General features: G+C 52.9%; 4 protein-coding genes across 11 annotated transcripts; 1 reads left to right on the top strand and 3 right to left on the bottom strand.

Annotated features, from left to right (window-relative positions):
- Positions 1 to 10,065: 10,065 nt before the first annotated feature.
- PNPLA1 (patatin like domain 1, omega-hydroxyceramide transacylase) lies at positions 10,066 to 47,371 on the top strand. 5 transcript variants are annotated; one of them, XM_079781381.1, is made up of 11 exons: positions 10,066 to 10,554; positions 27,898 to 28,130; positions 29,180 to 29,245; positions 30,382 to 30,591; positions 31,691 to 31,751; positions 38,321 to 38,560; positions 38,684 to 38,911; positions 41,874 to 41,952; positions 43,247 to 43,372; positions 46,430 to 46,535; positions 47,242 to 47,371. In XM_079781381.1, the coding sequence occupies exons 1-11, from the start codon at positions 10,350 to 10,352 to the stop codon at positions 47,278 to 47,280; spliced, it is 1,593 nt and encodes a 530-aa protein (XP_079637507.1). In that variant the 5' UTR covers positions 10,066 to 10,349; the 3' UTR covers positions 47,281 to 47,371. The 5 variants fall into 5 exon arrangements, with proteins under 5 accessions (XP_079637507.1, XP_079637505.1, XP_079637508.1 ...); XM_079781379.1 differs by having other exon boundaries at positions 38,321 to 38,911; XM_079781383.1 differs by lacking the exon at positions 10,066 to 10,554 and adding an exon at positions 27,654 to 27,769 and having other exon boundaries at positions 38,321 to 38,911.
- Positions 47,372 to 51,274: 3,903 nt separating this feature from the next.
- BNIP5 (BCL2 interacting protein 5) lies at positions 51,275 to 63,857 on the bottom strand (the record flags this gene model as incomplete). The annotated part of the gene is made up of 11 exons (XM_079781649.1): positions 51,275 to 51,310; positions 53,545 to 53,787; positions 55,152 to 55,216; positions 56,056 to 56,187; positions 57,016 to 57,256; positions 57,564 to 57,625; positions 58,635 to 58,766; positions 59,724 to 60,000; positions 60,243 to 60,307; positions 61,708 to 61,827; positions 63,287 to 63,857. 11 exons carry the CDS (start codon positions 63,855 to 63,857, stop codon positions 51,275 to 51,277), a joined length of 1,944 nt encoding a protein of 647 aa, XP_079637775.1.
- Positions 63,858 to 91,534: 27,677 nt separating this feature from the next.
- On the bottom strand, positions 91,535 to 112,224 carry ETV7 (ETS variant transcription factor 7; the record flags this gene model as incomplete). Of its 4 annotated transcripts, XM_079781533.1 has the most annotated exons (8): positions 111,611 to 112,224; positions 109,812 to 109,947; positions 100,209 to 100,373; positions 99,730 to 99,855; positions 98,041 to 98,280; positions 95,801 to 95,943; positions 94,194 to 94,294; positions 91,535 to 94,103 (listed from the first exon to the last, which is right to left on the bottom strand). In XM_079781533.1, exons 1-8 carry the CDS (start codon positions 112,079 to 112,081, stop codon positions 93,935 to 93,937), a joined length of 1,551 nt encoding a protein of 516 aa, XP_079637659.1. In that variant the 5' UTR covers positions 112,082 to 112,224. The 4 variants fall into 4 exon arrangements, 3 of the variants coding, with proteins under 3 accessions (XP_079637659.1, XP_079637660.1, XP_079637661.1); XR_013814042.1 differs by having other exon boundaries at positions 94,058 to 94,103; positions 94,194 to 95,094; positions 99,730 to 100,373; XM_079781534.1 differs by lacking the exon at positions 91,535 to 94,103 and having other exon boundaries at positions 94,190 to 94,294.
- A 2,227-nt stretch (positions 112,225 to 114,451) lies between these two features.
- Positions 114,452 to 137,824, bottom strand: PXT1 (peroxisomal testis enriched protein 1; the record flags this gene model as incomplete). The annotated part of the gene is made up of 3 exons (XM_079780153.1): positions 114,452 to 114,556; positions 122,512 to 122,642; positions 137,653 to 137,824. The coding sequence occupies 3 exons, from the start codon at positions 137,822 to 137,824 to the stop codon at positions 114,452 to 114,454; spliced, it is 408 nt and encodes a 135-aa protein (XP_079636279.1).
- Between the last annotated feature and the right edge of the window lie 3,029 nt (positions 137,825 to 140,853).

Below are 140,853 nucleotides of genomic sequence, written 5' to 3'. Positions count from 1 at the left end.
GTGAGGTGTGAGGTGTGAGCGTGTGAGGTGTGAGTGCGTGAGGTGTGAGGTGTGAGTGTGTGAGTGCGTGAGGTGTGAGTGTGTGAGTGCGTGAGGTGTGAGGTGTGAGCGTGTGAGTGCGTGAGGTGTGAGGTGTGAGCGTGTGAGGTGTGAGCGTGTGAGCGTGTGAGGTGTGAGCGTGTGAGCGCGTGAGGTGTGAGGTGTGAGGTGTGAGCGTGTGAGGTGTGAGGTGTGAGCGTGTGAGGTGTGAGGTGTGAGCGTGTGAGGTGTGAGTGCGTGAGGTGTGAGGTGTGAGTGTGTGAGTGCGTGAGGTGTGAGGTGTGAGTGTGTGAGTGCGTGAGGTGTGAGGTGTGAGCGTGTGAGTGCGTGAGGTGTGAGGTGTGAGCGTGTGAGGTGTGAGGTGTGAGTGTGTGAGCGTGTGAGGTGTGAGGTGTGAGCGTGTGAGCGTGTGAGGTGTGAGCGTGTGAGGTGTGAGCGTGTGAGGTGTGAGCGTGTGAGGTGTGAGGTGTGAGGTGTGAGCGTGTGAGGTGTGAGTGCGTGAGGTGTGAGGTGTGAGTGTGTGAGTGCGTGAGGTGTGAGGTGTGAGTGTGTGAGTGCGTGAGGTGTGAGGTGTGAGCGTGTGAGTGCGTGAGGTGTGAGGTGTGAGCGTGTGAGGTGTGAGGTGTGAGTGTGTGAGCGTGTGAGGTGTGAGGTGTGAGCGTGTGAGGTGTGAGGTGTGAGCGTGTGAGGTGTGAGTGCGTGAGGTGTGAGGTGTGAGTGTGTGAGTGCGTGAGGTGTGAGTGCGTGAGGTGTGAGGTGTGAGCGTGTGAGGTGTGAGGTGTGAGTGTGTGAGCGTGTGAGGTGTGAGGTGTGAGCGCGTGAGGTGTGAGTGTGTGAGGTGTGAGTGTGTGAGCGTGTGAGGTGTGAGGTGTGAGCGCGTGAGCGTGTGAGGTGTGAGCGTGTGAGGTGTGAGTGTGTGAGCACGTGAGGTGTGAGCGCGTGAGGTGTGAGCGCGTGAGGTGTGAGTGTGTGAGCGCGTGAGGTGTGTGTGAGCGCGTGAGGTGTGAGTGCGTGAGGTGTGAGTGCGTGAGGTGTGAGTGTGTGAGCGCGTGAGGTGTGAGCGCGTGAGGTGTGAGTGTGTGAGCGCGTGAGGTGTGAGCGCGTGAGGTGTGAGTGTGTGAGCGCGTGAGGTGTGTGTGAGCGTGTGAGGTCTGAGTGTGTGAGCGCGTGAGGTGTGTGTGAGCGTGTGAGGTGTGAGCGTGGTTAGTGTGCTCACCTCACACACAGATCCAATCTCCACCTGCGGCCAGGTCACTGCCCAGAGCCCCAGCCGTGGCCATTCGTGGGGGCGGTAGAGAAAGAATTCTGGGGAAGCACTTCCCATATGCCAGCACATGGCGAGTGGATGAATGACATGATACCCAGTTTCATGAATAATCAGGATAATCTCAATTAAACAACAATGAGTAGCATTTCACAGCCCTCAGGTTGGCAAAAGCTCTTTATCCTGGAGAAGCAAGGCAACTAGGTCTGCTATAAGCTCGCGGTGGGGGTACCTGACCCAGCCACGCTGCGGGCGATTTGCTAACCCCCGGCCAAGCGGAGGAAGTGCCACTGCGTGGATGCCTCGTCTCGTTTGGTGCGACCTGGTGCTCTGGCGTACCGGCTGGGAGGAGAGGCCTCTTCCAGGGCCTTCCAGTTCTCAGGGCAGCAGGCCAGGCGCCTTTCACGTGCTGACCGGCCCCGCGGAGCGCACTTCTCACCCGGCTCCTACACTCCAGGAAGCAGAGTTTCTCTGCCTCATAGTCGGGCAGGTACCAGGCAACGGGAGCGCCCGCAGACATTGTTCAAACCAGCCGGTCCCAAGCTCTGCCTCACCTTCCCCACGTGGCCCGTCCCTTGCCTCCAGAAATGTAAGTAACAACAACAACACAATCTCCTTTCAGTGGCATCAGCCTCTCCATGTCGTCACTCAGTCGCCTCCATAAATTAAAATTCCGTGGGTGCAATTCACACACTCACACTGTGGCCTGAGAAATCCCTGTACGGTGCAAAGGGAGATGCATACCAGGTTGTTGGTTCTAGTGAAACGCTGGAAAGGACTCGAATGTCCGTCAGCGAGACAATGGTGACTACGCTGTCCCACGGTCTCAGAGTGGGTGACCAAAGTGGTAAAATGGAAAAGACTAGAGCCGTGGCTCACCACAGCGAGTGAACGCGGCAGGTTGCAGAATAAATCAGGGTTTGCTAACATGAAATGTGAGAATGTTTATAAGACAATACTATGCATTGTTTATAAAACATACTCATATACTAGTAATAAAAACAAAGACATGGAAGGGAAAGATTCTCTCCAATCTGGGACATGGTTTCCCATGGGGGGTGGGGTGGGGGCGGGGGGAAGGTTAAGAGAGGATTCAAAGGAGGTTTCACCTGCATCCGAGATGTTGCATTTCTTTTCCACCTCTACTTGTGATGTTTTATTTCTTTAAAACCAAACAAATATTTGAGAGGCAATGAAATGTTGAGATTTGTTCCATCTGACTGGTACGTACACGGATGTTTGCTGTTCTATTTTCGACACTTTACTGCATATTTGAGCCATTTCATAACGGGAAGAAGACATGACTTAGGCTGCATGAATGACCTCAAGGTCATATTCAAGGACAACAGGAAAGGGTGCCAGCCAGCTCTGTCCCCACATCGACCTGTCCAGTTTTCTTCTCTCCTGACATCTTATTCTTTTTAATTGCTGACTTTTTAGAAAAGGGGTGAACGCTCGCACCCCACAGAGGATATGCCCATATGCTGATCAAAAATTGAAAAATGACGTTGGATCCTCAAAAGGCAAGTTCAATTAATAGCAGGACCCCACTTTATTTCTCAGGAGGAATAAGAAAAAGAGAAATATTCTTTCTCTTCTAACAGAAGTAATAGTTGTTTAACAATTTCTAAAAGGTATAATACAACCTTTTCTGATGAAGTTTTTCAGGATCTGCATGACTCAGAATTACTTCACCCATAATAACAAACTATCTATACCTTAAAGTATTTCTTTGGTTTTTACTAAAAGCAAAGGGCATGTTTTATTTGCTCCTCTCAATATTTCTACACATCACTATAAATATTTCATAGCCCTTGCATTAGTCCTGAGGTTTTCAGCAGCAACTATTAATGAACAGTGGCTTAACCAATAAGGACATTCAATTAGCTGCTATAGCAGGAGGGACACGGTGTGGGGCTTGGTGTGGTCGCTCAACAATCTCTCAAGGACCCAGGCTCCCTCTTCCTCGGCTGCTCTCCTCAGGAGTTCGTAGCCACTCTCCACATTGGCCCTTAATGATCTCCACCTTCTGGTATTCACCCTCCCCCGGTTACCAGGGTTGGTCTGCGTGGCCTTGGCCCTGGTAAAATGTGGGAGGGGTGTGGATATGGCAGAAGGGGTGGCATTGTTGTATCCTAAATAAGCGAGCGAGATACAAGGCGCCTTAATGAGCCAATTAATTAGGAGTCGTTTATTGCGTGTGGCCCAGGGGGAGGTGTCTCTTCCAAATCTCTGAGCAACACATACAGGAACTTTCCCGTATTTATACTTTTCAAGCCTCTTTGTTTGCAGATATTACAAAGGGCTCTTTGTGAGTTATTGTTACAGGCAGTTGTAACCTTGAATACATAATGAGTTAGTCCTTGGCATAATAAAATGGGAATTGTTATCAGTATTAAGTCTATTTTAGTCTATTACATCGGATGGCTAACTTGCAAGGTCAGACAGTTAAGTTTATCTTTTTCTACTATTTGAACTAAAAACAGTCATTTTACAGGATAACAGACTGTCTTAAAGTGACAGAGTTTACAGGACTAGGGGCTATCTAACAATAGCAGAGATTCAAACAGCAGTTTTTTATACAAGATGGAGGTTACTATGCTTCAGCATCACTTCTGAGATTAAGTTATAAAAAGACTGGCTTCCATCCTGAGTTCACACTTCTCTTGTTCGCCTCTCTCTCTCTCTCTCTCTCTCTCTCTCTCTCTCTCTCTCCCTTGCATCTCCTATTCTGGGAAAAACAAGCTGTCATCTTGCGAGCCGCCCGACGGAGAGGCCCACAGGTGAGGCGCTGAGCTTGCGTCCGCAGCCCGCTGAGCACGATGCCCACCCACAATGCCCACAGTGTGTCTGGCAGTGGCTTCTTCCACCCCAGTGACCTTGAGATGTCTGCCACCCTTGCTGCCAGCTTGCCTGCTGAGACAGACACCCCGAGCCGGGACGACCCGGCTAAGCCACTTCTGGGTCCCAATCCACAGAAACTGTGCGATGAGAAATGTTTGTATTTTAAGGCTTAGCTTTTAGGTAATTTGTGGCACAGCATAGATACTAATGCCCTCAGGGTCTGCTATGTTCCCCTAAAGATGACCGCCCTACCTCCCAGCACCAGGTTCTCACCCAACAGCTTCTCGGTCAGGAAGAAAGTGTGACGGGGAGAAAGGGCTCCCCTCATGTTCCTTCCTCCTTTTATCACGGAGGAAATCTTTCTTAGGAGCCACTCAGCAGATGTCCCCCGCTTCTCATGGGCTGGAACTGGGTCTCTGATAGCCTGTAGCTGCAAGGGAGGCTGGGAAGTCAGTAATATGTGCGGTGCCAGGTGGGCGCTAGAGATACAGGCGGAGCGCTGTGTAAAGTATACGATTGTCTAACCACCAGAAACTAACACAAAAAAAACATTGAGTGCAAACTGTAATGGAAAAAAGAAGTGGGCCTTCCAGCTGCTCTGTGGGGAAGTGGGCTCGTAACGAACCACCTGGTTCCCTCGTACTCTGCAGTCACTGCAAACTGGAGGTGGGGCCTCAGTTAGTGTCAGGTTACACGTTATCGGGGACCTTCCTACTCTCACCTCAGGAAGCCACCAGGATCTTCACTGAATAAACCTTTACAAGACTTAAGCAGAGTGGTTCACCGTCAGTGACAGGCTAACCTGGAATCCAGAGGGCTGTTTCCTGGGCAGGTGACTTGTCTCACGCGTGTGGAAACTCCACGTTCTTCTATAAATTCATTCCGTGTTGCTGGAATTGTGTGTGATAAGCAGTCTCAGTTATTTGCATGTTATCTCCTCACGGGCTGACGAGTCATATGAGCAGAGTTAACTTGACATAAACACCTGAGAAGTTATGAGCTGACTTTAAAAATCAAATGCAGCCCTGGCTGGTTTGGCTCAGTGGGTAGAGCATCGGCCTGCAGACTGAAGGGTCCCAGGTTCGATTCCAGTGAAGGGCACATGCCCAGGTTGTGGGCTTGATCCCCCATGTGGGGCGTGCAGGAGGCAGCCGATCAATGATTCTCATCATTGATGTTTCTAGGTCTCTCTCTCCCTCTTCCTTCCTCTCTGAAATCAATAAAAATATATTAAAAACAAAGTCAAATGCAGAGCCCGACCGGCGTGGTTCAGTGGTTGAGCGTCAATCTATGAACCAGAGGTCAACATTGGATTTCCAGTCAGGACACATGCCCGGGTTGCAGGCTCGATCCCCTGTGGGAGGCAACTGATCAATGAATCTCTCTCATCATTGATGTTTCTACATTAATAAATGTATCAAACATGTAAGGCTACAATTTGATACATTTAAAAAAATCAAATGCAGAGATGTTGGGATGGATCCTCTCATGATGCTGTCCACTTGAAGTTCGTACGTTTCGGTAAATGCCAGGAGCAAGGGGGCAGGAGGAGAGCTTCTCCAGCGTGTAACACCGAGGCCCAGGGCAGGTGGGCCCTGTGGTCAGAGGGGCAGAGCCTGCTGCCAAGGTCAGCGCTCGGTGAACATGCTAACAGCCCCGAAGGGACCTTCTCGCACACAGTCGTGAGTTTTGAGTTTGCGTGATCTCCATTGTCCTGTCTCCAGGGAACTGAAGGTGTTCTCTCAGTGAAGACCGGCCTCATCTGACAGCCCGGCCGGAGGATCGGGGACGCCAGGGGCCGGTCAGGACCAGGCACTGTCCTTGAAGGGGTGGGCCCCGCCTTCCAGCCCTGCCACCGTGTAGAGCGGGTGGGCTTGCTTCCCACTTCACTGGGCGTAGTGAGATGACACGGAAGGAGAGTACGTGTCCAAGGCTGTCTTTCCCAACAGGACCCCGTGCCACCTCCAGCCGCTTACCCTTCTCTGCAGCCCCAATGGGTGAGGGGCCTCTGTCTCCCTCTCTGGAGCTCCCCTCCCCCCACCTCTCGGCTCCAATGTCTTTTTTTTTGTCTTTGTATTTTAATAGCAAACATACAGTAACAGCAGGGAAGACAGACAACATTAAGGCCACGTGCCTTCCTGTAGGACAGCTCAGCTGGAAAGTACAGTGAGTGGGGGGATCTACCGTGTGATAAAAATGCTACAAACACCATGTGGTTGCCATCAGTAAGAAATTTATTTTCAAAAAATCCAAATGCTGGCATTGTCCAGGAAAAATTAACAGGTTTATTTATATTGTTATAAAGTGGAGCTGCTGCAACTTGTTCCTGACACAGTTTGACTTGCATTAATGCTTTATGGCCCCACATTTATATTAAAAAATTCACACACAAATGAAAATGGAAAAACTGCCAATATCTGATTTCTGTCCCCTATTTTCCACTTGCAATCATATACTCAGGTGCCTCTTGACCCCATGGAAAAAAGTTTTAATGTTCAGAACTACCAATAACAAGAAGAAGAGAAATAATAAAAAATTTTTTAAAAATATATTTGTATTGATTTCAGAGAGGAAGGGAGAGGGAGAGAGAGAGATAGAAACATTAGAAACATCAATGATGAGAGAGAATCATTGATTGGCTGCCTCCTGCACACCCCCTGCTGGGGATCAAGCCCGCAACCTGGGCATGTGCCCTTGACTGGAATTGAACCCCGGACCCTTCAGTCCGAAGGTCAATGCTCTATCTACTGAGCCAAACCAGCAGGGGGTGTACAGGAGGTCTAAAAAAATTTTTTAATTGATTTCAGAGAGGGAGAGAGGGATAGAAACATCAATGATAAGAAAGAATCATTGATTGGCCGTCTCCTGCACGGCCCCACACTGGGGATCAAGACTGCAACCTGGGCATGTGCCCTGACCGGGAATGGAACCGTGACCTCTTGGTTCCTAGGTTGACGCTCCACCACTGAGCCACACCAGCCTGGTGAGGAAGATACATTATTTGTTTGTTTATTTATTTATTTATTTATTATTTATTTATTTATTTTTAAATATATTTTATTGATTTTTTACAGAGAGGAAGGGAGAGGGATAGAGAGCTAGAAACATCGATGAGAGAGAAACATCGACCAGATGCCTCCTGCACACCCCCCACTTGGGATGTGCCCGCAACCAATGCACATGCCCTTGACCGGAATCGAACCTGGGACCCTTGAGTCCACAGGCTGACACTCTATCCACCGAGCCAAACCGGTTTTGGCAGGAAGATACACTTTTTAAAGAATGAAATGTTCCCCATCACAGCGGATTCTGAAGCACTGCTCCGCGCACACGGCGTGCTAGCTGGGTGTCTTTGGCATAGTTGTTACACGTTGGGGGGGATAGCACACAGGTTGGGTCGTCCCAAAAGCCAACCAGACGGGCCCCTGCCTCCTGCAGAGCCCCAGCGGCTGCAGACCTGGAAGGCAGACCTGGTTTGAAGTCCGGAGCCCTTTCTCGCTCCAGACGCTGGGAGGGAAGCTTGTGAAAAAGTGCAGTGTAATTTCACCCAGCGCCTGGGACCAGGCCTGCGAGGATGAGGTTTCTTCACCCCTCCAGTAGAGGGCGCACTCGCTCGCTCGAGCTCCTGCCGGTGCTTGACCCCTGGTTGGTTTGGGCCTGTAGGGAGCCCGGGTAGAGACCCCTTTACTTACCCTCCTCCTTTGGCGGGAGCTCCGAGCTGGAGGCAGCTGGTGTTCCAGCTCATGTCTCGCTGTCCTCTCAGACTTGTCTTCAAGGTAACGCACCCTCCACCCAGTTCCCCAAGTCAGCAAAAGGCAGCCCTGCTCCTCCCAGCCCCCGAGGCATCGCCTTGGCTCATCCTGCCCAGCCGGCCCGGGCCCTGGTCCTGCCAGTCTCGGCAGCAATGGCTTCACGACCCTGTTTTCCGCAGCCACCGCCCTGGCCGGGCTGCCCGCATCCCGGAGGATGCAGCACGGTCCCCGCCCCGCCCGCCCCCCCCCCGCCCGCCCCCCCCCGCCGTCCCCGCCCCCCCCGCCCCCCCCTCCCCCCGGTCCTCCAGCCGGCCTCATTGCAGGGCTCTCCCTCTGCCAGCTCGCCCAGCTCCTCCCCAAGGTCCACAAGGGCCCCTTCTGTTCCACCTCAGCTCCTGGCCCACCTTTCCAGAAGCCTGGGCCCTTCTCCACGTGGATAACAATAGAAACCCCACGTGCCAGGCATTTTACAGCCACATCTGTAACCTGTAACTGCTGTGCAGCTTAGGTATTATTGTCCCTTTTACAGATGAGGAAAACCGAGGCCTAGAGCGGTTACACAGGGCACACTGACTGTGAATAGCAGAGCTGGGATTCAACCTGTGTCTGTCTCATCCCGTGTTCCCGCCCCATCCCACCCACCTCCTCCATAAGGAGCTGGTGCTCCCTGCCGCTGCACCCGCCCTCTTCCCCGCAGCCCTGCCGCGGGGCTTCCCTGGGCTCCAGCTGCTCACCCGCAGCCGTTCTGGCGGGAACCGCAGCCTACACAGCTCGGTGCCCAACCACAGGCGCCTTGCCTGGCTCTCTGGTTGCTCCACAGTTGCCGGTTTTGTTCCCAAGAAACCGGAAGTGTCTGAGTTCAGGCTGGCACTTGCAGGCACTCCTGTCCCAGGCCCGGCGGAGCGGGGTGTGCCGTGCTCAGCGGGCCGACCTGCTTTCCCAGGAAGGAGGCCGGGCGATGCTCCGATGCTGACGGGCTCCCCCTCCCCCCAGCCACAAGCCTCAAATCTCTACGTGTACACACACACACACACACACACACACACACACACACGTGCTCTGCTTACACACACATTTAATCCAAAGTCTTTCCAGAGGAGGCGATTCTATACCTGGAGCTACCTCCCGAGTGAGAGAACCCCTAGCTCCCTGAATCCTGGGCGCCGCCCTCGCTGTGGGAATCCATTGGGGCAGTGAGGCGCAGAGGTGCCGGGAGCTCCCGGGACCCTGGGGTGTCACCCCCCCACGGAGCGAGAGCTGGACTGGCCACTTGGGGCGGGGTAGTTGGTGTCTCAGTTCTAATTCTGGTCCTGCCTCTGGAGGGTCGGGGGACCGGCGGGGGATGGGGAGTTGGGAGGGTGGGAGAGTGGGGGAGGGGGTGCTGTGAAAATTACAGGTGTGAGGAAGACTCCCCTCTCCAGAGCCGTGGGCCACAGCTCCAGGGGTGTGAACGGCGCCCCCCGCACTCCCCTGGCCCCGTGCCCCACTCCGTGGGCTTCAAACCATCTCTGCCCTGGTCCCGAGGCCATCTCTGCCCTGGTCCCGAGGCCATGTCTGTCCCCCAGGCTGTTCGTCCTTGGGGCTAAATGGTGCCTCTCCAACGTCTCATCCCAAAGTGGGAAGAGGCGGGTCCAACCCCCACGCTTAGAATGTTCTAGGTTTCAGCGGAATTTTTTCCTGGACGCCTTGGAGACAGCATGAAGGTTTGGGTTTGGTGAGAGGGTCAGTGGGTCAGTGAAGGGCCGGAGAGAAAGGTGGTGAGGATGGAGAGGGCGCTGGGTGTCTCCCTCCAGGGCTCTGCCCGCGGCCAGGCCTGCATGGGAGCCAACAAGTGATGAGCACAGGCAGCTGTGAGAGGAGCAGTGAAACAAGTGAGCAACACGCCACACGCCACACACCACACGCCACATGCCACGGGGGTCTGGAAAAGGAGCCGGGGAGGGCGTCACGTAGGGGCAGGGGTGGTGGGAGTGTGTCCCCCAAAATCAGAGCCAGCCTGCCAGGCCTGCAGTGGGAGGGGATGCGTCCCGGGAGGGAGCAGCATTGAATTCCTCGTGGCCTCAGCCCGGGGGGCGAGGCCCTCTGATACCATCACGGAAGTTTTGCAACTGGGCTGCGAGTGCCCGCCCCGTGCCCGCCCTGCCTGGCAGCTGGAAGGCTCCCAGGTGCAGCCGGCCGGGCAGAGGGAGGACTCTGCGGAGATGAAGCGAGCCGCGCCATGAAACCAGGGGGCTGGGGACCTGCGCACACCTGGGCCTCCTTCACCCCGTCCTGGTGCAGCGCAGCGGGCCCGGGCGCGTCGCCACGGGTGCCCGCTGCCCGGAGAGCCGCCCCGTCCCAGGCGCCGGGCCGGCAGGGAAGCTTGGCAGCCGGTTCCCACGGGGGGGCCGGCCCCGCTCGGGCAGGCCAGCTGAGGGGTGACTCTCCCCACCCGGGCCCAGGCTGAGGAGATGGAGGAACAGGTGTTCAAGGGGGACCCGGACACCCCCCACTCCATCTCCTTCTCGGGCAGCGGCTTCCTCTCCTACTACCAGGCTGGGGCGGTGGACGCCCTGCGGGACCTGGCCCCCCGGATGCTGGAGACCGCCCATCGCTTCGCCGGGACGTCGGCGGGCGCGGTGATCGCCGCCCTGGTCATCTGCGGCATTGAGATGGGTGAGGCCTTGGTCCCGCTCCCTGAGCCTGGGGGGCGGGGGGGGGGGATCCCCCAAGGTGGAGCCTCGGGGTCGCTCAGGGATGCTTAGGGGAGCAAAGCCAGGGCTTCCCGGAGACAGGGGAGGAGGGGGTGGGTCGAGCGGGGTGGCGGGTGGCTGTGGTGTTTGAGGCTGGAGTCTGCCGGGTACCAGTGTCTGACCCGCCGGGAGCTTGGCCCCATCTCTCGCTCCGCCTCGCCGGTGATGCCCCGTCTCCCTCAGTTGGAGGCAGGAGGTCCCCCAAACATCCTGGTCTGGGGACTTACAGCAGGGCACGGTCAGACGTGGTGAAGGGCCCTGCCTGGCACAGGTGAACTGTACCGCCTGGGGGGATGGGCTGGCCCGACCAGCTTCCCGGTGCCGGAGCGGGAGCCTCGGGGCTGCGGTGGGCGCAGGGCAGGGTGGGAGGAACTGGGAGGAGTGTGGCCGCTCTCATTTCACCCTCCGGCGGCTAGTCCAGGCCCAGAGAGAAGGGTGGGCCGCATCGCTGATCCCCAGGGCAGAAGCCCCATCCGTGTGGGGGTGGGGGGTGGGGGACACAGGTTCCCAGCAGCCCAGACAGCAGGCCTCGACCGGGCACTGGAGGCCCAGAGTCCATCCACACGGGCAGCCTGGGCGCAGCTATGCATGTGCTGAGCTCCTGCTCTGTGCCCAGCTCTGCTCCAGGCACAAGGGACAGAGTCCCTGTCCTCACGGGACAGAAATGCTAGGGAAGGAGACACCTAATAGACAACCACACAGCAACCTGGTGTCACCGCAGCAAGTGCAAGATCCACGAATAAAATGACAGCAGGAAGAGGTTGGAGAATAAAGTGGGGACTATTTCAGAAAGAGTGATCAGGGAAGCCCTCTTGGAGGAGGTGGCATTCAAGCAGAGACAGAGAGAAGAAGCCATTCGAAGGTCAGGCAGGAAAGAATGTTCTAGGCGAGGAGCAGTCAGGGAGCTGGTGGGACTGGAGGGTGGGTGAGGAGGGGGGTGGGGGAGGCGGAGAGGTTGGCAGGGACCAGATCTCCGAGGCCTGAGACAGAGGACAAGCTCTGATCCCTCCCCGAGAGGCAAGGCACAGAGGCTGTGAGGGCGATGTGGGGGCGGCTAAGGGCATACACGTCCGTGGGTTGGACCCAGCCCTGCCATTTCACAATGTGGACCCAGGGAAATTACTGCATGCTCTGTGCCTCAGTTTCTGCATCTGTAAAGTGGGGATTCTACCAGTACCCAATCCCCAGGGTGGAGACAAGGAAGCATGGCAGGTGGAGGGAGGGGGATCGGAGAGAAGCGCCTGGGTGGCAGGATTCAGGATGCACTCTGGAGGTGGAGCCGGTGAGCCTGGCTGAGGGGCCGGCGTGTGAGGAGGAGATGCCCCGGGCCCATCCTGTGTGCTGGGCAGGGGGTCTTCGTCTTTGTTTTAAAGTATAATAGTGATGCCCTTCACTGAGTACCTCCTATGGGCAAAGTTAATTTTTCTTTTGAATATTCAAATGTAATAAACAAATCCTCTCTCACTGCACAGAATCAAGCAATGCCGAAGTATACAGACTAAAAGTATATAGAGTAAAAGTTTATAGAGTAAAAAAAACCTCCCCGACCTCCCACCCCCACCCGACTCACCACAATCCCCTCTCCCTCCTGTAGCCAGTGCTGAGGGCTCTGCCTGGATCCTTCTAGATCAGTGGTTCCCAACGGGGGGCACACGCCCCACAGGGGGCAATTTGATTTTTAAGGGGGGCAATTCGAGAATGAATTATTAACAGTGAATGTTCTGTATTTCTTATGGTTCTTAGGGCCTCATATACAATATATAAATATATATTGTGACATATTTATGCATTTCAGTTCTCTATTATATGTTTTGAAACTTTATTTGTTATATTTTCATATCACTTCATATTATTTTCTTAACAATTTCTTAGTGATTTCTTCCTCAGTACTTCACCTGTCCTTTCCTTCTTTTATTTTTCTCTTTCATGGATGCCATGTTCCTTGGAAGCTTGTTTAGACCAAGTTGATGGCCTTTTAGGCTTCCTCCACGTGAATAGGAGCTCACTTTTTGAATAATAAGGATTGTATGTCACGGGGGGTGGGGATCATTTTAGAGATGCTTAGGTGGGGCCTGGCCAAAGAATTGTCGGGAACCGCTGCTCTAGATCTTTTTTCACACAGACTCCTGTGAATGAGGCAGTTAATGCTTCAGTCACCCAATGGGCCCTGGGACAGGCCTGCAGAGAGGGGCAGGGGGAGCCCCTCTCCCTGACCTGGGCTCACAGACTCCTGCCTCAGATTTCCCCCCTTTCCGTGTCTGTGTCGCTCACCTGGTCCACCGCACCCACCTCCTCATGTCGTGTTTCAACTTAAAATAACCATCTGAGAGAATCCGTGATGTCCACATCCTCTGGCATTCGAGGACTTTACAGAATTAATCCAGTTCAATCAACTCCATAAATACTGCCCCAAACGCACTTGGCCAGGCTGTGATGGGCCTGGACAGCAGGGGAGAGGAGCCGAGGCCAGGAGAGAGGCAGCTGTCTGGGGGGCCGGGAGGGGGGCTGGGCCGCGTGCTGCCATGATTAGGAGGGCAGATCAGGGAGGGATGAGATGCAGGGGGGCTTGCCTTCCCACTCAGCAGCCTGTTTACTCGCTGAGCCACGTCCCTCCAGCCCACTTCACTCTGCTTCCCCGCCACAGCGTTTCCTACCGCCCAGCACTTCCTTATTTCAGGCAGTTCTAAGGCTTCGGGGTATCACCTCATTCAGCCCTCACAACAGCCCTCTGAGTCGAAACTACTATTATCGCCATTTACAGAGGCGGGAACTGAGGCACAGAGAGGCTCGCTTGCCTACGGTCACACAGACAGTACTCGGTACAGCTGGGGTCTGAACCCGTTTGGCCAGTCTCCACGCTCACCCTTTAAACCGCTCTGCAGATGCTGGTTATGTCACTAAGGAGGTCAGGGAAGTCTCTCTAAGCAGGTGGGATTTGCACTCAGACCGGGGGAGATATTCTCTACTCAGAGGGACAAGGGACGTGTATAACCTCTGTCATCAGTCAGACGCACACCAAGAACCGGGACTTGGTCTCCTGACCGTCTTTGAGGCTCTCGGCCTCTCTCAGTATATATTCCATGAAGACTGTCCCAGGGTCCCTTCGGCCATTCTGATAGACACGGCCCCGTGTTTGTTGTTATAAACAGCACTGCATCCAGCATCCGTGTTTGTGTGGGCCGTGCCCGCATGGAATGTTTCCCTCTGGTATGCATCGCATTAACGATGCCAGACTTGGCTTAATTACTCTCCCAAGTGGTTGTCCCAATTTAACCACTAATTTCCCCACAAGTCATCAGGCCTGGGTGCTGTCAGACTGCAAAGTATTAATTCAATTTAATGAATGTAAGTGATGTCTCACTTTATCTAATCTGCATATCCTGATTACTAGTGATGTCAAGCAGCTCTGTGTTCATTGATCACTTGTGTTGGCTCTTGTGTAACTTGCCTGCTCGTGACCTTTCCCTGTTGTTTCTACGGAGTGAGCTTTTTCTTTTTAATTTGGAGATGTTCTTTCCATCGTCTGTACATTAACCATTTGTCAGTTACAGGCATTGCGGCTGTCTTATTCCACTCCACGGTTTGTTGTTACTTTGATTATAAGGTCTCTTGTCATTCAGAAAATTTAATGAGTCAAATGTATCAGTCGTTTCCTCTTACAACTTGTGTTTTTTTAGTATCTTGACTTCGTTATAATGATTTCTCCTGTATTTTCTCCCAAAGGTTTTTAAGTTTTGCTCTTTCATATTTAGGATGGAATTTATGTTGTGGCTAGTTTGAGGCAGAAATCCACATTTTTAATGATTTTGCCATGTGCTAAGCTAACCAATCGTCCCACCCCATTTACAGGCAGCCCTTTGCGCACCGGTTTGACATGCCGCCTCCGGCTTATTCCAGCTCCTGGATTCTCCAGTCTGCCCCTGAGTCTCTTCCTCTTCCTCTGGCTAACTTGTCTACCTCTGCACCACCCCGCGGTTTCAATCACTGGAGCCTTATATGGCACCTCACATGTCGCGATCCCTCTCCTCCCCCTCCTCTTCAGTTTCTTCTTCAAATACTGCCTCTGTTATTCTTGACCCTCCTATCTCCCCGCCGCCACCCCCATTGAGAAGCTCTGTTGGGATTTTGATTGAAATGACATCTATCTCTCTATTTCTTCTGACCTTTTTTGCCCTTTAATAAAGGCTGTGTAGGTCTTTTATTAGATGTGTTAATTTTTGTTGCTGTGGGCGATGGGATCTTTTTTCTATGGCATTTTCTAATCTGATTATTGCTGATATAAGAATGTTGACTCTTTTGGATATTAATTTTGTTTTGAGCAACCTTGTTGAACTTCTTAATAGTGCTAAGAGTTTGTTGGTAGATTATCTCATATTTCATGTGTAAACAATCAGACCATCTGCATATAATCAGAGGTTTGCCTCTTTTTAACAGTATTCTTCCGCGCGTGGGTCCCAGGGCCTCCCTCCTCTTACTCCCAGCGGGGCTCCCTGTCCTGAGACTGTGTTTGGTTCTGTGGAAGCCAAGCAGCAGTGTGCTCATCTGGAGATGCGTGCCTCGCTCTGCGATAGGGCCGACTTGGGGCCGCGTGAAAATGCTGAAACCAACACAGTGCCTGGCTTTTATTAGATGCAGTAAACGTTTGTTGACCGAGTCACTCCTCCATGACAACCAGTGGAGACTCAGGATTTCCAATCTGGCAGAAGTGGAGATGGAAATTTGCATAATTTTGAAAAATGAAATTTTTCTTATCAAAGAATGGGGATTTGGTGGACTTAAAACCCCATCCCCACTTAAGCTACTAGGCACTTTCCTCTCTATAAAAACTGCACGGCAAGGCAGTCATTCATATTCATCCAATCACTCGTTCATTCACTCAACAAGTGCTTGCTGAGCATATACTAGGGCCTGCGGAGGACACAGAGATAGCGTACAAAATGCAGCTCTGGCCCTAACCGGTTTGGCTCAGTGGATAGAGCGTCAGCCTGCGGACTGAAGGGTCCCAGGTTTGATTCCGGTCAAGGGCATGTACCTTGGTTGCGGGCACATCCCCAGTAGGGGGTGTGCAGGAGGCGGTTGATCGATGTCTCTAACTCTCTGTCCCTCTCCCTTCCTCTCTGTAAAAAAAAAAAAAAAAAAGTCAATAAAATATATTTTTTAAAAAAATGCAGCTCTGCCCTTGCCCTCAAGAAGCTTCCATTCTACTCAAACTCCAGGGCAGCCAGGTAATCACAATACAAGAAGGCTCCCACTGAATGCTAGCAAATGAAAAGACACAGAAGTGCAGAGGGAGGGAGCAAGTGCCTGCAATCATGGAAGGCCCCATGGAAGTGGCATTTGAGCTGGTACTTGAAAGGTGAGTAGACGTCTGACAGGTTGGGCAGGAGCCTAGGCTTCTGATGAGAACGGGCATGACAACAAACACGGTCACACAGGGGCGTGGCCTCCAGAGGGCGTGAAGAGTGCAGCCCACGGGTGTCGGGGGTCCATGTGGAAAGCCTCGTGATAGGATACTTATTCATTCTGTGCCAGGGGTGGGAAACGCTCGGCCAGCGGGCCGGAGAAGGCAGAGAAATCATTTGGACTGGCCCTGCCACGGCATTAGAGTGAGTTAATTAAATGCAGCAGCTAATTTTTAAGTTGACAATTGTGTATGGCCCACGAATGATGTTATAAATATCCAAATGGGCTTGGCAGAAAAATGGCTCCCCTACCCCTGCTGTGCCATGATTTTGATATTTTCTTCTAGTTGTTAGAAAAAAAAAAAAACTTCATTAAATTAAAGGTCCTTAATCTCAGTTGCACATTCACATCACCTGGGGAGCTTTAAAATGGTCATCGCCCAGGCTTCTCCCCAAACACCTTGCCAGGATTTCCAGGGTGGAGCCGGGGAATTTCGGTGGCAGCCCTGGTTGAGATCCATGCCCGTGGGAAAACTCAGAGGCAGAACCACCTCAGATGCCATGGTGTGTGGGCAGGCAGCGGATGCCCATGGCGGATGGCACTAATGAAAACCCGGATCTGATTGCTCACGGGGAACGGCTCTCTCCAGGGCGGAGAGCGGCTTCACCGCGGGGCGTTAGGCTGGATTTGTTTCTATGACGGCCTCTGGCTGGGCCGTAAACGAGGAAGACTGACCTTGGTTAGGGCTGGTCTGTCTCTTCCCCGTGGCCGATCCCCACACCCAACCCACCTTTCAGAGAAGGGGTGACGACCCCTGGCCCACAGCCTCTCCTGGTGTTTTTCTCCCCCCACCTTCTGCTTTTTAGTTTTTTAGACCAGCTTTTTGAGATCTCCTTCACGTATCAGACAGTTCACCATCTGACGCATACAACTCAGTGGTTTTTAATATATTCACAAAGTTGTCCCTCCAACATCACCATCAATTATAGAACATTTCTATTACCCCCCAAAGGAGCCCCGTGCCCCTTAGCCGTCACCTCTCAGTCCCTTCATTCCCCAAGCACCTGCCAGCGCGATTGCACTTCCTGTCTATGGAGCAGCCTCCTCCGCACCGTCCCTGTAAGGGGGCCGCGCACGCGAGGTCCTTTGTCCTGACCTCGCTCACCCCGTGTGGCGGCTCACTCCTCGCTGCCGAGTGCTGTTCCATTGCGTGGGTAGATCACATGCTATTGACCCCACTCTTCCGATGAGAGGCTGGGCTATTATGAATAATGCTGCTATGAGCATTTAAAAACTTGGTAATAGCTTTTTAATGGGAACATATAAACATGTTGGAAAGAATAACATAATGAACCTCCGAGAACCCATCAACTAGCAAACAATGACAGCATTTACCTACCGGGTTTCATCTGTCCACTCCCCACCCGCTTGGTTTTGTCTCTTGTGATTTTTATTTGGAAATATTTCAACTCCCACAGAAGGTGCGGGCAGGCTCCTGGCCTTGTTTAGCGGGAGGGTCAGCGTGGGCATCTCCCTGCGGATGAGGACTGAGTCTGAGAGCCGAGAGCCGGGGAGCAGGCTGGCCGACCTAACAGCCAGGACCTGCTGGGTGAGGGGGGACGGAGGGACTGAGCTGACCTTCAGCTGAGCTCATCAGGCGACTTTGTGTAGACCTCTAACAGTCATTATTTTCCAATACCTCTCACCCTGCCTTCTCAACAATGGCAACCTCAACCCCCTCTGACAAACACCCAAACCACCAAATCACATCGTACAAGGGCGGGGCTGAGGGTTAGGGGGGGCCGGGGAGCTCTCCCTGGAGCAGATGTGTCTTTGCTCCTGTGTTCCCTCTCTCTGGAGACTGTCCCCTTTCTCCTCTCCCTCTGTGATGCACCCCCATTCTCCCAGGCCAACCTCAGACGTCACTCCCCTGAGAGTCTCTCCTGACTCCCAGCAGGTGCTAAATCCTTGACGCCCCCCTCGCCACAGAGACCAGAATCTCCGTGGGAAAGAGCCCTGACCAGGAGGCAGGCTCCTGGGAACAAAGGCTGCGGAGTGTCCACCAGTCAGATTCTCCGCACGTGGCTTTCCGAGTGGGCTTAGGAAGGGGGGCAGTGGGGTTCAGACCAAGCTGGTCCTGGGAATCCACTCAGCGGTGAGTGACCTTGGGCCAGCCACCGTGAGCCTCAGCCCCTGTGCCGTGTGGGAGGAGGGTGCCTGCCTCCCCTCCCCGGGCCGGCCCTGGGAACCGCAGGGGCCCCGGGAAAGAGCTTTGCAAGCTGCGGGGTTGATACTATAGCTGCACTGGGGGCGCAGCGGGGGCTTCACCAAGACAGAGGAGCCCTGATGGCGCATGTGGCTGTGCACGCCCCCCCCCCCCCAAGGCTGTGTGGTGGCCCCGCAGAGTTAGGGCTGGGCCCTCCCATCCTGTTGCTCAAGGGACTCCCTGCCATGTCTGCATTCCAGTCGGAAGGGGAGGGACGGGCACGCCTCTCTCATCTGAGGGCAGCCTTGGAGTGACACACACCTGTCACCTTACGTCCCATGGATCAGAACTTAGTCACGTGGCCACACCTGACTGCAGGGGAGGCTGGGACATGGATGTAGACTTTATGTTGGGAGGCATGTGTTGAGCTACAAAGGGGAGGTTCGATCCCTAAGGAAGAAGGAAAGGATGGATATTGGGGACAACTAGCAGACTCTGCCACAATAACTGTAACTGGTGACGTGATGATGATGGACAGATTCTCCCTCTGCCTGGGACCGAATGCATGACCTCATATCCCTAAGGTCAAGTCCAGTCTGCTGGCTGGGGAGGGCTGGGCTCTGAGCCATCCGTTCTGCCCCCTCCCTCGCTGTCTCCCGGGCCTCTGGCACCTGGCCGCCTGTCCTAGCCCCAGATGCTCTGCTGCCTGATGGTTTCAGACCGCTTCTCGTCTCATCAGCTGGATTGGTTGAGCCATCGGAGATCTTATGGTCCCATGGCTGCCACAGATTGCTCTTCAAATAAGAGCGCTCCACAAACGCCTGACAGTTGCTGGCTGCGGGCAGGTATGCCACGGAATGTCTTTGCCATGTCTGTTTTGGGGTTTACCTGGCTCTCAGATAGTTCTCTGCAGTTATGGGTCTGACTATGATACTGGAACGTCACAGAAGGAAGGTCAGTGAGTCCAACGCCTTCGTTTTACAAATAATTGTGTTTCGTCTTTGGGAGAGGAAGTGAGTAGCTGGAGGTGGAACTCAGGCCAGTGGTTTCCGAACTGTGTTCCAAGGAGCCCCAGGGTTCCGTGGGGCAGGGGGAGCAGGAGCAGGGGAGCGGGGAGAGGACGTACGCCGAAGCCCTGGGGCCAGCAAGTCTATCGGGCTGCTGTCCATCTTTCACATGAGTTACTGTCTAAAATTTCATTTTAAAAAAAAGTGTTGCTGGGATTTTTTATTTGAATTTGAAAGCCACTGTTTGAGCCTAATCCCCTCAGTGTGCAGACAAAGAAGTCGAGGACCAGGTTCTGGCTGACTTACAGAGATCAGATAACACCCCACCCCCGCGTCCCCTCCCCCGTCAGTTCACTCTAGGTCCTGGGAGCCCGCAGTGGCCAAGACCAGGGTCAGCCCTCATTCTCCTGGGGAAATCAAGCCACAAATAACCAAACATATAGAACAGTGTCAGCATGCATGCGCAAAGGGGGAACAGAGCAGGAGAAGGCGGGGTGGGCGGCTAAGGGTGACCTTCCGGTGGGCTGGCGGGAGGCCTCCCTGAGGGGGAGGAGGGGACAGGCTGAGACCAGCAGGGGCGGCAGCCCTGGGCACGAGCGTGCCTGCCTTGTCCTCGTGGGCGGGAACTGGGCCTCTAAAGGGCCTTGCCAAGCACGCGGCAGGGCCAGGAGCAGGGGCCCCACCCTCTATTGTGGGCGCCACAGGACACAGCACGACTCCTCCTCTGGGGACGGAGGAGCCACAGGTGTTTTGTTGGCCTCGCACACCTGGTCGGGCGCTGCCTCGGGCAGCTGCTGCCATCCAGGGACCGAAGGCTTGCTGGGCCCTGGAGCCACGGCAGCTGGAGTTACTGTCATTGGCAGGCGGTCAGGTGTGTCCGGGCAGTGGGCCCGCTGGGACTCAGGAGCCAGTGCTGGGAGGACAAGGCGACCTCTGCGAGAACCTTGGCTCGGAATTCTTTCCCTCGGTCACCCCTGTGCCTGCCTTTGTCACTCAGCCGAGGAATAAGCCAGCCAGGGCTGGTGAGGACGCAGCTCCCGGGAAGGAGATGCGCAGGGGTGCCATCCCTGCGGAGCGATGTGCCCGCGCTCTCAGGAAGGAAACGGCTCTGCCCCTTGTCACCGCGGGTCCTCCACCAGCCAGAGACCTGCCGCACCCTCGTTTTTCCCGCCTGTAGCTTGGGGTGGGCCCACATCCCTTGGTCATTACGGTGAGGGACAAGAGGAGTCATGGGTGTTTCTGGCACAGTGCCTGGCAAATCCTAGTCACACAATAAGTCTGATGAACGAATGTTGAATGAGTGGATGAATAAATGAAAAGAAAATCACCTTGAAATAGAAAAGCATAGGTTAGGTAAAGCAGCATTTTTCATTTAATTAAAGAATGCCCTATGGAACTTACCAAGCTTATTAAAACAAAAATCACTGGACTCTGACTGGTTTGATTAATATTTTTAATACATAATTGTGGGCTTTAATTGGCACAAGGATTTGGTTTTTGTTTTCTTTTTTAATTTTCTTGGTCTTTTATATTTTTAATTATTATTCTTTTTAATCATCACCTGAGGAGTGAGGATATTTTCCCAATGATTTTTTAGAGAGAGTGGAAGGGAGGGAGAAGGGGGAAGGGGAGAGAGAGAAAGAGAGAGAAACATCGACGTGACAGAGACCCAGCTCAGGGTCTGTGCCCATCCCTGTGGGAATAAAAAAGAAATAGTCCCTACAGTTCATTTATTCATTCTTTTTAGAAAATATATATTTTGGTTGATTTCAGAGAGGAAGGGAGAGGGAGAGAGAGACAGAAGCATCAGTGATGAGAGAACCATTGATCAGCTGCCTCCTGCACACCCCCCACCGGGGATCAAGCCCGCAACCTGGGCATGTGACCGGAATCGCACCTGGGACCCTTCAGTCCACAGTCTGACGCTCTATCCACTGAGCCAAACCAGCGAGGGCTCATTTACTCATTCTTGAATACCTACTAAGAATACCTACTCAGTTGGACACTGAGCTAGGCAATAATAGGGGAGAAGGGTGTTCTTGTTACAGGTGCTCCGTCCTCAAGGACTGCAGCTGGCCAGAGCCTGAGGTGACCGGTGCACACTGTAGGGGTCAGAAGAAGCTAACAGCGGGGTGATCGGGGAAGGCTTTCAGGAGGAGGCCCAGATCTTAAACTGTGCTTTACGGTGAGACCTGCACAGATGGTTTAAAAAAAAAGTGAGCCCTGGACAGTGTTGCTAAGTGGTTAGAGCGACGGCCTCTGCACCCAAGGGTCTCAGGTTCAATTCCCATCAAGAGCACATACCTGGGTTGTGGGTTCGCTCCCCGGACCCGGTCGGGGTGTGTGCAGGAGGCAACCAATCTATGTGTCTCTCTCACATTGATGTTTCTCTCTCTCCCCACGCCCCTTCCTTCCACTCTCTCTCACTGGAAAAAAATATCCTCAGGTGAGGATTAACAACAACAAAGCATGAGTAAGGGCAGAAAGCGGGATTGTGAATGGTGTGTTTACTGTGAGAGAAGGGACTGACCTGGCTTGAGAAGGGGCTTTGGGTCCGGGGCAGAGGAGCATGTGTGTGAAGATGCGACTTGGGTTCTGTTGCTCTAAGGGGAGACTTCCTGTCTTCCAGGGACATCTGAGCCCTTAGGAGGTGGCCTAAACTAGACAGACCAGCCCCTGGCCTGGCAGTGGGGCCGAGCTCTGAGGGAGGACAGGGTGCTGTCCCTGGAGGAGCAGTGAACTGTGGTGTAAAGAACCTTGGCTCTGCCGAAACCGGTTTGGCTCAGTGGATAGAGCGTCGGCCTGCAGACTGAAGGGTCCCGGGTTCGATTCCGGTCGAGGGCATGTACATTGGTTGCGGGCACATCCCCGGTAGGGGGTGTGCAGGAGGCAGCTGGTCGATGTTTCTCTCTCATCGATGTTTCTAGCTCTCTATCCCTCTCCCTTCCTCTCTCTAAAAAATCAATAAAAATAAAAAAAAATTTTAAAAAAGAACCTTGGCTCTGGGACCCTCAGGACTCGAGCCTGGCTCTGCTGTGTCCAGCTGTGTGACCTTGAGCAAGTTACTGGCTGAGTCTCAGTTTCCCCATCTGTAGAGATGGTCTCGGTGGGCCGTCCAGGGGCACACTGCAGCCTGAAGCCATTGCTTTCCGTCAATGCCCCTGCAGGGGCGGCACAGAAATAAAACTGCGCATAACGGGCACTGCCCTCGGGCGCGCTATCACTGTGAGGATAAACTGAGACGATAAGTGTGAAACCTGCTTGAGCGAAGGACTGCTGTTAAGACAATAATTGTTATTACAGTGGAGATGGGGGTCAAGATTCACCCACAGGGTCATGCAGCCTATCATCCAGGTTACACCAGGGACCAGGCTTCACCTACAGGGTCATGCAGGTACAGCAGGGACCAGGCGGGAGCAGCAGGCTTCTAGGCCGACCCGCAGGGCTTCCCTGGGCACCCGGCTCTGCGGCAGGCGCCTCCCCGGTGCTGCTCCCAGCTCCCGGCCCCCATCGCGGTCCCTGCTGCTCACGGCGGGAGGCGCCTCACAGTGACTGGCTGAGCCGGAGGTTGTTGCTAGGCTACCCCGCACAGTCCCATCCTCCTCCGCAGAGACCTAATTCGGGCACCCCCTGAACGGGATCCCCAGCTATTTAAATCGTCAGCTGACAGGTGCCTATCCTTCTAGGATTTTCCGCTCAGCGAGAGGCCTTGTGGAGGATGGGCAGGGAAGCCTGAGTCACCTTGAATAGCTGCTTCTCTGTCTGGACCTCAGGGTCCTCCTTCCATGGCAGGGGTGCATTCACTTATTCACTGTTCACGTATGTATTTGTGCTTATTACGTGCTATCATGTCCCGGCACTTTATCAGGTGCTAGGGACAAAGGGGTGAACAAGACACACCATCCTTGCTCTCACGAAGAGAAGAAACTGTAGGCACGTAGCAGATAAATAAGATAAATGCATATCTGATCATTCACATCCTTCCCGTCAATGGTTGTTCCACCTCCCCCCTTTACCAACTAGATCTGTAGGCCCCCCAAGTTGACAGGGAGGAGTGCTGTAGCCAACCGTGCCTCTCCTACTTCTCACCATCCCTCCCCAAGCCCTGAAGCCGGTGCACCCCGCCTCTGCACAGTGCTTTTACCTGCCCTCCTCACCACCCGGAGCCTGTGCACACGTGGGTAAGGCGTGGGGCAGGAATCACTGCCCCATTCAGATGAGAAAGCTGAAAGGCAGAAACGTGCCGAAGGCTTTTCCGTGGCCACCTGGGAGCTGCTGGCCTACTGATACCCAGCGCGTCTGTGTGCGGGGACTTTAAAAATGCCTGCCTCATAGCAACCCCTAACCTAAGTGTTATTACCCCGTTTTATAGGTGGCAAATTGAGGCTGGAAGAAGTTACGTGGCTGCCCAGATCGTATGGGGCAAAGCTGGGGTTTGAACCAAATTTGTCTGGCTTCAAAGTCTGAGCTCTTTCCAATAAATGGATCTGGTCTTAGAAAAGAGTGACTGAGATTTGGAGCAGCTTCCAAATGGCCTCAAAACCTCCCAGTCCCAGGATCTGGGTTATCTATTTTCCTGCTGAAGCTTTTAGGACCGTGGATCCATAAAACCTGCGGGATGAGCCACACTGGCCAAAGCCAACTCTGTTATCTAGCCTCTGTCTGGGACGATCTGGCTTTCAAGCTTTTATGGGGTCATTAGGTCAAGAAGCCCTTCCTTGTGAGCATCCCCGTCATTTGCTTTTCCTCCCTGTGGGTTCTTATTTTCCTCTGTTCACACCCGGAGCAATCACGGCCCCTGTGTGGTGGGAGGCCTGGTGGGCGCGGTGAGCATGGCCCATCCCTGCCCGAGGAGCTCCCAGCTCATAACAAAGGCTTCTCAGGGCTTCTATGGGCAGAGCGCCACCACCGGCCACAGAGAACCTCCTTCCTGGCTCGGGAGACGCAGTCACCACCCTTAGCTGATACGAAGTTGTGAAAGGACGTGGCGAGTGTGGGCCGGGGGTGAGAGCAGCCAGCCTTGAGTTTCCTGCTGTGCTGCTTTAAGTCCCGCCTGGCTGTGGTCGGTGTGGGACACGGTGTCTCAGAGCCCAGCAGCTTGGAAGGAGCCCTTTAACTGGGAGAAGGTGCTGGAAAGGACAGAGATGCATAGAGAAGCAAGCTAAATTTATCCCTCCTCACAGCACCCAGCAATTGCTATGCTTAGCATGTGACTTGCTACCAACGGAGACTTGTTAACCAGAAGATTAGTTGCTTTTTTTTTTTTAAATATATTTTATTGATTTCTTACAGAGAGGAAGGGAGAGGGATAGAGAGCTAGAAATATCGATGAGAGAGAAACATCGACCAGCTGCCTCCTGCACACCCCCTATCGGGGATGTGCCCGCAACCAAGGTACTTGCCCTTGACCGGAATCGAACCTAGGACCTTTCAGTCCGCAGGCCGACGCTCTATCCACTGAGCCAAACCGGTTTCGGCAGATTAGTTGCTTTTGCCTCAGCTAGGGAGAGATATAAGCGGGGGGGGGGGGGGGGGAGCGAGAGGGAGAGCGGGGGAGAGTCTCTGAAGACAGAGACACACAGACGGACCTGAAGAGGAGCAAGGAGAAGCAGAGATAAAGGCATCCTGTGGTATGAGTCCCCCGAGCAGCAGGGAAGAATATTAAACTGGCACCTGAGGGGAGAAATCAGACAATCTCCTGTCCCCTCCCTCCCTGGGTAGGTGATCCTGGCTAGAGCGTTGCTAGTTTCCAGGGGGCACTGTTTTCAGATGTAAGTATATTGGAGATGCCGATGCTATTTCTATTATCTTGGCCACTGCTCAGTCCCTGTCACCCACCACCCCCTCTGAACAGCTGAGTTGACTGTAAATGGGTAATACATCAAAGCCATGGTCAAAATAAGCATTATGAGGCTAAATGTGCACATGCCTTTGAGTTAGCACCCCACCTCTCCCCATCCTAAGGAAAATAAGGAAGGAAACAGGCCAAGAATTTAGCAGGAGATTATTAATTGCAGCATGGCTTATAAAAGCAAGGAAGCTAAATAGCCAACTCCTTCAGGGGACCTGCTCAGTCAATAATCTCATAGCCTTACAGTGCTTCCCATGCTGCCTGTAAATGAGGTTATAAGTGGGTACTTACTGATGGGAAAGACATGATTTATTAGGTGAAAAAACAAGTTACAAAATAATGTAAATAGATTGACTCCATGAAAGTATTTTGTCAGTAAGACTACATATAAAATATATAGTGTAGGAAGACATAAACCAAATGTTAATCTCTGGGCGGAGGGATTCCGAGTCATTTTACTTTTTTCCTTTTGCTTATCTGCACTTAAAACAATTTCCCACAATGACATGCGCTTCTTGTGCAATAAGGACAAACGTCTTTCCATCGGTCCCGTGAGTTCCTCTTGCTGGGAGTCCAGGGGCGTTTGGGCAAACTGCTGTGGGTGCTCCTGGCTGCCAGGCATTGTGGGAAGCCACCAACTCCTCTGTGACCGCTTCAGGTTGCTCACTGAGAATTCCAAAAGCAGCCTGGCCGGTGGTCCAGCTGGTTGGAGCATGGTCCTGTACCCTGAAAGGCTGCAGATCCGGTTCCTGGTCAGGGCACATACCCAGGTTGCGGGTTTGATCCCCATTCAATGTTTCTCCCCCTCTCTCTCCCTTCCCCTCTCTCTAAAACCAATAAAAACATATCCTCAAGTGAGGATTGCAAAACATTTCTAAAAGCAGCATGTCCCCACCCACGTCCGACTCCCCCTCCCACTGGTCTTGTAGGTGAGAGCTCAGTGACCCCAAACCTTGGTATCCGAATGCCCAGCTGTTCCATAACCTGCTGGTGGGTTGGCTGCCACCCTCCCTGCAGGGAAAACGCTGTTGGTATCAGTTGGCACACACACCGTAACGCTAACTGCGCCCTCTACAGGGTGACAGCTGAGATGCTCTGCTGCTCAGGTCAGTCCCTACTGCACATATGCAGCTGGGATTCTACATGTTGGTGAGAAAAGGCTGTCGCCATGGCAACCCAGGCTCCCCAGCCTCTGGGATCAGTCCAACACCCAGGGAAAGACGGTGGGCGGGAGTCAGAGCAAACAGCGCCTGGCTCTCTCACCTCGGGAGGGACACTTAGGGTTCCCCTGATTCAGTTTCTAGAGCGGAGAAGGATGCGGACGCTCCTTAACCTCTCCACCTCCAGGATCAGTGGGAATGACCTGTGACCTGTGAAACACAGGAGGAGTAGAGCGTCACCAGCTTTGGTTTGTCCCCAGATGGCTGCAAACCACTTAAGGTCTCTGTGCCTCAGCTGCTCTGTTTATAAACGGAGATCAAGGCTCCCCGCCATCACTTCCCGGAGACGTGGCCGGGCTCTGGTGAGAATCCCGGAATCGCAGCATTAGAAGGGATCTTAGCCCTAACGGTCCGCCCAGGAGTCCCTTTGATAAGCTCTCTGACTGGGGAGCTTTTCCTGCCTCTGCTTGATCACCTGCAGTGGCAGAGAGCTCATGACCACACAACTTCCCAAGTAGCCATCGCTGCTGATGCTGATGGTGAGGCGGCTCTCCTGTGTGGGAGGGTTTACAATGAAATGTCTGTTTAAAACCTTAGCGGTCCTTTCCAGAGCCATTTCCACTCCTGATGTGCCCAGGGAGCTCCCATACAGTAGCAGCAACGGGCAGGAAGCAGGTTCAGGCCGGACCCCGGAAGCCTGCGGCTTAGTTAGGTGGAAGGAGTATGGGTTCCGGGGTCACTCGAGGTTAAAACCCCACTTTGTCCACGTAGCACATAGTTGACCTGGGGCAAGTTATATTGCCTCTCTGGGCCTCAGTTTCCTGACCAGTGGGGTGAGGAGAGAGGTACCTGCCTCGGAGCATTGCTGTGCGACTCCAGCATCACCTCACGAATTAGCAAGTCTAGAACCCCAACTTCCCTGGTGGGATTCTCAGGGCCCGGGAGGCAACTTACACCTCCCTCTGCCACCCCCTGAACAACACGTCCGCCCTCCCTGGCTGTGCTCCTCTCAAAAGGAGGACAAGGTGTTCCCCTCCTGGGCGCCTGCGGGACAGCCTGGCACAGCCTTCTCCAGGGTTCAGGACCTTCTCCCTGTGGGGCCTGTCAGGGGCCAGACAGGGAAGATGATGCAATAGTTTCAGGACAAAGTTCACCCCTCCCTGAAATTCATCTGCCCCGAGGCCAGCACGCCCTCCCTGCACACAGATGCAGCTGGCACTAAGCCAGTGCCCCAGGTGTCACTGGTGAAGGCTTTCAGCTGTGTCAGTGTGTGTGTGTGTGTGTGTGTGTGTGTGTGTGTGTGTGTGAGTGTTTTGATGGGAATCTCAGATAGGACAAAAGGTCTCTCAGACTCCAAAGAATGTTGTCTGGTGGGGACAGCAGGTGTGTGACGGGAGCCGGGGAAGCTCCTTGGGGTAGGAAAGTGGTCCTTTGTCTCGCTCTGCCCTGGGATCTCGGGGGCCAGCGACTCAGTTCTACGGCGTCTGCTCTGGTCCAGAGCAGAACGGCAGGTGGGTCCCGTCCCTGCCTCAGCAGTCTAGGTCTTCCATTTGTTGGCTGCAGGATGAGATGGGAAGTCGCCGTTGACCTCTCTCGGTCATGGCCGCTGACCTCCCGCTCCTCTCGGCTTCCCCCACAGATGAGTACCTGCGCGTCCTCAACGTGGGCGTGGCCGAGACAAAGAAGTCCTTCCTGGGGCCGCTGGCGCCCTCCTGCGGGATGGTGCAGATGATGCGGCGGTTTCTGTACCAGGCCCTGCCGGAGGACTCCTACAAGGCCGCCACCGGCAAGCTGCACGTGAGCCTCACCCGCTTCACCGACGGAGAGAGTGTCGTGGTTTCGGAGTACACGTCCAAGGAGGAGCTCATCGAGGCAAGAGGGCGGGGCCCGGAGTGGGGGCGGGGCCTGGCGTAGGGCGGGGCCTGGCGTAGGGCGGGGCTGTGGAGTGGGGGCGGGGCTGTGGAGTGCGGTGGGGAAGGGCAGGTTGGAGGGCTGGAGGGCAGGCTGGTCCTGCTTCTCCAGCCTTCTACCACCTTCCTCGTCTACCTGTGCCAACCGGAGCAAACCACACGCAAAGCGGCACTGTTCTAGCCTCATTAACAGCTCCTAGCGGAGTTGCTCTTGCTGGGGAGGGCTGGGGGTATATACCCAATTTTCTTTCATGACAAAGGGGTTACGCTGCATGACTCTGTCCCCACCTCTGAAGACAAGGCCCTTGCCACCCATCCTCACATCCCCACACTGGCCTGGCCATGATCCTGGGGTGGAGGGTGAATAGGCAATGCCCGTGGATACCTCCTCTGCCACCTCAATCCCTGGGTTTGTTGGCACCAGCTCTTCAAGACTTTCCTCTCCAGCCTTCTACCACCTTCCTCGTCTACCCGTGCCAACCACCTTTGCACCTGCTGTGTCCTTCTCACTCCCCTTCACCTGCCTGAGAAGACTCCCGTCACTCCTGCTGGAACTCTCCTTCATCTGCCCGCCCCAACCCCCCTGAGCTGGGTGCTCCTCCTTGGGGCCACCATGCCCATGCTCACCTCCGTCACAGCACCTGTCACCCTGTACTGTCACCTGCTTGCTTACTCCCGCTCTTGCAGCATTCCCAAGGGTGGGCATCTCACCCTCCTTTGATGCCAGGACCTGGCCCAAGCCGGATGCACAATGATGGCTGTTGAATCCCATTGGGTTTGTGGAACTTTGGTGCCAGAAGGGACCCTGGAGATCATGGAGGTCACCCTCTCCCTTTAAAGCTGGGACCAAGGACCCCACTAGTCAGGGCCAGGATGGGGCTGAACTTGGGAGGAAAGCAGGGCCTCCACCTTGGCTTTAAGGAAGGCGAGGCTGGCCGTGCCCCGGGGTTTGCTTGCAGGTGCCCCCACCCCCAGGGCCTCAGGCGTCTCAGCCCTGTTCTCCCCCCGCAGGCCCTGTACTGCAGCTGCTTTGTCCCCGTGTACTGCGGCCTCATCCCCCCGACCTACCGCGGCGTGGTGAGTGCTGCGGCGTGGGCGGGGCTGAACCAGGGCCCAGGAGTGCCTTGGGCCCTGAGACCACAGCTGGGACAGGAGGGGGGTCTCAGAGTTCAGCGGGAAGACCAGGAGTTGGAAAGGTTCTTGTGTTTCCCCACTCATAATGCCCACATACTAGTAGATGGACTTCCGGGGCCTTAGAGGAACTTTCCCAACGAGGCTGGGCTTCTCTGTGGACGCACCGACCCACCCCTGAGCCCAGCAAAGCAAGACGCCTCCCACTGTACAGACCTTCCTGGGCTGGACAGGAGCCTAGGACCAGGCCCTGCACCGTGGGGACCTGGAACCTTCAGTGATGGGACCTTTGAGGTCATCTAGGCTGGTGCCTTGCAAACTTCCATGTGCCCATGAGCCGCTCAGGGGTCTTGTAAAATAATGCAAATCCTGCCCCAGTAGGTCTGGGGCAGGGCCCGAGACTGCGCCTGGAACGGGCTTCTGCTGAGCTGGCGCTGCCGGTCCCCAGACCACACTCCGAGTCAGAGGGCCTGGCCCAGCCCCTCCTCATCTATGGAGAAAATGAGGTCCGGACCAGGTTCAGCTCTAGCTGGAGCCCAGCTTGCATGTCGGTGTAGTTCTCAGTGAGCCCAGAGGGTCGGCGCCTTTGTTCTCAGCTGAGGAACCAAAACCCCAGAGGGGAAGGGCCTGGAAGGTGGACGCGTGGCCGGTCCAGGTGCCTGGCCTCGCAGAGGGGCAGCTTGGACCACGGTGTCTGGGAGGGGCTGTGTCACACCTGCTCGGCCCGCCACGCGTGCTCCTCCTTAGAAGGCACGGACACTCCGTTCCCGTCTGGCCTCAGCAGGTGAGGGGCTCCGGGGGGGCAGCCTGGGAGGGGTGGCTGTGACCGGGGCCCTTGCTCCTGCTTCATCCAGGGTGTGGCTGCCCCTCCCCACAGAGGCCTGGGAGCCCCTCCGCAGCCCCAGGAAGATGGCTGGGGGAGCCCGTAGGGACAGAGCCCTGGGCAGGAGTCCAGAGGCCACCCGGCTCCCCGAGTGACCTTCACTCAGCCCCCGGGCCTCAGTGCAGGGCTTGTCCTTGTGTCCTCCCGCGTGGGGAGGGGACCTCTGGCCAGGCGCGCATTTCTCACTCTGCCCCCACAGCGGTATATCGACGGCGGCTTCACCGGCATGCAGCCCTGCTCCTTCTGGACGGACTCCATCACTATCTCCACCTTCAGCGGCCAGCAGGACATCTGCCCCCGGGACTGCCCCGCCATCTTCCACGACTTCCGCATGTTCAACTGCTCCTTCCAGTTCTCCCTGGAGAACATCGCCAGGATGACCCACGCCCTGTTCCCCCCAGACCAGATGGTGAGAGAGAGGGGCCTGGAGGGGCGGGGGTGGGGTGGGGGGTGCAACGGGGAAGCCAGTGGGGCCCACTCAGTTTCCATGTTCCCTCCCCTCGAATGTTCCCTTAAACTTCCTCCTAGACCTGCGTCCTGGCCTTTTCGCTAATGAGCTGTGTGGCCTTGAACTAATCCCCTAAGGGCTGCCAGCCTTAATGTCCTCCCCTGTAAATAAGGTGATGTCAGAATCGCTGATGGGATGACATCCACTCTGATGTGCGATGTCAGGTCAGCAAACTGTGGCCCAGGGGCTAGTCCCCTCCCCCCCTGGTTTTTGTACAGCCTGTGAGCTAAGTGTGGGCTTTCCACCGATAAAGGCTGTAAAATGGGCGGTGAACACACAATACAGTGTACAGATGATGTGTGTAGAGTTGTGCACTGGAAACCTATATAATTTTGTTAACCAGTGTCACCCCAATATATTCAGTAAAAAGAAAACATAAAATAAAATAAAATAAAATAAATGACTGTAAAAAAAAAAGAAGAGGAAGAACAACAACAGCAACAGCAACAACAACAAAAACAAGAACAAGAAGAACAAGAACAAGAATAAGAAATGGCGGACTATGTAAGGCCTGCAAAGCCCCAAATATTTACTACCTGGCCCTTTACAGAAAAGGCTTTGTGGGCAATATCACATGTGATCCTTCAGCATCCTCCGTGATAGATGCTATTATTACCCCATTTTACAGATGAAGAAACTGAGGCTGTGAGAAGTTACATCCACAGAGCCACACAGCCAGTGGCAGCACTGGGATCTGAACCCAGTCTCCAAACTTTGCTTCTCATATGGTCCAAATGCACTTTCCCTGCTTCTGCTATAAACATTTCGGCGTCTCCCGCCAGGGGAAGCTGGTGGGCAGCTGTGCAAGGTTTAGCACACTGATGTAGTGTCACCATGGACACAGGAACTGCTCCCAGTCCTCGGCAGAGAGTGAGGGATGGGAACCGGACAGGCACATTTTGAAGAGCCATCAGATAGGTGACAGCAGCTGCTCTGGGGAGGGGACCGCGCTGCCGCTGTACTGCAGCCTGAGTCTCCTCCTGGTGTGCCCACCTTGCAGGTCCTGCACAATTACTACTACCGAGGGTACGAAGATGCCGTTCTGTACTTGAGGCGGCTGAGTAAGTACCACGTGGAGCCCCGAGGAAGGGAGGCCCGGAGGGTGGGAAAAGACAGGACGTAGGAGAGCTGAGTAGGGGAGCATTCCCCCCACGTTTGTGACCTGAGAGCCAGAGGTGGGTGCAGGACTGACAGCCTGCATTGTCCAGGACAGGCCACTGCGGCCAGAAATGAGGGTCTCCGTGCAAAAGCAGCCTTTAGGTTAACTGATGGGACAGTTCTGGATGTAAAAACTATATTTAGGAAATACATAGCTCGTATCTTCCATTTTCGTGTCATTTCATTCTCTTTCCAAAAGAGCTGTATTGTTAAGGTAGAAACTACATGCAACAGGTTTATGTTTATCTAAGACTCCGAAGGACATGCGGCTCAGCACACGGGAGAGAGGAGCCCTGGCCTGTGCTGGTTTGGAAGTTGTGGCCCCGCACCCCTGTGTCCTCTGTGATTTGGTAGAAGGAAGACTCTGCTGACATGTATAACACACTTTACCATGAGGAAGGTCATGACAAACATCTCTGTTTTCCATATTTAGAGTTAATTTCCAAGAGAAGGGATTCCTGGCTCATAGGGCGTTTCCCCATGTTCTACCACAAGTTTTTCCCACAGTGCCCCAGGTGTGCGTGATTGTCCTCTGGGCAGTTAGTTGCACAGAACACTGTTTGACCATCCCTTGGAGTTTCCAAATGTTCACTATTATCAGCAATGCCGTGATGTACTTACTGTGTGGGCAGATTTAAGAAATACTTTGAGAGTGAGATTAAGGTGTGGAATGAGGTTTTTTCCCCCAGGATATATTCACTTTTCCCCCTTCACAAGTGCTTCCTGCTTTCCCAAGCTCCCATTGTCTGACTCTACCTTCTCCTGGGTCCTTTCTCCCAACAAGGGTGGGGGTGGGGTGGGAGAGATGGGGGCTCCGAGGCAAACAGCCTGGGCCAGGATTCCATCCCTCCAGCCGGGTGAGCTTGTTACAGAAGACCAAAAAAAACCCAAGCCATGCTTAGAGAAAGGGAGTTACATTTTATTAAGGGTAGGGCCAGAGGAAAATGTGCCTTTCAAATTCTGGGCCCCCCCACATGGAGGAAACCTTTTCTATTTATACTTTTCCTAGCTCTTTTGTCTCTCAAAGTTGGAATGAGACTTCGGGCCTTCTGGGAAAGAAGGCCTACGTGCCGGGAAGGGGCCATGAGACCATATCCCAAGGCCTGGCCTGGTGTCAGCACTGACAACTCTGTCTGGGGCACAGTCCACGGCCTCTCTGGAATGGGAGTAATCTCATTTTCCTTATTACTTAAGCAAGCAAGCGTTTACAGAAGCCAAAACAGCAGGGTTAAAATTCCAAACAGCAGTTTTTATGTAAGATGGATGCTGCAAGCTCAGGGAAATCACTCCCCTCTCTGAGTCTTGGTTTCCTAATCTGTAAAAAGGGTTGAGATCCCGATTGCTGACACCTACCAACTGTGTGATCTTGAGCAGGTAAAGAATCTCCTGGGGCCTCGGTTTTCTCATCTGGATAAGGGGCAGATCAGGGAACCTCCTCAGAGGGCGCTGTGAAGACCAGAGGAGCAAAGCCACAGACAGCCCTCAGCACAACTCCCCAGTAGATGTCTTACTGAGGACATCAGAGTCCATGTCCTCGCCGTGGTCAGGCCAGGCACTGCCCGCTCTGAGCTCAGAGACAGGCCCCTCCTCTCACCCTCTGCAGGACAGACTCCTCCTAACCCTGTCTCCTCTGACAACTCCCCCACCCTCATTTACACAGGTGACAGCTGTGAAAAGGGAGCCCCAAGTATCCAAAAGGTGAACAACGTGAGGGGTGTCATGGGGGGATGGAGATGGGGCCTCAGGAACAGGAGGTGCTGGCTGGGGCCTCGGTCCTTTCTGCTGCCAGCTCGGGAGCCCCTCCACTCTCCCCAATGATGGTGTAGGCTGGGGACTTGGGGCTTAGGGAGACCCCCTGATTTGGGGCTCAGATCTTGGAGCAGGCACCAACTCCCTGCCTCAGGAGACCCCTCTACACCCCAGTTCCAGCCTGGCTACCAGGCTACTCCATACCCGTCTCTCCCCTGAACTTTTCCTTCTCTTCCTCTCCGGCAGGCCCTGGGGAACGTGCCCCCCGTTTCTTGGTAGCACCTTCTCCCACCCTTCCTCCTGCGGGGGGGAACCCAGCGCCCTCCCCCCGCCCTGCCCCCTAGCTGGTGGGGACATGTTCGCAGGTATGAAGGGTGCCCCAAGCACAGGCTGAAACCCTGCATTTCAGGCCTCCAGTTCTGACCGGGCAGTGTGTGGAGGTGGCGGGACTCCCGGGGGCCCTGGCACCACTCCCAGTGGGAAAGACGGAGGCGGCTTCCGCTTCTGTCCGCCAGTGCGGGCCGTTCTCAGCGCAGGTGTCAGGGCCCACCCAGAGCCCCGGGTTAGATGGGCCGATGCGCCTCCTTCACAGAGGGCGCGGGTGCCCACCCAGCCTGAGTCAGTGCGGTTTTAACCCCACCCGCCATCCGGACCGGAAAAGGGGCGTCCACTCCGGCCTCCCGCCCAACCCGAGGATAGTCAGCCCGCAGGAAGCTGCACCCACAGGTGTCACCCCCTCCCTCCCGAGGCCTCACCTCCCCCTCACTATCCCTGCTGCCGCGCAAGTCTCCCTCCACCTGCCTCCCTGCAGCCGCCTCCTGCCAAAGGGAAGCGCATGCTTGCCGTGTGCTTAAGACCCACATCACACAGACACACACAGACACACAGACATACAGACATACAGACACAGACACACAGACACAGACATAAACACACATACATACACACAGACATACACATACAGACACACAGACACACAGACACAGACACAGACACAAATACACATACATACACACACACACACACACACACACACACACACACACACACACCTGTGAAACAGCTCCCCCATCAGAACGGTGAACAATCTATCATGCCCAGTCTCCTTGTGCCCCTCAGTGACTCCTCCCACCTCCCCTCACCCACCCCCAACCTCCAAGCAACCGCTGATCTACTTTCTGTCATTACAGATTAATTGCATTTTCTAGAGTTTTTGATAAATGGAATCTTATAGTGTGAAACCTTATTTTTGGCTGCGTTCTCTCACTCAACGTAATTATTCAAAGATTCACCCATGTCATTGTGTGATATAAATAGTTCATTCCTTTTTACATTCCATTCCTTTGTATGACTATACCACCACTCATTTAGCCATTCACCTGTTAATGGACATTTAAGTTGTATGCACCTCAGGCTATTATGAATAAAGCTGCTATAAATACTCATGTATGTGTCTTAGTATGGACATATGCTCTTATTTCTCTATCCAGGAGAGGAATGATTAGATCACATGGTAGATGTGTTACAAGTATAATTATGATAATTACATTGTATTATATAATTATATATAATTTGCATATATAAAATTGTGATAAGAACACATAACATAAATGTACCATCTCAACCACTTGCAATGGACAGCTCGGTAGTGCTAAGCATATTTACTTTGCTGTGCAGCTAACCTCCAGAACTTTTTATCTTGCAAAACTGAAACTATACCCACTGGCCCCAAACTCCTCATTTCTCCCTCCCCCAGGCCCTGGCAACCACCGCTCCTCTTTGTATTTCTAGGGGTTTGATTACTTTACGTCCCTCACATAAGTGAAGCATACAGTATTTGCCTTTTAGTTCACTTATAATGTTCTCAAGGTTTATCCATGTTGTAGCATGTGACAGGATTTTCTTCATTTTTAAGGCTGAATAATATTCCAAACGTATGTATATACCACATTTTACTTATCCATTTATTCATCAATGGACATATGGTTGCTTCTACCGCTTGGCTATCTACATTAATAAAAGAGTAACATGCTAATTGACCGTACCTTTGCAACACCCACCAGCCAATCAGGAGTGAGTATGCAAACTAACCCAACAAAGATGGTAGGTTAATTTGCATATGTAAGCAGCGAGTGGCCAGGGGCGGGGCAGGACAATTGTGTCGTCACCATGGTGATGAAGCAGGAGTTTTGCATCACCCCAGCCGCTCAGGGCCTCTGGGTAGCATGGGAAGGAGGAAAGGTGGATCTGGCTGGAGCGAAGGCAGTGCCGGCAGCCAGGGGAAGGAAGGCCCATTCTTGCACAAATCTTCGTGCATCGGGCTCTAGTTGTAAATAATGCTGCAATGGAAGGGTGTGCAAATATCTCTTTGAGATTTGATGTTCAATTCGTTTGGATATGTACAGACTGAGGCATATTCCCAGAATGCAGACTTAGCTTCTTAGGAAGCCACCACATGGTCTTCCACAGTGGCTGTATCATTTCCCATTCTCTCCAGCTGTGTATGGGAGCTCCAGTTCCCCCCACTTTTCACTGGCACTTGGTGAGGCAGGTCTGTTGAGCCTGAGCCGTTCTGAGAGGCGTGCAGGGTGTCTCGCTGGTTCGAATTTGCCTTTCCCTGGTGGCTGACGATGCTGAGCATCTTTTCACTTGCTTATTCGTTGTCCAGATAGCTTCTTTGGACGTGTCTGTTCAACTCTTTTGCCCATTTCCCCCAGACCTTTAATAAGTTTTATTTTCAGGACAGTTTCAGATTTATGGAAAAATATAAAAACAGTACAGAGTCTCCACACACGCCACATCCAGGTTTCCCTATTGTTAGATGCTATAGTATGCTGATTAACCAAAATCTATACTTTGCTCAGATTCCCTGAGTTGCTGCCTGATGCCCTTACTCTGACCCAGGACCCCATCCAGGAGAGCACGTCATGTCCCCTCAGACTCCCCTTGTTTTTAATGACTGGCGGGTGTGAGTCCTGGCCAGGTACTTCGTAGACTGTCCCTCAGGTGGGGTTTGTCTGATGTTTGCCCCATGATTAGATGGGGTCATGGGTTGGAGGAAGGAAGACCAAAGAGGCAAAGTGCTGTTCTCAGCACATTCTATCAAGGGCGCCTGCCGTCCACCCGACAGGTCACTGATGGTGTGACGTGGTCACCTGGCTGCAGGCTGTTGTCAGGCTCACTCTTCTCCTCTTCCCACGCACTGCTTTCTGGAAGGAGGTCTATGCATAGCTCACACGGAAAAGGCCAGGAACCTTTCTCCACGTCCTTAAGGCCCGGACGTCCACATAAAGTGTGTGGGCGGCTTCTGCGTGGGAGATGGGTCTCGCCTGCATCACTTACGCAATCGTTTGTTGGTTTATGTATGGACTCCTGGGCACTTGTTTTATACTTTGGGTTATTATTCAACTCTGATTTTTTACTCAAATTGTCCCAGCTTTGGCCATTGGGAGCTCTTGTAGTTGGCTCTTTGCCCATTTGAAAAACGGAATTGTTTGTTTCTCGTGTAAGAGCTTTAACGAATTCTGGATAAATACCCTTTGTCAGGAATACTATTTGTAAATATTTTCTCCCAGGCTGCGATTCCTCTTACGAGCAGCTTTGGAATCTACCCAGTTTTGCCTGTTTTAGAAAACTTGCCCTGGGCCCCTCTACTTGGCGGCCTCCATCCTGGCCCCCTCTCCTCACTCTGCTTTCCCTCCCTGGGAGTCTCCTGCACAGCCACCATCACAGCCCCAGTGACCGCCCGGTGGGCTCCCAATACATATGTATCTCTAACCCCCTTCTCATCTCTGGGATCCAAATCCACACGCAACTGCCCACTTGTCTCTCCTTGGGCATCTCCAAGGCCCCCTAAACTCAACATGTCCCCAAACAAGCTCCTAACCTGAGCTCCCCCCTCCCCCCGGCCTATCCCTCCCATGGCCTATTCTCAGCAGACAGCACCAGCATCCATCAGACTGTGCGAGCCACCTACCTCCCCTCCGCCCCCGATCAATCCCTCACCAATCCTCATCCACTTACCTCCTAAACAGAACTTCTACTTCCTTCTACCTTCTTCCAGGCGCAAGCCCCACACACCTCTCCGCAGCCACCTGACAGGTTTCCCCGGCCCCTGTGCCCTTGTCAGTGAGTCCCCACACCGCAGCCACAGTGACCTTGTCAAAGCCAGAGTCAGGTGGGCGCCTCCCTGCCTGGAAGGCTTCATGGTCTCCACGGAAATTAAGAGTCCTCAGTGCTGCCTACCAGCCCTTGAGCGATCCGGTCCCTGCACCTCAGCCCCATTCCCAGCCACAGTGCCCCCTCCACCCCCCCAGGCTCCAACCACAGTTAAGTCCTCCCTGCCTCCCTCTCTCCTGGTGCCATGTTCCTCCCCTGCCTAACACTTGTCTTGATTAACACTTGAGATTATTTGGGTGGTCAGGACCTGTCCCCGCTCTGGGCTGTAAGCTCCGGGGGAGGAACCTTCACACCTGTTTCTGTCTCCTTCGCCTCCTCAGTGCCAGGTATAGTGCCTGGCACACAGAGACGCTCAGAAATACCCACTGGATTCGTGGATTAATCCACAGTCAAATACTCAATGTCAGTCCAAGTAAGTAAAGAAAGGCCACTGGTGAGACATAATCCCGTTTATGACAGTGACTTGGAAAAGCATTCTTTGCAAACACCACGCTGATGTCGGAGGTTAGAAATGCCACCTGTGACCCATGCTTGTTTTTCCTAGATGCTGCGTACCTCAATTCTCCCTCCAAGAGGGTGATTTTCCCCCGGGTGGAAGTGTACTGCCAGATAGAACTCGCCCTTGGCAACGAGGGCCCGGAACACAGTAAGCCGAGCCTCCAAGCGGAGCAGGGCGGTCTGGAAGAATCCACGCAGCTTCCCACACAATGGGATCCCAAAGAGCAAGAAAGCGGTGGCCATGGTCCACTTGGGTCCCCACCTATACAGACACCCGAATCCACACGTGAGTGGCCTGTGGAGTCACCCACTCCACCACCTGTCTCTGCATCTGAGCCGTCGCCTGCAGCGACACTGGGCTCTTCATCGTCACGCTCTCCAGCTGACTTGCCACCTGTGTCACTCCCAGCTGTGCCCTCACCGCCCAGCTCAACCCCTGGTCTGTCCCCTGAGCCACCACAGAAGCAGGTACAACTGACTGGATCACCACCCGAGTCCCCACCCTCCCAGCCATCTCTGTCACTCAGGCCACGTCCGGGGCCTTCAGCTGGGGGGGCACCTCACACGTTGCCTGGATGTTCTTCGACATCCCCTGCACAGCCACCTGAGGAGGAGCTGGGCTCAGCACAGCCCCAAGGTAGGGACCCTCTGGCTTCTCACGGCCCCTCAGGGTTTCCTCTTGTCTGCAACCCTTCAGTATGACAACATGGTGGCCCACACCATGGCTTCCGAGGGCAGGCAGCCACAAGGGGGCAGTGTACCTGAGAGTTGTTCATTTCTGTAGCCCAGTGAGTCTCCAAGTGAGGTTTCCAAGCAGCAGCAATGAGAATGTTCAGGCCCGACCACTGACCTGCTAAGTGGCAGACTCGGGGGTGGGTGGGTGGGTGGGGGGAGTGGGGTGGGCCAGCTGTCCTTTCGGCAAGCCCTCCGGTGTTCCCTGGCCCGCTTTCCTCTGGGACTGCTTCCTGGTAAACGCTCTGTGTCCAGGACGGTGCTACTCAAAGGGTGGTCTGCGGACACTGCCGGTCCCCTAACTAGCTGTCACTAGATCACAATGAAATGGGCACGGAAATTGAGAGAAGCGTTTAGAAATGTGGAGCGGGGTGGGGTGGGGAACCTTTTTTCTGCCAACGGCCATTTGGATATTTATCACATCGTTCGCAGGCCATTCAAAATGATCACTTAAAAGTGAGCCTGCTCTGTTTGGTCAAACATTTAATTAATGCCTTGGCAGGCCCAGACCAAGGGATTTCTCAGGCGTGTAAGGCCCTCGGCTGGACGACCCCACCCCTGGTGGCAATGAGACGGAACCGTGGCGGGGAAGGGCTTCCCTCATCCATTTGATTGTATTCCACAGAAGCACTAGTCCATGTGGGTTGTAAATAAGATTTTTAAAAACTGGCTCTTTGCTGCAGATAGTTTGAGAAGCACCGTTCTAGGGGCTGCAAAGAGGAGCGGTTCTCACCTCCTCGCCTCGGGGAGTCTCCCCTCCGGCAGAGGGGATGGCGGGAAACCAACTCAAAATACAAGATGCATGATTAGGTTCTAGACCTGTTGCGGTGTTCCTGGAGAGTAAGATCACTGCTCTCGGGGAGGGAGGAAGGCTCTGGGAGATGACAGGTGGGCTGACATGGGCGGGATATTGACCATCTGGTCTGTGGGATGGGATTGGACGGAATGACATGAGCAGGTCAGGTTTTGTTTGTTCTAGAAGCTCAGGTGCAAAGCAGGAAAGTGCAAAGTATGTTCGGGATGAAGAGGATACCGGCTTGGCCACGTGGATGGGGAGTGGCGGGGGGGGGGGGGGGGGGGCAAAGGGACAGGGCCCAGATCGTGGGAGGAAGGGTCCTTCTGGTCCACCAGCCAAACTTCCATAGTATCAGGGTAAACAGTGGCCCAGATTAGCAATGAGAAAAAATGTCAGGATATTAAAAGTCAGAAAATTGGTCAAGGTGTTGCACATGCTCTCTGATTCCCTGTTAAATAAAATGCATTTATTCGTATATCACGCCTGTGCCTAAAAGTAGCCATCCTCAGGTGCCTGAGCCATCCCGGGCATCCTCACTCCTCCTGGGCTGGGCAGAGGCACAGAGAGCCCAGTGGTTCTCAGCTGGGGCGATCACCCCCAGGAGACGTTGGCAATGCCTGGAGGCCAGATGCTGCGGAACGTCCTGCAGGGCACAGGCCAGCCCTTCATTCAGTCGTGCTGAGGCCAGACCCTGTGTCGCCTCCGCCGAGCCGCTGTGACACCCTAAGCCAGCGGTGGGCGCGGGCAGGAGGAACCTCCCCGGCTCAGTGTTGTCCGTCCTACAGTGAGGGCCCTGTGGCAGGGGGTGGGGTGTTGCCAGAAGCTGTAGGAAAATCCCCCAACAAAGGAACTGCTAATAGATTTGAGATATCCACCCCCCAAGAAAGAACTTCAGGTACGGGAATCTAAATAGATTCCCTGTTATTTTTAGTTACATGTATTACATAACTATATGCTAATCTTCACATTTTATATCTCCCCATACTCTGAAAACATGCAGTGCCCTTACTTAAGAGCATAGTCATAAAACTATTAGTGTTTTTTATTTAAAAAAACGAGAAAAGCAGTACATGGAGCCGGTGATGGAAGGTCCGGGCCCTGTGGGTTTTTCTGGCTCTTTCCCTGGCACGGCTGCTCTGCGTGAGGGACGCTGTGATGGTACATGGAGGGTCAGCCCAGCCTCCCACTGCACCGCGGGCAAGGCCACAGTAAGGTGGTGGTCCCACAGGTGAGAATTTGAGAACGAGACAGTTCGCTGTTCTTTGCGAACACTCTCGCTTACTTCCGATTGTTATAGCAAAAAAGACTAAACACTTGTGATGTAAACTGGTAACCACTGGGCAGCACTACCTAGCACCTCGTCAATCTCCAGGTTCACACTAACAAAAAACGAGGAAGACACCACGGCCCAGGCAGTTCAGGACAAAAGAGGGAAACTTTGGCAAAAAGTACAATGGCCCCAGCCGGTGTGGCTCAGTGGATAGGGCGCCGGCCTGCGGACTGAAGGGTCCCAGGTTCTATTCCAGTCCAGGGCACATGCCCAGGTTGTGGGCTGGATCTCCAGTAGGGGGCATGCAGGAGGCAGCCAATCAATGATTCTCTCTGATCAGTGATGTTTCTCTCTCTCCCTTCCTCTCTGAAATCAGTAAAAATATAATTTTTTTAAAAAAGGTAAAATAGAAATGGAGACAGATTTGTTTTTCATGTTTTAAGATTTAGGGCCCCCTTACCTACTTTGGGGGTTAGACAAGGGTTTGGCCTTCCCTGGCTCCTGTCTAAAACTTGGTCATATCATTTCACTGTGTCTTTCTTTAAACCGGGGAAAGGGAGGAGACAGGCAGGCCTGCCCTGAATGAGGTAATATAGATGAAAACGCGTTGTAACCTACGAAATACTGTACAGACAGTGGCTTTTGCATGATGGGAAAATTCTTCACAAAATGTCCTGCCTCCTATTGGCTGAGCAGCATGCCAGTGAAGTGATGGGTGACAAAAAAAATAAAGAAAAGACTCAGCACCCCTCCCCCACGCCATCTCACTGCTGTCTCCTGCCTTTTTCCTTTGGGCTGCAGTTCCTCTGGCCTCTGTGAATCCGCAAAGCACCGCGCCTCTGGCGAACGTGAAGGAGACCAGCAGCCAGCCGGATGCCGCGTAAGTTTCCCTCCGCGGAGAAGGCGTGCTTCCCTTTGATGGGGAAAGCCAAGGGACACGTCCACCTCGTGACCTGGGATCCTCTTCCCGTGTGTGTGGCTACCGGGCACCACCCTCTCTGTCTTCTTCAGGGGGTCAAGGTGGGGGGAAGGGCCTTATTCACGCCGACGGGCCCTTCTCTTCAGCTCCCTGCTCCGCGCACTGGGCACGCACCTTCTCACGCGCAGAGGGACCCCGGTGAGGGCTCCCATCAAGAGAGCGAGCAGGCGGGCTGCACCCCAGCCCCAGCAGCCGCTGCGCGCTGTGAACTGAGGCCCCCTTCACCCACAGCATGGCTGCAGCGTGATAAGGAGGCCAGCGTTCCTGTGTTGTGGATGGGCCCCCGAGAACCTTTCTGATGAGACACGTCAACGGTCGGGGTCGTGTCACACGTCTCCATGTTTATCTTTGCAGTCCTTCTGAGGGGGTCTGGGGATCTCTATGTTTTTAAGCTCCCGGGCTCCCTCACTGGCTGGACAGCCATGGACGAGCCGGGGCAAGGCACCAGCAGGAGGTCAGAGGGTGGACCGGGGCACTTCCCCCCAGCCTCACCCCTCCCTGCCGCTGGGCAGCTCTGGCGGCGGGGCTTCTCTGGCCACAGCTGCAGGGGTTGGGAGAGCAGGGCCCCTTACTTTTCATGCTGCCCCTCCGTATCATGTCACAGCAAATACCTTAAAACAGACCCGATTCCTTCTCCCAGTGTAATTTCAATTATACAACTTTTTGAATGAGTTTGCATAAAATTTTTAAAATATATTTTTATTGATTTCAAAGAGGAAGGGAGAGTTAGAGAGAGATAGAAACATCAATGATGAGAGAGAATCATTGATTGGCTGCCTTCTGCACGCCCCCCACTGGGGTTGGAGCCCACAACCTGGGCATGTGCCCTTGACCAGAATGGAACCCGGGACCCCTCAGTCCGCAGGCTGACACTCTATCCACTGAGCCAAACTGGCCAGGGCAGAGTTTGCATACATTTAATAATTTTGTGCTTGGGCACAAATTATGCATTTTGTTCCCATGATTTACACTTTATTGCATTGACATATAACCATCTAAAAGCTTCTGTTGACTAGTTGGCATGCTACTCAGACAAATATTCACTGATTACAAAATAAAGGCCGCTGGGAACTCTGACGCTCCCGGGCCGAGAGCCACGCTCTGGTGTGTCTGACACCTCCTCAGCTGGAGCAGGGCCCTGACAGGGGGACGCAGGACGGTCACTAACAAACCGCTACCGCCTCTCTCTGCCCAGGGCGAGCCCTGCCGGAGACTCCAACTGCGTGAACAAGGCATTCAAGAAGAACAAACCAAAGACAAGTGGCACCAGAAGAGGCTTCCCGAGACACCCACGATCCAAAAAGCCAGGCAGCAAAGTGCAGTGAGCATGGCTAACGTTTCTTACATCCCACGGGCAGGAGCGGTGTGGGGCACAGGCTGCAGGGAGATTACAGGGCTGGGGAGGGGTCAGGAGTGAGGTCAGGAGTGGGGTCAGGAGGACGCACCCAACATGAGATCCGCGATCTGCCACGGTCTCACTCAGGGAGCGTTTAGTGAGGTCAGCTATGCACATTGCTTCTCGGGGAGCAAGGTGTGCAGCAGCAGCAGCCAATAACTAGCAGACGCCAAGGTTATGTAACTCCGGAGGTGGACCAGCTACCTCTCAGCTCCTGGAGAGAACGCCACTAGGAAACCAAACCAGACAGGTCGATGCCCACGTGATCCTCAGCATGTAGAGCTCCTAACTGTTCCCACCCTACAGCTAAAAGCCCTCGCCTGCATTGGCCGGCTTCTCACAGCTTCCTGACTGTATTATATTGTCATTGATTTCATTGATCGACATTTACGGAGCACCCAATAAGTGCCCAGAACTCTCCTGGGCTCTGGGGAAGTCAAAGGTGAATTAAACTCAATCCCCCAACTTTCAGGAGTTTCTCCTGAACTTGGAACTTCAGGCCAAAGACAAGAATAAAACCTACTGATCTAACGAACTATGAGCCCCATAGAAACCAAGCCTTCATTTTTTTTATTTTTTTTTTACCAAGCTTCTCTTTTAGGCACATGTGTCCATACATACACACTGGCAAATCCAGAACACCAGCCTCAAACACAAACCAAGCTGGTATCACCTGTAATTACTTTGCTGGATTATCAAAGTATTTTCGGAAAGGAACAGACCTGCGCTGCTATTTAATTTTCTTCAAGCGTTTATTGCTCAGAAAAAAAAATCCCAAATCATTCTAAGGGACTCTTTCCAGGTTGCTCCTGTCCTGGGAGAGGTCCCTGGGGAGGCAGAGGGATTGGGGCGGGTGGGAACCTGGTGGGTGGTGGGAAGCAGTGTGGTGGGGAGGAGTTTCTCAGAACTGCAGGGAGGATTCAGGACCCAGCAAGCAGCTGGCGGCCCCTGGTGGCCGCTGGGTCAGTGCAGCCTGGGATTCTTCTCACTCTGTTCCTTGGGGTCCAACTCCAAGACTTCCCTGACCTTGAGTGTCCACATCTCTGTCCCTAGAAGCTCAGGTCATGAGCATGTGGGCAGGTCTGCAGAGGGCATGGGGGTGCCATCTGGGAGCCAGCCCTGACTCGGGTCCTTGATTCCCGGGCCAGGCCTCTCCCCACACGTCAGAGCAGTGGGAACTATGCAGCTCAGCCAGAGCTGCTCGGTTGACAAATTTCTAGGACTCAAGGTGCTTTATGAAAAAGCGGGCTGGGGTAAGACAAACAAAACAACAGGGGGACTCTGTGGTCGGTGGGTCCCACGTGCTGTTCTGTCTGCAATGCTCCTTTACCGAACAGGTTATGAAACTGCCTGGAGGCAATTCACCAATTGGGCTTAAGTAATCCCACACAGCTTTACTGCTCTGAGCTTCAGAGACCAGGGGAGGGCGCAGAAAAGAGAAGCTCAAAAATGTCAGGCATAGAAACGAGAAAAGCAGTACATGGAGCCAGTGATGGAAGGCATAGAGAAGAGGAGCGATCTGCTCATTTTCTCCCAACCTACAATCACAGGGACACTGTCACACCCATGGGCCAGTCCTGTGTGAGCTCCTCATCCCCAGCTGATATTCCTCCCACCAAAAACAAGAGAGGCTAGAATGAAAGCTACGGTGCGGGGGTTCCATACATACTAAGATGCAGTTGTATTAGTCAGTTATTGGGGCTATGATAATGCTGCATAACAAACGACCGACCCCAGATCTCAATGCATTACAAAGCACGTTTGCTTTTCTCTTTCTGGGCCTATGGGTTGGATGGAATAGCTCTACTCAGGCCACAGGCTGCGGTCAAGCCTGCTCCTTGGCCCTTTCGTCCCAGGACCCGCAGGTTTCTTTTTGTTTGTTTATTTTGTTTTAATATATTTTATTGATTTTTTACAGAGAGGAGGGGAGAGGGTTAGAGAGTTAGAAACATTGATGAGAAACATCGATCAGCTGCCTCCTGCACACTCCCTACTGGGTATGTGCCCACAACCAAGGTACATGCCCCTGACCGGAATCAAATCTGGGACCCTTCAGTTCGCAGGCCGACACTCTATCCACTGAGCCACACCGGTTAGGGCATGGACCAGCAGTGTTGCCAGAACTGTCCTTCTCTGAGCACGGCCAGATACATGTATCAGCATGGTTTCCCTCTGCTGCCTTGTCTGTTCTCCAGTAGAGTTCAGGGGTCATCTCACTCGGGTTGTGCAGCTGGCCTCCAAGTGGAAAGAGGGGAAACTGAGAGGCTGCCTGCAGGCTGCAAGTGGAACGGGAAGGGGTCCATCTTGCTACTTGCTACTCAGATTTTCCTAATTGCTACCAAGTCTGTCAGACTCCCCAGATTTCCACCACTGAGAGCCTCTCCTTTGAGTTACTATGGAACTTCCACCTGTTCAAACGTGAATGTGGTAATAACAGCTAAAATTATATGGCAGTGATTACGTTCTAGCCCTGAGGCGCCGAGAGGTTAAGTAACATCTCAAAGTCACCCAGCTGGTAGGTGGCAGAGCTGGGATCCGCATCCCGGTGTCTGTCACCAGGTGTTGACCACCCACGGTAGCCACCAGAGCTGGAGTCAGAGTCGGAAGTCACAGGGTCTAGTCCTGTTTCTCCCTTTGGGCAGGGAGAGGCCTGGAGGTGCACTCGGAGGTGCACAGGAGACGTGGCGGGCGGGGTGCCGTGCTGAGGAGGTTGGGCTTTGCCTGTGGTGCTGGGGAGTCATCGCAGGGTCTAAACACCAGAATGACACAGTCACATCGGAAAAGTATCCAGGAATAGGCACACTCACACCCAGCATTTCTCCAAGGGGCTCAGCAGGTCTCTTCCTGCAGTGTCCCAGAGAGGGCAAGGGACTTGCCCAGGGTCACACAGCAGGTAGAGGAGCGTTTGGAACCCGGGTCTTCCCATCCCCAATTTTTGTCTTCTTTCTCCTCACATGTGCTTCCTTGGCTTCTCACACCCAGGTCTGCTCCCTGCCCACTCGACTTCTCTGTGCTCTCCACTCCCAAGACTGTGTGGGTCACCTACAGGCCTCACCCCAGCGGGATCCAGGAATGCAGCAGCCCCGAGGTGTGGAACTCCCCAGGGTGTCCCTGGGGGCCAGACACAGCCTTCCCTGTCCCAGGATGCTGTGGTGACCCCTGAGCACACTCAACCCAGCACCCCCCACCCCCCGCCTCCAACAGTCAAGGCCAACACTAGCCCATGCAATGCCTGTGCTAAGAAAACAGCATCCCTTCCATGAGAACTTGACTGCCAGCTGCCGGAAGGTGGTCCTGATGCACTGCTTTTGTTAGAACAATTGACTGCTAACTGCTAGACATCTGTACGAGTGATACACAAGCGACAGACAGAGCTGTGTAAACGGCATAGCAAGCAGCACAGTAACATGTGACATGAGGCTGGCGCGGTGCCTACGCCTGTGTTGGCAGTGTGTCCTTGGGCAGCGTGCAGGGCTCTGCCTCTCCCCCTTCCGGAAAACCCAATATTAACGGGACTTTTGTAAGCGCAGGGATGTTTCAAACACGCTTAGTGACTCCTGCTCTGCAAGTGGCATCTCCATTTGCAAAAGGCCTTGTACCACGAGTGACCTTCTAACTGGCTTCGGGTGTAAAGGGAGAGTTTCCATTTGGACGCGTCAGGCGGCTCCGGTGGGGCCTGGCCACGTGCCCAGGACGCCCAAGGGCATGCAGCTGGGAGAAAGCTCTCCGTGGGAGCCGGGAGGGAAGCCGGAGGCGAGGGACTTAGCGATGATGAATCTGTGTCTTTTCTCCAGGAAGCTGTGAGCCGAGAGCTGGAACGGGAGAGAACCTGACGCACCCAGCCGAGCCTTCTCCCCACTGTTCTCAGACGCTGTCCCCTCGCCCTTGGCCTTTTGGGGACCAGGGTGACACCCACTATCAAGCCTGTTGGTGTAGAGGGTCCTGCTTCCCCGGGCGAGCACCTTCTTGTCTTAACATCCTCTCAGCTTCCACTCCCCTGCTCTGGACAGACGGGCGGACAAGGACGGGAACTGGGGAGCATGCAGCGCAGCCCCCCTGCTGGCGGGCCCGGGGCGGGGGGGGGGGGGCGTGCCTTGCTCCCACCCCAGCCCCGCTTGGGCCAGGTGGGTCCCAGCCGCAGGATCGAGTCCGCGGGGCAAAACTCTGGAGGGTCCAGCAGGGCTGAGCCATGGACACGTCCCTGTTTCCTGTGGGGTCAGGAAACCAAGTTCTTGAGCTTTGTTTTCCATTCGCACAGCCAACTGCAGGCTCCACGTGGACTGGCCGCCGCCTCGGCCGCCACTGGAACCCGCGATGGAGCTGAGGCGGCAGCAGCCCCCCGGGCTCCGGGGACTGGGGGGCAGCGAGTGGGGCTGGCGGCTCTGGCCTCCCTGAGTGGGTGGCTGTAGAGGAAATGGGCCAGACGTCCTCTCCTCCCCCAGCCCGAATGAGGACAGACTCCGCTGTTGACACCGAAGTGAAATGTTCCACAAGAGAGACACCTCAGCCTCAGTTTCCCCAGCCTGTCCTGAAAAACAAGCCCCTCCAGCCCCGGGTGGGCATGACCTCCAGCCCGGCCGGGCCCCGTGAGGAAGCCCAGGCTGTCCGAGGCCTCAGATGCGTTTGCCTAACAGGCCCCGAACCCCAAACCCAGGGGCTGGGAGGCGGCCCTGACCGGGGCTGAGCACCAGGAGGACGGAGCAGATTTAGCCGCGGAGGGCGGGGGCCGGATGGAAGGAGGCCCTGGTGGAGCCTGCGTGTAACGGGGACCACGTCGGGGAACACGAGTCTTCGCGAGCCCCCTCAGAAGCTTCTGCCTGGAAGACCCGGATGTGCCTCGGAGAGGCCTGAGCAGAGTCAAGTCTCAGGTGTGCTTGGACCCCTGCCTGCCTGGCTCTGTGCCCAGGGAGCGCCTGGTTCTGGGAGCCCGGCCGCCCTGCGGGCCTTGCCTTGTGCAGATGGCTGGGCCCAGAGGCTGAGCCTTGGGAGCGGGAGGGAGGGCCGTGTGCACGCTCAGGAGAGCGTGTCCCTGGTGTGCACGGGAGAACTGCACAGGGTAGTACCTGCTGTCTCAGCTCAAACCCGGATGCAGAGCCCAGCTGCTCTCATGCTGTCGTTCTCAGTACCAGTAAGTCCCCTTGTGTATCTCCTTCATTTTGCTTGACTTCCTTTCCCCCCATTTTGAGGTAATCAAGAGAATTCTTTTTGCATTAGTTTCAGGGTTGCCAGATAAAACACTGGAAGCTCTGTTAAATTTGCATTTCAGATAAATGATGAATATTTATTTAGTATAAGTATGTCCCCAATATTGAAATTATTTTTTTGGCATATCTGAAATTCAAATTTAACAGGGCCATCATATTTTTGCTTGCTAATTAGTTCCTTTCTCCTTTTTATGCTTTTAAAAACAAAAACAACAAAAAACACACGAACGGATTTTTTTTTTTTTTAAGCCAGTCACCCTGCTTTGAAACTGGGAGGTCTCTGTGGGGCCAAGGCCAAGGCCAGCTCACTCTGGTTTTCCAAACAAGCGAATCTGAACGACAGCGGCAGTGCGGCCCTCTGTGACCGGCTAACACCCCGAACTCGACCAGTTCTCCGCTGACCCCGTTATCTCTGACTCACCCGCTTAGCCTCCTGACTGCTGGGGTGAGAAATTAGGTTACTAATTATGTCCTGATGTTACTTGCCCACCTTTAAAAGCCTTCAAAGCAGCAGGGTCTCCCGTGCACTACAGGGCTATTGCAAACCTCCGTGGTCTGAATTTAGGGAGGCCCACCCTCATACGGTGTCCACCACCCTGTGTTCCCAATGGCACGGAAGTCCCATAACCAGTGAGGTCCATTAGCATCCTGAGGGCGGGATTGTGTCTTTTACATCAGCCTTGGCACGTGGTAAGTGCTCGCTAAATGCTGGTTTGATAGATGAGTTAATGGGTTAGAGGTCCATAAGGTTGGCGACCGCTGGATTAGACAGTAAGGGGGGCATTAAAACAGGGGTTCTCAGAGCTGCGTCCTGGCCTGTCTGTCGGCAGCTGGCTGTGTGACCTTGAACAAGGCACCGCCCACTCTGAGCCTTAGGATACTAGGACTGCCCTCTCCTCCCTCCACAGAGCATTCCCATGAGCATCCGGGCTCGGGGAATGGAAATGTGGTTTGAAAAGAACACAAGCCATCACACATCAGGGTCGCCTTCCCCGGCAGCCAGGACAGAACTCCCATGTGATCTGAGCTGGGAAAGGAGGCCTTCGATGCCTCCCAGTGGAGACCACATTTCCAGACCCAAACCAGGCACTGGGTTCCGCCACTTCTATCCTGGTTCCGAGGGACAGACTTTGGGCCCCAGAATTTAAGGACGGATAAAACAGAAGATTGGGAATGAGGCCTGGCCCACATTTTCCTGGACGTAACAACGAACTGTCACCCTGGGAGCCACAGAGGAACGTCAGGTCTGGAGGGCAAGGGTCTTGTCTCCAAGGTCGGCAGCCTGGGGCAGCCTCTCCCGCCCGAGGCCCAGCCCGGAGCACTTTGTCACTGCCTCAGCAAGGTGGCACCCCAGGATGGGACACCTGGGAAGCGTCCAGACAGGGTCCCAGGCTGGACAAGGAGGCTGACCCCCGTAGCCTTGCAGGCACATGACGGGCCTGGATGCGGCCTGTGGGCCCCGGTCTTGTCTCCACTGTGAATGAGCCACCTGAGACCTCAGTGCAAGTTGTTTCTTTATTTGTCCAAATAACACAGTACAAAAATGAGTCAGATGCCAGCATCAGGAGCTCATACCAAATGCTCATACAGCTTAAAGAGCATCGTTCCAGATAAGAAACTACGAACGGAAGGTTCCTGACCCCCACTTAAAACGGATCCCCATCCTTCACATTTGGTGCTGTATTCCTCCACACCACCTAAAATAAACCCATAAATAGTTCACCACCCCCGCCCCCCTTCTTAGCAGCAATGTACTTTGGAAACTAAGACCCATTTAAAGCTAGCATCTGAAAAAATGTCAGCGGGTGTTCTAGATGATAGTGGCCATATTTTTAGCTCTGTGGATCAATAAAATACATGCTGGCAAAAAAATAAATAAATAAGATTAAGGACTTGGTAACTCTTAAATGAAAGTGAAAACCAGGAGACACTCCAGGGCACAAGTCGGCACCAGGGTTGTCCCCAGAATGCAGACTCCAGTCCGGTGCTTGCCGAGGTGGCTCCCCCTCTTCCCCCCGACCCCACAGCGTAGACACAGAACCACTGGTTGTACAATTCCAGCTGAGGAGCCAGGCCTCCAGGAATGCCTGACAAGCTGCCTGGATCTTAGGAGTTCTCTGCCTTTTTGTCCATTCATTCACTCATTCATTCATTCATTCATTCATTCACTTGGCGAGTGCCTCCAGCTCAGTGGGGAGGCTATGCTTAGCCGCAGCGTAAAAGCACTCACCACCCCTCTTTAGACCGATCTCGGAACCCAGAACCAGAAGGGACACAGTGGGTCACCTCCACCCAGAACCCAAGGTCTGAGAGGACCGGGCCTTGCAGGGTCTGGCAGCAAGTTTGAAGCGGGTCAGCAGTTGAAGCCCGCGTCTCCTAACTCCCAGTCCAGCGCTATTTCTCCCAGCGCGGTGTGTCTGCCTCTCGTTCTGTGGGAGAATGTGTCGTGCGTTCTCAGTCTGAAGCCCACGGCGACGTGAGGACACAGAAGGGCTGTCCTCTGTCTGCAGTCATGTCTGGGAAGCGGCGGACTGGGACAATGCTGGAGCATCTTCAGGGTCTCCTGGCTAAAGCCACCGGTTGTTTGGCTAGTTCAAGGGCACTTGAGTGCAAGGCACAGCTTTCAGTCTGGACTTTGGAAGTCAAGACTTGTGATGTTCTAAGGAGAAAAAGAACATAGGTGTTAGCCAGAGCCCAGCTATTGTGGGTTCCACTCTGATAACCATAGACGTCCCTTAACTCATCAACACACCATACCAGCTCCCCCTCTGGGTCTCTGCTCACACAGCACCTTCTGCCCACAGTGTCCTCCTGGTCCTTCTCCCCATCTCCCGCCTCCCCGTCCTCGAAAGTAAAAATCAATGCCTGCCGCCTCCTGGAAGTCTCCCCGAGCCAACTCGCTTTATCGGCCTCAGTTACCACTAATTTGACATTTAATTGATATTTAACTTTGTCCGCAGGGACCAGTCTGTCTTTTCCATTAGCACTGTGGTCGGCAAACTGCGGCTCGAGAGCTACATGCGGCTCTTTGGCCCCTTGAGTGTGGCTCTTCCACAAAATACCACGTGCGGGCACACACGTACAGTGCGATTGAAATTTGTGGCCCGTGCGCAGAAGTCGGTTTTCGGCTCTCAAAAGAAATTTCAATCGTACTGTTGATATTTGGCTCTGTTGACTAATGAGTTTGCCGACCACGGCCCTAGCAGAACCTTCCACAGGCCCTCACAGCACCTTGCACACTATCTACTGGCTGAATGGATAAGTGGGTGAATGAATGAGTGAACGAATGATAAAACCAGAAGATGGAATTAGGGTTACTGAGGATGTCAGAACTGATGTTTCTAACATCATCCACAAAGAACTCAGATCGCTCTATAAACTATTACCCAGGCCATCTTAGAGGGCAAATGACCTGTACTATCCCCATTCTCGGGAGAAGACGGTAAGGCTGAGAAAGGAGAGGTGTGAAGTCACAAGGAGTTCTCACCGGGAGAACAAGCCAATGTTGGGCAGAGCATTTGAATAACAAGCAGCAAATATTTGTAGCTTGTAAGACTTAGCTCATGGCTTCCAAGGGTAATTAATTCCAGGAGAGGAAGACAGAGTGTCTGAGTGATGGTGACAACATTGCTATGATGCTCTAATTTCCCGGGGGGCGGGGGGCATTAGGATGCAGAAGTTCTGGTTCTGTGTGTCCAACACCAACAAACAACATTTCTTTCCTTTAAAATCACACTCTCATTCAGTAGCTTCTGCTCTACAGATCCGGGTCCAGTGTTTGTAAACAGGTTATTTAAGTGGATTTGAAAGGAGTGGGGGAAACTGTTCATCGGAGTCTTCCAGAATACATGTGAAAACTCAGACTTTAAAAAATCAGTGGTGACTATTATTTCTAAGTGGAAATCTCAGCGTCTTGGGGGAGGGGGAAGCATGAGGCAATCAGAAGAGTGAGCGTGGGGCGTGAGGCTGCTAATCAAGGACCCAGGCCTGTGAAGGAGCGCATCCGGGTCCTCAGTCCTCCAGCCCTTGTTTGATATGCAATCTTACCCTGCTTCGTTATTTCAATTTTATGATAGTCTCAGATTGGGAAGCCACGCAGCAGAACCCGTGGAATAATAAGAGGGTAAGCTAAGATAGCAGCCAGTCCCATATCTCATGCTGACATAAAAAAGCATGAAAGTGACCCGGCCTGTGTGGCTCAGTTGGTTGAGTGTTGTCCCATGCACCAAGTCGCCATTTCATTCCCAGGCAGGGCACATGTCCGGGTCGCGGGCTCGATCTCCAGTAGGGGACGTGCAGGAGGCAGCTGGTCATCGATGTTTCTCTCTCATCAATGTTTCTATCTCTCTCTCCCTTCCTCTCTCTCTAAACTCAATAAAAACATATTTAAAGCCCTAGCTGGTTTAGCTCAGTGGATAGAGCGTTGGCCCAAGGACTGAAGGTCCTGGGTTCAATTCCAGTCAAGGACACCTGCCTGGGTTGCGGGCTCGATCCCCAATAGGGGGCGTGCAGGAGGCAGCCGATCAATGATTCTAATCATTGATGTTTCTATCTCCTTCTCCCTCTCTGAAATCAATAAAAATATACTTAAAAAAACATATTTAAAAAAAAAGATGAATTTCTTTAACAAAAAGTATGGAAATGCACACAGTTAGAGACCGGAGCCAAATAAAGAAGATGCTAATTATCAAGTAAAGCCAGTGAGGGTTTGGGGAAAGAAAAAGGTCACCATGGTGTAGACCTGTCTCAGAGGGCCTCAGCAAGGAGGTGACATTTCAGCTGGACCCCAAAAGTCCTGAACTAGGCAGGGAGGGAGGGGACAGTGAGTAGATCCTGTCGTGACCCCGACCTTGTCAACCTTGTCGTCACTTGCGCCACATGGCCCTGTCTCACCTGCGGGGCCTCCGTGTGCGGGAGCTGGGGGTAGCGCAGGCCCATCAGGCTGAGGGCGGTGCGACCATTGCTGCCAGCAAACTTGTTGGCCAAGTCGAAGGCAAACTGGTAGGGCCTCTCGGCGAGGCCCCTGCGGGGCGCAGGGTAGCGGGCGCCCTGTCTCTGCAGGGTGGCCGCCAGCTTTCTGAGGGACGAGTCCGGGAGCTGGTAAAAAAACTTCTTCAGGCTGGGGTGTCGCCTGATCTGGAAGCAGAAATGAAGGCAGGCCATCAGTGTTGCTGGCAGGCGGCCCTCCCACCCACGGCCTCCCCCTCAACTCCATGCAGCCAGGCCGGGCCGCCTCATTGTCCCTGGGATAAGCTCCGGGTTCCACTCCTCCGCCACCCACAGCCACTCAGAATCTGTCTGCAAGGTCCAGCTGCAAACAGCAGGACAACCTGGGGGAAGGGGCCGGTGTTTGGACCCGGACAGCTCTGTTTAACCGCACCTACGCTGTGTGCGCTCTCGGAGCCTCTGCTGGGACTGCAGAAAATGGGAGGCTGAGGTCCCTGCCCTGATTGTTTGGGGGAGGGGTTGATGAGGTGGTTAATGCGAAATGTTGTGTCGGCCTAGATGTTGATGAATTTTAGTTCCCACCCTAAGCCTCCTCCTCTTACTACCTAAATGTCTTAGGTTGGGCTCCCTGCCAAGGCCGCGCAGAGACAAGGTTCGGGGTGCAGCCCTCTTACGAGGGAAGTGATCCGGGGAAACACTGATGGGAAATGAAGAGCTGGGGACGGATGGGAGAGCAGCCACACAGTCCCCTCGGGCACTCAAGAAACCAGCTCTCCAAGTTCTGCCCCACCCCACCCCGGATCGAGGGGCTGGGGTGTGTAGCCAGAAGCTCCCATCAGCCATTGGTTGAGGACGGCTCCTGGGGAGGTGGAGGGTGTTCTTTCTAACCTACCACGTGGGTGGCAAAGTGGCTCTGGGGGCCAGTCCGCAGGCTGAGGGATGCAGGTGCTGGCTGAGGGCGGTTGGGCCAGGCTGCACAGCAAGGTCAGCTACCTACAGCGCCCGCCACACGACTCCCTCATCTGGACCTGCGCTCCCACCCAGTGACCCCCGATGAGCAATCTGTGTGTCTCTCCGAGGAGACTGAGGTTTCCGGGGCAGGGAACCGGCCATGGAGGCTGTCTAGCAGGGTAGGGACATCTGAAAGCCTGACTGAACTGGAGGTCATACAGGGGCTGAGGGTGCGCCAGGACGTCCCCCAATCAAGTCCATCCAGACTCGGAGGAGGCTTCCCGGGAGGTGGGACCTGAGCTGAGCTTCGGGGAGGACTTGGCTGGGGTGGTCCGGGCTGGCAGGGAGCCCCACGAGCTTTCTATTATTTTAAACTAACTGTATCTCGGCTGCTACGTGTGTGGCACTTTCTGTATATGCACTAAACTTTGCTACATAGGTATTTATCCCCCAGTTTGCAAAAGAGGAAAGTGAGGCTCAGAGAGGTTAAGGGACACACCCAAGGTCACCCAGACACAGAGATGGGGGTGAACTCAGGTCTCAGCCGTGGGTTGATGAGGCCCCGGGGTTGGCCTCGGGTGGGGGGGACTGAGTGCTCTTACCTGCTCCCCCAAATGGCCGTCCACTCGTGGGAGGAGCGCCACCAGCTGCTGGATGACCAGCTCCTCTGGAAGATAAAGAAGAGGGGGCTCGTTCTGCCGTCACACGTGGCTTACAGACGACCGTGTCTAACACACGGCACAGATGGGTCGTGAAGGGCAGGGAGCGTCTTCCCCACGCTAGCCCTGGGCCTGAGGGCTGGGCCTGGGTGCTTTATGGAAATAGAAGGGACTTTGGGCTGCCACGCTTCACCCGCAACCACTTGACAGATAGGAAAGCTGAGCCCTCGGATGTCCCTCACCCAGGCTTCGGCGCAGCAGGGTCAGGAATGGGAGCTGGGACCAGAAATGGGGGGTGGGGGGACTTCCTGGCTACGGATGGAGCAGGCAACATCCCCACCGGCCAGGCTATACGCAGCGGTGTGCAGGGGCTGCTCAGACCGAGGGCTCATTGCAAATGGTCGGGGAGGGTGTGGGCCCTGGTTACCAACTGCTAGCAGTTGAAATTGGCCACAGGGGGGATATTTACACCACAGAAATCTGCAAAGGCTGCAGCTCAGGCTTCCTTTCTTAACACCCCACTCCCACCTCCCCTGCCTGCCAGCCTGCTTGCCAGTACACCTCTCCTACAGGACCCGGAGCAAGCTAGGAATTAATGAAACCTCTGAGCACGCCAATGGGGTGGGGTGGGGTGGGGTGAAGTTCCATCCCTTAGAATGGACTGGTGTTCTCTGCCTGAAGAAGGCTCGCAATCTCCAACTCTGCCCCGGCAGCCCCGGCTGAAAGGCTACCCTACCCCCCTGCCTTCCAGTCTCCTGGGTATTTGCCAGCTGCCCTCCAGTTCCCGCCTCGGGCTCAGCCTGGTAATCCACGGGCACCGTCCCAGGTGAGGGCAGGTGGTACTAACTAGATTCACACGCTCCATCCGGCAGAGGTCTTTCTTCTGGATCGTGGCTTCTGGCTTGGGAGGGTGATTCTGAGGATCCAACTCGTCCCCCTTCTGCAGGCGAGGACTCCCGGAACTCGGGACCCTCCGGATCTGGGGCAAAAGGAGCCGGTGTGAATGTGCTTGCACCAAGTCCCCAAGCAGGCCACTGCGCCCGGGGCTGACAGCAGTGTCCACGGGCCCTGGCAGGAGTGGGGCGCTGCTGTCCCAGGCTCCTGGCTGAGCCCGCCCCTGGGCCCACTTCAGAGGAGTTCACAGGACTCTACCTGCCCGCTCCTGAGATCTTTCTTTCTCCCACCACCCCCTCGGCCTCCTCCCTGCCCGGGAGGGAAACAAGCAGGCCTGCCAACAGGTCCCACCAGGGGAACTCACGTTCCCTGTAACCCTGCAGTCCCTTAGCCTGTGGGAACCTCGCTGTCTCCGTCTGTCCAATGGGAGTGGAAAGACTGGCCTCGCAGGTGGTGAGCGGGTTCAATGAGATACTATGTGTGTGCGTGGCATGGAGTGTCACTCCAGAGGTCAGGGAATCACTGCGTGCCAGCGGTCCTCACACCCGGAGCAGCGAAAGACAGCCCCGGGCGTGTCCCCCTCCATCAGACCTCGGCCTGTGCTTCGCAATTAGCTGTCCCGGTGGTGCGGACACACTTGCCTAATGCACAGAGTCCCTGCTCTCCGACCACCTCTGCTTTCAGATGCTGGAGTGCGTGTGTGGGATGCGGGGAGTGTGTGGGGGGGTGGGTCCTGACAGCAACCCGCCCCTCTCTCTTCCCCACGGTCCTCCCGCACCTCCCCACTCTGTTCAGAGCAGAGAGCAAAAGTCAAGAATGAGCCAGAGGCCAAGCAGCTGGCCAGCGCCTGCCCTGGAGGAAGCCAGGGGACAGAGGCAGCCTCTGTTACCATGACAACAGCAGGCCTACTCACCAACGCTGCTGGAGATGGAGGGCCGATGGCCCCCGACACACAGGGGCAGATAGCTGGGCCTCCTGGGTCGCCGGGACTCCGGGCTGGCGGCACCTGCAGCCCCCGCTCTCTTGGGCTCCTTGGAGCCATGCTTCTTATGAGAAAAGGCTTTTCGGAAGCTCGACTTTTTCTCGTGGGATTTCTTCCTGCAGGGTGGGGCCGGGTTTTCTAAGGCCACCTCTGGCTCCTGGACTTGGAGTTGCTGCAGGTGAGACGAGAGAGACCGAGTCAGGCCCTTGACTTTGAGGAAACTGCAAGTGAGCTGGGGAAAGAGACCAGCATCCCCTGAAACGAAGAGACCCACTGCGGACCAGAGGGTGTGAGGGGCTCAGAGAGAAGAGCCCCCGGTGCTCAGGGGTGGGAGAGGGAGCCCTGTAGCGTCGGGAAGGAGGGGCCGAGCAGGGCTCTGGCAGGATGGAGAGCTGGGGGAGGGCCGGGAAGCGATGGTGCCAGGCAGGGACCCGGCCCGTAGTGAGGGTCCGGGTCTAGGCGGGGAACATCCTCCTCACCTTCTCTCCCTCCTGCTCCTCTGCATCTTGGAGGAGGGCGATGATCTTCTGGATAAATTCTTCTAAAAAGGAACGGGGTGGTTGCTTACACTCCAGTGCAGAGCGTGGGTCAGTCTGCACTTCCTAAGGCCCGGGGTGGGTGATTCCGGGACTCCTAGGTGCTAAGGAGCTTGCCTTTGCGGCTGCCCAGTCCTGACCCCCGGGGACTCGCAGATCCCTCAGGCGGGGCCGAGGGCAGAGCCAGTTTCCAGGGGACACAGTGGTGGTCACTCCCCGGGGAGGACGTAGGGGGCCCTCAGGTGTGAGGAAAACGGGAAAACGCCCTGGGCCCTCCCCATCCCCCTTCCAGGCCCATTTTTGTGAAAAGCAAACAAGGCAGAGGGGGCGGGGACAGGTCTGTACCAGGATCTGCAGCACCCAGAACTGACAGGATTCTGGTTCTAAGCTCGGCCCCACCAGTGACGAAACAGTAACAATCGAGAGGGCAGCTACCATTTGGTGAGCTTCCTCCTGCGGCCCTTCCCCCTTCCCATCCTCTTTGCTTCTCCTGCGGCTCCGAACCTCAACAATAGCGATCACAACAAATGACAGCTAACGTTTATTCGCTGCTGAGGGGCACTGCTCTCAATGCTGCCTTGGCACCCACTCCTTTAGTGCATCTAACAGCTCTGTGTGGTTGGTACTATTATAATCCCCATTATACTGATGAGGAAACTGAGGCCAGAGAAGAAGCAACTTGTCCAAGTTGATGCGGCTGGAAGAGGTCAGAGCCCAAATTCAAACCCAGGCCCTAAATCACACCGTCTACCCAGCCCGTGCTGTGAGCCAATGGCTTCCTCCAAGCGCCTTATGACCACCCCGCAAGGAGGGCGTTTCACAGCAGAGGCTCAGACGGGGCAGGGGGGTGGGTGGGGTGGGGGTGGGAGGGGGGGAATTGGCTGCAGTGTGGCTGGGCGCCTGCTGCACTCAGAGGTCAGGACAGGTCTCTGCCTCTCTGGTTCAGTTTCTCCTCTGCAAGTGGAGGGCCAGGCGTTTAGAAGGGACCCGGGAGCAAAGGCGAGGGGTACTGACTGCACTCTGAGGCTTTGTCCGGCTGCAAGTCCTCTCCCGGCTCCCGGCTTCCTGCGTGGGTGGAAAGCTCGAAGGGACTTGGACCCCCACCATCTGCAGACGAGGCCTCTTGGACTTCCGGTTCTTCCAAGTCTGAGAAGCAAAATGAAATGAGTGTGTTTTGTTGGTTCGAGGCTGTTACCTACTGCACAGATGCTCCAGAGCCTCCACCGTACGCTCTGTGGCCAGATCACGGCGGAGTGAGCCGGGGAGTGAGCCAGGGTGGAGGTGAGCTGCTGGCAGGGCCTTGCACGTGAACACCTGGCTTCCTGGGCTTTGCTCCCTCGCCTCCCTCCCCTAGCGACCTCACCCCTCCACCAGCGTGGCTTGATCCACTAGTTGGAGGGTAAGTGCGTAGAATGAGTCAGCCCTTCAGGCCAGAGTCCCCTGCAGGGAAACCCACTCTTTGGTTCAAAGCATTGCCCCTCCTTTTGAAAATGAAAATTACCCTGCCAGGGCGACCTGCTCGGCTGCTCCCCCTGACCCCCAGGAGGCCCTTCTCCCTCTGTCTCTGGCTCCATCACTGATGGGCCATGACCTTGAACACTGTTTTACCTCCCTAAGGATCAGTTCCCTCATCTGTGAAATGGAGGTAAGAAAATGGCCGAGGGCTCACTGAGTCTAGACACACCGTGGGTAGGTGTCCTATTTTACAGGCGAGGAGACTGAGGCACGGAGATGGAGAACGACATAGGAAGTACAGCCCAGAACCCAGGTCTCCCGCCTCCCAGTCTCCGTCCTGCACAGCTCCCCACTGCCAGGGTGTGGACGCTGAGGTGCAGAGATGAGGATGATGGGGGTCCCTGAATACAATTCCCAGTGGGGGCTTCGCCGGGTTGCCTAGGCAGGGAGGTCTGGTGTGTGGAGTGGCCCGCTGACACCCCTCTCCTCCCCGTCCCTCTCCTCCCCGTCCCTCTCCGTCCCATGTTGCTCAGGGAAGAGCAAAGGTCAACTGAGCTGGCTGCTCTTCATGGCCAGCTCCAGCCCTGGGGAAGCTTCCGGACCTGGAGGCAGCCGCAGTGTTGCTATGGTAACCGTGAGCCTGCTCACCAACGCTGCTGGAGATGGAGGCCCGATGGCCCCCAACGCACAGGTACAGAAAGCTGGGCCTCTTGGGCGGCCGGGACTCTGGGCTGGAAGCATCTGCAGCGCCCGCTCTCCGGGGCTCCTCGGAGCCATGCTTCTTATGAGAGGAGGATTTCCTGAGGTTAGGCTTTCTCTCCTGGGATTTCTTCCTGACGGCTGGGGCTGGGTTTTGTGGAGCCACCTCTCGCTGAGAGCCTTGGAGTTGTACGGGGCGTGAGAGAAACTGGGCCAGGTCCCTGACCTTGAGGAGAGAGGAGAGCTCCCTGAGAAGCAACTCAATAGCAACCAAGGGCTATAGGGTGTCCCCAGGCAAGGGGGCGACAGAGTCCAGATTGGGGGGGTGCTGGGAGGCCTGGAGGGCAGGTAGGGCAGGTAGAAGGAGGAGAAGGGAGAGAGGGGGAGGAGGGAGTGAGAAAGAGGGGGAGTGGGAGGACAAGGAAGCATCAAGGCCCCGGGGACCTCCACCTCTCCTTGGCTCCTCACCTCTTCATCCCACTCGTCTCCCACGTCTCGGAGCAGCTGCACAATCATCTGAATGATGGCATCCTCTGGAAGAGAGTGGATTACGGTGAATCTTTCTAGATGCACAGAGAACACTTCCTAATGACTGTGCTGGACTCTGAGGCCAACGTGGGCCTTCTGTGTTAAACGGGGGCCCCTAAAACAGCTCCTTCTGAGAGAGGCTGGGAGGTCCACGGGGGGGGGGGGGGGGGGGTACCAGGCCAAGGCATGGCATTTCCTTCAGACGTTCACCTGGTGCCCTCAGGGCTCACAGATCTGAGAATATTTGCTTTGGGTTGAGCAAGCTGTGCAACCTTGGGTACGTTTCTTAATCTCTCTGGGCCTTCGTCTCTCCCTGTGAAATGTGGGTCAGAATCCCTGTTCTGCTCCCCTCAGAAGGCTGGCAGGCCATCAAATGATGGGCTGTGCTTGGAAATACTTTTCAAGGCTAATGCTGACCTTCCAACCTGCAAAATACCATCGGAGAAACGGTTGAAAGGGTGCCGGCCTGGCCTCAGGTGGGGTTGGAGGATGAAGGGACTCCAGCCCACAAGACAGACAGCCTGCCGAGCTGATGCACCAACCACACTACCCAGTCTTTGCAGAGAAGCCACGAGCAACACCAAGGGTCTTCTTTGCTGCCCCGGCTACTCTGCAAGGACAGCATGCTCACAGTGGCCCCTGCTAGCTGCCAGCTGGTCCCAGGGCGTCCGCAGACTCTTTCTCTCCCCCCAACCCCTGCTCCCCCTAATTTCGTTCTCATTTAGAAACCCTGCTTGGCTTTTACTCCCGGACTCTGTCTACCTGCTGATTCCCTCTCCGGTGGGAAACAGTTACCATGTAAAATAAACATCTGGCACAATGGCCAGCTGAACGCCTTTTACTCATCCTTTGATGGACGGAGAGCTCCTGTTTCAAAGCTTTAAAAATATGCCCGTTCTGTACAGGGAAGTAGATTAATGGAGCAGCCTTGATTTTATTAGGGGCAACACCAGGGGTGTGGTTGTGTGGGAGACTGTCCTTATTTCTTGGGCACCTGTGCTCGAGTATTTAAGGATGAAGCATTATTTTACTTAAAATGGTTCAGCAATGAAAGTACACACACACACACAGCAAATATGGCCAACTGTTAACAACTGTGAGTGTATGAGTGTGCATAGAACTATTCTGCCCACTCTTTGATATATTGAAATACATACATAAATTCTATCTTCCTCTCTTCTAAATTCCTTTTATAAGTTTAAAGAGAATAACAAAGAGCCCCATGCTCATTAGCACATAAGCAGGAGTATTTGCCAGCGGCCGTTCTAATTCCTGTGACCCCCTAAAGTCAGTGTGGCCAGAAGCCCCCGGGGGCAGCTCAGTGCACGCCAGAGGGCAACTGAGGCCTAAGCCGTGGCCCCGGGCAGTCCCCGCTGCGGCCAGAGGACAGTAGAGTCTGACTCACGGTCAAGCTTCTGGAGCTCCTCCTCCGTCCAGGGGCCCGGGGCTTGGGAAGGAGGCTCCGAGGCCCCAGCGTCCCCGCCTTCGATGAGCACGGACTGGTGGGCATCAGCATCCTCCCCGCCTGGAGTGAAGACAGAGGTAAGTGTGGGGAGGTGTGTGAGTGGGGAGGTGTGTGTGTGGGGAGGTGTGTGTGTGGGGAGGTGTGTGTGTGGGGAGGTGTGTGTGTGGGGAGGTGTGTGTGTGGGGAGGTGTGTGTGTGGGGAGGTGTGTGTGGGGAGGTGTGTGTGTGGGGAGGTGTGTGTGTGGGGAGGTGTGTGTGTGGGGAGGTGTGTGTGGGGAGGTGTGTGTGTGGGGAGGTGTGTGTGTGGGGAGGTGTGTGTGTGGGGAGGTGTGTGTGTGGGGAGGTGTGTGTGTGGGGAGGTGTGTGTGTGGGGAGGTGTGTGTGTGGGGAGGTGTGTGTGTGGGGAGGTGTGTGTGTGGGGAGGTGTGTGTGTGGGGAGGTGTGTGTGTGGGGAGGTGTGTGTGGGGAGGTGTGTGTGTGGGGAGGTGTGTGTGTGGGGAGGTGTGTGTGTGGGGAGGTGTGTGTGTGGGGAGGTGTGTGTGTGGGGAGGTGTGTGAGTGGGGAGGTGTGTGTGTGGGGAGGTGTGTGTGTGGGGAGGTGTGTGTGGGGGGAGGTGTGTGTGTGGGGAGGTGTGTGTGGGCGGGAGGGACATGTCAGTGACATTCGCCTGGCTTTGTTCCTGGGCACAAGAAAGCAGCTCCGAATTCCCACAGGAGGGCCCTGCTGTAGCCAGCTCTGGGCCTAACCAAACACCAGAAACCCAACAAGGTTTCCATTTGAAAAGAGGCTGCCTCAACCCAGACCTCCTTCCCCCGCCCCCAAAGCATCCTGGGTCTCCCTGCGTCTCTTCTCCCCACGAAACATGGGGACTTGGGGATGCTGCAGGACAGAGCCCGCCCCTCCCGATGCCCGGGGGGCACTCAGCTCCAGGAGCCGGAGTCAGGAAAGGAAGGCACCTCGGGACCCGCTCCCTCATTTTACAAATGAGGAATCAAAGGCTCCCAGAGAGGGGCAGCAACCTGCTCAAGATCACACAGCACGTTTCTCCTCATGGAGCCACGTCTAGACCCAGCCCCCAGCTCTGGCCCTGCCACTTCCCTAACACCCCCCAGTGCTCAGCTGTGGACCAGTGCGGAGGGTGGGGCATCCACCTCGCCTCCCTCCCGGCCTCCCTGGTCCATGTTCCTCGAACAAGAGACTTCACAGGAACAGCTGTCATTACAGAGCACTTTCCGTGCCAGCTCTGGGCACGGCCACCCCATGACCCAGCAACTGTCATCATCTCCACGTCATCGATGAAAAAAATCAGGGCTCAGAGAGGACAGTGGCCGCCCCAGGACACACCGCTGGTTGGCGGTGGAGCGGGTCTGAGGGGGCTCCCAGGGCTGGGGCTCCTGACAGCTGTCCCACCTTCCCATCCCACCTGGCCCCTCTGCTGAGAGGTTGGAGGAGCCACTTAGAGCACCTAGCCCTGGGGGTGGGCAATGGGGTTACCACCGAAACGGGCAGGTCTGCTCACCCCCGGGTGCTGGGCCCAGGTCGGCCTCCCGGGAGCGCCAGGCAGCAGCCGCCTCCTGGCCTCCGGCGTCCCCGTCGCCGTGCTTCCTGTGGCCGTGCTTCTTGCGGCCGGCCTTCCTGTCGTGGGCTCTCCTCCTGGGCGCGGGCTCCGAGGGCTCTGCGGGCGGGGGCAGGCCCTCCTTCGCCCTGGCCCTCCGGCCGGCCTTGTCCTTGGCCTCCTCGGGGCCGGGCCTCAGGAAGAAGTTCAGCACCGTCTTCAGCCAGCCCTGCTGGCCCCGGCTCTGGGCCTTGTCCTTCTTGTCCCGCGGGGGCCTCTGCTCGCCGGGGAGGGCCTCCCTGGCCGCCTCCAGGCCGAGGGCCTCGGCGCCCGGTGCCTCCGGAGACCCTGGGCTGTTGAGGTGCCGGCTGCCATCGCGGGCCCTCCCCGCAGGCGCCTGCCGGGGGGGCGTGGCGGGCAGGGAGAGGTACTGGCCTTCCCGGGACTCGGGGTCCTTCCTGGGCTTCTGCGACCTGTCCCAGGACCGGGCTCTCCGCTGGGAGAGAGGCTTCCCCGGGCCCCGCGGAAGCTCCATCGCACTGCAACCAAGACAAACAGCTCCTAGGAGAGGCCTGCCAGGCCTGCGGGGGGGGGGGGGGGGGGGGGCGGGGGAGGGCTGCCGGGGGTTGTGAGGAGGGCCTGCCCAGGGCTTCATGCCGCCCAGTGCCAGCCCCCCCCCCCCCCCCCCCGGCAATGCCAGCGGCCTCAGCTCTCAAAGCTGTCGTCCCACTTTCATTCCTCAACACCCCTGGGAGGAAGCGGTGTCCTGTCCCCATTTCCCAGAGGAGGAAGCTGAGGCACAGGAGGTCATGCCCCAGATCTCGCACCTGCCTATCCACCCCACAGGCTGAGTGTTTCCCCAGACAGCTCAGCGAATGGCAGCTGCGTTCCTCCAGTTGCTCAAGACAGAGATGTGAAGTCGCCCGTCTCCTTTCTCGCTCACTCCCCACAGCTGCCCACCACACAGCCTGCTGGCTGCACTTTCAACCATGGCCAGGCCGCAACCCACCGAGGCTCCTTGCCCGCTCAGCGGGACTATTTCAGCCACCTCCTCGCTGCTCCTGCCCGCTCTGTCCTCTCCGCACCCGGCGTTTCCAGCACCAGCTACAGCAGGCCACTCTCCTGCCTCCAACGGGGCCGACAGTGACTGGCAGCACCCTGACCGGTCATTCCCCCGTCACCTCTCACTCACGCCCGCCACACAGCCCTGCTCTGCATCCCGCAGGCCCGCTCTGCCTCGGGGCCCTCACACGGCCGTCCCCTCTTTCTAGAACTTCCTTCCCTGGACAGCCTTATCATGTCCCTCGCTTCCTTCAGGCTCTGCTCCAATGTCACCTTCCCATAGGGGTCCTCCCTCTTACCTGTCACTGGAGGTTTAATTGTCTGAGTCTCTCTCCCGCCCCTTTGTCTGCTGTGCTAGCCTTGTGCCCAGCATCAGGGGCCTCAATAACTGTTTACGCCACAAATGAATAAACGGGTAACACAAACAGCAAACTGTACGATACATGGGGTGCGAGGTGCCGCAATAAGCGCCTCGGACCCGCCCCATCTTACAGCCGAGGCCCTCCCGTTCTCCGCCCAGAGTGCAGCCGCGTGGAAGCCAGGACCCGCTCCTCCCAGGCAATTTGAAGGTTTGATTTGTTGTTTAATAGCCCTTAAATGGAGCGTCTGTGTTACACAAAAAAAGCTTTTGCAATGCACGTCAGTGCCCTGTGTGTGCAGACTAACATTCCCCAAAGCCTCGGGCCTGCCTCAGGCCTGTGCTCCCGAGATACAGAGTAGGTGGGATAAGAAGTCATAGAAGAAAATCGCTCTCTTTCTTCCCGTTCATTTCTTTCCACAAACACTTAATAAGCACCTACTGCATCACAGGAGTCAGCTCAGGGCGTGGGGAGTAATGATGAACAAGAGGCTGGAGGCCCCTGCAAGAGAACGCTCTGGTCCATGAGGGGCCGGTGGGAGGTGAGTGGTGACGGCAGAAACCCTATCCGCTGACCCACTCTCGCTTCAGGAACACATGGTCCAAAGAGATGGAAAAGGCAGGTCGGAGCTCTATTTGATTTTAAAATCTAAGCAAGCTGAGCCAGAAACATTGATGGAATGGGGTCAGGGTCCTCTCTGGTTTCCCTGCGTGTTCCTGTGCTCAGGGCAGTTGGACGGAGTCAGCAGAGAAAACACAGAACCAGCCAGACACACAGGACGCCCTTGTCGGCTCAGCCCCTCGCCTTCCTGCGCTGCCGTGGCTGAGGGGCCTGTGGCACGGAGGGCGAGCACCCCACCTGAGCTCATGGGAATGAGGCGCAGGGGTCTTTTCAAAGCCCGTCGTTGCTAGGGACTCTTTGGTCGCTGTGTCCTCCTGGCGCATTCGAAGGCCACGCTGCTCCTTCCAATCGGAGCACCAGTGCCTCATGGGCAACGAGGTTTCTCCGAAGATGGCCTTGCTCAGCCGCCCCTCCTGGCACAGCAGTGCTCTGAGCCCAGAGGCAGGCGTGGGAGGGGAGGCGGGCTGCAGCCCCAGAGGCAGGGGGGCAGGACCACGATGTGCGATGTGCGGCCTTAGCCATGCGAGAGTGCTTCCCAGTGAGGAGAGACTCCAGGGTCTCCCAGGGCCTCCTCTTCCAAATCCAGGGGCTTTTCCCTCCCCTCCTCCCTTGAGGCTCTGCAGCCCACACCCTGCCTTCTGCAAACTCCTTCCCTCTGGGCAGCTGACTGGCTCAGCCAGGTCCCCACCCACCTCTCCCGGCTCCTCCTCTTTAAAACCCCAATGCTGGGCATTAGGCCCGGTTAAGAGAGGGCAAACCCACCCTCCCAGGGTGTCCTCAGACTAGGCCCAGCGAAGACTGTGTTTGCTCTCCCACACTCCAAGTTCTATGGCAGCGGAGAGGAGACCCTTCAGACTTGGGGCTGTAAGCGCTGCCTGTCCCGAGTCCCTCAGAGCGAGACGTTCGCTTCCTTCTCTGTTCCTTGCTCTGTGCCCTCGCTTTGCCCGGGGGACCACCCCGTGCAGCCTGTTCAGGAGGACGTGCTTCCAGCCAGTCCCCCCGAGACACAGCACCCCCATCACTGCACGGGAACCCAGGTGCTCCTGTAAACGTGTTTATCACCTTGGCAGAGAGTGGTTTCAGAGCAAAGTCCAGTCTGCTCAGAAACACCCAAGTGATCTGCTGGTCACGGGACCTCGGGTCAGACGTGACACATCCCACACCCCAGAGAGGGCACAGCCGGCGCCAGTGACTGCGGGCCGGAGCGGAGTCTGCAGTTCCCCGAGCCGCTGCGGCTTCCCGGAGCCTCATTACCTGAGTACACAGTGACCGGCCCTCACTTGCTCACCCGCTGGGGACTCTGTCACTGCTCGGGCGCCGGGCACTGTTTCACAGACCCCTTTGCCCTGCCCTCTCCACCCCGACGCCACACGATAGAATGTAACCAACAGCCGGCACCGTGAGTGCGGCACCCGCGTGCGGGCCGGAGCCAGCACCCAGACGCCCACTGCTGTAGACTGGGCGTCTGTGCCCCCAATTCATTGTTGACTCCTCAGGCCCCAAGTGATGGTGTTAGGAGGCGGGGCCTCTGGGGTGATTAGCCAGGAGCACAGCCTCCTGAACCAGGTCGGTGTCCCTCATGAAGACACCGGGGCTCCCTTGCCGCTCCCGTCAAGTGGGGCACCGAGAGCAGGCGACTGACTGTCTACGAACCAGGAAACCTTCGCCAAACACTGAACCTGCGGGCACCTCGCCCTCAATCTTCCGCCTCCAGAGCCGTGAGGAGGAAATCCCTGTGCTCTTTGTCACCGCAGCCGCGTGGGCTCAGACCCTCGCGTGTCACAGGAACACGCACACACACCGCAAACCTACAGGGACTCAGAGCATCTTGTATTCTCCCCGACCCACGTGCCAGGAGTGATTATCTGAGCATCTGTGTGCCTCTGTCCTCCCAAACTCCAAGTCCCAGAGAGAGGACGGAGCCGCGTGGTCCCGCAGCGCCCACGCGGCCTGGAGGCCCTTGGTGCTTGGGGAAGGAATGAATGACACTCAGGCGGCACAGGCCTGGCCAGCGCCCCGAAAGCCTCTCATCTACACATCTCAGTCCCCGCCCCCCCTCCGGCCATGCCTGTCAATCAGATGGGCTGCGAGGGGAACGGAGGCTCCCAAGGGCTGAGAAACTTGTCCAAGGCCACCCCCTATAGGAATCAGAGAGAGGGTGCTTACACCCATTTTTCTGGATTCTAACTTCTTCATTCTCTCCCCTACGCCAAGGGGCCTCCAGTAAATGCAGACGCGTCAGACGGCCTGAGAGGTGAGCGAAGGTCTGTTTCACACGAGGGAGAGAGCGCCGTCTGCCCACACCCACCGTGACCCACACACACTTATGCCCCAGAGCCAGAGACGGTCACCTCCGGGCGGGGCGCACAGACGCCGGGCAGGAAGCCGTCAGTGGGCTGGAGGGTCAAGGGCTGCACCCTGAGCTTTACTTCTCAGCACAGGCAGCCCATGGGCACTCCAAGCCCCTCGGCAAAAGCCATTCTCCTCTGAGCTCAAAGCCTTCAACCTGGGCTCCCTCAATAGTGCTGGTCATCACAGGCCACACCTCCCACATGCAGGGAGCGGGGCCTCCCGGGGAGACACTCACCCTCCCCTGGCCTGGGTCTCGTGGGGGACAAGGTGGTCTCCTCTCCCCTCAACACTGGACCCGTCCTGCTCCCAGGCCCAGCTCCCAGGTGTTAGATGATCCCCCTCCAACCCCAGTCAGGGCAGCAGCAGATGTCCCTGTTCTTGGACCAACTTCCAAAAACCTTAACATCTAAACCTTAGCCCAGCCATAGGTGACGGTATCACCTCCCACCGACGGGGAGCTCCCCTTTACTCCGCATCTTCGTGCAAAGTCGGAGAAGTGTGGGGCACCACCGATTTGCAAATGAGGAGCTGAGGCCCAAGAAAGTGAAGTTCCTTGACTTGGGTCAGAGCTTATCGGTGCCAGCTAGTTCAGAGCTCCTCGAGGACACCGGGTTGAGATCTCATCACTGAGCCCTGCTCTCTCTCAGAGATGAAGAAACGGGGGCCCAGGGAGGCCCAGCTGCCCAGAGGCAATATTGGGACTGGTCTCAGGGCTGCCTTCTGGGTCTGTACTCCTTGCAGAACCCCAAGAAACCCACCCACTGCGCCAGCCCCCAAGGAGAGAGTATCGTTCTACCAACCTTGGACCACGAAGTCACGCCTGTCCCTCCGACCAGAGGGCTCTGGATGGGGCCGCTGAGAAGCACCGCCCGTCTGCCAGAAGTCGTATCCAATGAGGGACGGTGGCCCAGCTGCCCAGGGAGAGGATGCTGCTGCTGCTGCTGCCACCACCAATCTCCCGAGTGTCTCAGAGATGCTCGGTCACGGTCATATATAGCTGAGCTCACGGCCCCCGATCCAGGAGCCGCCCACTACGCCGCCCTGTCCCGGCCCGTCCCGGCCCAGGCTGCTTCCCACTCCACGGAGATAGGAGGCTTACCTCAGTCACCTTGGAAAACAGTTTCGCCTGACAACTTCCTCATTACACTCAAACCCAACCAGAAACCAACGCTCAGAACACGGCCCTGCCTGGCCAGAGGCCAATGCTCGGAGTGAAAAACAAGCGCTTATGGGACGCACAGGTCATGGGGAAGAAGGAGGCCGTGGTTTTATCACCTCCACACCCCCCTCCGAAGCCACCAAAGAAAGAAGGATCTAGAGAGAAAGGCCGCTGAATGGAACACATACATTCTTTGACCTGGAGACGAAGCTCAGAAGAAGGAGTGGATAAGGGGCAAGTTTCCCAAATCCACTCTCCCTAAAATCAATGGAAAAAACATCATCTGGTGAGGATTAACCAAAAAACCCTGGCTCCTCCTGTTTATATTATAAAAACACATATCTATGTATTATATTTGAAAGAAAAGAAGAAAATGTACCGAGTGCCAGGCTCTTTCTAAGTCCCGTCATGGCTCATGGGCTAATACAGTGATGGCGAACCTATGACACGCGTGTCAGCACTGACACGCGTAGCCATTTCTGATGACACGCGGCCGCTGAGGCGGCCGCATGCCGAGGATGAAACATTTGCTGCTCCTGAGGATGAAACATTTGAGAAATAATGTTTTTTCCTCAAACTGACACACTACCCGAGTTATGCTCAGTTTTTTGGCGAAGTTTGACACACCAAGCTCAAAAGGTTGCCCATCACTGGACTAATACATCCTGGGGCTGTCGTGGGCATTGGGCACCTTCTCTAACCAGGCAGAGGGGCCACCCGGCCCTGGCCTCCGTGCCTGTCAAAAACCAAGCCTCGGGCCCTAGCTGGTTTGGTTCAATGGATAGAACGTTGGCCTACGGACCGAAGGGTCCCAGGTTCGATTCCAGCCAAGGGCACATGCCTGGGTTGCGGGCTTGATCCCCATGTGCAGGAGGCAGCCAATCAATGCTTCTCTCTCATCACTGATGTTTCTCTCTCTCTCTCCCTCTTCCTTCCTCTCTAAAATCAATAAAATACATATTTTTTAAAAAAACACAAAAAAACACGCCCCGGGCAGGGATCTGTGGAGACACCTGTGGCCTGTGGCCCGGGCTGGCTGCTGCTGTGTGTGCAGCCCAGAGCCAAACGAAACGAAGGGCCCTGTTCGGACGGTGTGAAGAATTTTAAGACAGACTGCGGAGCCCGAGACCAGCCGCAGGCCCTGCTGAGCCGCCCGCGCAGCTTGCACAGGTCTCGGGCCACCAGGGCACAGACGGGACGGTGCCCAGCCAGGTGCTGGGGGAAAGGCCACAGCCGGGCGAGAGGAAGATTGAGAGAACATCTCTTTTTTTAAATTTTTAACTTAAGCCTGACATATAAAAGTGCACAAGTCGTCAGTGCACAGCCTGATGAATGCCCACAAAGGGAATAAATAAACCCGCGTCCCCGGCGCCCGGACTAAGAAATGACACACTCCCTGTACCACAGCCCCAGCGCTCCTCAGGGCACCGCTCTCCTGACTTGTAGACGTGTAGGTTATTTTTCCCGATTCGGGTTGTATACAGATGGGAATCAGACTGTTTTCTTCTATGTCTGCCCCCCCCCCCGCCCCCACTATATTTCATGTTTCTGAGATCCGCCACGCCGCTGTGTGGCACTGTCGTGGTAAATTCTCAGGCTGACAGTACCAACTGTAGGAGGGGATGTGGGGCGACAGAACGCTCCCCCGCTAGGGGGCGTGCCGGGGGTGCAGACACGCTGGAAAGTGGAGTGGCAACATCTGCTAAAGCGGAGCAGACACGTACCCACGAGGCAGCATTTCACTCCTGGACACACACAGGACCGAAACACATGCGCACGCCCCCCCAACAACATTCATGGGAGCAATAGATCAGCACTGTTTATAATAGCCCCGAACCCAAACACTTGGCGCTGCTCACGTGGCAGTAACAGCACATTGAGCCAATGGTGGCATGTTCACACCATGGAGACGTTTTTCCCTGAGAGCCGGTGTGTTTGGTTAGAAAGACTGTTTACCCTCCTGGGTGGCCTGGGGTGCAACATGGGGGCATAGAGGGTAAACTTGGTCTCCGTGGACATGAAGGCATCAGTTTAAGAGAAGGCCCTGTCTCAGGAGCCATGGGCGGGCACTGGCCAGTGATAGATTTAAGAGAGGGAGAATTTTCACAAGAGACACTCGAACCCCTCTGAGGTTGGAACCCCATTTCCCAGAAGTCTCCTCCATGCTAGCAAGACAATTTGCATTATGGAAATGAGCTCACGTCTTTGGTGACGCCCAGGAGCAAAGAGCAGGTAGGAGAACAGGCCTCCTTCCCAGGGCCACACCCTCTGCTTGGAATCCACCAGCTCAAGGTCCAGCCCCCGCCCTGTGTGCGGGCTTCCCCCACGGGGCCGCCTGGAGAGCTGTCCGGCCAGAAGGGAGTCTCAGACGTCCTTCTGGTTCCTGTGCCGATGACTGAATGCAGGTCTCGTGCTCAATGAATCTCAATTCCCGTCCACAACCACCTGCCTCAGCGACTTTTCCTGTCCCGCCGGTGGCTCCCAGAACCTCCCCCTCCCTCAGTAGTTCCCGGGTCCCCATGGCAAGTGGACCACTCAGTGACCATCATGATAGCTAGCAGCTCTGACATGGGCCAGAGCTGCACTGTCCCCAGCTCCTCTCCCCAGCGGGCACACTAGTGATAGTTTAACGACAACAGTCATCTGTGAAGCGTTTACTCTGTCAGGGCCTGTACTAAGAGCTTTTACATGCATTCTCTATTTTCACTCCCATAATAATTATAAAGTAGATATTGTTTTATTCCTCAGATTTGGAAAGTGATGTTCAAAAAGATCAAATAAAATGCTTAAGTGACACTGCCAAATGGCAGGTTAAGACCTGTCAGTCAGTCTCCACAGCACGTCCTTAACCATGGCGCTCCATTGTTCATCTGGACCTCAGTTTCCACAGCTGTACAATGGGAATAAATGACACCAACCTTGCAGGGTTGCTAGGAAACTTCTAGGAGGCAAGTCTCATGAACACCATCCCAAGGCACATGTTAGGCACGCGGGCAGTGGCAGCGTCGGGTTCAGAGGAGCCCACACTTAGGTCTCACCTGAGGGACTGGGGCCCCCGAAACTTGGTCCAAGCCTAACAGTGTTGCATGAGTAAGACCAGCTGGAATAACCCCTGCCCTCCTCTTTCTTGTGCCCCGAGGAGGACATTGGTCTGCTCACCCTGCAGGGCTCGGGCCAGGCTCTCACGCTGTCTGTGTGAGGAAGTTCAGCACTTGGTCAGCAATGGCTGAATCCGGGGTGCCTCACGTTGGCTCTGTTGACATTTTGGACCAGATAATTAGTCATTATGTGGCCTGGCCTGTGTAGTTTAGGATGTTTAGCATCATCCCTGGCCTCTGTCCACCAGATGCCAGTAGTGAAACCCAAAAATGTCTGCAGACATTGCCCAATGTTCCCTGGAGGGCGAACACCTCCCCTGTTGAGAACTTAGGTAATGGTCTCATCCTACAGGGGTCCCCGAGGTAGGCAGCTCCAGGTTGGGGGAAGCAGCCCAATGAGGCCAACAAGAACCAGTCTTGTGCTGATGCTCATCTCCTCATGAGCACAGACGGCTGCCCAGACCCCTCTGTCACCATCACAACCCCGTTCAAAGGCAGCAAGAGGGGCAGCGGGATGGAGTCCCGTGGCTTTACCTTCATCTGAAGAGTTTTCCCAGACTTTTCTCAGCAGATCTCTCCTGTCTTATTGGTTAAAACCGGTTATATGTCACCAGCAGCTGCAAGGGAGGCTGGGAAAAGGATTAGGTGGCCAGGGGAAGGGGGTTAGAATGGAGTGGGTCCTCCCTGCCATGCAGTGTGGGCAGTCCTCATACTGTGGAGATTACATCTCTGTTTCCTCACTAGACCACGAGAACCTGCAGGACAGGGACCTCGGTATCCTTAGCCCAGTGCTCAGCACTCAGAAGGTGCTCAATAAATTCTCGTTGAATGAATGACTAAATAAATGATTGAATGAAGGAGGAAGTGAATCAATCAATATTTAACCTTCCCCCCCCCCCTTCCTTGCTTATACCACCAAGAACCCTTATATAGGCAATTATTTATTCATGTGCAAAGTAAACTTGAGTTATCTACAAATAACCCTAAAATGCAAACCATAATGCAAACATCTCCCAGTTCCTCCAACAACCCATGCTACCTCCGGCCATTAGACATGCTGTTCTCTTTGCCTAGAACATTCTTTCTTGTTGTTGTTGTTGTTAATCCTCACCCGAGGCTATTTTCCCATTGATTTTTAGAGAGCATAGAAGGGAGGGGGAGAGACAGAGAAAGAAACATTGATGTGAGAGAGACACATTGATTGGTTACCTCCTGCACATGCCCTGGGGGTCCGGGCCCGGGATCGAGCCTGCAACCAAGGTACATGCCCTTGACTGGAACCAGACTCGTACCTTTCAGTCCACAGGCCAACACTCTACCCACTGAGCCAAACCTGCTAGAACATCCTTCCTGCCCCAGAACATTGTTCTGCCATCTCTAACCTCCCTCACCCATTTGCACATGCCAGCTCCTTCTCCCTCTCTAGGTCTCTGCTGGGACGTCACCCCTCTGAGCAGCTTTCCCTGATCGCCCCGTGTGGCTCAGAGGCTCTGCTTGTCCTCCTGACCCCCCTCCTAGCACTCGTCACTCTGGATGGTGACTGCCTCCCTCGCAGGACATTGAACTCCCAGGGAACCGGAAGATCATGCCCTTCACTAGTGGGTTCTCCATAACCGCTCATTGATTGAATCATTCATCCAGGGGTAGAAAGCAAAGCTTTTATGTAAGGGCACAGACGGCAATATTTTCAGCTCCGATGGTCTTAGGCGACCCTACTAGTGGTTCTCAACCTGTGGGTCGCGACCCACAGGTTGAGTAGCGACCCACAGGTTGAGTACCACTGCTGTAGAGCCTAAGACCATCGGAAAACACAGATATTTACATTACGATTCATAACAGTAGCAAAATTACTGTTATGAAGTAGCAACGAAAATAATTTTATGGTTGGGGGTCACCACAACATGAGGAGCTGTGTTAAAGGGTCGCGGCATTAGGAAGGTTGAGAACCACTGCTCTAAGGCCTGGCCGTGGACCCTTGCTGCAAATGGAAGGAAACCCTCATTCTGTCCAGTCATATTTTGGGGTCTCCATCCTCATGACTGACAAGCCAAGATCTCGGAACACAAAATAAGACAAACAAGAAGGTGACAGCTCTCCCTGGGAGAGAAAGGACCAGTCACCCACGGGTCTGCATTGGGAAAGTGAAACGCTATCTTCCTCTCTCGACTGGGCGCTCTGGGCAGAGCTTGGGGCGAGCTGGTTCTGGTCTGAGTGCTCACCCCTCACGGCTTCTGCCCCTTTTTCCAGGATCCACGCTGCAGGCTCCAAAGCAAGCGGGGTTTAAAGCAGAGAGTGCAGCTCTGGTATCTACCAGAACCTAACAAGGTTTCCATTCACTTTCATCTTGGTTTCCCCTGGGCTGCGTAAGAGAATCATCAGTAGCAGTTAACCAGAAAATCCCTCAGTGTCCTGCCGACACTGGCAGGGGCCCCTATGGGAGCCTCCTTCAGGGATGGACGTGGGGGTGTGCGTAAGGCCACTGACTTGGCAGACCTTTGTTTATGGTCATATAGGCCCCAGACAGGTGGTTAGAATGGGTGCTCAAGTAAAGAATGATTGAGAGGAGCAGTAGGAATCACAGCAGGCTCACAGTCTTTGTTTTAGTGCCTCTTATATCCAATTTTTCATTAGCCTTTGCACGAATGTTTCAACAAAGCTATTTTGGAATGCTGAAGCCTTTTGGAGACTTCTGAGTGCCAAATAGAATAGCTATCCCATTGGGAGCCCTTGCTTTCAAGTGTACTTCTTCTCCTTTTTAAAAAATATATCTTTATTGATTTCAGAGAGGAAGGGAGAGGGAGAGAGAGATAGAAACATCAATGATGAGACAGAATCATTGATCAGCTGCCTCCTGCACGCCCCACACTGGGAATCGAGCCCCCAACCTGGGCATGTGCCCTTGACTGGAATCGAACCTGGGACCCTTCAGTCCACCAGCGTCCTACACTCTATCCACTGAGCCAAACGGGCTAGGGCTCAGGTGCACTTCTTACATGAACGGTCTTGTCTAATTGGAACATTTCTCATAATGGCCATTGTAAGGCTAGGCCGCCTTCAGTAAAATTGGTCTATGCACATGAGGAGAAACCTCTTGTTTTTTGTTTGTTTGTTTGTTTGTTTGTTTACGTAAAACCAGGCAGGGTCCTAAGCAGGGGCCACCTTAAAGCATCTAGATGACTGGGATCCCATTTTTGGAGTTTTCCTGAGAGCAAAGGGGGGCAAAAAGTCCTAAATAGCCTAAGGGGTACGTTAGGGTTGGGACTTGAGTGTTGTTAGTGTGCCTCTTAAGAGATTCTCCTTTTTCCTGGTGGACAGCCTTGTCTAGCTCATGACCAGGTGTCCCTCATGGCGTGGCATTCCCGGTGGGTGGGAGGGAGCCCATCGTAAAGCTTGCTTGTCTGTGACCACATTATCCTAACACGGGAGCCTCTTGCTTCAGAGCTGCTTGTCTGCCATATGAAGGCGGCAAGTGCTCTAGCAGCTTCGGGTGCTCAACCTGCACCCACCAATTTTAGTTTCAGTTTTGCTTTCAGGAAAACCAAGCACATTCTAATTCAGAAACCAACTGTACTCACCAGATGGACCATCTGTCCTTCTCCAGATCCAAAGAAAGTTAGAGCTCAACCAGCAGGAGGGAGCTCAGACCCAAGAGGAGACTCACCAAACCAGAAGCAAAAGGCAACTCACAGAAGCTGAGAGCTCAAGGGGCTCCATGCGGGCACCTCCCGTGGTTCTGAGGGTCACCGCCTTCAGATCCCACTGCTGACACCACTGGATGTCAGCCTAAATAAGGAGGTACACTGAGATGAGCTCAAATTATCAGAAATCTGAGTTTATTTGGAGATAGCAGAAGCATTGCGACTCTAGAAACACATGGTGCAGCCAGCTACAGGCGAGTGCACTGAGGACTGAGGGTGGGCTGTTCATAGGCAAGCAGTGCAAAGAAGGGGAAGTCCCGGCAGAGCCAAGCACTGGGTTCATTAGCCTGAAGATGGGGAGAGACGTTGGCAGATATTAACTGGTCAGGAGATCACCTCTGTTTTCTGTAAATCAGGCATTTAATGGAAATCGGTCTCAGTTCTCAAGTTCTGTTCTTCTGAGGGTACATGCATGAAATTCTCCATTTTGTATCCTCTGGTTCCATTTTAGATTGAAATCCTTACACGGATACAGATATATACAGATACAGATAGGAAGGCAATATTATTATCACTTACAAAAACATAATTACACAGCCAGAAAATTGGGATCAACTGAATTCTTTGTGACCATTAGAATTAATAAAACAAAGAAGATTGTGTGCAAAATAAATACACACAAAAATCAAGTTTTTTATTTACTATTGTTTACTATATTTTCTATTTACTTTATTTCTATATCAGGAGGTATGATGGCAGAAAATATCCCAGCCACAATAACAATTAAGAGACACTCTACCCCTAAAAAAGAAATGTATGGGGCCTAAACAATATAAAAGATGTGAGAAAATATTAAAACGCCCATACTCTTGAATGGAAGGCTTATGCAAAACATTTAAATTCTCTCCTAGTTAATTCACAGTTCACCACACTTTCAATTTAAATTCTAAAGAATTTGACTCAATTGGAATTTAGAAACTGATAAAATTTTCCTGCTTATACCAGTATTCTAGCAAATTAACCGGTAAGATTACTATAACGTTTTTGGAAAAGATAAATAATTGGGATGAGGAAGGGACATTTTCACTGCCAGATATTAAATGTATTATAAAGCTGAAGAAGTAAAACAAGATTGTGTCAACAAGAAGTAAGAGGCAAATCAATGGGGAAAAACAGATAGCTCTGAAACCCTTCCAGTAGCATATGATGAGAAAGACAGCTCACAAACCAACAGGAAGAGGTCGCTTACAGAGCAATGGATTGGAGAAATCGGCTGGGTTAGTTAGACCTGCACTTCACACTGTAGTATAAAATAATTTCCAGGTGCTTTAAAGCATTACATGTAAAAATAATGTCACTTTAAAAAACTAAAAAAGTAGGTAGATAACTACATTTGGATGAAGGGCTTTTAAAGAATAAAAGCAATAATCAGTGAAGTCGCATAAGAAAAGAAGAATAGACTTGACTAAATAGGAATTATAAACTTCTGCATATCAAAAACACTACAAAAGATTAAAACAATCAAACTAGGAAAAATTATTTGCGACAAATAGTTCACGCAAAGGGTTACTTTCCTTATTTTATAAAAGATGCAAAAATAAATAAATGCAAAAATAAAAACAAATTTAAAAGTAATCAATAACCACATAATAAATAAGGTGACTGTTTACTTCCATGTATGAATGTTGTGACACAGCATTAAGTAGAAAAACCAGGGTATAAAATTGCATACGCAGGACAATCCAAATGATATTAAATTAAATCATACACAAGTGTTTTTAAAAGCGGAAGTATAATCACCTAAATATTTTAAATGACCTCCACTGGAATGGAATTATAGGTGATTTTTATTTATTTATCTTGTTCTTTGCCAAATGTCCCAACTTTTCTATAGTAAACACGTATTGTTTATATATTCCATTTTTGAAAATTAGTAACGTTTCCCTGGCTGGTCCCCACGGGTGAATTCTGTCAATGGCTCTAGAGGGGGTTTGAAAAGAGGGTTCCGGAGTGTCTCCCCGAGCGGCAGCTTCCAGGTTGCTGCGCCCGTAGAAGCTTCCGGTCCTCCGGGGCCTCGAACACACGGCCTGGGCTCTCGGTTTCACAGAGGAACTGAAGCTGCAGGCCAGGCCTTCTCGGCCACACCTCCCTCCCGAGGAGAAGGCCAAGCAGCGGCTCCAGCTCTCGGGTCACTGAGCAAACTCAAGTCTTCCCATCTGGGTCCCTGCCTGCCACATCCTGGGAGTGAAACAAGCTGAGGGGAGGACAGGGGCTCGGTCTCTTGCTCCTGGGGGTGGGCCACCTGCCCCAAATTCCCCTCTACCCCTCCTTCCATCGAGCATCGGTTTCTCCTGCAAATGTGGGTTTCATCACACCCATCTTCCAGCCAGGTCTCCACTGGGGGCAGGCTGGAGCCAAGTCCGCTGACCTGTCACCGATACGGGCTATGCAAACGATCAGACACAGAGATGTGCCGTGACTAGCTAGAGCTGCTGGCCTCAGTCCCCTGGCCCTCCCTGCCGTGGGCTGATGAATGACCCCAGAACAATAGGGCCAAGGCCGAACCCCCAGGATCCAAATGTGACTTTGTCTGAAAAAGGTCTTTGCAGAGGTAATTAGATTAAGGGCCTCCCGGTAAGACCATCCTGGGTTTAGAGCGCCCTGAGTCCAACGGCAGATGTCCTGGTAGGAGGCCGGCAGGAGCCTGAGCCCGCGGAGACGCGCAGCGGGAGGACGCCGGGGAAACACGGGCGGAGGCTGGAGGGAAGCCCCTGCACCCGGGGCGCTGAGGCTGCGCCGCGTGACATCCAGGAGACAGGTGGCCTGGACTCCCCCAGAGCCTCCCAGGGCACCGACCCGCCAGCATCTTGCGTTTGCACCTCTGCCACCTGCGAAAGGCTACCTGTCTGTTGTTTGAAGCCTCGCGTTGTGGTAATTTGTCTCAGACAGGAAACTAGTACGCACGGTTTCCCACACAGCCGTTCAGCAGGGTGGGTGTCGGGGACTGGCGCTCCCCCCGCGCCCCCCCCCCCGGCTCAGCTGTGGGTGCCCCTGTCCTGTGAGTCAGGGACGCCCTGGGATACCCCCTCCTGCTGGAGGAAGCGCTCAGGAGCCCCCGCTGCACTGCCGGGGACTGTCCAGGAGAAGGAGGCGCATGTAACCTGCGAAGCGTTCCCTTCCTGGCCCTAAAAAAATAAACAAATCCAATGCAGTAACAGAGACACTAGTTAACCTTTGAAACGCACCGCAGGGCCGGTACGGAGGAAACTGAAGCAGGTGGACTCCTGGGGTGTCACTCAGGCCTTTTCTGCCCGGAGTGACGGCCATCCTTCTGAGTGCAGGGTGGGACCAGGTCTCCACCGCACAGGTCGCCCACAGGTGGCCGTGGAGGCGGGCCCGCTGGCCACCGAGACCCCGGGAAGGTGACCGGGTGGCCGGAGGAGCCTGTGCAGGGAAGAGGGAGCCTCTGCAGCAGCGTGACGGTCCTCTGGGGGGTAAGTAAGGTCACTCCACCAGGGACCCAGGACTTGGAAGGTCCCGTCTTATCTGCGGACCGACGGGCAAGCCCACTGGGTCGTTCTGCAGCACCGCAATGTACACGCCTGTGCAGCGGAAACACGGGTGCTCCACGGCACCCACACCTGGGAGACTGTCCCTGCCCTGAACAAGCTCCTCTGGGTCCTTTTCATAGAAACAGCTCAACATCGTTCACCATCCTCGTCGTCCCCCCAGGTGGGAGCTCAGCAACCACGGGCCACGGTTCGCTCTTCCTTTCTTTTGTTTATGTTCTTGTGTTGGCCCCACAATGAACACTGTCTTCGGGGGGCTGTCACCCAAGAGCAGGGGAGTCCCTCCCTCCCAAGCCCTGAAGAGTTTCCTTAACGGAGTAGGTGGAAGGCTTCCAACGCCAAGAGGCAGTCAGTGCCCAGGAGGGACGTCAGCCACGCCCCCTGCTTCCCATGCAAAGCGACATGGAGAAAATGGCATTTTACCAGCGCTGGCTTCTCGGCCTTCTGCTGGTGACCTTTGTCCTGGACGCTTTCGAACGCTGGAGTGGACCTTGCCTCACCTCAGGTTGAGAGCCGCTCCTGTAGAGCCTAAGACCATGGGAAAACACAGATATTTACATTATGATTCATAACAGTAGCAAAATTACAGTTATGAAGTAGCAACAAAAATAATTTTATGGTTGGGCGTCACCACAACATGAGGAACTGTATTAAAGGGTTGCAGCATTAGAAAGGTTGAGAACCGTTGGCTTAGACAGGCAGGGGTGGGGAGGGGCGTGGAGGTGGACCCAAATCAGCTTGTCCGCAGCGAGGCCGCCTCTTTAAACCAGGGGTGGTTGGCGATTAGGACCGCCAGGGGCACGGAAAGTTAAGTAAAATTCTCCTGACAATGCAAAACATGAAGACTAGAGACCATCCCACACCTTTAGCCTAGTTCCTTGATGTGATTTATATAAATGATCTTACAGAACAACACCGACGTAAGCCTTGCTGGGCCATGTCCTCTGAATCACGGTTTCCCAGTTCCAGATGTCCGCAGACAAGGTGGCATCACCATCTGGCAAAGGGCCCAGAGCCCCCAGCCCTGCCCCTTCGAGGGTGTCCACGCGTCCTTCCGCGTCAGGACCTGCAGATTGACTCTCTACGTTGCTGCAGAGCTTCTGTTGTATTTATTTATCCAACCCCCCCGCCAGTCGTTCGAATTTTCCCCAGGATTTTCTAACGTAACCCCGTGCTCAGGAAGCATCTCTATAAATGTGTTTTTGTGTGCAGAGGAGGACGTTTCTGGAAGGTGTATTCTTAAAACAGAGTGGCTGTGCTGCAGGGGAGACATTGCAATTCCCTTCCAAACGTTTGCCCCTCTAACCTCCAGCTGTGGGCTGTGGGCTGTGGGCTGTGGGCTGTGGGCTGTGGGCTGTGGGCTGTGGGCTGTGGGCTGTGGGCCCCACGGTGGCCACGACAGAGCCGGGTCCTTGTAGGACCGGAGGAGCCGTTCTTGTGTTGATGTGCCTTTCTTTGTTATCGGTGAAGGTAAGCAACTTCTCAAATGCTTCCTGGCCTCTGAGTTTGTTCTTGAGCAGCTGGCTCTTTCTTGAAAAAAGTATTTAGCTCATCAAGTATATTGTTTCCTCCAGGAAGTGCTCATTATGCTCCAGAGAATACATGGAAGCCCGTGCTTCCTGCACACACAGGAGCTTCTCACTCCCGGGAGAGAAAGTGATTATTCACTTCAGCATCGGCCAACGGGAAAGCACCCGGCGTTCAACGCGAGGACTCCTCAAGGGAAACCCCTTCTCCCCGTTCCCAGGGCTTGGCCCACAGACATGGCTTCAGAGGTAAATTTCTAGACTCCACAAAGGGTGGAAAAGTCATCTCACACTGCAAAACTAAATTTCATACAGACAAAGAAAAGGATCATCAGCTGTTTAGCTCAAGTAAGGATTGAACCAAATTCAATGTTAAAATCCTGACAACGCCTGGCTGGGGTGGCTCAGTGGTTGAACGTCGACCTATGAACCAGGCGGGCACAGTTCGATTCCCGGTCGGGCACCTACTGGGGTTGCAGGCTCGATCCCCAGTGTGGGGCGTGCAGGAGGCAGCTGGTCAATGATTCTCTCTCATCATTGATGTTTCTCTCTCTCTCCCTCTCCCTTCCTCTCTGGGAATCAATGAAAATATATTTTTAAGAAAAAATCTTGACATAAGGAGGCAGTCCTGATGGATTGACCCCATGCACATCCATGCCAGCCTCCTCCGAGGGTTGGGTCCCTTCCTCTCTCTCGGGGACTGGAAAGCTGAAAAGAAAACTTCCCAGACTTCTTTGCAGCTGGAGTTTCAGATGAGAACTTGGATCTGAGAAGTAGATGTTCTGGCCCAAGAAGGGGGAGGAGCAATGAGGTGGGGCCCTCTTCCCCTGGACCCAGCTGCTGCTGGGACAAGCAAGGTCAAGAGAAGCTGTGTATTTTTCAGCAGCGTTCCCGCATGTGGGCACCTCTCCATGGAGCAAGGGTGGCTCCCTGCTGCCTGGTGGAGGTGTTCCAGAACATTCCTTGAGGTACCACTTGAATCCACTCCTCCAACCCTTCCAATGACTCGGTACACCCTTGATTCCTTTTCTGTGAAAATTAGCTGATGGCGTTTCTGTTTCCTCCAACCGAACCAGACTGGTACAGCTTACAAGTACTTATCTTGACCGAGCCATTCAAGATACAAAAGAAACGTCTAGACAAAGGGCAATGAATCATGCTTCCTATAACACTTCAATCAGGTACCTCATCCCTGCTTCAAGGAAACGTGAGAAGTACAAAAGGCAGAAATAAATAAAAATCAATTGCCATAGATATAGCGTTCAATCTCAGAATTCTCAATTTTATTTTCTCAATCTATATGTCTCCTATGCCAGTCCCACTTGTTCTGATTACGGTAGCTTTGCAGCAAGCTCTGACATTGGGAAATATCGGTCCTCCAACTTTTTTTATTTTCAAGGTTGCTTTGGCTGTTCAGGGTCATTTGCCATCTTACAAGTATTAGGACTAGCTTTTCTATTTCTGAACAGAAAGAAGTTGGAATTTTGATAGGGACTGCACTGAATCTGTAGATCAATTTGAAAAGTGCTGCCATCTTAACAATATTAACTCTTCTGATACATGAACATGGGATGTCTGCACATTTATTTAGAGCTTCTTTAATTTCCTTCAACCATGCTTGCAGTTTTCAGAGTATAGTTTTTGCCCTTTGTTTAAGTTTATTCCTAAGTATTTTGATTTTTGATACTGTTGTAAATAGAATTGTTTTTCATTTTCAGATTGTTCACTGTTAGGGTATAGAAGTACAATAGGCTTCTGTAGATTAATTTTGTATCCTGCAACCTGGCTGAACTCATCCATTGGTTTGAATAGACTGCTTTCCTTAGGACTTTTTGTATACAATATCCTGTCGCTGGGGAACAATCTGGATGCCTCTTATTTCTTTTTAGCAAGGTTTATCAGGTTGAGGAAGTTTTCTTAAAATCTTTTTGGTTGAGTATTTTCATCATAAAAGCATTTGGACTTTGTCAAGCACTTCTGTGTCTACTGAGGTGATCACATGATTATGTCTTTCCCTTATGAATATGGTGTCTTACTGTGATGCTCAGAAATGCTTGGACCTGCCTGTGTGAGAAAACCAGAACCATATTCAAACACCAGGCCTCTAATCCCCGGCAGGAGGAAGCTGTACACAGTGGGGCCAGTGATTTTTTTAAAAATGTTTATATTGATTTCAGAGAGAGAAAGGGAGAGGGAAAGAGAGAGAGAGAGAGAGAGAGAGATCAATGAAAGAACATTGATTGGGTGCCTCCTGTGTGCCCCCTACTGGAGATTGAGCCCACAACCCAGGCATGTGCCCCAACAGGGAATCGAACCAAGACCTCCTGGTTCATGGGTCGACGCTCAACAACTGAGTCACACTGGCTAGGCAGGGACCAGTGATTATTACTGAGGACCTTCGATGCCACCCAGTTAAACCTCTTGAGCTCCCATGTAGTGGACTCCCTCTGATCCTTCCCGATGGGCATCCCCTCTTCTCTTGAAAACCTTTGGTGATGGGGAACTCACCCCCTAGGGTAGAGAGAGGTGGTGGGCCCCGAAAGTGACCTTGAAGGGTTCCAAATAATCCTTTGACTAAAAATTGTAGCTCCTCCTCAAAATATAATCAAAGCTTTCTCATTGGCATAAGCCAAAACCGCAACTCAGCCCTCCTTAGGTGAGAAGACCTTTGTTAGAAAGTGATTGGGGTTGTCAAAAAATTGAGGGGAGATCCATGGAGATCAGGACAGCTCAGAAATTCCAAGGATTGGAACTAGGAGACCAGACCCTGTTGGGACCTCGCCCCACCTTCCTGCTTCTCTGGCATCCCTCATGGCAGAGGACATGGCCACCCACAGCTTGGGGATAACTTCCCTGCCAGATCCAGTTGGAAAAATCCCAGGGAAGTACTCTGCTTGGCCTGTCCTAGGTCATATGCCATCGCTGGACCAATGGCTGTGGTCAGGGGAGTGGGCTGCTGTCAGGCCCTGCCTGGGTTACAGGGCCCTTCACCATTGCCAAGGACAGAAGACTCATGGAGTGGGAGGGGAGCCACTCCCAGAGGCAAAATCAGACATTAGCAGGATGTCAAGACAGGTACTGGGCTGATACCTGTATTACCTCATTGCCAACCAATCTCTCTCAGGGGTTGGGCATTGAAGATTGATGTTTCAAGTACAGATCTGTTACTGAGGGAAATCTGAGGGACTCTGTCACCTCCATTAAAACATCATCACAAGTTAATTTATCCAAGTACTGAGCCGTAACACAGGGAAGCCTCGCAGGGCTGAAACCCAGTGCAGGACACGTATTCATCTGCTGCGGCTGCCAGAACGCAGCACCAGAGGCTGGGGGGCTGGCCACCAGAAATGTGCTTCCTCACCGTCCTGGAGGCTGGAAGTTCAAGTTGAAGGTGTTTAGTTTCTTCTGAAGCCTCTCTCTCCGGCTATGTCCTCACACGGTCCTTCCTCTGTGTGCATACCTACTCCTGGCGCTCTCTGTTCCTAACCTCCTCTTTGGATAAGACACTCGTCCAGTTGGAGCAGGGCCCACGCTTGATGGCCTTGTTTTAGCTTAATCGCCTCTTTAAAGGCCTTATCTCCAAATACAGCCACATTCTCAAGTGCGGGGGGTTAGGCCTTCAACACAGGAATTGGAGGGGACACAGCTCCAACCAGAAGACGGAGCTGGGAGAGGATACGTGGCAGGCAGTGGAGTGAGGAAACCTTTGGCGCAGCCGGGGGTCCGTGAGGTCCTCAAAGTTGGCGACCGCTGGGGAGTGGGGTTGCCTCTCCTTTGGAGCCAGGACGAGAAAGCTGCCCTGGAGTTCAGGTAAGGAGCCAAGTACCTCAGGGCAACTGAGGTGCCGTCTGCAGCTGGAGGGGCAACTGATGCCAATCAAATAGCTTTCCTGGCCCAGCCCCTCATTTTACAGGTGAGGAAAGGGGGTGCAGAGAAAAGACATTGCCCAAGGCCACACAAACTGCCTGGACAAAGAGGCCAAAAAGCAGAGGTCAGAGTGAACGGGGCAGAGACAACCAGTGACTGCAAGTCCCTTCCACACTGTGGGGAGCGTGTGCCCAGGTGGGGCTCCCAGGCCCGGCTCCCGGCCGGAGAGGATGGCTCACGCATGCTGAGCACGTGCACAGTAAGAATGAGGCAGCTTACGGGCTGGGTGCAGGGTGTAGGGCAAACAGGTGAGGGTGCGGTTTCCCGGCCAGCAGCGCTGGGAGCTGCCGCCCCGGGGCCTGAACGGACATGGGGAGGAGCAGGACACAGCTCGGAGGGAGGACTGTAGGCGAGGGCGGTGACAGAAACCAGCCCTGCTGTTCAGGGACAGAGCCAACCATGGCAGCGGCGAGGCAAGACGGGGCTGGGGGTGCTTGGCCACACTCTCTTCCTCGACAACCCCCAGAAGCACAGGACGAGGGGGCCCGCTGGTGCAATCCACGCAGGCCGCCTCCTGGCCACGGACAGGGGTATGAACCCGACAGCAGGTCTGTCCAAAGGAGCACGAACGTGGCTGGGATTCCAGCTCCTGGTTCTGGCAATGAAATGTGGGCGGAAACGCTGGCTGCCTGCCCCTCAGTCTGGCCTGTGTAAACACCTTCCCAGTCCTCTCTGTCTCTGCCCCACCTGGGGCTGGAGGTCAGCCTCCACATGGAAACCACATGAAGGGCTGAGGAGTGCCCCCACCACCCCACCAGCCTGGGTCCCCGAGTGACTTCATGGAGGGGACCCCGTCCCGCCCACCAACAGGCCTGGCCACCAACAGTCTGTCCCTGGAGCGGAGGTGCTGTCTGCAGGGGGCGGCGTGGCCACGCAGGGTCACCTCCTCCCTGCAGCAGGGTCAACGGCCTGGCTCCCTCAGAAGGAGCTGGATTTCCACCCGGCAGGTCTCCCTCACGCCCAGGCGGCTGTGTTATCAGAAAGGCACTTTCTGGCCCAAAATCAAGGTGTGGTTGCGCCACAAGCTTTTGTTAGGTATTTCTTTGGGACCTTCTGCTGTGAGCTCTAACTCAGACCTCCTCCCTTTACTGATTGATTGATTTTTGGTGGCTAAACAAGACCCGAGTTGGTGAATTATTTATTCACTGTTCAGCCAGGAGAACATACCTATTTTCTTTTCTGCAAATCACTAGAGCTTTGTGGGCGGGTCTCAGAGCTGGGAGGGGGTCTGGCTGGGAGCCGGGTGCCGGCCCTCGGCTCCCCTGGCACCTCTGATCTTCAGAGTCCCATCCCTATGGCGGGTCAGCTCGCCATGCCATGTCCCATCCCTACGGCGGGTCAGCTCGCCATGCCATGTCCCATCCCTACGGCGGCGGGTCAGCTCGCCATGCCATGTCCCATCCCTACAGCGGGTCAGCTCGCCATGCCATGTCCCATCCCTACGGCGGGTCAGCTCGCCATGCCATGTCCCATCCCTACGGCGGCGGGGCAGCTCGCCATGCCCAGGAGGCTGGTGGGAGGAAAGTGCCTTAGCAGGGGCTTCAGGATCTCTGGAGATTCGCACACCATGTCCAGCCCCACCCCCAGGCACCTGCCCCCTGAGCATCTGATGTGCATCCCCTCCCCCCACCCCACCCCACCCCACAGGGTGAGAGCCTGATCAGGTCATCGGCTGGAGAGTGTGATCCTATGACCAAGGGGAATCCCTCTCTGACCAGACTGCTGGGATTTCAGAGTCACACGTAGAATCCTGGGGCTTTCCAGCCGGAGCACTTTCAGCAACACACGGCACGCCCTCGCGTTGGGGCGTTGAGGTCTGTTCAGACTATGATCTCCTTGGTCTTAGCTTGTGGCTCCTCCACGGGCAAAGGGCAGGTGTAGAGAGGGGTGGCTCCTGGCCAAGCTGGTCTCCCTCCAGCCTCCTGCCTGCATTATTCATGCCCATTACGATCGCACTCGATCGCACAGAACAGCAGTGCCGCCTCAGGAAGGCGGGACTGATGCGGTGAAGGTGACTCGCTCCTGCTCTCACACGCTTCTCACCTCTCTGGCAGCTCCATTGGACACTGGCCCCTTCACATGACTCTTATTTTTCTTCACGGCATGTATGCCGTCACGTATTGTTTATTCATCTGACTGGGTTACCTACCGCTGTATTCCCCAGTTTCTAGAACACAGCCTGGCATACACAGGGTGGGGCAAAAGTAGGACTACAGCTGTGAGTACACAAAACAGTTTAGTCTTGTGTCATTATTTATTATGGTGTTGTTTTCCATTGGAACAACAGTAGACCTACTTTTGCCCCACCCTGTAGTAGATGCCAAATAAACATTTGTTAGACAAACGCACACATTGCTTTATTTGAAGGTTCTCAGCAACTTAGTGTGGCACGCGGGGCCGAGGGCGCTGCTCCTTACTTCCCAGATGTGCAAACTGAGGCCCAGAAGTCCGGCTTCGCTAAGTCACCAGGGAACGGAGGGAGCCTCAGGCCTGAGTCCTAACCAGGGGCTGCGTGGGGGAGGGGCGTGGAGAGGCTCTTCACACCCTTGGCCTGGGTCCCAGACCTGTGCAGTCTCACTGGCACATGCAGATTCAAACCACAAGGAGGCATCTCCTCACACCTGTCAGAATGGCCACCATCAATACATCAACAAACAAGTGCTGGCGAGGATGCGGGGAAAAGGGAACCCTCGTGCACTGCTGGTGGGAGTGCAGACTGGTGCAGCCACTATGGAGAACAGTATGGCGCTACCTCCAAAATCTAAAAATGATTTAGAATCAAAAGATTCAAAAGAATGTGTGCACCCAGGCAGGGTAGCTCAGTTGGTTAGAGCAGTGGTCAGCAAACTGCGGCTCGCGAGCCACATGCGGCTCTTTGGCCCCTTGAGCTTTTAGCAAAGGCCAGCTTAGGAGTACCCTAATTAAGTTAATAACAATGTACCTACCTATATAGTTTAAGTTTTAAAAATTTGGCTCTCAAAAGAAATTTCAATCGTTGTACTGTTGATATTTGGCTCTGTTGACTAATGAGTTTGCCAACCACTGGTAGAGCATCGTCCCAAAATGCCAAGGTTTTGGTTTCAATCCCCAGTCAGGACACATACAAATATCAACCAATGAATGCATGAATAAGTGGAACAATAAATCTATGTTTCGCTCTCTCTCTTTAAAAAATCAAGAATATATTGGATACATTGAAGAGTAATTTACAATGCCAAGATTTGGAGACAGCCCAGGTGCCCATCAGTAGATGTGTGGATAAACAGCTGTGGTACCTGTACACAGTGGGATACTACTCATGGATAAATGTGATGGAAGAAGACTGGACTTGGGGTGGTGAACACACAATACAATATACAGACGATGTATTATAGGACTGCACACCTGAAACCTATATAATTTTATTAACCAATGTCACCCCAATAAACTCAATAAAAGATAAATAAAAGGTCTCGTTAGGGCCTCTGCTCAGAGTAGATAAGCTACTCAGAGATACAGTGAAAAGGAGGTAAGTTATTCCCAGCACAGGGGCTTGGAAGACAGGCATTTCAGAAACACTGGCCTGTGGGTGGGAGAGGAAGGGTGACATCAGGTGGCTTTTCAGTGCCTTCAGTTCCACCCTTACTCATGCTATTTACCTGCCCCAGAGGTGGTGAGCTCCCTGTCCCTGGAGGTGTTCAAGCCGTGGCTGCATGTCTATTTATGGAGTTTGCCTGAGTTGGAGAGTAGTACTCACATCCTAGTCGAGGCAGGCATGTTCCGTCACAGAGCAGGCTCTGTGGGCAGACAGCAGTCCCAACGCCAACACAGGAGGCGCCACCTGGTGGACATGGTTTTGAACTGCAGACCCTTCCATGGAACGAAGCACCTGTGTCCTCAGGAACCTGGGCTGCGAAGCCCGAGTAGAGCCCCTAACAGTGTCAGGAGGAGCCGCAGTTTGTGAGAGCTCCGCCAGGCCCTGCACCGGGCAGGCACCAGCAGGCGTCAGAGAGGCTACACAGGGAGGGTTTGTTAACGGGACGCGGGTTGCTGAGCCGTGCCTTAGGCTCGGAAGGGACACGTAGTTCCCTAACTTCATTCCGGATGGAGGAGGGCAGAAGGCTCGTTTGCTCCTCCTGCTCGTCTCTGTACCGGGGAGTGACCTGAGCTGTCTTTGCCCAGAAGTAAAAGTTCCCAACGTGTTCAGTTCTGCAGGAGCCTCCAGCGAACCACACCCACAACCCCAAAAAACGACCCCCCAAAAAAACCTCTCCTAGTTTTTGCCCCACGGACATCAGATTCTGAAAGATTCTGTCTACCACGGTGCAGGTTTTCATTATACTGTCATCTGTGTTTATTATCTTACTAGAGGCCCGTTGCAAGAAGATTCGTGCAATAGGCCTTCCTTCCCCTGGCTGCCAGCACCGGTTTTCCTCCAGCACCCGGGACCCTGGCCTTCGCTCTGGCTGCAGCGGAGAAGCCAAGCCTCTTCAATCTTCAGTCTTCAGTCTTCGCTTGGGCCAGAGCCTTCAGTCTTTGCTCCGCACCTGTGTATGCAAATTAACCCGCCATCTTTATTGGTTTAATTTGCATACTCACTCCTGATTGGCTGGTGGGCGTCTCAGACATATGGCCAAAAATTTGCATCTTTCTCTTTTATTAGTGTAGATTGTGTCGTTTGCTGTCGTTGAAGGCCTTTGCACTGCCAGGAGAGCACGGTGAGCTTCGTGTGTGAGCAGTTCCTCACCGAGTTTGCTTCATTAGAGCGAAAACAACAGCGCTGAGAGCCCAGCGGGCCTGGGGCGCAGCTGAGGTGAGAGGGTGCTGCCACTCCCGCACTTACCGGACCTGAGGGCACCCTGCCCTGCCGGCCTGAGCCTGGCCAGGCCAGCTGCTCCTCCCACCAGTCCTCCTTCCGGCTCCATGTCTTTCTGAGGAAAGGGCCTGATTGCAATCACCCCATGCCTAGACCTGGGTGTCAGGGCGGCCAGGCTCTGGGGAAGGCACAGGGAGCCCACAGCACAGGCCTGGCCCGGCTCTCCAACACAGCTGCTGGGCGCCCCACTGCTCCCCGAGGTTTTCCCCCAGAGCAGCTGCCCCGTGACATGGGGACGTGCAGGTGGGGCTGCTGGGTCTCCTCCTGCTGCTCCTCACGGGTCCCTCTCCCTAAAGGCTCCTCCTCTCCCACGGGAGGTCCCAGCCCTGACGTGGGGAGCCAGGCCCGCAAGCACAAACCTCAGGGGCCCTTCACCCCTCAGGGACCGGCCTCCACCATTGGCCCCTCCTGGTCCCCGCACCTGCACTTCCTTGGCCCCTCGTGATGGGGAGACCCCCACACCTCACCCCACACCTCACCCCTCCCAAGGGAAGGGGAGGGCAGAGCAGCCTGGACACTCCTCCTTAGGGACGCTTTCCCTGGCACCTGCCAAGCCGAATCCGAACGCACCGTGCCACCTTGTCACCAGGACCGGGCGCCTCTCGGCCTCTCCCAGACCTGCGTCAGCTGCGCTGCCTGTCTCCTCTGTGTGCCCCTGCCCCGTGAGCCGGTAACTTACAAGGATTTTGGAATTTAAGAAATTAAGATTATGATTAAAATATGTTTAAAATACACACAGACTTCAGGACAACGCACTTTACACTCCTCCCCCCTAGCCGGGGCCGGTCCCAGTGGCCAGGGAGCCAGGGGTCCCAGGAGTGGCTAGGCCCCGCCCAGCCAGCGCCGCTGCACCTGCCTCAGAAGCGGGGTGCTCTGCAGGCCCCAGCCCTCGCTCTGAAACGTACGTGTTTTCCCTGCACCTCTGAAAGCGCTGAGAGAGAGACTTGAGCAGAAAACACGTGGGGAGCGGCCCGGGGAAGGAGTCACGAAGGCTGGCACCACTAGCATCCGGCAGGAGAAGGACGGCGAGTGTCACAGCGTCGGCCCGGCTTCCTGCACGGAGCCCCGACCTGGCAGGCCCCGGTGGGAGGAAGTGCTGCTCGTGGTACACCTTAACCTTCCACAGTGTTCTGTGTCAGTCACACCCCAATAAAGCTGGAGGGGGGGCGGTCTGAGCTTCTTTGTGAGGGAAAAAGACTTTCTCTGTTGTGCTCAGAGACACAGAGAACAGACGGACGGTTGCCAGAGGGGAGGAGGCTTGGGAGGCTGCGTGGAAAAGGTGAGGGTATTAAGCAGCACCAGCCGGTAGTTACAGAACAGTCACGGGGATGTGAGTGCAGCACGGGGAATCAGGATCAATCACACTGTAATAACTAGGCCTGGCGCCAGGTGGGCACTGGGAATACTTTGCAGAGTGTACGATTGTCGACGACTATGCTGAACCCCTGAAACTAATACAAAATAATACTGAATGTCAACTGTAAGTGAAAAATAAAATTTTAAAATAATCCTATATAATAAAGAGGTAATATACAAAGTGACCCTCACGCCCTCACATCACAAGATGGCTGCCCCCACGTTGTCACAAGATGGCCTCCCCCACGTTGTCACAAGATACCCACCCCACGTCGACACAAGATGGCCGCCCCCACATTGTCACAAAATGGCCGTCAGGGGAGGGCAGTTGGGGGCAACCAGGCCTGCAGGGGTGGGCAGTTGGGGGCGATCGGGCCCTCAGGGGAGCAGTTAGGTGTCAATTGGGCGGGCAGGGGAGCTGTTAGGGGGTGATCAGGCTGGCAGGCAGGCAGGTGAGTGGTTAGGAGCCAGCAGTCCTGGATTGTAAGAGGGATGTCTGAAGGGTCCCAGATTGGAGAGGGTGCAGGCTGGGCTGAAGGACACCCTCCCCCCCCCCCCCCCCCAGTGTACGAATTTCATGCACCGGGCCTCTAGTAATAATAATAATAAAGAATCTGTGTCAAGGAGAAGTGCAAGGGTTAATGCTGTAAATGGCTTGACTGGATGGAGACAGTGACTTGTATAATTTATTTCACGAACTTCTTAATATACTACTTTTTTCATAAACTCTTTATTTACTGTTGACATTCATGTAATCTGGCCCCCAAAAAAGGACACAACCGTCTACTTTTATCAACCATGACAATGTACTTTCTGCTTGTTAAGATTATGTGTGAGGCCAAAACTGGTTTGGCTCAGTGGATAGAGCGTCGGCCTGCGGGCTGAAAGGTCCCAGGTTCGATTCTGGTCAAGGGCATGTACCTTGGTTGCAGGCACATCCCCGGTAGGGGATGTGCAGGAGGCAGCTGGTCGATGCATCAATGTTTCTAGCTTTCTATCCCTCTCCCTTCCTCTCTGTAAAAAATCAATAAAATATATATTATAAAAAAAAAAAAAGATCATGTGTGAGGAAGTCCCCTTTGACATGTGTTGTTTTCAGTGACCCACGACCTTTCAGGAATCTAATTTGTAAAAAGTGGAGGTAAACCCAGAGCCTCATCTGATGCCAGGTACACAGCAGGTGCTCAATTACTGCCCCTGGAAGGAAGGGCTGGAATCCCTGTTCCTGCACCAGGTGTCCCTCCCTGAGCACAGCCTCCTGGAGATGGGGAGAGGGTGGAGCTGAGCACAGGGCTGAGTGGAGAGTCCAGGGACCTGGGGTCTGGGGTGGTGAGCGCTGCCCAAGCCCAGGGCCCACTCCTGGCCCCGAGAGTCCCAGTGTGGGGTGAGAGTCATCGCCCTGGGTGAAGACACAGCCCCTAGGACACGCAGGTGTTTTCAACCATTGACACACCAGCGGGCCAACGCCAGCATCCTAACTGCAGGAAGTGGCCTATGACTCCATCCTCTTGGGCCCATGATGTGAGACCAGAAGAAATGAGGCAACATGAGGGGCAGCAGGCGGCTGGACTCTGTGACCTTGGGCAAGTCACCCCGTCTCTGGCCTCAGTTGTGTTATCTCCAAAGGGAGAGGTTGGGGGAATCCCTCCCGCTCCAGGTATGCAGTTCTGGTTGGGGGTGATGAGAAAGGCTATGGGGCGAGAGTGCTTCCTGGGCCGGAGTCGTGGAGACAGAACAGTCCCAGGGAAGGTGGGGTGGGCAAGACCCCCTGCCTGGCCCTTTGGGGGTGGAACTGTCAGAGCCCCTGACAGACTCAGCAGGAGTTTCCCAGCTCCTGAGCGGTCACAGCTCTGAGTCCCAGAGTCCAAGAAGCCTGACGACTGCCTCCTGCGGTGACTCGGGTTCAGCAGACGGGCTTTCTGACCGGCTGGAGGCAAGGGGCTCGGTGGTTTCCTCCTCCCAAGGAGAAGATGCAGGTCCACGTTCTGTTTCTGATGGAGTGAAAATGCTCCCTCCGCTTTCCGCTTTCCGGTGCAGGGGGGGCTCCGACCCCCAGGAGCCCCGCCGGGACGGGGGCTGCAGGGAGGGAAGCTGGCCCAGCAGGCCAGAGGCCGTCCTGTGCTTAGAGCAGCTCTGGGTTGGCAGAGCTGACTTAGCTCCCGTGGGGTAAGCGCTTCGGAGCAGGCACCCTGGGACTCACGGGTGTTGTCTTACGGAAGCTTCCCGCTACCCTGAGGGTCAGCTAGGGCAGCGCCCCACCTTACAGATGAGAAACCTGCGGGCCCTGAGGTGGAACAACTTGCCCAAAGCCACCTGGCAGGCGCAGGCGCACGGAGCCAAGGCGCAGAGGGGAGGCAGTCTCCACTGGGCCGCGGTCTCCACTGGGCCGCGGTCTCCACTGGGCCGCGGTCTCCACTGGGCCGCAGTCTCCACTGGGCCGCAGTCGCAGCCATCAAAGGACTCAGCACTGAGACAGGGATTGTCCGCGGAGACCAGGCAGCGAGGCAGGGCCAAGGCCTCATGCCCGAGACCCTCAGAGTCACTGACGGGAGACAGCAGCACTGGTTCGGGGGACGTCCCCGCTCTGCATCTCTGCCTGTGTCCAGACCTTACAACCTCACGGTGGCGTGGGAACTGAACGAGATGACATGTAGGCAGGACCCTGAGCGCAAGGCCTACACCGTGAGCACCTAAACGCCAGGTGCCATCGCTGTCGTTCTCACAAAGGTTGGCCGAGCAACAACCCTTTCGTCCGTCCATAGAGGAGCCCTGGGCGGCTTTCACGGCCGCGCCCTTGGTGAGGGAGCTGAGGCCGAGGGCCGCTCCCTGCTGTGACCTGGAGGCTGGGCTGGGTGCTCTCAGCGCTGGGCAGGCGGCCAGGGGCAAGGCAGGGAGAGCTCATGCCTGTGGCCCCGCTTGGCTCAGGGCTGCCCCACGCAGAGGGCTGCCCACCATGTCCTGGGCGAGCCTCCCAGTCCTCACAGCGCAGGTCCTCGGGCAGCTGGGAGGGCCCCAACAGCAGGTCCCGAGGTGCACCAGCGGGGATTCCTGCTCCCCGGGAGGAGGGCGGAGGCGTGCAGCTCGCTGCCCTCATGAGAGACGCGCTCTCTGGCCCGTCGTGCCCAGGGCCTGGGTCGCGCCCTCACAGAGAGACGGCCAGCACGTTGCCTGGAAGCCCGCCTGGCCCTGCTCCCGGCTCTGCAGCTGCTCCGGGCGGCTGCCCTGGTCCCGGGCCGGCTCCCCGGGCAGCTTCAGGAATCTGCAGGCAGGCCCCGGCAGTCAGCCGCTGCCCAGCGCCCCTTCCTCCCACCCAGCACCCCGCCCCCGGCCCGCGGCCCAGGCTGCTCACCTGAACAGGAGCTTCTGCCCCGGCTCCTTCCGGATGATGTTCAGCTTATAGTAGTGGCGCAGGGCACGCGACATCTTCTCGTAGGTCATGTTCACGCGGTTCTGAGGGCAAAGCAGCCACATCACCCCACCCCCACCTGCTCCTTCCAGGCCTCGGTCCCCACGCCTGGGAGGGAGCAGCCAGGGTTCTGAGAGATTTCTCTTGAGTTTGGGAGGAGACAGGCAGGGGAGGTGGGGGAGACACATTGGGTGGTTCTCTCATCTGCCTGGCTGAGAACCGGGGGCAGGAGCGCGTCGCGTGTTGCTTTTAAAAAGCTAATGTCACACGCGGTAACAATAATATACACGTAGTTGGCAACGTAATCCTAGCGATGGCCTGGCAAGGGGCCAAGTGACCTCGGCGGTGACGTCTTCCTCTCTCCGCGGGGCGGGCGGTGCAGAGCAGGGCAGAGCGGCTGGGCTTCGGTGCCAATTTAAGCCCAACTCTGCCCTTGGACGAGGTTCCTTACCTCTCTGAGCCCGTGTGCCCGGCTAAGACATGAGGACAAGAACATCCGTCTCACAGGTTTGTGGCAAGGATGAAATTGCTAATCCGTGAGAATACTTAGCATAGTGCTTGGCATGTAGTCTGTGCTCATGAAATGAACGTACTGCTCTCTGAGCCTCAGTTTCTCCCCTGTACTATGCAGGGGTTGGGCCAAAGAAGCACATCCAAACTTCAGTCATTCGCCCCCTTCCAGCCACCGGCCGTACTGAGGGGCCACAAGACAGAGAGGAGCACAGAGCTGCAGTCTGAGTTCAAGTCCCTGCTTTGCCACCTCCTGGCTGCAGACTCCTGGACACGTTGATAAACCAATCCGTACCTCAGTTTCCCCATCCAATACCTACCTACCCTCATGCGGCTGTTGTAAGGAGTAAATAAATGCGTTAGTAAGGTATAACCCCCAGAGCAGTGCCTGCCAATCAAACGTGATACCCTTTTAAGAAATGCTACATATTGCAAATTATTGTTATTATTAATAGTTTTCTTTAAAAGACTCATTTTTCATTTAAGTGAATTTATTTATAGACAAGGACACTTGCTTTGTATCACCACTGTAAATCATGAGACTGACACGATAGATTTTGTAATCCTAATTCTTCCTAAAATGAGTACTTAGTGCCCAGAATCCCCTGCAGACACTCATTTAGATGTGGGCATGCCTCGCGCTGAGAATGCTGGTCTCAGCCCTTCCCGGGCCTTCCCAGCCCCGACGGCAGATGCCCCTGCAGGGCCCGAGACCTGGCTTCTGCCCCGACTTCCCCCAGGGAACCCGGTTCCCATCTGGCCCACCCACCCCACGGCATCCGATGGGCAACTCATGTAAACGTGCTCTGACAGGTCCCCATCTCAGCAAAGGTGGGACCAAGCGGTTAGAAGGCAAGATCCCAGGAAGCAGCTGTCTGTCCTCAGGACCTCCCAAAGTAAAAGGACCCCAACACTTTCTGGAGCTGCTGGTGAAGCCCCCCAGTTGAGGACTGTGCCCTAGTGCTGAGGGTCCACTCTGACCCCTGCCCGGTCCGCTTCTGGGTACGTTGAGGCCATCCCGCCCGCTGGCTGAGGCTCACCTTGTGGTTTCCCCAGAGCCTGGCGAGCCCGTTGGGGTCCACAACTCGGAAGATCCTGGCGTTCTCGTCTTCCCACCGGATGACGGACTGGTACCTGGTGTCAGAGAGCAGCTGGTACACGTAGTCCCACAGCAGCCGGCAGTCTGCAATGGAGCACAGGGGTGCAGGCGGCTTTCCTGGCGCTGTGAGGACAGGCATTAGGAAGGCGCTCGGGACCCTCGAGGCTGGGGCCCCGGCGTGCAGCAGGATGGAGACGGCGACGGTATTAACAGAACTGGGGGGCCATTACTCATCGTCTCATTCAATCACCCTAACTCCAGGGGGTGTTACCTTTATCCCCGGAAGAGATGAGGCAATGGGCTCAGAGAGGCAGGCAGAGGCTAACCCAGCTCTGCAGACACCAAAGGGCCTTCCCTGGGGCAGGCGGCTTCCAGGTCCCTTCTGCCCCGTCACTCAGCCCCTGGACTCTGTTAAATCAGGTGCTAACAGCCACCCTCATTCTAAGGGAGATTCAGGCCCCAATTTCTGCCCATGTGCCATTGCGGAGGGCAAGCAGCAGAGGGAGCCCGGGAGCACCGAGCTCCAGTCCCACTGCCTGGACCTCACAGGGCCAGATGGGAGCATGAAACAACACAACAGACAAAACCTTAGCACACTGCCTGGCACAGAGTAAGTGCTCAAAGAATGTTAAGCCATTATTATTTTAAAAATCAAATAATTGTGGTCTGGCTCAGTGGTTGAGTGTCGACCTATGAATCAGGAGGTCACGGTTCGATTCCCCGTCGGGGCACATGCCGGGTTGCAGGCTTGATCCCCAGTAGGGGGAGTGCAGGAGGCAGCCGATCAATGATTCTCTCTCATCATTGATGTTTCTGTCTCTCCTCCCTTCCTCTCCCTTCCTCTCTGAAATCCATAAAAATCCTATGTAATAAAAGCCTAATATGCTAAGTGTCCTGGTCGTCTGGTCGTCTGTTCAACCAATCAAAGCATAATATGCTAATGAGATGCTAAGGCTGCTCAACCGCTCACTATGACATGCGCTGACCACCAGGAGGCAAATGCTCCAACCAGTAGGTTAGCTTGCTGCTGGGGTCTTGCCAATCAGGACTGAGCGAGACAGGCCGGACATGCCCTGGAGTCCTCCTGCAGTCCCTCCCCGGCCCCAATTGTGCACCAGTGGGGTCCCTCAGCCTGGCCTGCACCCTCTCGCAATCTGGGACCCTTCAGGGGGTGTCAGAGAGCCAGTTTCAGCCCAATCCTGCAGGGTAGGCCGAGGGACCCCACAGGTGCACAAATTTGTGCACCAGGCCTCTAGTATATATATATATATATATATATATATATATATATATATATATATATATATATATATATATTTTAAATAAAATAATTTGTGTTTCAGTGATTCCCAGTCATTTCCAACCCAGAAGCCATGCTTCTTCCACCTCAGTGGTGTCTTAGAATAAGTATAGTGGCCCCACTATGGCTAGAAAACACCCTTTGGTGCTTATCGGTCAGTCTGTCTGCTTGCCTGTCTATTAGTCAATCCTTTAACAAGTGTAAAATGGAAGCATATCACCTGTAGGCTCAGGCTCTGGAGCCAGACAGCCTGCTTCACATCCCAGCTCTGCCACCTACTGCTGTGCAAACATGGGAAAGTCACTCAGCCTTTCTGTGCCCCATTTTCCTTGTCTGTGACTGTTGCTAATAATAATACCAACCTCAAGGGCTGTTGTGGGATTAAATAAAGAGCCATGCCTGGCACATAGTAAGTGCTCAACTATTTAGAAGTAAACACGGGTTTTTTTTAATATATTTTTATTGTTGATAGTATTACAGATATCTCCCAATGTCTGCCCCTTACCCTCCTCCTCCCAGCCCCTACCCACCCCTCAATCTTCACCACCCTATTGCCCGTGTCCATGGGCTATGCATGTAAGTATATAAGTTCTTTGGTTTATCTTTTCTCATCCCCCTAAAAGTAACGTTTTTAATGCTGACCTGACCAACTGTCTGACTGCGACCGGCTTAACTGCCTCTGCTCTGGAGACGGGGTGGGCTTGGCAATCCCAGGCAGCACTGCTCGCTGTGGCCGGAGTGTGGCCCGCACACAGGACAGTCCCCCACACCCCCACCGCCCAGCACAGACAGACCTCTCCTCTCCCAGATCAAAGCTGAGCGCCTTTCTAATGCCCATCCTCACAGACCCTCTCATCCCCCAGAACACAGCCCCTACCCACCTGCGATCCTGCCGTCAATCCTGCCGTCGACGGGGGCCTGCGGCCTCGTGGCGAAGGAGCAGACTCCCTCTGCCCTGCAGCTGAGCTCCCCACAGCGAGGTGAGCTGAGGGCCTCCTCCCTGCCGGGGGGCCACCTGGCCAGGCCAGGGGCATCCAGGCGGCTCCGGGAGTTGGTAAGCTCCAGGTCAGGTGGCCGCGGCAGGAGGCCTCTCCCGGCCACCGGCGGGGGCCTGGTCCCCTCTGCAAGCAAGTGGGCACCGTTGGTCCTGTGGGACAGAGCCTCGAGCCCAGGCCTCCTTCAGGGCATGCCCGGGAACCCGCGGGCAGCACTGCTGACGGTCTCCCGGCGTCTGCCCCGGTGCCAGAGGGCGTGGGGGAGGACCAGACAGCCCGCTGCTAACCCCAGCTCTAGACAAGTAACTCATCGCTCAGACCTGTCCCCGCACCTGTAAGTAAGATCCTTCACAACGCCAAGCGGTGGCGAGCCAGGCCAGAGCCCAGGTGCCCTGCATCTCAGTCCAGTGTCTTCTCCATCCACCCAATCAACAGTGATTGAGAACCTTCTATGAGCCAGCATTGTTCTAGAATCTTGGGGACACATCACTGAGCCCCAAGAAGCCCCTGCCTTAGGAGCTTACATTCTAGTTGGAGGTGAAAGGAGACAGATGATTAAAATAAAAAAGGGAATTGAAACAGTATGTAATATGGGGGGGTGGGGGGTGTGAAGGTAAAGCACAGGAGGCAGTAGGACACCCTGGGCAAGGTGCAGATGCGTGCTGGCCAGGCCTCCCGGTCATGCTGGCACTTGAGCAGACACCGGAGGAGGCAGAGGAGTGGGCTCTGTTGGCACCTAGAGAGGGAATGCCAGGCAAAGGGAACGCGTGCGAAGGCCCTGCGGCCGTGTGGCTGGAGCCATGTGAGCGAGGAGGAAAGGGGCGGCAGGGACGGCAGAGGGTCAGGAGGTCAGTGTAAGGGCTGCAGCCTGGACTCCAAGTGAGGTGGGAGCCATCGGAAGATTCTGAGCAGAGAAGTCACATGACCCAAGTAACGAGTCTCTCCAGCTGCTCTGTTGAGAACAGATCATAGGACGTCAAGAGTAGAAGCGAGGAGACCAGGGAGGAGGTTCAAGGTTGGGAGAGAAAGAAAGCAATCAAAGATGGCATCCAACATTCTGGCCAGAGCAGTTGGAAGGAGGCAGGGAGACTTGGGGGGAGGCAGGAGTCGGGTGTTTGCCTTAGGAGGGGAGCTGCTGTTGGAGTGGACATCCCAGTGGGGGTGGGGCAGGCAGTGTGGGTGCTGAAGTCTGGAGTTCAGAGACGTCCGGTGTACAGGGGAGTCATGGGCACTCGGTGGTGTTTCACCGAGACTGGGGGAGCCCACCCAGGTCTGCATGTGGCTAGGGAAGAGGCCCCCTAAGCCCTGGGAACCACAACGTTTAGGAACCAGGAGACTGAGGTGCAGTGACCAGGGGGGTGTCCTAGAAGCCAAGCGAGGGGTTCGGGGAGCAGGATAACCCACTGGGGGGAGGCTGCGAGAGGTCACAGTGAGCGGCTGGGGTCACCCCTAAGTTCAGGTCCCTGGAGACGGACAAGAACGGTTTCCATGGAGAGATCAGGAGGAAGAGAAACAGGGACGCTGTGCAAGCAGCCCCTGGCCGCGAGGAGGCGAGCAATGCGGAGAGCACCTCACCTTCCAGGGGGCGGGGGCCGTGCCCCCGGGGCATCGTCCGCCCGAAGGCCCTTCCGAAGAACGGGCCGCACACCAGGGCTTGCCGCTGGGTCCTGATGTACCGGAGCAGCTCATACAGGACGTCACCTGGGGCGGGCGGGACGGGCTGCTGACTGGGCTGCGGGGCTGCCTCATTCCCTGCAGCCACCGGCCTCGTGGGGGCATGTCCTGCCAGGCTTCGTGCTGACGGAGATGGTGGGGAAGCAGGGCCACAGGGGCTGGGAGGGGACAGTGCTCGGGCAGGACAGCCGCCTGCCTGCGGCTCTGACAACAGCAGCCAAACGGAGTCCTTCGCTGCAGGCAGCTCTGGCTGGGAACCGCCGGGCAGACATTTATGGGAAGAGGGGCGGCCCGGTGCTGGGAGTGAGCGTGATGTTCCAACCAACGCCCGGGCCTACGTGGGCGCCAGGGGTTCGGAGAAAGCCAGTGAGTTTCCAGACCTGAGCTGGGCGCGCGGAGCCGGAAGTCGTCCTTGGTGAGGATGCAGAGGGCCCGGCCGTTCATCTCGAAGCCGCGCTCCCGGGTGCGCTGCAGGGAGTACTCGCGCTCGGCCCAGCGCAGCCAGTGCAGCACGTCCTCGCGGCTCCAGAGCGCGGGCTGGATCCCTGAGACACAGGACGCGGGCGGGCATGGGCGCGGGCGGAGCAGGGCCATCGCTTAAATGTCACCTCCTCCTAGAAGCCCACCCTGAACACTTACCTGAGCAGGTCCTGCTCCCACACCCAGTCATTGTCTCTGTCATTGTGTCCTGTCCTTCCCCTTCCTGGCACCTTGCCTTCTTTGTAATGCTCTTCACATTTGATATATGTTGATCATCATCTATGTACTTTTTATGTGTTCACTTATTTATCTGTACCCCCAACCCGCCACCCCAGCCTGTGTTCTAATTATTCATTCAGCAAATGTGCAGTGAGGGCCTGCGCTGTGCCAGGCAGTGTGCACGCGGCATGTACTCCAGGACAGGCCTGAACATGTAGGTGCTCCATAAACACGATGGTATGAACGACCCACCAGTCCCACAGAGAAGTTGTTAGTATTACTGTTTTCCAAATAAGGAAACTGAGGCTCCCAGAGGGAAAGTAACAGTAGCATGAGGCCCAGCCGGGCAGAGCCAGGTCTGTGTGGCTGCTGTTCCCGTCCCCTCCGTGGAGACAGCTCAGATCTGGGTTTGCCCAGGGGACAGCGGGGGGCAGAGGAGTCTCCCCCACCTTCAGTCCGGGTGTCTCCCCCCTGGCAGCCCCCAGCAAGCGGCTGCCCTCTCTTACCCCCGCGCTCTGCCCTGCCTTGGCCAGGCTGCCCGAGGGGGCACGGCCTCCCTGACCGGGCTGCTCAGCGGGCCCACAGCACAGCGCGGCTCTCTCCGCCACTTCCTCCACTAAAAATGTTTACTATATTTATGGCTGCATTGGCATAAGGTGAGTATGCTGTTATTATTAAAACATTTTCTTCTACCTAAAAGGGTTTTTCTTCTGATTTCAAAAGAAATTGGCATATTCTCATGGGCCCCGGAAGTGCTGGGCCCAGCACTGTGCCCCGTGATGAGTCCGCCTGGTGTTCCCCACTTTGTCCCTCTAGCACCCCCGGCCATGGGAGTGGGAGGAGCTCGGGGCTCACCGGGTCCAGTGAGCCGCTAAGAAAACTGCGGCAGAGGAGAGAAGCAACTGTCCAACACCACCCCCCGACCCCCCACCCCCGGCAGGGACAAAGAAGGAGCCAGCCCCTGCCTGCCTGCTCCCAAAACAGCAGAAGAGACGAAGGCAGTTTTCATGTTAAAAAGAAAAAGAAGAATGCGCATCACCTACTCGTTCATCCATTCAGCCAACATCAAACAAGCACTGCTGGGGGCAGGGCACAGCGCCAGGCTGGCAGGAGGGGGACCCACAAGCAGTGACTGTCTAATAACAATCCCAGTCGGCGGCAGCGCGGCCCAGTGAGGACGGACGGATGGACGGACAGAGAGAGAGGCTTTTCTTTCCTTATTTTGGGAACTAAGAGTGAGTAAGAAGGAAGAATAAATGTCTGAAATGGACCAAAAAGTTATTTAAGGGAGAAAAAAAGAATAGAGGTGACAAGTGACCTTGGTACACATACCACAAAGTCATGTGATCAGGATGGGATGGAACTGAATGAACTAGACTGACAGGAATCATGGGAAAGGAAGGGGGAGCCAGGGGCGGGGGGGGGGGGGCGGTGTGTGTGTGCAAAGTAAACAGGACAGAGGCGGGGCCTTAATTCGGTGGGACAGGATAGTCCATTTAAGATACGCTAAAGCCACGACTGCCTCTCCGGGTGGAGAATACATTTGGACCCGCCCCCCACCGTTCACAAAAATCAATTCCCGATGATAAGGCCTAATGAAAACCTCCACCATGACGGGAAGCCCAGAGGCTGTAATAAAGTGAAGGACACATTTGACTACATCCGTTTTTGTATGTGTGGCAAAGAGGAACCAAGCTAACAGATTTTGGGGAAATACTTGCAAATCACGGATAAAAAGCTAATGCCCATCATAGGTCAAGAGCGTCTCTAACTTTTTTAAGACAAAACATCTTAGCTCGGTTCCCAGGGCAGCAGGACGCTCAGCACCATCGGCGCTCTGGGCCTGAGAGCTCCGTGTGCGCCTGCCCAGGGCTTGCCGAAGGTTTAGCAGCTCCCTGGCCTCTACCCTCTAGACGGCAGGGCCGGGCGCACCCGAAGAAGGACGAGAGGCCATTTTAGTGACACCCACCCCTGGCAGGAGTGCACGGAGCAAGAGCCTCGCGGGTGGGAATTGGAATGGAGAGCCTCGGGGGGCTCCGCCTGGGGGGACGGAGTGCGCCACAGGAAGCTGGTGGGTGAGACTCGGGGCCCCGGTGGCGGCACGCAGGAGGTGTCCGGCCGGGCCGCACAGCCGGTCAGGGCTGCGGGCTCCGGGGCCAACTGGCAATTGCATTTTTTGCAACGTTGCCTGGTTCGTGATATTTGAGGCTCAGTCTGAAGATTCAAAACTATGATTTCTGAGTCAGAGGGACCCCTTTTCCTGTGTTTGGCCAGAGCATGAGGATGGATCCCACGCCTCCCCCGCCTTCCTCACCCCTCCCCACCCCCGCCCGGCTGTTCTGCCTCCATGAACAACTACAACTACAGTAAGAGGGGACACCTGGACTTGCAGGCATTCTCAGCCACACACGTGGTCCTGCCCCGGCCCACAGAGCTGGGCAGCAGACTGCCCACGCCGTCTCCCAGGGACCCTGCGGTCGCACACGGCCCGCAGCAGCTCTGAGACCTTGGAGCCTGTCACCTGGCTGGCGTGCGATCTAGTTTTGCTCTCAGTATGTCGTGCTCACGCCTACCCTCGCCTTTCATCCCATTGCTGCCAGCACCTCCGGTCCAGTGACCAAGAAGAGGAACCTGCCCGGCTGGCGTGGCTCAGTGGTTGAGTGTGGACCTATGAACCAGGAGGTCACGTTTTGATTCCCGGTCAGGGCACACACCCGGGTTGCGGGCTCGATCCCCAGTGTGCGGCGTGCAGGAGGCTGCCAATCGATGATTCTGTCTCATCATTGAAGTTTCATCTCTCTCTCCCTCTCCCTTCCTCTCTGAAATCAATAAAATATATATATATATATTTTTAAATAGAAGAGGGGCCTTCTTGTTCCCATGTCTTCAAAGATCACTAAGGTCAAAGGCTTTCGAATAGGACTGGCGCCTGGGAAAGGACCAGGTTCCAAGCAGGGGGTCAGCCACCGACCTTGGGGCCAAATCCTCAAACTCGGGGTTTGGGTTCCAGCTCAGCCCCTTACTAGCCAAGTCAGCGCTCAACCTCTCTCCGCCTCAGTCTCCCGCTCTGTGAAGTGGGATAATAGCACTGCCTCTCTGGGCTGCCGGGTGCCGCCGCGGTTAGGAGCCCAGCATTTCCACTCCTAAGTAAAGACCCAAGAGACACGGTGACCGCATTCGCTGAAAGACACGCATGCCAATGTCCACCGTGGCCGGTCCACAACAGACAAGAATTGGAAACGTCCCACGTCCCACCAGCCAGAGAGGGGACGATCAGTCCGGGATACTGTCCTGCAATAAACGCTGCGCGGTGATGAACCAGAAAGTACAACCGAGTGCTGCTCAGGACACGTGGACAAAGCTTACAGACGCTACGCTGGGAAGGAAGCCAGACGTAAAACTGAGCAAGAATAGACAGAGCTCCTCCAGGGAGGAGACCAGGGCGCTCGCCCCCGGGGGGCAGTGACGGGGAGGAGGCCCCGGACACGGTCTAGAGCTGAATGCGCATGGTGGCTACGTGGCGTGTGCACATAAATACTCACGTGCACCTGCGATTAGTACACTGGACGGCATGCAAGCTATACCTAAAAAAAAGTAAAAGTGAAAACAAAAAGGACCGATGATGGTGCCGGGCCAGCTGTCAGCGGTGGGACCTAAATGACTGTGTCTCAGTTTCCTCATCTGGACCGGCCGTCAGCAACCAGAGCAAGAACAAATGGCACGAGCCACGCAGGGCGGTCGGGAGGACTCCGAGAGCATCCACTTAACGCCCAGCAGCGGGCGTGTGGCGCACGCCTTCCAGACAACACAGCTCTCAGTGTTAGACGCGGCCACACGTGTGACATGCTGGGCACGGGCCCGCACACCGAGAGCTCAGCAGGAGCTGGTGCATGATCTCAGCTGCCGACTCCCCAGAAGCCCCCTGACCTAGTGTTGATTGGGCCTAACGGGTCTCCCTCCCAGTCTACCCAACCCGGGGCCCCTGCAGACCAGCCCACGGCTTCTCCCCCTCTCGCTTCTCCCTCCCTCTCTCGCAGTGACCCACTGATCTCCGTTCCCCCCCTCCAGCCAGCTTTGTCTCTCGACGCTCCAGCCAGGTATCCCCTCCTCTCCCTGCCCCAAGCCTTGCTCACTGGGAGTTCCCAGCTGGGCCGGCTCCCCGTTCCTGGGCAGATCTGAACAGAGACCCGCTGGCTGGGCCCCCGGGGGAGCTGCCTGTCCCGCACATGGTGGGGGGCTCGGGTGTCTCCCTGAAGAGTCCACACTCCCTCCCCACCTGCACACAGGGCTGGACATGGGGGCTCCCCCGCCCCCAGCTGTACGGCCCTCACTGCCCTTACACAGCTTAGTTTTTCCTCATGGAGTCGCTGCACTCCGACTAGAACGTCAGCTCCATGAGGCACAGACTTTGTCCGTCTCCGCCATTTCTGTCTCTCCAGCACCGAGAGCAAGGCCTGCCACATAGTAGATGCTCAATGAACATGTGAATGAGGGAGCTGAGCAAATCAGGGAGGGCCAGAAAAGCCTCTGACCATCCTGACCAACCCCCTCCCCACCCCCCAGCCCCACCCAACCAGGTCACTCTTCCCACAGCATCCCTTCCACCTCCTCCGTGAGCCTTGGCCAGCGCTTTGAAAACCACCGTTAGGACTGAGCTGCGTGAGGCGGTCCTCGATTGCACATCCCGCAGCGGCGGCAGCAGCGCTGGGAGTTTATTCGAGATGCAGGAGCCAGGCCCCAGCTGAGCCCCGCCGAGCCCAGGGGATCCACAAAAACACTGAAGTGTGAGAGCCCCGCTCCAGGGCGGGGAGCCAGTGTTAGAGCCGTGTCCATTAACACAGGCGCCCAGGACGCCCCGTACGCAGAGGATGGGAGCTTGAGCAGGGGCGTGAGAACTGCTGGAGCCCGAGGGCCTGTCCCTCGCTCCCGGCCAGGGAGCTGCAGAGAGATGCCGCCCTCTGCCTGTGGCCCCTGAACATCGGAGGCGGCGCTCTGCCCCTTCCTGTGGCTGAGCCACAACTAGGAGCTTTGAAAGTCAATGTCAAACACAAGGAAGTCTCGATCCCTCTCCATCCGGCAGTGGGCGCTCTCAGAGCTTCTCTCCAGCACTGAGCTCCTGGAGATAGGAGACTCGGGACCAAGACCGGAGGGTCCTGGTTGAGGCCCCGCCTGACCATTGGCAGATTCGCTCAAGGCTCAAGGGTTCTCTGTTGCTCTGTCATCAGTGGGCGGAGGGGATGGGGCTGTGCTGATGATCACGTCCAAACTGCCTGCTCTCAAGATCCCCCAGCCGTCCCTGGAGTGGCATCACTTCCTCCCAGACTCCGCCCCTGGGCCTCGGCTGGGCCTGCACCTGGTCACAGGGCTGGACCGCCCTCATTGCTCCTGACCCCCGGCCTGGCTTCGGGCTGAGTGACAGGGGACACTCCTCTCTCCCACTGCACAATCGTGAGTGTCCTTCTGTGAGCTGAGGTCACTCCTGGGGCCCCTGAACCGCATCCCTCCGCCCAGCCCGTGCCCTGTCAGGACATCGGTGGTCCCGGAGCGGACTTCCCACTGCTCGCCGCACGTCTCGTCAGGCAGATGACAGATGACCGCAGTGAGTGCGGCCGGCCCAGGGCTCTGTGCTGACTCACAGCTCCGCCAGGTTGGTTTGTTTGTTCGCCTTCCTGCCGAGGCAAATCAGCCCTGCTGATGGCAAAGGACTCGGAGGGGAGCGGGGAATGGGCTGGCGACGGGGAATGAATGGCGGAGAGATGCCCAGCGATAGAAACCCAATTTCCAGAAATGTCAGCATCGGGCTGACGTCACCCCGGCGCCTGAAAGGTCAAACCCCCATTAGGTGTCAGCAGTTTGCCTACTTGGGATGCTGTTGGCAGGAAAATGAGTCATTTCGCGTACCCTGTCTTTGAAGACTGTTAGATATTTACTAAGGGCCAGACTGTGCTGGCTGATATGTTTAGAAGGAAGTATGAGTCACGGAATCTTCGGTGAGAGATACAGAAGGTGCTGTGCCCCGGCCATGGCTCTCGGCTCGCGCCTCTACTCTGCACCTGACTCAGCCTGTGTCAGGGCCGCTTGAAAAGCTGGGGGAGGGGGGGAAACAGGGAGGGGGGAGGAGGCCCATCCCCCTGGAGGCAGCCGCCATCCCATCAGGAAGAGAAGGGAGTGGATGGAGACCCAGCGTCCTTCCCCCTGGCTGGGATAGCTCAGGGTGTGCTCTCTCTGTCCCGAGAGGTCCCATTGTGCCCCAGGGCTGATGAGGACACTGAATGCCCGCTCCTCGGTGAAGCATCCGGGTCTTCTGGAGACTCTAGCCTAGGGCAGCAGGCCTAAGCCGCAGGAGCTCACCACAGGTCACGTGAGCCTGTGCGCTGAGCTGAGTCACCAGGCTGGTCAGGAGCGGGGAGACTCCTGCCCCTGGAAATGCGCAGGGAGACCCGCCGAGTCCCTCAGGGGCCCCACCGAAGGGGCTTCAAAGAGTGAAAAGACGGGCATGACTGCACTTCCCAAGGCGGAGACGAACCTGGCTGAGTGCCCACTTCTGCACCCGCTCACCCAGTAACCTGAGCCAGGCACAACGGGAGGCAGGGACTGAAGAGCACTTGACCTTGGGCAGAACAAACTCCTGGGCCTTGGTTTCCCTATTTGGAAATGAGCGAGTTTCCTGAGGTGACATCTGGGGTCTCTACCAGCTTTGACATCCTAGGACTTGCTGAGCCAGGGGTGGGAGTGGCCTTTGAATACGGGGAGGCCCGGGGGACTATCAGAGGGCCCGGGGCCTGCAGGGAAGCCATCCGCTGAGGCTGTGTCCTCAGCTGCCATGAGGGACTGGATCAGGTGGCCTCCCGGGTCCTGCTCCGCAGCAACACTCAGGGTCCTCAGGTCTGAACCCGGGCCTGCTCCCATCACCATGGCGTGGGCTGGGAATGGAGCCCAAATCCTACCTCCAGGCCACTGCTGCCAAATACCTCCCTGGAGCAGCCCTGAGCCCAGGCTACCGGTCAGGGTTGGCATCTGAACAAAATGAAACAACGGAGGTTCCTCACGGAGCCCCACCCCCCTTCTCCCCAAACACAGCGCCACGTCCCTCCGCTGCTCCAGGCACCAGAGCCTCCTCCACACCCGGGGCTCCTCCCCTGCCCACGCGCCCAGGCCTCGGTCCCCACCTGCCCTCCCACCTGGAAAGACAGGCTCTGCTCCCCATTACACATGCCAGGCAGCAGAGGCAGAGGACTTGGGGGGCAGCGGGGTCTTCCCAAGCCTGTGAAGTCCTACCCCACATCCTGCTCAGTCCTGGCAGCGCCTAGAAAGCACTCCGTGGCCGGGAAATCAGAGGGGTGTGGGACCCACAAAGCATGTTCCAGTCCTGGGCCGGCCGGGCAGGACGTGGCCAGACGGGCCCCCCCACAGCTGCCCCGCCCCCCTTCCCCCCCCCTCCGCCCCCGCCCCAGCGAAGAGCCCGCCCGCCTCAGCCAGCCGACTCTGCGTGATTCCCACGGGTTAGGAAGTGCATTTAAATGTCTCCTATGAGATTATCAGGCCTGACATGCAGAGCGGCATGAGCCTCGACATGCGCTTGGCTTTTCTCCCTCTCAGCTCTGCGATTGGAAATCCAGGCGTAAATAACGTTAGTGCACAGCCTGCTGCCGTTCTGAGTCTCCTCGGGCAGGGGCAGCACCCAGAGAATGGAATGAAAGGACGCGGCCAGTACATTTCCCGTGGTTCCTTCTGGGTGGATGTGGCTGTCCTATATATTATTTTATGCTTCTCGCTCATTTCCCAATTTCTGATAATAAGCAGATGCTACTTTTGTAACAATAAAAAGTAAACGCAATTATTTAAAACAGGATCCTATATACATACAACTGTCCACTGTTTAGCCCTGTCTGGCTCCCTCACTGGCAACGTCCCCAACTCTTTGTCTTTAGGCTGGAAGGGACCCAACTGCCCATCGGACCCCAACCCTCATCTTCCCAGTGAGGAGACTGGCGCCCCCAAGCTTTGTCATGTCGGCCGTGTTCTCTGCAGAGGATTCACATTCACCTCCTCTGTCTTCCTTGCCAAGGAATAAAGAAACCCAGCAAAGACCCAGGGCAATGGAGACTAAGGAGAAAATAAACAAATGGGACTACATCAAAATAAACAGCTTCTGCACAGCAAAGGAAAGCATCACCAAAACAACAAGAAAGCCCACTGCATGGGAGAACACATTTGCCAATGATATTTCCAATAAGGGTTTCACCTCCAAAATTTACAGGGAACTCATACAACTTAACAAAAGGAAGATAAACGATCCAGTCAAAAAATGGGCAAAGGATCTAAATAGACACTTTTCGAAAGAGAACATACAGAAGGCCCAGAGACATATGAAAACGTGCTCAAAGTCACTAATCATCTGAGAGATGCAAATCAAAACGACAATGCGGTATCATCTCACACCTGTCAGAATGGCTATCATCAACAAATCAACAAACAAGTGCTGGGAAGGATGTGGAGAAAAAGGAACCCTCGTGCACTGCTGGTGGGAATGCAGACTGGTGCAGCCACTGTGGAAAACAGTATGGAGTTTCCTCAAAAAGTTAAAAATGGAACTCCCATTTGACCCAGTAATTCCACTTCTAGGAATATATCCCAAGGAACCAGAAACACCAATCAGAAAGGACATATGCACCCCTATGTTCATAGCAGCACAATTTACAATAGCTAAGGTTTGGCAACAGCCTAAGTGCCCATCAGCAGATGAGTGGATTAGAAAACTGTGGTACATCTACACAACGGAATTCTACACCGCTATAAAAAAGAAGGAATGTTTACCACTTGCAACAGCATGGATGGAACTGAAGAGCATTATGCTAAGCGAAACAAGCCAGTTGGAGAAAGATAATAAATACCACATGATCTCACTCATATGTGGGATATAATGAACAACATAATTTGATGAACAAGAATAATGGCAGGGGATGGGGGGGTTAGAGAGCAACCAAAGGAGTTGTATGCATGCACATTAGCATATCCAATGGACACAGGCACTGAGACGGTGGGGGCTTGCCTGGGGTGGGAATGGTTTGGGGGGGGGTGTCAATTGGGGAAAAAGAAGACAAATGTAAAACTTTAGACAATAAAAAAAAAAGTATCCTATTTAGAAGTCCCTGACAGAAAAAGAAAAAAAAAAGAAAAAAGAAACAGCAAAGACAGGGACATCAAATCCTTAAATAAGAAAAGTCCCTGCATTGCATGTATGTCCTTTGCAAACATGACCCTCTCTGCTCCCCTCTACTCACGGAGTCTTCCTGGCAGCTTGCAGATGCCCCGCTTGCCCAGCAGGTCCACGTGGGCGTCACATCTGGCCTGGGCCTGGGTGCCTGGAGGTGGCGTGGCTGCCGTGGGGCTCACGGGAGAACCGGCCAGTGCTCCCTCCTGGAGAGGAGAAACCCAGGCAGTCCGAGGTGAGCGCCCTGGTGTAGGCTCCGCATCTCGAAACGCGTGAAGAATTTTTTCAAAGGGAAGGGGCATCCATCTCCGTGTGTCATGGAGGTGGGACCATGTGTGTCTTCACTTGATGCCCTCAACATTTTATGCACAGTAGATGCTTGAGAAACGCATCTTCCCCAGTCATGCTTTCCGTGCCTTGCCTAACCCACCAGAAGGCCGCCCTGGGCCTGACTTGTAAGCTGTTAATCTGGAGGCCTAGTAATACTCAGTGGGAACCTGAGGGGCCAGGATAAAAAGGCCTTAAATCAGGAATAAACAAACAATGAAATGCTATTTTCAACAGAGAAAAAGACAGGCTGCATTTCTGAACCCCAAAGTCCCAGCAGGGATGTCTGTATCTTTACAATTTTCCAATCGGCCTCGTCCCCAGGGATGCTGTGGCTCACTCCTCAGGATGAGGGGATGAAAAGTGGCCCTGGCTGGTTTGGCTCAGTGGATAGAGCGTCGGCCTGCAGACTGAAGGGTCCCAGGTTCGATTCCGGTCAAGGGCACATGCCCCAGGTGTGGGCTTGATCCCCAGTAGGAGGCTTGCAGAAGGCAGCCAATCAATGATTCTCTCTCATCATTGATGTTTCTCTCTCTCTCTCTCCCTTTCACTTCCTCTCTGAAATCAATAAAAAAATATATTTTTTAAAAAAGAAAGAAAGAAAAAGGAAAGTGGCCGGGCTTTGTAGAAACAGGAGGCTCCTTGGGGCTCATGCCCAGTCACAGGTGCCGTGGCCTAAAAAGTGAAAGTGAAACCAAGTCACTCCTCCCTCTAGGCCCTTCGGGAGGTCACAGTCAGCTTTGGTGTCTGCAGAGGGCAATCTGCATAAGAGACTGTGGCCCTGAGCCAGCAAAGCAAACTGCAAGCCTTGGTCACTGCAGAGGCGGGTTCAGCAACACCTTTGGGGTAGTTCCCATTCATTTCCGCTGCCCCCATCCTGCCCCAGCTGGTGCTGTCGTTCAGGTAACCCAGCCTCAGAGGCAGCGGGGGCTTGCCAGGCTGGAGGGGCTCTCGGCCTAGGGCTGGCCCGGGACTTCCAGGAAGATCCTAGTCTCCTCCTCCACCCTCTTCCAAGCAAGAGGACGGGAAGTCCAGGCCTGGGACCGCTGTGGGGGGAGGCCCACCGGAGCTGCTGAGTGAGAGCTCTGGCCTGGCAGGAGGGACAGGGAGGAGTGTGATACCCACGGATATGGAAATGGACTTGGAGGGGGGCGGCGGGAGGGGGGCAGAGAAAGGCCTGGGAGGTGGGAGGGGGCCTGGCTCCCCTGGCACGGGTCCGAGGCTCCCAGGGAAATATGGCAAACGGAGAGGGGCCCTGCGGTGGCTGCGAGGGCCAGCTGTGAGGGTCTGGCTTGTGCAGAAACTTCCAGAGACGTCACACGGGGTTGATGTCGGGCTGAGGAGAAGGGAAGAGGGGGAGCACCCAGAGGAGTGGGGGGCTGGAGGTGAGTGAGGCGGGGAGAGTGAGGGGCGGTAGGGTGGATGGTGAGGGTTGGGAATGTGTTGGAAAGTGAGATTCCAGCCAGGAAAGGAAGGTCTGATAAAATGAGTATGGAACTGAGGTGGTGGAGAGGGGCTGCGTGCTCAGCGCCGGGCTCTTACCTGCATGACAGGTGGAGGCTGGGGGCCCGCTGTCCTTCCCAGCGCTCCCCTCCCGTCCCAGGCTTGGCTGGAAAGCGGAAAGCCTCGTGGGAGGAAACCTCTTTCCAGACGCGCTGGGTAGTGTGCGCTCGGGTCCGGGGAGCAGGCGCGGGCGCCCCGGTAATCGCTATCCTTCCAGGAAACGAAAACGAAAGAGCGGATCCGCTTCCACTCCCCCTGGCGGGGCTGGGGGAGGGCAGGGCGGCCCCGCGGGAGCAGAGCCCGGCGCTCGGTTCCGCAGGAGGCGTCCGTACTGCTCGCATCCTCCGTGGTGGGCAGCCTGGCCTTGGCTCCCGGGGGATGAAGGGGGTTCTGCGGGATCTGGGGAGCTGAGGGCCCCCTGGTCCTGGGCTGGGGACCAAGACAGACCAACTTCACGTCGGTCTTGTGCGTCTTCGCAGGTGGAGAGGAGGGGGCGCTCCCGCTGTCCATCAGGACCAGGTGCTCCCCCTGGTGGGGGGGGACTTTGTCCGCCTGCCACTTGGCTGGCAGAGCCCCGGGCCCTGAGCTGGGTGGTGCGCCCCTGCCCGGACCTCAGAGCTCAGCGGACCCACGGGCACCTATCCCCAGGCGCTGGCTGCCCCGGGGGTGATGCGCACCTGCCTCAGCTCCCTGGGTCTTGAGGGGAAACAGAGGTTGTAAGCACTAAAGCAAACCAACATCCCCCCCCCCCGCCCGCCCCGAAGAAAAGGAGGGAGGAAGCCTTAGCAACCTTCTGCTGACGCCCGAGGGTGGGTGCTGTGGTAGGAGGCTTAGCACCGCATGGCTGAGCTCCTAGCGCCAGGAAGAACAAGGCCGGGATACAAAGGAGCATGAGCGAAGGGTGTGGTGGCAGGCCACAGGAAACAAAAGGCCCGTGGCCCCTGGACACAGGAAAAGATGCGCAGGTTCACTCGTTAATAAAAGCCGTGCAGATTAAAGCTACTCTGAGAGATCATTTCCACCCCCTTAACTTAACAAAAACCCAGAAGTTTAATAGCATCTGCTGGAGAGGCTCAGGCCCTCCACTGGATGTACAGTGGCCCCACCCCAGGGAGGCAGGGGCAGGATCTAGCACAGTTACAAGTGCATCTACCCTGCACCCAGCACGCCCATCACGCGGAATTGCACACTGACATGTGTGTGTGTGTGTGTTTGTGGGTGTGTGTGTGGTGTGTGTGATGTGTGTATGTAGTGTGTGTGTGGTGTATGAGTGTGGTGTGTGTGTGTGTGTGTGTGGTGTGTGTATGTGGTGTGTGTGGTATATGAGTGTGGGGTGTGTGTGTGTGTGGTGCGTGTATGTGGTGTGTGTGGTGTGTGTGTGTGTAGTGTGAGTGTGGTGTGTGTGTTTGTGGGTGTGTTTGTGTGTGTGGTGTGTGTTTGTGGGTATGTGTGTGTGGTGTGTGTGTTTGTGGGTGTGTTTGTGTGGTGTGTGGTGTGTGTGTGTGTGTGGTGTGTGTGTGTGGTATGTGTGTGTGGTGTGTGGGTGTGTGTGTGTAGTGTAACTGTGGTGTGTGTGTGGTGTGTGTGTGTGGTGTGTGAGTGTGGTGTGTGTGTGTAGTGTGAGTGTGGTGTGTGTGTTTGTGGGTGTGTTTGTGTGTGTGGTGTGTGTTTGTGGGTATGTGTGTGTGGTGTGTGTGTTTGTGGGTGTGTTTGTGTGGTGTGTGTGGTGTGTGTGTGTGTGGTATCTGGAAGGATATGTAACAAACAAACAATTGAGATTCAAGATAGAAAATAAGAGGAAGGGTTTTCATTACAAACTTTTTAATATCGTTTTCATGTTTAACCATCTGATTACATACCTGTTCAGAATAGTAAAAAAAAGAAAGAAAGAAGTTCAGGATCTGTTCCACGTCAGCAAGCCGAAACCGCGGTGATGAAGGAAAAAGTAGGCGCTGCATGAGGCGGACTAAAAAAATGGGGCGTTCCCCTTCGGAAGAACAAAGTGGATGCTGCATAGGATCTAACGTCCATGGCCCTGGCTGGTGTGGCTCCGTGGATAGAGTGTCGGCCTGTGGACTGAGGGGCCCAGGTTCCATTCTGGTCAAGGGCACATTCCCAGGTTGTAGGCTCGATCCCCAGTAGGGGGCGAGCAGGAGGCAGCCAATCAATGATCATCATTGATATTTCTCTCTCTCCCTCTCCCTTCCTCTCTGAAATTAATAAAAATATATTTTAAAAAATAAAAAATAAAGTCTATGAAATTATGAACCCAGGTGAGCAGGAATAGGTGGAATCCCTTCCTCACAAAAGACATATGCGAAGATGTTTCATGCTCAATAAAATAACAATATTTATTTAATTTTTAAATAACAAATAACTCAAACATAAACAGAACTTATAATTTATAACAACAAACTTCCTTAATACCCGTAATGCTTCTAAAAGGGGGGAGACAGGGAACATGAGTTGGACAGAAAGGAATGAGAAGAACGGGGCGCTGCGGATCTGGACATGGGCACCCAGAGTGGGGCCAACAGGTGGCTGGGGTACCCAGGGAGGGCCCAGGAGAAGCGTCCATTTCTGTGACCTCTGGTTTGAGGACGAGGCTCAGGGTCCCTCAGGGAAGGGGATGCTCCAGGGACCCTCGCAGCGCCTCCTGAGTGCGCCTGCGGCTCTACCACGAGGTGAGAAACTCGCACACATGGCACAGCGGTTGCTCTGAACAGGCAAATGGTCAGTGAGTCTGCAGCTCTCCAACGAAGCCGCATAAACCAACAGCGACGGGCAAAAACAGAGGGAGCGGAGGAGGGGCTTCCTCCCACCTGTGCAGGGACTGTGCTCAGCGCAGGAGGACAGCAGAGCTTGGCGTGGACGTTCCGCTTACATCCAATGGTTGTACCAGAGAAAGCGCAGCAGCGCGTGACCTCCCGCACGGAAAACCACGACAAGGTGAGCCAGTGCCTCTCTGCCTTCCCGCTGAAGGTTCTGTTTAAAGAGAGAGAGGGTTTTTTTTAAGGCAATAGAATCATCCAAAGTGGGGAATTCAGTATTAATATTAATTCAACCAATACCAGGAGCACGCTGCTGGGGCTGCTTGATGAGGTGTGCGAGCTGCAGGAGGCTATCTTGGGGGTGAGTGATGTCCACGCCCTCCGCACCACTCGGGAGCTCTCCCCTGCACCTGTTCTCCCATCTTAACCCCCAGCAAATGGGGACCCTCTTTTCAGGGCTGATAACCGCCTCCTCTGGCTTCCCAGAGCACTTTCTTCGTCCTCTCAGGGAAGCAAGGAAGCATGCTTTGGGGTTGGAAGAACTGATGGGACTCAGATGGGTGTAAACCCTTAACACACTTTATCCCTTTCCTTGCTTTATTTTTCTCCAAAATATTTATGACTGTCTGATAAGCTATATACTTTATTTATTTATTACTTGTCTCCCGTGAGACTATAAGCTCCCTGATCTCAGGGAGTGTGTCTGTCTTGGTCACGGCCCTGTCTGCAGTCCGGGAACAGCCTAACACACCAGGTACTCAGTACCCATTAGCTGGCTGAATGAATGAATGAATGAATGAATGATAAATCATTAGCGGCAGGTTAAGGACTTTAGACTTTGTCCTGTCAGTAACGGGGAACCACTAAAGGATTTTTCTCTTTTATAATTTATATCTTTTAGGAAGATGAATGAATGTCCTTCTAGCCAGGCAGACAAGAAAATGAGCGCTGAGCCAGATGCTGGGATAGGTGACCAGATCTCTCTGAACCTCAGCTGCTTCTCTTGAAACACCTGAACCACGAACTGATAGGGTTCCTGTGAGAATTAAATGAAAGGAAAAGCTGTTTCCCTCTGCCCTCTGAGAGTGTTTTCAAAGAGTACCTGAAAGAAATCCTATATAATAAAACCCTAATATGCAAATTGACCAATCGGCAGAACAACCGGTTGCTATGATGCACACTGACCACCAGGGAGCAGACGCAGGAGCTACTCCCTGGTGGTCAGTGCACTCTCACAGGGGTAGCGCCACTCAGCCAGAAGCCAGGCTCACAGCTGGCGAGTGCAGCAGCAGTAGCGGGAGCCTCTCCCACCTCCACAGCAGCACTAAGGACCCCTTGGGGGATGTCCAACTGCCGGCTTAGGCCCATGGGGAGCGAGCAGTCATACATCCCCCGAGGGGTCCCAGACTGCAAGAGGGCACAGGCTGGGCTGAGGGACCCCCCCCCCACCTCCAGTGCATGAATGTTGTGCCCTGGGCCTCTAGTTGTTTAATAAATGTTAGTTTCCCTCCCCGCTTTCTAACAAACTAAGAAGTTCCCTATGCATTACTGTATTAGTAAGGGTCCCAGAGAAAACAGGTGGCACAGTCAAATTAGGATAATTGAGGGCAGTTTAAATAAGGAGACGATCTACACAGTGGGTAAGGGCCACGGGGGGTGGTACAGTACCGAGGGCTGGCAACCACAGAGTTGGTGCCACTCCTAGGCCTATAGGGACATGGAGGGTGCAGTTTCTAGAGCCCAGAAGGGAAGAGTCCTTCCTATAGAGAAACATTTAAGATCCTAAAAGTTATGGGAAGACTATTATAAAACATACTTTATATCTAGGAAAACGACATGCCCTGGATTTAAAAAAAAAAAAAAAAAAAGACCAGTTCCTTGAATCAAAACCCTATATAAATCAATAGAAAAACATGTTATTTTGAGGACCAGGCCTATTTGAAAATACAGAATGCTTGCTTCGGTGAAAAGAACAAGAGAGCAGATGTGTGGCAGTTCAAGGGCAGTCGGTTCAGCAGACAAAGCATGGCCTGCTGAGCTCCTTGCTCGGCAGTCCGAAGGCAGAATGAAAGTTTCTTTAAATATATCAAAAGCAGGAAGGGACCTGGCGAGTCAGTGTGACCACTTGATCAAACAGAGTACAAAAGGTGAGTAAATAATGACTATCCATAAAGGAAGTGAACTGTGCCAGGTTTGAAATTCTGTTGAAGTTGCTGGATTTAAGCCTGGAGGCAGCAGAGTAACAGCTCCAGCATTTTAGAACCAAACTTAGAAGACATTTCTAAAATTATTTTAACAGTATGATGCGGTCTATTTAAAAGTGTTCTAAAATGCAATTTTGTGGTACAGGACAAGAGATCTTTAAAGGTCTAGGTCAAAGCCTGCTTTGTAAAATCCTGCCTGAAGAGCTAGGGCAGGCAAAAGGATAGAATATAGATCGATGGAAGAGAACTGAGAGTCCAGAGATAAACCCCCCATTTACAAGCCATTGATTTCAACATGAGTGCCAGGGAAAGAATAGTCTTCAACAACCAGTGCTGGGACAACTGGATGCCCGCATGCAAAAGATTAAAGATGGACTTTTAACTCACACCATATGCAAAAGTTAACTCCTAATAGATCAGAGACCTAAATTTAAGAGCTAAAACTAAAAATCTCTTAGAAGAAAACCTGGGTGTAAATCTTCATGACTTTAGATTAGGCAATGATTTTTCAGACAAGATGCCAAAAGCACTAGAAAGGAAAGAAAATTGAACTTCCTCAAATTAAAAAACTTTTGTTTTTCAAAGAATATCACCCAGGAAATGAAAAGACAGCCTACAGACTAGGAGAAAACATTTGCAAATAGTATTTCTTATAAGGAATTGACATTGAGAATGTATACTAGTAAAGAACTCCTACAATTCAATAATAAGAGACAAATAATCCAATTTTTTTAATGGGCAAAGGACCTGAATAAACATTTCTCCAAAGAGATACACAAATGACCAATACACGCTTGAAAAGATACACATTAGCCAGCAGGGAAGTGCAAATCAACACCAGAATGAGATAACTCTTCATGCCCACCAGGCTGGCTATAAACAAAAAGACAGTTAAAAACACGTGTTGAGGAGAGACTGGAACCTGTGTGCTGCTCCTGGGAATGTAAAGTAGGTCAGTCACGTTGGGAAACAGTCTGGATGCTCCTCCAACCGTTAAACATAGAATTCTCATCTAGCACAGCAATTCCACGCCTAGGAATGCACCCAAAAGAACTGAAAACATATTCTACACAAAAACACGTACACACATGTTCATAGCATCATTCTTCATAATAACCCAAAAGTGGAAACAACCCAAATATCCATCGCTGGGTGACTAAATAAGCACAATGTGATCTACACTGAGTGGCCAATATATATTAGAGGCCCGATGCATGAATTCATGCACGGGTGGGGGGGTCCGGCGCGCCTGGCCAGGGGGAGGGGACATGGGCAGTTGGCCAGCCTGCCTGCTGGTCGAACTCCTGGTCAAGGGGACAATTTGCATATTAGCCTTTTATTATATAGGATATACACTGAGTGGCCAGATTATTATGCGTTCAGAGATCATAATAATCTGGCCACTCAGTGTATAGAGACAATGGAATATTACTCAGCAATAAAAAGAAGTACTGACATGTGCTGCACATAAAACAGAAAGAAAAGCTGGGGCTATTCAGTGTTGATTTATGCGGCTGCAGAGGCAACTTTAAGACGTATAAGTAAATTATAAAAGGTAAAGAAAAGGAGGCAACATGGAAAAGGAGGTTCATTGTGTCCCACCCTGGTCTCTCCTACTCAGAGGAAAACATTAGCAGGACCCAGGAATATTCAAACTTAGCTGATCAAGAAGCAGGAAGGTTGAACTAAGGAATTTCCTAGAAGGAAACGTGAAAACGTTCCTACAGAAGAAACTGGCCTAGAAGGGAGAAGACAAACAGCATGGGTGTGCTGTAAGAAAAGACACGCAGTAAAGAGATATTCAACTCCAAATCCTGGAAGGGCAAAGGCAAAAAGCACGTTAATTTTTTGGTTTAGATAACATTAATAGGTCATTTTCTGTGGGCCAGGCTCTGTTCTAAGTGACTTACATAGATTCTCTCATTTAATTTTCACAACAGCTGTACGTATGAGGCAGGTGCTGGTGTGACCTCCAGGCTAGAGGAGACATCGTGAACAGTGGTGAGCCAGACTTTGGATCCAGTACTGGGATCCTAGAGCCAGCACTTAACCCCTTAGACCACAGTAAGGTTCGGTGAGCAGGGGGTCCGTGTGAGTATCCCTTCTATGTACCTTAAGCTTCTGGTGTGGTACTGGGACACGGCTGTCCAGTGCGGCCAGAGAGTGAGGCTGTGGGGTGAGGGCTTCTCTGAAAGGGGTCCTACACAGAAAATGGATGGAGGTCGGAAGGTAGTCCCCCCTCTCGCTGCGCCTCAGGCTCTTGGGTCCAGATGTAAAAAAGAGGTGACTCCTGGGAGGAAAGGGGGGCGAATAGTAGAGACAGTATTGGGGTGGTGCATGTGCTTCGGAACCAGCAGGCCGTGGTTCAGGTCCTAATTCTGAGACTTACCAGCTGTGTAACCTAGGAGAAGTTACTTGACTTCTGGTCATTAATTTCCTCATTTGAAATGTGAGAACAGTAATACTCCCAGCTTCATTGGTGTTTGTAAGAATTAAATAAAATAATACAGTCCTGGCCAGTGTGGCTCAGGTGGTGGGGCATTGTCTGATGCACCCAAAGGTCATGGGTTCAATTTCTACCCAGGACACATGCCTGGATTACAGGCTGGATCCCCAGTAAGGGCTCAGTGGGAGGCAGCCAATCTCTCTCTCTCTCTCTCCCCCCCCCACCCCCCTTCCTCTCTCTCGAAATCAATAAAAACATATTTAATAAATAAGTGAAACTGTTAGCATGGTTCCTGGCAAACAGCAAGCCCTCAATAAACATTAATTATTGTTACATAGCTTTAATTTATCCTCCAAATAGAGTTGAGCTGGGAGCACGGTCATTACTGATCCCGTGAGCCCAGGGAGAAAGCAGCACTTTATAATCCAAATTCTTATCTCGAGCTTCATTGTCTCCTCTAACTCCAGACTGGTTCTTACAACTCCTGCTCAACTTTACAACGTCTCAATCTGCATGTCTAATAGGAACGTCAGACTCGCGTGTCCCAAATCGAACTCTGTATTTCCCCCAAAACCTGTTCTTCGGTTTCCTCCATCTCAGTAAACGGCGCTACCACCGATCCATCAGAGGCTGGGGCCAAAACCACTGAAGTACATGTTCCTTTCCTCTCCCTCCGCACACCCAGTTCATTGGCCAATCCTGCAGGCTCTACTTCTAAGTGCATCCTGAGTCTGACTGATCGTTCCTACCACCTCCACTGCTGCGCTGGCCCCAGCCTGTGGGTCTCCTCTGCCTCTGTGCCCCCCCCCGATACAGCGCACTCTGCAGGGAGGCCAAGTCCCAGACCTCACTCACTCAAGCCGTTCTGGCCTCCTTACTGTTCCTTGAGCCTGTTCCTGTCACAAGGGCTTTGCGCTCACTGTTCCCTCTGCCGGGAACCCTCCCCCCATATAGTCCCATGCCTCCATCCCTCACTTCCAGGCTCTGCTCAAACATCACCTCCCCAGAGATACCGCCTTCCCCGATTGCCCACCCAAGTCCGTCTCCATCACTATCTTCCAATGCTGCTTCTAGTCGGCATCCTGCCTGATGGTCTGCTGCCTGTGTGTCTCCCCCTAGACTGAGGCCTGTGAGAGTAGGCTCATCTGCCCTGCTCTCCGCTCTAGCTACCAGCGCCTGCAGCTGAGCCTGGCGTATAGTAGGTGTCCAACAAATATTTGCCTTAACAAAATCGGTCTATCAAATTGTTTCCTTCCTGCTTTTAGTAATGTTGTTGTTGGGGCCTCCCATTCATGTTTTGTCTCAGAATGTTTTATTCGAGGGAAAAGCTGTCCACTGTCCACATTTGGACCAGGACCTGAAAGAAGACATGGCGCTCCCTGAGCCGGTGCAGTGGCAGCGGCAGTGATGAGAAGAATCCTCACAGGAGAGGGGAAGCGAAGGGCAAGAAGTTGGGCCCGAGGGGCAGCCACCCTTCCCATCCCAGAGCCCACGTGATCATTCTCTCTCTGCTGCCAACTCCAGGTGGTTCTGAGGAAAACTAGTTGGCTGTGAGTTTCATTACCCCTAAGATTTCAGATGGCAATCATTATTCTTTCCTGTTCGCCCTCAATACCTCTTATAATCAAGAGAGACTAAGAGATCAGTGAGAGCGGGGCTTACTGTAGATCATACCTCGGGTTGGGTCAGGAGGATTAGTACAGTCTAAGGCAGAGGTTGTCCTCCCTGACTGAGCATTCGATTCACAAGGGGAGCTTTTAAAATGCCTGGTGCCCAGGCCATACCTCATGCCAATTAAATCAGAATCTCTCAAGGTGGGGCCTAGGCATCTGTAATTCTTTTATACACACACACACACACACACACACACACACACACACACACACACTAGGGCCCCAGTGCACAAATTCGTGCACCTTGAAAGGAACTGTGGGCCTTGAGGCTGCAGTAGGCCCAGGGGCAGGTCTCAGCCCATCCTCCGCATCCCAGCCCAGCCCCTCCCGCCACGGCCTCCCCTGTCTGCCAGCAGCCCCACTCCTGCCGCTGTCACTCCCACATGCTGACGGCGCCATCCCACTCACACCTGCTGACGGAGCAGAGCGATTGGGGCTGGTGCCAGCAGCAGGTGCGAGTGGGGCCGGCGCCGTCAATGGATGCAAGCAGCAGCTGCTGCCCTGATCGCCCCTCAGGAGCAGGGGAAGGTGGAGAAGTGCTCAGGGGTGATCAGGGCTGGCAGCTGCCACTCACACCCACTGATGGCACCGAGTGATCGGGACTGGTGCCGGGCACCGGCAGTGTGTGTGAGCGGTGACTCCGGCGCCAGCTTCGGGTGCAAGCAGGGCTGGCACTGGCAGTGGGTGCGAGCAGGGCCAATGCCGGCAGTAGGTGCGAGCGCTGGGCAGGACCACGGCACGTGGAAGCAAAGCATTTCAGTAACCACTAGAGGCTCGCCCCGATGAACGCGGCTGGCACCCCGCCTTGGTCTGGCACCCCTGCTCACCTGCTCCACCATCCTGCCACGGCCAATGCCCGCCATGTTCTGCACACACACCCTGGTGGTCAGTGCATGTCACAGCAACTGGTGGTTCAGCTGTTCGGTTGCTCTGGTTGTTCCACTGTTAGGTCTATTTGCATATTAGCCTTTTATTACATAGGATTTTAAAATATTTTTATTGATTTCAGAGAGGAAGGGAGAGGGAGAGATAGAAACATCAATGATGAGAGAGAATCTCTGATTGGCTGCCTCCTGGGGATCAAGCCCGCAACCCAGGCATGTGCCCCGACTGGGAGTCGAACCGTGACCTCCTGGTTCCTAAGTCAATGCTCAACCACTGAGCCATACCAGTCAGGCTGGCATCTGTAATTCTTAAGATTCCATTAGGTGATTCTAAAAGGCACCCTAGTTTAAGGGTATGCAGCCAAGTCTCTCACATGTTAATGTGCATACAAATCCCCTGTGCAAAAAATTAGATGGTGCCCTGGCCAGTGTGTTCAGTGGTTAGAATGTCGGCCTGCGCACCAAAGGGTTGTGGGTTCTATTCCTGATCAAGGGCACATACATTGGTTGCAGGTTCACTCCTCGCCCCTATTTGGGGTACTAGTAGGATGCAACCAGTCAATGTGTCTCTCTCACATCAATGTTTCTCTATCTCCACCCCCACCACCACCACCGTTCTACTCTCTCTGAAAAACAATGGAAAAAGATATCCTCAGGTGAAGATTAACAACAACAAGAAGGAAGATGGTGATTCGAGCATGTGGGCTGGGATTTTGCACATATGACCGGCTGCTAAGTGATGCTGAGGCTCCTAGTCCATGGACCACAGTTTGAGCAGCAAGTGTGAGGTCAAATACTGACCTTGAGTCAGATTCACAATTTTCAGATTGAATGCTTGGTAATCCAGACATTACTGATCCATGTGTTCTGCTAATTCCTGGGCATCCCAGCCACTTAGCAGCCATTGTTCCGCCTGCTCTTTTCCTTCCTGCCGACCCTTCCTGGAGAAACAGAGGCCTCACCTCTTGAGCCATCCAACGATCAACGCTGTCTCCAATGTTCTTCAGCTGCATGGCCAACTGGTGGATTGTTTCCTCCCGGTGACGGTTCTGGCCAAGGCTATTTTCCTTGGGCTGAGAAGGTAAATTGTGATCTGCATTAAGAGAAGAGAGTTCAAAAGAGATACTCCATTAACTGTCTGTGAAATTACTCACCACTAGTTACTAAAAACCATCTTAGACAATGAGGGATGAAAACGCATCATCATAATGATTATCAAAAAACATGCCCTGGCCAGTGTGCTCAGTGGTTAGAGTGTCGGCCCACGCACCAAAGGGTCACGGGTTCAATTCTGGTTCGATTCTGGCCCCAGTCAGGACCCATGCGGAAGGCAACTGATCAATATGCCTCTCTCACATCTCTCTCTCTCTCTCTCTCTCTCTCTCTCTCTCTCTCTCTCTTTCTCTCTATTCTCCCTTCCTCCTTCCCTCCCTCCCCTCACTCTTTCTAAAAATCAATGGAAAAAATATCCCTGGCTGAGGATTAAAAATAATAATAATTCTTCTTATTATCAAAAAACAAATCCTTGAATTGAAATAGATCAGTTCTGTTCAATAGAAATATAATTCAAACTACGTATTAATTTTTAATTTTCTAGTAGTAAAATCAGATACAATCCATTAGTAATATATTTTATTTAAGCCAATATATTCAAAATATTACCCTTACAACATATAATCAACATAAAATTATAAATGATATGTTTTGCATTCTTTTTATTATACGTAAGTCTTTGAAATCTAGTGTTAATTTACTCTTACAACACATCTGAATTCAGAAGCTAACTTTTCATTGGAAAACCTTGATCTGCATTTAGATTTCATGAAGTTCACATTTTAAAAAGTAGGTACATATATCCAACTTGTCCCAAACACACTTGAAAGTTTACCAACAATTAAATCAAGTATCAGTTTTTTAAAAGTAAATAAAACTTAAAATTTAGTTTCTTAAAGGCACTGCCTACATCTCATGTGCTCAAAAAAACAAATGTGATTAGTAGTCACTGTATGGATCTTCACAATTTTTTTATAAAGTAGATTTTTCCTTTTTTTTACCCATGATCCTTGAATGAGCTCTTCCAAACCCTATTTGCTTCCAGCAACCAATGGGTGTTTTTAAGCAGCATTATGAGCAAACTACTGTGCTGGGTGCTCTGGGGAACTTATCCTATATAATAAAAGTGTAGTATGCAAATTATTCCCTCAACTAGGGGGATCCTCCTGGAGTTTGACCATGGGGTGGGGCTGGCCGGGGGAAGGGAGTGAGGCCCCAGCTGGCAGCCGGCAGCCCCTAGGGACCCTACCAGTGCACAAATTTCATGCACTGGGCCTCTAGTAAAAAATAAAAAGGCAAGGTTTCTCTCCTGAAGTTGCTTACAACACACTGGTTAGGGATGAAACAATTCCTAAGTGCTTTAGGACAGAGAAGGAAATAAATCTGGACTAAAGTAGACAAAAGAATGGCTTCATAAGTACAGCAAGTTTTGCTTAAACTTTTTTTTGTTCCAGTAAAATTTGAGGACTTTGATTTTTCAGAGAATAAGCCCTGTCTTCAAAAAGTAGGAGAGACACACTACAGTTCAACATGTTATAGTAAGAACAGGGTCTGCAGCCCAGCCAGTGTGGCTCAGAGGTTGAGCATCAACCAGGAGATCATGGTTCAATTCCCGGTCAGGGCACATGCCTGGGTTGTGGGCTCGATCCCCAGTAGGGGAAGTGCAGGAGGCAGCCAATCAATGATTCTCTCTCATCATTGATGTTTCCATCTCTCTCTCCCTCTCCCTTCTTCTCTGAAATCAATAAAAATATATTTATAAAAATAAAAGAATAGGTTCTACACAGAGGTCAGGGAAGACATCCCAATGGAGATGATAATCAGGACAAAGGGTAAATAGGCATTAGAATTAGCCAGAGAAGAAGAGAGAGATGGGGCCCAGAGCCAGCTGGGAGGGAGTGGCACGCAGAACATTCCAGGCAGAGGATCACATGGGCAACGGTATGGGGTTGACAGACAGTGAGGTTTTGTGCATAGACTCTAGGTAGTGCTATTGGCAGGGAGTGATGGGAAACAAAGCGAATAGTGTCAGCAAGGGCAAACTCAGGAAGGCACAGTGAGAGGCTTGGACTGTGTTCAGTAGAGCAAGAGCCCCCTGAAGAGTTTTAAGCAGGAAATGATATGATTAGACTTGCTTTCTAGCTATTTCCTCCTGGGGTCAGAGTGGAGAATGGTAAGACTGGTAAGGGAGTGTGTTTAGAAGCAACTGTAAAGTCATGAGAAGGGCTGATACGGTGTTGCCTGAGGTGACTCCTTACCACAGGACAGATCATACATGCATGACTTTACTGACTGCTCCCTCACAATGGCCCTGGGGGGTCACTTTTCACCCCCGCATTACCGCTGAGAGAGCTCTGGTTTACAGAGTGCTCCTCAATCTTGGCTCCACCTTGGAATCCTTGACGGGGGTGAGGGAGGGTGCTTTTAAAACTCCCAAATGCTCAAGCCTCAGTCCATTCCAATGAAATCACTGTCCTAGGAGTTGGACCAAGCATCAGTATTCTTTTTCAAGGTTCCCGTTTGCAGCCAAGTTTGAAGACCAGTGGCTTAGAAAATGGTTGAGTAGCTTGTCTAGGGATGGGAAGTCGATATGAATGTGAAAGGCAGGATTTAAACCCAGGTATGAACTAAAGCAGTACTAACAGGGGTGGGATGGTGAGAACAGCTCCTACAAACATTTAGGAAGCATAATCATCTGGAATTTGGTAATAAATTGGATGAGAAAGGTGAGGGAAACTCCCACTTTTCTAGCTCCGCAGACTGGAAGGGTGATGGCACATCAGGCTATACAGAGAATGGCCGTCAGGGGAGCACAGATATGGAAGGCAGAGGAGGTGCGTAGGAAGGAAAAAAACAAATGTTGAGTTCATTCATAAATTGAAGGCACCTAGAGGACATCTGAGCAGGCATCGTCCTCTCTGTCCTTGTCAGCTTCCTCTCTGTTCCATGTAGACTCAGGAGACGAAGGGAAGAGTTCGCAGTGGGACTAGGAATGCCACAGGATTATGTTGGGTCCAGAATAAGTCAAAGTCATCTGCAAGTGCAAATTATGAAGGGGAAGGAAACATTTAAAGGAGAGGCAGGGGAAACTGGCTGATAGAGAGAAACAGAGCAGATACTCAGAAAGAAACCAAGATTCAGAAAAAGAAGGAAGGAAGGAAGGAAGGAAGGAAGGAAGGAAGGAAGGAAGGAAGGAAGGAAGGAAGGAAGGAAGGAAGGAAGGAAGGAAGGAAGGAAGGAAGGAAGGTCCCCACAGCTGCCTCAGGGGTTCAGAACCTGAACCCTCCAAGTTCAGTTCTTTTTCATAAGCATCCTCACCAGAAAGCACAGCTTTCTGGAGGTGACTAGAATAGGTTTCTCTTCCCTGCAACCAAACAAATAATCACAAATACTGTATTAATTATCATTGTCCAGAACTGTCCAATGTCGATAAAATTGTGTAGGCTATAAATCAACCTCAAAACAGACTCTGCAAGTGAAATTTAAAAATTAAGTTCCTGATACTACAGTGTCTTGTATTTTTGGTTCTGATCATTAATCCATTCCTAACATAAGTTGAATGCAAATGGATTGAGCTCTGTTATGCTTAGTCTACACATAGCAGTATTTGCTGGCTACTGAAACTTGGTGTGCCCGTCCTATAGACATTTATGTAATAAAATAGCTATGCCACCATATTCTAAGAAATATTATAACAGCAAATAAATCATTAAATCAAAGCTCTAAAGTGATCATATATTGAAACGGAAGTCTTGTGATAAGATCATTTAAATGGATGAAATAAAAAAGCAAAATTCTGTATTTGTTTCCAAGTATTGAATTTTTAATATCCAGAGGGGAAAAGTATCTCATTTTATGCTAGAAAGTTGTGTGAATATATATGTATATATGCATACAAAGGTCTGAAAATAAAACCATAGTCCAAATGGTCTAGTGGGGAATTTGGAAAAATCTCATGATTAATCATTTTGTAAGAATACTAGTAATTCCTTCATAAAATAAATTAACCTCAATGCATTGAACTTTAAAAAATATTGTTGTACATTGAGAATCCTAACTGTGACGCGGCCGTCCCTTCAGTTGCATCTAGGGAAACTTTTCAGCAAACATGCTCTCAGGGTTTTTTAAGTGCTTTTCCACTGCCAGATATAATTCCAATGTTTTGTTTTCTCATATGGTGGCCATCCTTTTATACTATTGATTGTGTTCGCTGGCTGGTGTGTCTCAGTGGTTGAACGTCAACCTATGAACCAGGAGGTCACAGTTTGATTCCCAGTCAGGGCATGTGCCTGGGTCTCGGGCTCGACCCCTGTTAGGGAGCCCCCATGCAGGAGGCAGCCGATCAATGATTCTCTCTCATCATTGATGTTTCTCTCTCTCTCTCTCCCTCTTCTGAAATCAGTGAAAAAAAATATTTTTTTCAAAAAGAAAGAGAGAGCTAGGGACTTCTGGCTCAAGTCCGAGACAAGCAATGGCCTCTCCATTCCTCCTAATCCCTCCAAAACCCCACCAAATAGTAAAAAAGAATGAAACCACAACAGTGAAGAGAATGGAAGACCAAGTCAATAGCAGATGAGAGGCCTGTACGTGTCTGTGAAAGGCAGAGGGAGATGAGACAAAATACGGTCAAATGAGCCAGGCCGGGGAAGCGCCAAGAACCTACCCCGGTGGGTCCGGAGGCTGGAAGCGGTTCTACCCACCAAGACCGAGAGGCTGGGAGAGGGAGACACGCCGTTCCCTGGAGGTCTGATGGGGATCAACTGCACACTTGGTGCCCTGGACACCCAGCCCACTACCCCCAGCACAGATATCAGGCAATCAATCAATCAATCAAACCCAGACCACTCTCCTCTAGTGGAAGAGATCAAATCTTATGGAGGAAACTAAAGCTTCTTTATGAACGCTGCTACCTCAGATTACATGTCTCTTTGTTCTGGTATTTGAGGAACCTGGGGCCAGAAAGCTAGCCTCCTAACTCATCTCCCCAAAGCTTTTCCTCCCCAACTCAGAGCCCTCCTGTGCATGTCCCCGCTCACCTGGGAGCCTGGAGAGGCATAGGCACAGCGGTAAAATTCTGAAGCCAGATCACTTGGGTTCAAATGTAAAATCCACGACATATAAAACTAGATGACCTGGCGCAAGTTATTTAATCTCTCTAAGCCTCCGTTTCAACTGTAAAATGTGAATAGTAATGTGTTATTTCATCAATTCTATGGTTTTTTTAATGCCTCCAAAATCAGAATATAATTTATAACCTGTGACATATCATATTTTAACTGCCTTTTTTAGTAGTAAACAAAATAATGGCACATCTTACAATTGCTGAAAATTTAAACTTAATGAAAAACCATGGTCACTGCCTCATAGAGGGGCTGTTGAGATGATTGAGTTGATGGGTTTAGCCTGCACAGGACAGTGCCTGGAGCCTGGATAAACAGTATGTAAATGTTAGCTACTGTCCCACCCGGGGAAACAGTGCTGCTCATACAGCAGCAGACAGAAACCTCACCAGCTACGCAGTCCAGATTTCTTTAAGATAACAAAATATCACCAGGCAATTGATAAGAACCCCAGAAAAAGAGATGCCAGATAAACAAAACAGTAATCCTGAAGATTACACACTAAATTCAGGAACAGAAGAGATTGTGTACAAATTCTAATGTATATGTTTAGAGAGATTTAAGAAAATATCACATCCATGAAACAAAAAAAAAGATGTGCTGAGAAGAATAATCCTAGAACAAATTCTTTCAGATTTACCAAATATAATTGCGAAAATTAAAAATACAATTGATGTCTTGCAAAAATGAAGTCAAGGAAATCACTCAGAGAAAGCCTCAGAAGTTGAGAAATGTGAGAGAAAAGACAAGTGATGTAGAGTACCAATATGGAAAGACCAGCATCTGATTCATAGGCATCCCAGAAAGAGAGAAAACAGGAAGTTATCAGAACAGCCTAGGACAGCCCCCCAGACCTGAAGGACACCAAACTTCAAATTAAAAAGTCCCATTAAAAAAAAAAAATCCCCACCAATTTTTTAGGACAACAAACAGGGAAATAAAAACTTCACCTCTAGAACATATTGAAATTTCAAAACTCCAAGCATAAGGAGATGCTAAATATCTCCAAAGAAGAACACAGATTAGTTGGGCGGCTGACTGCCCATCAACAATGGATACTAGAAAGATAGTAATAATAAAACAATTAATAGCCTCTAAAAATTATTTTCAAACTAGAATTCTATGCCCAGCTACACTCTCAATAGCATGGGAGATGTGAATAAAGACATTTGCAGATATGCATGGACTCTGAACGTTTTTCTCCCACACACAATTTCTTAGGAAGTCTTTTTGAGGAAGCATTCCAGTAAAACATAGTAAACAGAGTATGACTAAACCAAGAAAAAAGACGGGAGATTTAGCAAAAGGTGGATCCAACCCATGTGAAGGGAAGTCCCAAGGTGGTGATGGTGCAATAGGCCTAGAGAGCAGCTAGACGAGAGCCCAGAACAGCTGTGGATGGGAAGCCCCAAGGATGGGAGATTTGACAGAAGAGACAGTATGGTTGAAAATTTGGGGAAACTACAAAGGCAAAGAGACAGTCCAGAAATCAATAAAAGGTCACACAGGAAGTTTATGGTCCATATGTGAAGCAAATTAAAATGTGGCTTACGTTTAAACTGAAGGAATTGTTTTTACGTGTTTTTTTCTAAAACGATACTCATCTGTGTTAAATCTCACAGCATTTGACCTATACAAGTAGGCATAATTTAAGCAATCGCAGCTTAGGTCCCTTGTTTACTGGGAGGTGATTATTCTCAGGGAAAGTCATTCCGAGACATACAGTCTTTATTGCTGGTAGCCACCACCCCTAATCCCAGAGCGTTAAGGGAGTTTGCATGACCTTTTACTTTTGGAATATGATGCAACAGGTGGACAGAACTGAGGACAAGGGTCCTAGAAGTCCCCGCCTCGCCACACGCGGGACCCTCTGCTTCCAGACTGGAAACGCGTGCCTCCCTTTTTCGGAGACAAACCACCTCCCCAGCCCTCCAGGCGGGTGATGTGTGGCCTCTGCTTGTAGCCTAGGAAAGTGGCTTCTGTTAGGAGGGCTTCCAGCATTAGCTAGTGCTTCAAATTCAATCACTGAATATTTAAATCTTTCAAATACACAATCAACCTTAGCGGCCCCGTCTCGAAGGAGATGCCCTCTCATAATGAAACATTATTAATTCCTAACAACACCTAATCTGAATAACAATTTCAAAGTAATTTGCTTAAATTTAGCAGCGTTGCTAGTCAATCTCGGGAAGGCCCAAGTCCTTAGCCAGGGCAAACGGGTCCTTTAAAGGAGATTGCTGGCGTCACCGGGATCGAATTCGGTGCTGGAAGGGTAAAAGAAGGTTTGCAGGGCAGTGAAGTGTGGATTTGAGCTACCAGACCAGGTGTGGCATCACAAGTGTGGACTCCTCTTCTGATGAAGGAATGAGAGAGAGAGGCTGTAGAAGAAGAGGCGGTGTGTGGAAGGAACTTCCCAAGTTGAGAGCCTTGAGCAGGTTTGTAGGTCGAGCGAAATTAGAGCAGGAATAATGAAGAGTAGAAGATAGTGCAGGTCAAATTGTTGAGGCAAAGTCTCAGAGGTTAAGGAGGAACAAGAATGAGAACAGCCCTCACTGGGAGGCCCAATTGGTTGGCGCATCGTCTCATACACCAAAAGGTTGCGGGTTCGATTCCCGGTCAGGCATGTACCTGGGTTGTGGGTTTGTTCGCTCTCGCTCTTGTCTCTCTGGTCCCTTTGGCTTTGCTCCTGCCCGTGTTCCCTCCACAGCCCATGGCCCACGGCCTCGTGGACCCCACACGCAACGGACTGACGAACTGCAGTGGGAAACGCAAACCAAGCCAGCCTGGTGCTGGGCGGGACTCTGCCCTAACGCAGAGCGGAAACTGGACACTGGCTTTGATCTTAGCCCCGCTGAAGGCAAAATGGAACTTGCTCCTTGGTGGGACAAAGGGAAATGGGGCCTTGGAAACTCAGGGGTGTAATTCCACAGAAACAAAGCTTTCTACAACACCTCATCCTCCCGGGGGGCCTCCGGAAATTCTCATTCCAGCGGCACATCAAGAAGCCCACTTCCTATAGGCCTAACCAATGGACACAGACAGCAGCGGGGTGAGAGCATGAGTCGGGGGGATGGGGCGGTAATGGGGGGATAAGGACACATATTTAATAACTTAATCAATAAAGAAATTAAAAAAATAATAATAAAAACATAAGGACTTAATTCTATAAAAAAAAAAATAAAGAAGCCAACTTCCACTGATCACTGATAATAGTTCCATCCCTGGTCAGGGCATGTATGGGAGGCCATATATCGATGTTTCTCTCTCACATCTCTATCTATCTATCTGTTATCTATCTATCTATCTCTATGTGTACCTCTATCTCGCCCTTCTTCTCCCTCTAAAAATCAGTAAAAACATTCCTCTGGTGAGGAAATGAAAGAATGAAACGCGTGGAAGGATGAGCTTTGACAAGAGGGGCTCCCCTTTCTTTGTGACAGGATAGGAGACAAGGTGTGATGCTCACACAGGAAGTCTGGAGCAAAGGGGAAGGAGAGCCACGTGTTGCCCATGATGACATCAACTCCATACATGGCAGAGAATGAGGCCTCTGCTGAGACAGAGGGGGATGCCGAAGAGGCTGAAATTAGTCACTAACAGGAATGGATGAAAGAAAACTGATGGGAGTTGTAGAACAGGAGCTAAAGACAACCATCACCCCCTCAAAAAAAGAGGGGAAGCCATGTATTTGACCTTGATGTGCATTGTCTTTCCAGCTGGCAAGGGGACTAAACTGTACCGTATCCTCCCATAAGGGAAGGTCAAGTCTTGCTCCGTTTCTTTCTAATTGCCTGTTCTTAGGCAAGTTACTTCACTTCTTTGTGCCTCAGTTTCCTCATTTGTTAAAAGGGAATTTAATATTCTTACAACTATTATACAGTGGTATTCATAAAGCGCCTGGTTTTACAAAAAGCCCTACATTATATGTCTCAGCTACTACTACTGGACTTGGTGTTAGAAATATTTACATAGATACAACAATGTAAGCCAGGGTTATTGGTTTTTAACTTTAGAATCAACTGATGGACAAAGTATGGGAGAGTCGGTTGTGACTGGAGGGCAGAATGTAAATATTAACAACTTTGGCCACAGAAAAATTGAAAGATAAACAAGATCCACAGCAGGCTGTGGCAGGCTGAGTGAGAAGAACGCAGGGACGTTAGTATCTTCACTGTATAAAATGCTGTGTCATGTGATACTGCTGAAAATATATGAAATAAAAAATAGAAGTTTAAATTATTTAAGTTTACAAAGACAAAAAGCAGAAATATTAAAAAAATAGTTTAACTATCAGACATGAAATAGAGGGTATAATATAAGCTAAACTTCACTGTCATGCCAAGGAAACGATGGATGGCATCAATAAATGAAGAGACAGACCTAGCTGGTTTGGCTCAGTGGATAGAGCGTCAGTCTGCGGACTGAAGGGTCCCAGGTTCGATTCCGGCCAAGGGCACATGCCTGGGTTGCGGGCTCGATCCCCAGTAAGGGGCGTGCAGGAGGCAGCCAATCAATGATTCTCTCAGATCATTAATGTTTCTATCTCTCTCTCTCCCTCTCCCTTCCACTATAAAATCAATAAAATATATTTTTAAAAAAATAAATGAAGAGACAGAGGAATAAAACAGTTGTTCCCAACACTGCTGCACATGACTATCAGCTTAGAGACCTAAAAATAAAAGATAAAATAAATTTAAAAAGACAATTTTTGTTTGTCTGGAAATCAAACAACTGGTAGCTATTTTTTAAAAGCTCCCCAAGTGCTTCTAACACACAGCCAGGGCTGAGAACCCCTGACCCAGAAAACTGGAAAGCACAGCCAATTAAAGAGTCGCCCTTCTAGGAATGGGACAGTGGCATGGGGTGGGGGTGAAAGGGAGAGGCCAAATACTGACCTTGTATTCATTCATTCATTCATTCATTCATTCTACCAATATTTACAGAAGCCCTTCTATGTGCCAGGCGCTGCTTTAGGCCCTTTTCATCATAAGCTCTCCAGTTCATGTTTCCATGAACATGTAAGTTGTTTTGATTACATTGTCTAATGCAACACAAAAGCAGCATCATTACCTGAATCCACACTTTTAAATACACTGAGCAACTAGCAAGAACCACTGCAACCTGAGTGGAAAGGTTGATACAGTTGGGGAAAAACAAACTTTCACCCTGGGGGAGGGGGGCCAGGACGGCCAGGTTGCAAGCTGACCAGGAGAAGACAACAGGAAGAGTGCCTAAGGGCAACCCACTTCACAGCACCCCCTCTCCGACCACCAGATGCCACTGAGCCAGGGCTGCCAGCTGAGCTTGAAAGTTAACTCTGAGGGCGATGGTCCCCAGAGCTCCCGGACCCTGCAACAGAGTAAAGAGTAGGAAGGAGAGGACAGAAAGGAACAAGGTCTCAATGCATTAACCCACCCCAGCCGAGGGTAAGCCCCTAAATAGGCGGCTTAACTAGTAGGTGAAATATATGGCCCTTGGACCAAAATTGCAGCCTGATTTACTGCCTATCATTTCAGCGTCTATCCTTGTTTTCAAGAGGATCTTGAAACAGACACATACTATCTCACCTCAAGCCATGTTGAAATGACACATTAATGATTACTTAACACTCCAGCAAGGATTATTTGACAGTTACCTGAGAAAAGGTGAGGGCACCAGTGAGGGCTGAGAACTCACCCAGGAGAGAAGGTGCCAGAGAGAAGAGGGAACCAAGTGGGGAGACCCTCCAAACAAATGTCACCTATTTCAGAAAGAGTTTAGAGCCAGCCCTGCTTGTGCGATCAAATGAATAATGATTTGCAACCAGTTAAGTGATTAACTAATAGTCACCTGGGAAATACAAACCTAGTACATTATTTGCATTAGGAAGATGGATTACAAGAGGGGGGGGGGGGGCGGGGGAAGGGCAGAGAAGAAAGTAGCTGGAGCTGGGATGCAACAAAGGACTGAGGGTGCTTCAAGCAATTGGTGTGTTTTGCTTTCTGGAACTCAACATAATAACTATTTGTAGTTTGTGCATGTCTGACCAAGCAAAGGATGAAACCCGTGAGGACGTGTATCTATTTCAGAACTCTGGGGCCGAACTCGGTGCCCTACACATAGAAGGTACAAAACAGTGTTGACTGTGATTGTAAACAAGCAGCTGCAGAAGGGGGGGGAGAGACTGCAGCAGAGAAGAGAGTAACAGTTAGATGAGACGTTGGCTACTCTGTAAGTTCACCTAAGGACAGCCCTACCTTTTAGTTTGTTTTGAAAACAGCTCTCCTTTCACTTAAAGTTGGAAAATGGCAACAATAATGCACATCCACGTGTTTTAAAGTCTTGGCATAGAGCCTGGAGACACGCTCACAATTGGCGGTGAGAGTGTAAACTGGTACAACCTCTCTAGGGGGCAAAGTATGTATTTACCCAATTTTACAAGTGCAAATACATTCAAGGTTATTTGTTGTAAACAACCCAAATATACATCAATAGGAAACTATTTAAATACGTGATGGTGTATCCACACAATGAAACATGAGTGGCTGGGTTGGTTGTTGTCCCAGACACTAAAAGGTTTCGGGTTCGATCCCGGGTCGGAGCACATACTTAGGCTTTGGATTCAAGCCCAGGTCAGGGCTCGTAAGGGAGGCAACCATCGGTGTTTCTCTTTCCCCCTTCCTCTCCCTAAAAATCAATTAAAATGTTTTTAAAAAGTAAGAATGAGGAAGCTCTCTAAAAATTAATGTCGAAAGATCTCCAAATCATACTGTTAAGTGAGAAAGCAAGCAAGAACAGTCTACTTAATAGTCTACTTTTTGCCTAAAAAGTGGGAGTATAAAAATCTATATTCACAGTTGTTCAAAACTGAATAAAAAAAAAAAAACTTCCAGAAGGATTTCCAAGGGTATAAGGACAATGGGTGCCTATGATAGGGAATGATGATGGTGGGAACTGAGCAAATGGGAGACAAAAATGCCGGAGAGAGTTTTCACTAATGCTTTTTCATAATCTTTAGTTTTCCAACCATGAGAATGTATTTTTAAGCAAACACTTAGCTCTTCCAGCCTGTCAGCCACTGTTGCAAGCCATTTAGAAGCAGTAACTCGTTTATTATAATTGCTGTCTCTTAGATGCCTTTTTGAGTCTTCCAAAATAATGTGATCTCTCGGCACTTTGAATATGTATTGTTCCTTTGCTTCTATTGAGATGCATCACATTCTACATTTTGTTGTAATCGCTGCATGTTTTTAATGTATAAAACATAAATGATAATGCATATTAGATGTATATATAAGTATACTTACCTACTGGATAAAACATTGTCTACACGATAATTACAGGGTACAAGTTACTTCCTAAGAACTTGGGTTGGGAGAGGAAAGTGTGTGTTCTGGGAGCAAGGGGCAGGCTAATGTGTGCACAGTGGGGACGGCTGAGACAGGCACGCCTCGCCTCTGCCCAGGCTGTTCCCTCTGCCTGCAACTCCCACTCCCTCCGCCCCTCCAGGTGTGGGTCCGGGAAGCCCTCCCTGACCTCCCTGCTAGGTCAGACCTCCGGAGAGCATCTGGGCCTCTTAGACATGGGTCTGTGCCACGAGCTGCGGTCTGCCTCCTTGATCAGCCTGTAGCTCCGGGGGGAGGGGCTGTGACGACGTTGCTCACGGTTGCGGCCCCAGGACCTAGCACAGTGCCTGGAATAGAGGAGGCCCTAGGTCGCTTTTGAATGAATGAAGAGAGAATGTTTCCTGGAGGAGCGGGAGAGTGGTGAGCCTTAGGAGAAGAAAGAGGCAACGTGAGCATCCGAGCCCCTCCAGGAAGAAAGCAGCCGAGTCGGGGACTCCACTGATTCTGCAATCACACACCCCTTCTATACTAGTTTTGCACATACATACGTACACCTGTAAGTATAGATACGGCTTTTTAAAATTCTTCCCTTTCACACGAGTAAGTTATTACATTTTTATCGGTGGGCAAGATCTTTTCGCTTTTACTCATTTTCGTTTGCCCAAGAGTTTCTAATTTCCCTTAAATGACAAATCAGATGGTTTCTCTGGACTTCCCTCGACTTTTCTAAGAAACCGTGGCGTTAAGTTCCTCACACAAACATGCTGCCTTCTTTCCCCCGCAGGAGTCGCTCAGACGTGCCGACTTCCCCAAAGGATCAGACACGGTCTGCTTTCACAAGCCCCTTTCGGGCCAGTAATGCCTTGTGGCTTCCATTTTCAGTCCGTGCGGCAAAGCCAGAGGCGATGGGGGCCTTCTGGGTAATCAGTTCCTCACTAAGCGTTTCATCTGGGACAGTATTGGGGGCTTGGGTTTTAAGGTTGCCGGAAGGCGGGCGCCCCGGCCCTCCGAGGGACCCCCGCACCCCCACAGCCTCACGCCTCCAGCCCTCGGCTCCCAGGGGGGAAAGCGCGCGCTGCGCCGGGCGCGGGGTCTAGCGGTCACGTGGGCCAGCTGTGGCCAATGGGGAACGAGCACGGCCGGCGGTGGTCTCGGGCGCTGCCGCGGCGCGCGGGGTCCCGCGAGATCCGGAAGGGAGCGTGGGACTCCCCCAAGGGGGACGGGGGACCCCCGAGGGGAGCGGGAAGCCCGATTACGGAATGCGCCACCGGGCGCCTCGCGTTTCCCCAGCTTCGGAGTTCTCGACGCCTAAATAACCCCGTGTCCCGCTCACGCCCCCCCCATTACAGCCTGCACCCCCCCCCCTTCTTCTGGGATATCAGGAAACCTGAGCGAGACACGCGCTGCGGCCTCCGGGGCCAGGAATAATGAGCAGAGAAATGGGGGGCTGGGGACCCGCCCGCCAGACTAAGATGCCCGACACCAAAAAGATTTCCCCTGCGCAATACAACGGGAGTTCTAGGCACGAGAACAAACGTGTAGGTCGGGCTGCAGGTGTTGCTGCAGAAGCCCACGGTAGTAGCATCATCGCTTCTTCGCCCGTGTCTCCTTGTGAGGTGAACTAATCAGGACCGCATTTAGGGTAAACGTGGCAGCCGCCCATGGCACCTCGTGGGGGGGGGGGGGGGGGGTTCCCATCAGCTTTTCAGGAATCTGTGAGGGTCCAGCGGTGTAGTGAGTGTGAGACCCCGGGGAAGGTTTACAGTAAGTTATGTTCTATAGGAATGACTGCACAACTTTGTGAATATACTGAAAACGACTGAGTCGTGCGCTTTGAAAGGCTGAACTCTATAGTGTATGGGTTACATCTCAATTAAAAATAATGTTGACAGGCGACAGAGCCTCAGGCTTTGAGAATTGTTGTCACCGGCACAGATGAAAGTTCAGCATTTAAGTCACTTGAGTTCTTTCTGGAAAATGGACTCCGTATTTGATATGGGGGCCAGAGGTGGTCACAAGGCTTGAAATTTCCAAATTGGAGAGTAGTTTGAGATCAGTTTTAACACTTTTCATGTGTCTAGCATATTTTAATCCAAAAGTCTAAAAACCCATAAATTTGACACCAACACTTTAATGCTGTTCAAAACATAAGACTAGTTTGCCATCAGTCTGAGACATTTAGGAATTATACATTTTTGCAAAACAAAATTTCAAGTTTATCTTTCCTTCAATTCTTTCCTGTACTGGCAAATCAAGAAGGAATCTAATCTGAATTTTTCCTACCTTAAGAATGCAGACATTAGCAGGTCAAGTTTAAAGACAAGTTTTTCTAAAAAGATTAATTTGATCTATTTAAATTGCTTTGGGGTCATCTTAATTAGTTTTCACATCAATGATTCAGGGCTAACAGAAACTTAAAAAATCAATACCATGAAGCAAAGAGCAAAGTCAGTTTAGCACATAGAACTTTGATTAATAGATTTACCACTGTCTTCTTACAGTTAACGTTTAAGTGATCTATTTAATGCCCAAATTTGTGTGCTCAATATCAAGAAAAATACATGCTAAGTAGAATATTTCTTTTGGTTTAATATAAATATCTTACCTGGGCTCCTTGACATGGCTGAATCTGGCTGGTTGCTGGCAAGTCTGGTCATGCATTCCTTCTGAAAACTGTATTTCACACACAGTGATTTGCAACAATTTGTTACTTTGGGAGAGGGATTCAGGAGTTCTTTAGGTTCACAAACAATGGCATTAATTTTTTTCTTCTTCATGTGTTTTCCCTGTTGAAAAATATATTTTCAGAGGATTTCCCCCATTTCTCAGAATATATTTGGTATGTTAGGTGAATATTGACGTTCTAACAATACAAGCAGCTTTATTCCATATATAAAAGGGTTATGGATTTGGGTGAAAGATGGAACAGGGTCATCTCTGAGGTCTTTTTCAACTTAGATAAACATCCCTCTGTGTTGCTTGGCCTTTAGATCTGCAACACCGTCCCACATCCTCATCTCCCCGCAGTTTTTCTTCATCTTTCAACAGCCATGTTCCCTCAACGGAACAGTTTAAATCAGTAAACGCAGAAAAAGAGAATCCAAAATGGTGTATCTGGACGATGCTCTTATCAACTGATCTACCCTTCTAGGGCCCTTAATTCTCTTGACTTTAGGGTTTGCCACAGAGTTCAACTTTCTCTTTTACCTTCTAAATCTAAGCAGTTACTGGAAAGAAAAGAAATGGATGAGAGGCTGGACCATAAAGAACAACTGAGGAAGGTAACAGGGGAGGGTTTGGGGAGCCTTAGATCAGTGCTGGCCAATAAAAATACATGAATCAGCCCCAGCTGGTTTGGTTCAGTGGATAGAACGTTGGCCTGTGGACTGAAGGGTCCCAGGTTTGATTCCGGTCAAGGGCATTTGACCGGGTTACAGGCTCAATCCCAGGTAGGGGGTGTGCAGGAGGCAGCTGCCCAATGATTATCTCTCATCATTGATTTTTCTATCTCTCTCCCCCTCTCCCTTTTGCTCTGAACTCAATAAAGATATATATTTTTTACAAAATAAGTGAATCACATGTATAATTTTAACTACTCTAATAGCTACATTTAAAAAAGTAAAAGAAAGGCAAAATTCATTTTAATAATATAGTGTTTTACCCAAATATATCCCAAAATAAATCCAAAAGTCATTTCAACAGGTAATCAATATAAACATTATTAATGAAATATCTTATATTCTCATAAAGTAAGTCTTCTAAATCTCATGTATTTTACACTTACACTACATCTCCATTTGGATTGGCCACATTTCAGATGCTCAGTAGCTACATGTGGCTAGTGACTGCTGTATTAGATAGTATATACAATAAGGCTGTATGTCAGCTTTGGAGGAAGAAGCAAGAATTAAAAAGATTGAGAGAAAGGCAATAAGCAGCTATCTCAGCTATACAAGACAAGACAAGGGAAATCCTCAGATAGAATTCTGACTCATCATTTTTCAAATGTGCCACATTTTCCAGTGCAGTATGCTACTTCAATATTTTGATTATTGCAATTTGGGCCAGATTAGGGGAAAGAGGGAACTATGGGATGAAGGGTTGTGAGTTTCTTGGCATTGTTGGTGCCTTGGACAGCCTGACATTTTAACTATACTCATCAGGCAACTTTCTGGCCTTAATTTGATTTTTCAAGTAAACTTTCCATTAGGAAAAGGGGATGCTCTCCAGCTAATGCATCAGAGCCAGATCAGCCCTGAAAAAAATTATTAAATTACTAAATAGACAAAGGTGATAATCAAAATGCAATTACCAGGTGAAGTTCTTATCTGAAAGAGCCAGCTGACAGCTTTACTCATCAGCCCATGTGAAACTGTCACTTTGTACTATTCAGATGGCATTGCTAGATAACAGAATAGAAAATATCTAACCACAGTCTTATAAAATAAATGATCAAGAATGTTGGACTTGCCGAAACCGGTTTGGCTCAGTGGATAGAGCGTCGGCCTGCGGACTGAAAGATCCCACGTTTGATTCCGGTCAAGGGCATGTACCTTGGTTGCGGGCACATCCCCAGTAGGGGGTGTGCAAGAGGCAGCTGATGGATGTTTCTCTCTCATCGATGTTTCTAACTCTCTATCCCTCTCTCTTCCTCTTTGTAAAAAATCAATAAAATATATATTTAAAAAAATAATGTTGGACTTGATATTCCCCAAATAGGTTTTTATTATAATTTTCCCAAACAATTCTGCCGAATGTTAAGAGGTATTTATTGAAAAAATGATCAATGCTAATTATATTTTTCACCTAAAATTTATTTTTTTTAATCTTTATTGTTGAAAGTATTGATTTTTCTATCTCCCTCTCCCTCTCCCTTCCTCTCTGAAATCAATAAAAATATATGTATATATATATATATATATATATATATATATTTTTTTTTTTTTTTAAAGGAAGTATTACATATGTTCCCTTTTTTCCCCCATTGACCTCAGGCCCTCACCACCCTATTGTCTGTGTCCATGGGTATGCATATATGTATGCAAGTTCTTTGGTTGATCTCTTCCCAACCACCCACCCTCCCCTGCCTTATCTCTAAGGTTTGAAAGTCTTTCCTATGCTTATGTCTCTAGATCTATTTTGTTCATCAGTTTATTTTTGCATTAGATTCCACATATGAGTGAGATCATGTGATACTTGTCTTTCTCTGACTGGCTTATTTCACTTAGCATGATACTCTCCAGGTCCCTCCATGCTGTCTCCAAGGGTAAGAGATCCTTCTTTTTACTGCTGCATAGTATTCCATGGTATAAATGTACCACAGCTTTTTATCCACTCACCTACTGATGGGCACTTGGCCTGTTTCCAAATCTTAGCTATTGTAAATAACTATGAACATAGGGGTGCATATATTCTTTCTGATTGGTGTTTCTTGTTTCTTAGGATATATTCCTAGAAGTGAGATCACTGGGTCAAATGGCAGTTCCATTTTTATTTTTTTTATAGGAAATCCCATACTGTTTCCCACAGAGGCTGCACCAGTCGGCATTCCCACAGCCACCTAAAATTTATTTTTAAATATATGTACTAAAATATTTCTTTAAGTAGCTGTTAATTGTTAGTATTATTGGATAATTGCCTTTAGGAAATGGTGAGCCTACCTGAAAACACCAGGAAATCCTAGGGTTCAGGAGAAATGGTAATGGATTTGCACGTGGAAGCCTAAGCAACCAGTGAGCCATGGTCTACTTAACCATCATTGGTTTCCATTAGTTATCTTGTCTTTTGTTGTGGTTAATCCTTACCC

The sequence above is a fragment of the Cnephaeus nilssonii genome, assembly GCF_951640355.1.
Source record: "Cnephaeus nilssonii genome assembly, chromosome: 9".
Classification (NCBI taxonomy): Eukaryota; Metazoa; Chordata; class Mammalia; order Chiroptera; family Vespertilionidae; genus Cnephaeus; species Cnephaeus nilssonii.
Note: the sequence above shows the minus strand (reverse complement) of the source record. Positions and strands in the feature narration are given on the sequence as shown.

What these genes read in the sequence shown, in the direction of transcription:
- PNPLA1 (XM_079781379.1), top strand. Translation starts at nt 10,350, where the DNA reads ATGGAGGAACAGGTGTTCAAGGGGGACCCGGACACCCCCCACTCCATC. An exon ending in AGCAGCCAGCCGGATGCCGC is followed by an intron (nt 41,953 to 43,246) that starts GTAAGTTTCCCT and finishes CTCTCTGCCCAG; the next exon opens with GGCGAGCCCTGCCGGAGACT. An exon ending in AGGAATGCAGCAGCCCCGAG is followed by an intron (nt 46,536 to 47,241) that starts GTGTGGAACTCC and finishes TCTTTTCTCCAG; the next exon opens with GAAGCTGTGAGCCGAGAGCT.